Consider the following 141,700-nt stretch of genomic DNA (forward strand, 5'->3'; position numbering starts at 1 on the left):
AAACCCAACTTGTTCAACTACAGTTGAGTTCCTGGTGGTTTTTGGCTGGAGAGTATCCACACCAGCAATAACTTGACAGTAGAGAGGGAAGCAGGAATTCTTAGTGGACTGAGGGAAAGTTCCGGGGCAGGGGGGTTCCCAAGGATTCCCCTGAGACAGAGAGATATCCGCTGAACCCTCGGCACAGCATGGGAAAATATGGCCAGAATGAAGCAGCACCAGTAAGATGAGTCTGTATCTCCTTTCCCTTCTCTCCCAGAGACCAGACGAAGAGGGCAGAGAGAGTGGACAAACCAACCTGTGCACTCCCTCCACTGGTCTTAGCTCAAGCCCCCTCTAGGAGAAAGGGAGCAACTGTGAACTGGGCACCAGATTGACGTTTTGATATTAAGTTAGGCTGGACTATTGACCCCCTGAAATCGGGACAGTTGGAGAACCCCAAAATGGCTAGAAAATCTGGAAGATCTATTCCTGATGTAGCCAAGGGGAAGGAAAAGGGAATCAGACAGATGGAGTGTGAAGGCAGGGTAGGGAAGAATGAATCTGCTTCCTGTTCGCACCAGTGAGCCCAGACTTTTTTTTACTCTATCATTTTTTTAAGTATTGAACTGCTTTTTTTAAATAAAATTTTTATTTTAGAATAGTTTTAAACTTACAGAAAAGTCACAAGGATAGTACAGAGAGTTCCTATACACCCCTCACCCACTTTCCCCTGCTGTGAACGTCTTACTTTACTACAGTGCATTTGTCACAACTTACGAACCAATGTTGATGCATTATTGTTAACTGAAGTGCACATTTTATTTGGATCTCCTTAGTTTTTACCTAGTGTCCTTCCAAAGAACATATCCAATCAGCCAACAGGTACATGAGAAGGTGCTCAACATCACTAATCATCAGGGAAATGCAAAGGAAAACCCGCACCTGTTAGAATGGCTGTTATCAGAAAGATAAGAGGCAACAGGTGGTGATAAGGATATGGAGAAAACAGAACCCCTGTGTACTGTGGGTGGGAATGTAAACCGGTGCAAGCACTATGGAAAACACTACAGAAGTTCCTCAAAAAAGTAAAAATAGAACTATATCCACCAAATCCACTTCTGTATTTATCCAAAGGAAATGAAGTCACTATCTTGAAGAGATATCTGCACCCCCATGTTCACACAGCATTATTTACAATAGCTAAGACTTGGAAACAACCTGAGTGCCCATTGATGGATGAATGGATAAAGAAGATGTGATACACACACACACACACACACACACACACACACACACAGGAGTATTATTCAGCCACGAAAAACAAGGAGATCTTGCCATTGTGACAATATGGATGAACCTTGAGGGCATTATGCTTAGTGAGATAAATCAGGCAGAGAAAGACAAATAATATATGATCTCACTTATAGGTAGAATGATAAAAAAAAAAAAAAAGAAAAGAACTCATAGAAATGAAGAATGGATGGTTGCCAGGGGTAGGAATGGGGCAGGTGATTGGGTGAAGGTGATCAAAGGGTACAAATTTCCAGTATAACATAAATAAGTCCTGGAGATGTAATGTACAGTATATGACTAAAATTAACAATACTATATTGTATATTTAAAGGTTGCTAAGAGAGTAGATTTTTAAAGTTCTCACCACACACACAAAATATAACCATGTGAGGTGATGGATGTGTTAGCTAACCTTATTGTGGTGATCATTTTGCAATATATACACATAACAAATCATTACATTGTACACCTTAAACTTACACAGTGTTATATATCAATTATTTCTCAATAAAGCTGGAAAAAAAATAAAGACTTTACAGTGAATACCTAGATACTCACCACCTAGATTCTACCATTAATATTTTGCTTTATTACATATCTATCCCTCTGTCAATCATTTTATTTTCTTTTTTGATATTTTTCAAAGGAAACTGCAGACACCACTACACTTCCCCTCCGTACTTAAGCATGCATGTCATTAACTAGAGTTCTTATTTTTCTTTCAAGGTAAAATTTGCAGAGAAATGCACAAATCTTAAGCTTATCACAAATGGGCAGCCTAAACCCTTGTCAAGATGCAGAACAACACCATCACTCCAGAAAGTTCCCTCAGCCCCCTTCCCAGTCAGCCCTGTGCCCACCCTCCCAGAGGTAACCACTGCTCTGACTACTATAACCACCATAGACTAGTTTTGTATGTTCTAGAACATGATCTAAAAGGACACAAACAATAGGTACTCACAACCACCTTGTGAAACTGGTGAGTTTCCCAGAGTTCAAATCTCAGGGAGCACATGCTGAGCCTTTTAGCCAGGATGTGCCCTGGTCTTCCATCAAGAGAGGCTAGTCATGAGGCCTTCCTGGAGGAGGTGGCATTGCTGTCTCTCTCTGGCTGCTCTTTCTCTGCTTCTTTGTGGGCCCGTCTTCCTCCGCTTGCCCCTTCTGTGCCGGCGCTGCTCAGCGTCTGGCTAGACCAGAGCTTACAAACCAGCCAGCTCCAACCCACGGACGGGTTTTATTTGGCCCACACAGCATTCTTTTTGTATTTGAATTAGTTTTAACATTTAAAAGCTGAGGGGATTTTGCTTTTAAAAATATCTGTATTTCTGTCTTCTCTTGGAAATTTGGAACATCTGGCGATACTCTGTCCCTCCTCCCGTATGGCAGCATTGGCTGAAATTAGATAGCAGCCACGAGGTGCTCTGAGCCCTCCTCCACTGGGGGTCGTCATGCACCCAAGGCCCTGAATTAACACCTACAGAGCTTGAGATGGTGTTGGAACAGTATTCAGCCAAGAACCCTAAAAATGCTTAAGACCACCCTGGAATAACTATTTGTCTTCCCTAGGAGAAATAGACCCAGGAAACAATGGCAGGAGAAGGTCAAGGAGGATAAACTTCTACCAGACAGCATCTCAGAACTCTTATACACTAGGAAGGATGCCTTGGGCTTAATCAAGTCAGGCTAAAGAAATTCTCCACAGAGGCTAGAATGCAGGCCTTCTGGGACCTAAAGAGAAGGACACAGGAGAGAGAGCCAGAGTGAAACTGACAGAGAAAGAGGGAGATTCAGTCAATTCAAAGCCGTTTCTGAGGGGAGTGAAAGGGAGCGGTGCATGTGTGCGCATGTATGAATGTGTGCGCTCGTGCATGCACGCATGTTGGGGGCAGGGTGCAGGAACAAAACATTGAGCTCCCCCAGGAAGCAATACATCTACTTCTACCTAGTAGTAGTTATCTATTTTCTTTTCTTGGTTTTTTTTTTTTTTTTGGTGAGGAAGATTGGCCCTCAGCTAACATCCGTTGGCAATCTTCCTCTTTTTGCTTCACGAAGGTGGTCCCTGAGCTAACACCTGTGCCCACCTTCCTTTACTTTGTATATGGGATGCCACCACAGCATGGCTTGATGAGCGGTGGTCCGCGCTGGCGATTCGAACCCGCGAACCCTGGGGCCGCCGAAGCAGAGTGCTTGAACTTAACCACTATGCCACCGGGCCTGCCTCAGTAATTATCCACTTTCTAACTCCAGCCCAGATTGTTCTCTGGAATTGGAGATTAGTGTTTTTCAGATTGCAGGTCAAGACCTATTAGCCAGGTAGGAAAATATTAGGAAGTTGTGACCAGATTTTTATTTATGAAATAGAATAAACATAGAATAGAAAAAATTTGGGAGCATTGCACATAATGGAGCTCAGTTTTGTTTCACAGAGCTTTTTACTGCATGTTTGTGTGTGTGTGTGTACTGGATAATGATGTAAAATGTATTTCTCTCTGTGGGTTGTGGTCCTACAAGTTGGAAACCCAACACCCTCAAATATTATCTATATGAGAAGGGTTGACACAAGGCCAGATGGTGAAAGCCATAGAAGCAGGACTGAGAGGGTTTGACTTGATTCCACAGGTAATAGGGAGCCGCTGAGCGCTCTTGAGTTGCAGAGTCACAATGAACACCTCACTCCACTCACATATACACACGCCCATCCACACATATTATGGCATTTAGAATTCTTTCCCCCTCAGCAAGTTCTACTGGTTCAGCAAACATTGGCTGTTGACATGATGTAGGGGTTTATCCACCCCAGGGCTTTCAGGACAGGCTAATCTCACCTCTTACCCCCTCATTTTACAGATAGGGAAACAGAGACCAAGATGGGAACTCACTTGCCTGGGGTCACTTAGCACAAGCCATGGCTGCTCATCTCAGGGTCTTCTTCATCTCCAGGCATATGTGGCCCATCTGGTTGGAGATGGTGGAAGACATGACTCCAGCCAGAACTGGAGGCTGGTCGGAGAAGATCTGGGGTAGTGATGACAAGCATATAGGTATGCGTGTGTCAGGGGGCAGCTATCCTCACTCTTCTCTGTCTCCATCATCATCACCACCACTACCATTAATCATCATCACCTCACACTCATCATCATTATTGTCATCATCATCCTCACTATCATCATCATCATCATCATCCTCCCTATCATCACTATCATCACCATCATTATCACTGTCATTATCATCATCACCATCATCACCACCATCACCATTCCCACTGTCGTCATCACCATCACCAACATCACCATCATCATCACCATCCCATCATCATCCTCACCATCCCTACCATCATCATCATTATTGTCATCACCATCATCACTATCCTCACTATCATCACCATCATCATCACTGTCATTATCATCATCATCATCACCACCATCACCATTCCCACCATCACCATCATCATATCATCATCATCATTACTGTCATCACCACCATCACCTCCTCACTATCATCACCATCATCATGCTTGCTCTTATCTTCATCATCCCTATCATCATCCTCACCATCATCATTGTCATTATTATTATCATGATCATCAACACCACCGTCATCATCACCATCACCACCATCATCATCGCCTTCATTCACCACATTCACCATCATCATCACCATTCTCACCATCACCATCATCATCCTCACCTTCACCACCTTCACCATCATCAGCAGCACCATTCTAACCATCACCATCATCATATCATCATCACCGTCACCACTATCATCATCACCATCACCAACATCTTTGCCACTATCATCATTATCATGACCATCAACACCACCACCACCATCATCGTCATCATCGTCACCATCACCAACATCACTATTATTATTTTCCCCCTAGTAATGGGATGGGCAACTACCCCCCAGCCCTTTCTCACCAATGTGGGGCAAAATATTGGGATGAGATAGGTGGAGCATTAACCTTTCCTTCTTCCAGCCACCCATCTCATTCCTCCCAGGGGAGATCATATGTGGGGACCCCAGGTGGCAAAGTCCAGTCCTGCTCCACAGGGATGGGGGGAACCCTTGGGGCAGATTCCTAGGGACCTTAGTTTTAACTCCAACAGTGACTGCCTGGGTGGTGATGTCCAAATGGCCAGGTCCCTCCGAGGGTGTCTACTTCCCCATATATCAGTGTGGCGTCAGTGGGCTCCTGTGAAACTCAACATAGGTGCTGGCTGAAAAATACTTTGTAAACTGTAAAGTGAATGGCAAGGGGCAGGGGTATCCTTATATACGTTGAAGCAATCCTTAATCAGTTTGAGAGGTTCTTAAACACATGTGAGGCATCCTTATAAAGATGGAAGGGGTCCCTATATAGACGAGCGAGGTTTTTCGGGTGGGGATGGGAGGGGTCCTTATGCAGATATGAGGGGTCCTTACAGGTATGGAATCGTCTATATACAAAGGAAGGTTTGTGTATAGAAGCTGTGTCCTTACACAGGTTTTTTGTTTGTTTTTAAGCAGGACAGGGCTTTTACCCAAATGGTGGCGTCCTTTACAGGTGAGAGGATGCTTACACACAGAAGTGAGGATTTTTTATTGACGCACTGACCATTATTTGTAAAATGCTGTGCAAATACCAGCGACCTTCACTTTTACACAGACATGAAGGTTCTTCCTAAAGATAAAGAGGTCGTTATGCTGTAGGATGATATAACAGTACGAACAGCCTCATATGGACAAGGTTGCCGCCGTACAGCCGAGCTCTCCCCATGCCACCCACGGAGCGCCAGCGCGGTACCTGCGCGGGCCGCAGGTGGCAGTCATCACCGAGGGGGCGGAGTGCCAGGGCCCACTCGCGGCGCCGCAGTCCCCCCCGCAGCCGCTAGGGGCAGCACCGTCCCCGCCCGGCCCGCGCCTCCCCACGTCCTTCCCCCAATCTCCGCCCCCCACCCTCTCCCTCCCCCCGCTCCGCTCCCCCGAGTCCCGCCAGACCCCGCTCCGCCCGCGCCCCGCAACACTACCGAGGCTCCCGCAGCCCCAGCGTCGGCCCCGCTGCGCCCTCCCCCGGGGGCCATGGGGGCGCCCCCGGGCTACCGACCCTCGGCTTGGGTGCATCTGCTCCACCAGCTGCCCCGCGCCGACTTCCAGCTCCGCCCGGTGCCCAGCGGTTTCGCGCCCCAAGAGCAAGAATACCAGCAGGTGGGAGCGGGCGCGGGGTCCCGGGGGTGGGGGCTGGGGCCAGAGGTTCTGGGTCAGGAAGGAGAAGGGGGCTGAGTGACAGATTCCTGTGTTCTCCGGGGATGGGGGCCGGGCCCGGACTTTGGGGTATCTGAGGGAGGAGCTTGGGGTTCCCATACCTGGAGGTTCCCCTGGGACGGGCGCTGGGGGACCAGACCCCCAGTTCCTTAAAGAAGGGAGGCTAGGAGGCTGGACCCCTGAGTCCCAGAAGAGGTTGTGGACTGGGGCCCCTTGGATTCCAGGGTCTCTGAGAGCTGCCTGGAAAGCTAGCCTTCAGGGTCATCGGCGGATAGGTCCACCCTCCCTGTCCTGAAAGATGACCCCACCCCTCATAGGATCAGGCAGTCCAGTTAAATACGTCCCAGCTAAGGCGGGACCCAGGAGAGATAGGAGCTGATAATGGTGGAAAGGAAAAAGGCTGAGGATGCCCCGGTTCTGGGACGGGATTGAGACCCGAAGTGGGGAAGAGGGGTGAGGGGTTTTAGGGCTGGGGCTGGGAGATTGAGGCGGAGGTGTTGGAAGAGGGAGCTTCCAGCCTGTCCCAGGACTGAAGGGGTGGTCAGGGTGCTGGAGGGGGGGAGGGCAGAGAGGAGGTTCGGTTTGGGGAGTGGAGGATGACAGAAATGGGTCCGGAGGGTGGGGCCAGGGTGGGACCGGAGAAGAAGCCGGGGTCCCTGGGGAAGGGGGCCCAGCCTGGGTCAGCCCAAACAGGGGCGAAAGAGCTGTCCTCTGACCCAGTTTAATTCAAGTCCTTGACTTTGAGATTAATGAGGAACAAGGCGCGGCTGAGCCGGGATCCGGGAAGGGGGCTGGGAGTCCTGGTGGAGCCCCGAGATGGGTGATGGGCCGTGCCTATAGGGTCTAGACCCCTTGGATCTGTCCTGGGCAGCACCTGGGACAGGGGGCTGGGGACTGGAGAGCTTAGAGGGAGTGGAGGGGGGTCCCAGAAAAGCAGAGGGGGATGTGTGCCCTATTCTGAGCTATTTGGGTCATGGCTGTGCCAGTGTGAACATCTCCTCCCTGCATACTCTGAGCTGCCTTCTCCCCCCAGAGGGGACCGCCATCCCCTCGCCCACAGCCTCACGGTTACACAATCACAACCTCCAACGCCGGTCACTGCCGCCAGCTCACGGCCAAGGAGACCTGCCCACATGGATGCCCACACAGCCACACGCGGGGGCTGGGCCCCAGTCACCGCCAGAGGCACTCGGGGAGGTTCACCATCCCATCATCGACAGTCAGGGTGACAACACGGGGACACGCAGGCATGGAGTGACATGCTCCAGGAGGGGACACTGCCCCCCAGGGAGATCACCGCTGTGGGCCGAGCTGGGAAAACAATCAGGGACTGGGCAACAGCAAGTTGGGGACACACACACGCAGACACACACACACATATACACACATACACACTCACATATACATATACACACATCCTCACATATACACACCAATACATACACACACTCACACATTCAGACACATATACACACTCTCACACTTACATATGCACACACACTCACATATACAGACACACATACAAACTCACACACATATACACACTCATACACATGCAAACTCACACATGCCACACATTCACATATACACACACACACTCATACAGTACACACACTCAGACACATATATACATTCACAAATACACACATTTTCTGGACTCACACACATCCTCACACACATACACACATATATTCACTCACACACATTCACATTCACATACTCACATGTGACACATACACACACACTCACACTTTCTCCCTCTCTTACACACACCACCAGAGACCACTCAAGGACTCATGCCCAGAAACACACAAATGCCCACAGATCACTCCACACCTGCAGATCCAGGTGCTCCCACAGGGACCCACATACACTCTCTCTCACACACACACACACTGCGAGGACAAAGGCAGAGACACTACAGTTTAGGGTAAGCAGTGCTGGTGAACTCGGAGGTCTGATTTTGTTCCCAGTGTTGTCCCTACCGTGCTGTGTGGGTCCAGGTAAACCCCTGCTCCACCCTGGGCGTCTGAAGAGGACAGGACGGTAGTGTTCGCTGTAAGATTCTGCCTGGTAGGGAGCGCACACACACACACACACACACACACACACACACACTGTCACGGAGGCTGTCACGCCTCTCTCCCCATGAGTCCCTGGGTGACAGACTCACACCGCGGTGGGTGTGCAGAGCTCAGCAGCAGGGGGCAGAGGGAGCTGTGAGTGAGGAGGGAAGAGGAAGCCTGCCACCCCCCACCTCGCACACATCACCGGAACAGACGCCCCCACCCGCCCTGGACCCTGCACAGTTCCGGGATCCAGGTCTCGGCAGGCCCTTGGAGATGCTCCATTCCAGCTGCCTGGTTGCAGTGAGGAGGCTCAGAGAGGGGAAGGCCTGCCAAAGGTCACACAGCATTGCAGGGTAGAGCAGCACTGGAACCCAAGACTTGGGCCTCCCAGTTGGTTGGGAGTTCCCTCCAGCGACCCAGCCCCAAATCCCCGGGCCCCAGCTGCCAGCCTTGGTGGGGGGGGGGGGACTGGGGACTCCGTCTCTCCCCACAAACCTGAATATCACAGGTTGGGCTTGACCCCCAATCTAGCCAGGGCTGCCCTCCCCCTCCACTGAGATCCCCAATCCAGAACCTCCAGCCACGCAGGGAGGGAGCACAGAGCCCCTCTGAGGCCTGCTGTCTCCCCCTCCCCCAGGCCCTGTTGCTGGTGGCGGCCTTGGCGGGCCTGGGCTTGGGCCTGAGCCTCATCTTCATTGCTGCCTACCTCATCCGCTTCTGCTGCTGCCGGCCTCCAGAGCCCCCGGGGTCCAAGAGCCCCCCGCCCGGGGGAGGCTGTGTCACATGGAGCTGCATTGCTGCCCTTCTCGTCGGCTGGTAATGGGGCCCCAGGGTGGGTGGGCAGTGGGGACAGGGCTCCCCGAGCTCTCTGTCATCTTCCCGGTGCTGTCCTAGAATCCCACCTCAGCGTGCACAGGGAGAATTGTTCCCATTTGATGGATGGAAAAACTGAAGTTCAAGAGAAGTGTCTTTCCAAGGGCAGCCAGCCCAGCAGGATGGCGCTGGGGCTAAAAGCTGGGCAGTCAGACTGCCTGGGTTTGGTGGCTCTGCCATTTGGTGTAGCCCAGGAGAGGGAGATAATCTCTCGGGGCCTCAGTTTCCACATCTCTGCAATGGACATTATAGCAACACCCACCTCCCAGTCATGGTGAGATTAAATGAGAGAACATACAGTGCCTGGCTCGTTCACTGTTGCCCTGGGTCAGTGTTAACTAGTGATGTCATTCATGAACTCCTTCATTCAGTCATTCAACAACTATTTCTTGAGTGCCTACTATGTGCCAGGAGATACCGACCAAGCCAGACCAGGTCCCTGCCCTCATGGGGCTGATTTCTAGTCAGGGAGACAGACAGTAAATGAATATTTGCCATCCAAGAACATCTCCTCAGAGCCCGGACCTGAGCTGGTCCACCCCCTTCCCCCAGTAACCCTGCTGGATTCAGGGTTGTGACGCCCAGTTTTGAAAGAGGAAGGCTCAAGGAGAGGGAGAAGGCAGGTTTTCAAGGCCAAGTCGCCCAAGTGGCAGAGTAGAAATTCAGACCCGCAGAGCCCTGGGAGCCCAGGTGCCTTCTGCTGTGACACCCCAGGGAGGGAGGAAGAGGGCCTGAGGACGCACCATTTACCAAGAGCCAGCTCTGAGCATAGCCCCTCCTGGCAGGGCCACCCCCACCAGGGCCTGGACAGCTGTCCCATTCCACAGATTAGGACACCCAGAGACCTGCCCCTGACCCCGGGGGAGTGGTCGGGAAGCCCAGTGCACCCGCCAACCCCCAGGCTGGGCTCTGCCACTCTCTCTCACTGCAGGGAGCAGCAGTGTGTGTGTTTGGGGGTGTATGTGGGGGAGAGGGATTGGGCGTCCTCTATCCAAGATGCTTCCTCTTCAGGCTCTCCTGAGTGGGGGTGGACAGGGGAGGCGGACAAAGGCCCCGTGGGGGAGAGACACAGCCACCCGCGAGGCCTGGGAACAAGAGCAGCTTTGTAGGACTGTGAACAATGGGCGGGGGCGCTGGAGCCAGGCGTCGGATCCCAGGGCTGGGGGTGGGGGCCCGCGTCGCCCTGGGCTGGGAACTGTGAGGGCGTCTGGCTCCCTCCGCTCCAGGCCAGCCCTGGCCCCTCCGCGGGGGGACACGCGGGGGGCGGGAGGATGGAGGCGTATTCAGGCCCCACAATGGAGCTCTGTGTGTCCTCCGAGGAGGGGCGGGGGCGCCGGCTCCTGGCCGATTTCCCTTGCTGCCCTCCCAGCTGGCCAGACGCTTGGGTCCCCGGGGGTGGGGAAGGCTGGGAGCTCCGGACTCTGGGGTCCCCCTAGGAGATGGTGGCTGGGGGCCTGCACTCCTAGGAACCCCAGGAGGTGGAGGAGGGACGGCTGGACCCTGAAGGGGCAGGTGGTGAGGACTCCCGACGCTTGGGGGAAGTATGGAGGGGATGGGTGTGGGGCCGCGTCAGGCATTGGCGGGGGAGGACGTCTCATCTTGGGGCTGAGGTGACAGGGGTTGTGACAGGGGTTCAGCTCTGGTGAGGTGCGAGTTAAATCTGGGGGCCCCCCTCCCCTCCGCCACTCCACCCACCATTAGCATCACAATGACGTCCCTGGCCGGGGGAGTGAGGCCTTCCTGTTACCTTGGCAACTGGTGGGGGCCAGGCTGGAGACGTTCCTTTCCCACGACGGGCTGGACCAATGGGGTGGGGGCGGAGAGGCGATTGGTTGTGTGAGGAGGTGGGGGCGGCGGCATCCAGGGTCCCGGGACCGGTTGTGATTTCCCGTCGCTCCTCCTCACAGCGCCGGCATTGGCATCGGTTTCTATGGCAACAGCGAGACCAGTGATGGGGTGTCCCAGCTCAGCTCCGCGCTACTGCATGCCAACCACACACTCAGCGCCATTGACCACCTGGTGAGGGGCTGGGCTCTGGCTAGACCCCAGACCAACATGCAGGATGGTTCCTCACATGGGAACAAAGGGCGCCCTCCCAGGGAAATGGGATCCAGAGCCAAGACCCCACACCTGAAACTTAGGACCCTAGACTCAGAATTTTAGGGTCAGACTTGCAGATCTCGGACTATACACGCAACCCCCAACACTGACTGCAGATCAAAACCTCCCAAGTAGCACCCTCAGAACCTTAGCCCAGATCTGGAATTCGGGGTTCAAACCCAGACCCCAAACTCACATCCAGTCCCAGCTCTGGACTCCAACTCATAGCCCAAATCAGACAGAGACCAAACACCAGGCACCACAGCCCCTGCCCTCAGGTCAGATCCAGGGCCACAGACCTGATCCTTGGTCCAAATGCAAGTTTAGGACCTCAGTGCTGAGATCCAGGGCCCAGACAAGAGGCCTCCTTCCAACCCCAGCCCCAGGATTCCAGACTCAGGGCTGAGACCCAGCCTGACCTCAGACCTTAGATTTCATGTCCCACGGAACCCAGACTTGAGACCCCAGACTCAGGGAGGCAGATACCAATGCTGGATCTAGGACCCCGACCTAATCCAGGTTCTGGGGCTCAAGCCACTGACCACCCAGAGCTCCTGATGGAGGCCACAGAACTCCACAAACGGACTGCAGAGCCCCCTCCTTCCCTTCCTCAATCCTCTAATGCCCTAGCCCCCAGGTCTCAGACACTGGCCACTGCTCAATCCTACTTCACCCCCACAACCCTGTCCCCCAACCCTGGGCCCCCTCGAGAACACCCTCTCCTGACCCCAGACCCATCCCTGTGCCCAGGTGTTGGAAATGGTGGAGAGGCTGGGCGAGGCTGTGAGGACAGAGTTGACCACTCTGGAGGAGGTGCTTACGCAGCGCACTGAGCTGGTGGCTGCCACCCGGGGGGCTCGGCGGCAGGCAGAGGCTGTGGCCCAGCAGCTACAGGGGCTGGCCTTCTGGCGGGGAGTGCCCCTAAGCCCCCTGCAAGTGGCCGAAGATGTGTCCTTTGTGGAGGAGTACAGGTGAGTGACCGCCCTTCCCACCCTGTGGGGCAGGGGTTCTCGTCCTGGGTGACTGTGCCCCAGAGGACATCGGGCAGCATCTGCGGATATCTGGTTGTCACAACTGGGAGAGGGGGTGCTCCTGGCATCTGGTGGGGGCCAGGGATGCTGCTGAACATCCTATAGTGCACAGGACGGTCCCACAGCAAAGGATCATCCATCCCCAAGTTGGGAAACCCTGCTGTGGAGAGATGGACCAAGTGACCCTGTGACCCCATGACCCCTCAGGTCCAATCTTCATCCACTCACCCACTCCTCAATTTATCCACTCATTCATTCATTCATTCCTTGACTCACCCATTCATCAATTCACTCTTGCACTCACTCCTGGACTAGCCCCTTAACTAGTTCACTCCCTCAGTCATCCATCTGACACATGTATTCATTCAACGAATGAATATTTATTTATCACATTCTGGTGAGAGAGACCGCACACCCAAGTGGTTGGGAACATGAGCTCTAATGCTAGACGGTCACTCCCTAACCACGTGACCTTAAACAAGTTACTTGCCAGCTCTGTGCCTCAGTTTCCCCATCTGTAAAATGGGAATAATGGGAATAATGGGTAGTGCTCCCCTCATGGCATTGTTGAGGATCAGCATTGGTTAAGTGCTTACAATAGCAACTAGCACACCTTATACAGGTGTTTGTAAAATGAGGGTTCTGATAAGAGAGAGCGATGAACTAAACAGACAGTGATTCCTGCCCGTCTTGCAGTACGGGGACCAGTAAGAAGCAAATGCAGCAGTAAAACATGTCTGTAAGGCGATGGGTGGCAAGAGCTTTGGAGAAAGTTAAGCAGGAAAGGGGGTGGGCTGGAGACACAGCCTGGCAGTTTGAATGGGGGAGTCCAGGAAGGCCACACTAAGAAGGTAACATTTGAAGGAGGGGAGGGAACAAGTTATGCAGATGTCTGGGGCAGCCGCCCTTCCCAGCAGCCAACATGATGAAGTCCTCTTGCTTCATCTACTAGGAATTATTTCTCTCTTTCATTGACACCCTCTGAGGGCCCCGCCCAGGCATGGGGGCAGAGATGGGGAAGAGTGGGTCCTGGATTCTGCGCTCCAGGGGGAGGCAGACCTGGGCTGAAGCAGTCCAAGACGAGGATGCCCCCGTGGGGCATCAGACAGCCTGGGTCCCAGTGAGTCCGGGTTCTGTGCTGTGGCCAGGCCCAGGGGCTGCGTGCACTGGGTCTGAGTCCCCTTCCAGCGCGGCTAGGGTGGCTGTGCAGATGACACCCGGGTGAGGCGGCCCCCCCATCAACAGGAAATATCTCTGGATGCACCACTATGAGAGCACCTGGCATTGGGAGTCCCTCAACGAACACGGCCAGTTTCCTAGAAGGAAATCGGAGCCCCGGAGGCCGAGCTTTGCTGGAGGAGGTCGAGGCGGCTTACAGCAGGAGTTCACGGCGGCAGCTTAGGGCAGAAGGGGCCACTTGTCCCTGACGGAATTGGGAATGAAGCTGGGCAGCAGAGCTGGCAGTGGGAACACGGGGAGCAAAGGCCTGGGGGTCACCTGGAGCCACTTGGCCCAGCTTCTTCCCTGGGAGGGCCTGACCCTCCAGCGGTGCATGAAAGGAGGGCGGAGTGAGCCCCCATGGGGTCCAAGCAGAGGCTGCCTTGAAGAGGGTGGTGTTTCCCTTGCCCTGCTGGCCCCCCAGCCTCCGCACAGCTATGTGGGGACCATAGAACGATGCTGTTTGCTGAGCACTTACTACGGGCCGGGCACTGTGCTGCGGCCTCTGGTGCATTCTCCTCTCCAGTCAGAGTGAATTACTCACTAATGCTGAATGATTAGATAACAGTTCAAGTTCCCTTAATCACATTCAAGCTAATATTTAAGTGCATCCAGGTGCTTGGCACTCTTAAGGGCTTTATGCATTCTCACTTATTAGCCTTACAACAACCTTTGGGGGTAGGTGCTGTTGTTCTCCCCATGTTACAGATGAGGAAACCGAGGCACGGAAGGCAAAGTTACTAAGACACTACATGCAGCTAAGAAGTGGAGGGGCTGGCACTGGGACCCAGGCAGTGTCTGCCTGTAGACACCATGCCCTTAGGTTGTGCAATATGATGCTCGGTACATGCCTGGGAATGACTGGCTCCACTCTCCAGGATGGGTGGGGGGCTGGGGCTCTGAGAGGCCAAATCACAGGTGCACAGTCACCGGGCTCTTGGGTGGTCCAGTCAGGGCTCGGTCTCAGCTGCTCCGTGCACCTGGGACCTGTGCTCTAAAGGGCTACAGTGGCCTGCCTCCCAGTGCACCCATTTCACAGATGAGCTGGGCAGTAGCCCGGAGACACCAGGCCACAGCAAGGTCACAGGGCCAGGCAGAGTCGGGTATGAAGTGGGGGAGCCACTGCCTTCTGCCGAGTCCTGGTCTGGGAGCCCAGGCGCCCGAAGGCTGGATGTGCTGTTTCAGCCGCACCCCTGTCCCCTACCCCCGCCCCTCCAGGTGGCTGGCCTACATCCTCCTGCTGCTCCTGGAGCTCCTGGTCTGCCTCTTCACCCTCCTGGGCCTGGCAAAGCAGAGCAAGTGGCTGGTGATCGTGTAAGTCTGAGAGGCCCGCTGTCCCGCAGGACCTCGTTCCATCCCACACCTCTCGTACGAGAGGGACCACAGTCCTTCCCAGGCTCACACTGGTTCATTCCCTCGTCCCGCGAACCTCTGAACCTCGGTGGGGTTCCCAGGCTGGGCTGGGCACAGAGAAATCAGAGCAGGCAAGAGGGGCGGGGGCAGACTTGCAAACAGGCTGCCTTGCAGCGGGAGAGAAGTGTGCCAAAATCCCAGAAAAGCAACAGTGATAAAGCTGGCACTGCAGATGGGGGTGATCGCTGGCATCCCTGAATGCAGACTCCTTCAGTTGCCGCAACAACCCCACGAAGGAGGTGCCCATCGGGCGCCCTTCTTGCAGACGAGGGACCTGAGGCAGAGGGCCACCACGTCGGAGGCTGCATGGCCATTACGTGGCGTGGCGGAACTGCAGGACCACGCTTTTATTTGTTCTAAGTGCCTGAGGCTCTTCTGGAACCCTCACACCCACCCTATGAGGAGGCACTTTCACTCTCCCTTTAAAAGAAGAGGAGGGCCCAGCCCGGTGGTGCGGGGGGTTAAGTGCGCGCACTCTGCTTCTTCTGTGGCCCGGGGTTCGCAGGTTTGGATACCGGGCGCAGACCGTCGCACCTCTTGTCAAGGCACGCTGTGGCGGCATCCCCTAAAAAGTAGAGGAAGATGGGCACGCATGTTAGCCCAGGGCCAATCTTCTTCAGCAAAAAGGGGAGGATTGGCATCTGATGTTAGCTCAGGGCTAATCTTCCTCGCCAAAAAAAAAAAAAAAAGAAGAAGGGGAGAGACTGCTGCTCAGAGAGGTTGGGCCACTTGCCCAGGGCCGCACAGCCAGGAAGTGCTGGAGCTGGGGTTTGAGTCAGGCCAGCGCATGCCATTTGGAGAAGTCCTTGCTTCCTCCCTGCCCCTGGGGGGCCGCACTGGTGCCCACCATCTTCTCCACACTCCCTGCCATCCCATTCAGGCCCCCTGAAGCTTGGAGATGGTAAAACACGGCTGGCCAGGCCAGTCTGGGACTTGGGGCCAGGCCTTTGGTTTGGCCCCCTGGGCGCCCTTCTTGCTTGCTGACAAATCCTCCAATGGTGATGCCCCAAACCCCATCCCTGGGAAGAAAACCGGAGGCTATTTCAGCCCTGGAGCTATCTCCACTCCTGGGAGGAGGAGTCTGGGCAGAGCGGCAGCTGACCAAGCTATGGGGGAACCTGGGAGCGTGCTTGGGAATTACTGGGCTCCTATGGAAGTCAGAGCTGGGAAATGGGGCTCAGAGGTGGGCAGCAGCCCTCCCAGGGGCCCAGAGCAAGGTGGGGGCGGAGCCGGGATCCTGCCAGCCCGGTGGGGCCCTCTCACTGCCTCCCCCACCCCCTGGGCAGGGACCAGATGTCCACTTTGACGTCAATAACTACAGGTCCACACCCCACCCTTCGCAACTTCTCTGCCCCTAATTCTGATCCTCCAGGCTCCAGAGGTTGGGGGTGGAGCTGTGATGGGGTTTGGGGGGGAGGGGAAGAGGCGAGATGGGAGATTAAGAGCCCCAAAACCCCAAGTCTAATCCCCCTCCCCCACTATAGGATGACAGTGATGAGTCTCCTGGTTCTTGTCCTGAGCTGGGGCTCCATGGGCCTGGAGGCAGCTACAGCCGTGGTGAGTGCTGACGGCCGGGCCCCTGGGCTCTGGGACTCAGGGGGGCTGAAGGCCTTGACTTCTGGATCCTGGGGTGGGGTGGGGTCCAATGCCTTAGGTCCTGAGAGGAAGGACTTGGTGCCAGGATCACAGGTTCTTAGGTTTGGGGCTGGTTTTCTAGATCCTGAGGGTCTGGAAGCTGGAGGCCTGGACTCCTGGGTCAGAGGGAGGAGGGGCCGGGGGTCCCAGACTCCGCGATCTGAGGGAGGAGGGGGCTGGGGGTCTGGACCCCTGGCCCCTCAGGGACTGTCGGAAAGCCAGGCACTGAGTTCTGTGGGAGTGTGGAACTGGGCAGTTTCTGGGCCGAGCACCTTTTCCTGCTTCCTCTCAGGGCCTCAGTGACTTCTGCTCCAGTCCGGACACCTATGTCCTGAACCTGACCCAGGAGGAGACTGGGCTCGGCTCAGGTGATCCCATCGACCCGGTGCAGGCCCTGGATCCTCAGGCCTCTGTGCCCAGTCCTGCCTGGGGTGGGGTGAGGGTGCCCAGCCATCAACCAGGCCTGTCCCAGTCATCCTGGAAGCTCTCAGCACCTCCCCTGTGGGCTGGAGAAGAGAGAGGAATAAAGATGCTGGAATCAGGAGAGGGGGTTCAGGAGAGGAGGCGCTGGGCCTGAGGGACGGGAGGTTTTGGCACTTGGAGAAAATGGGGGTAGCACAGTTTAGTGAATGGGAGGACAGCAGAAGCAGGGCTTCCCAAGGAGGGTGGAGACCAGCACATTCCCTGGCTGTGGCCTGTCTCCAAATGCCACGCCACTGGGACCACTGGAGGCTCCTAAGTTGGGGAGGGGCCCCTGGCCCTGAGGGTGGAAAGACAGGGCCCTGCCCCCTCCCGCCTTCCCCCAGGGAGGCCCCCGGGGCCCAGGCTCATGGCCTCCCCACTCTTCCCCTCCCGCTTCAGACATCCTGAACTATTATTTCCTCTGCAACCAGGCCGTCTCCAACCCCTTTCAACAGGTTAGGGCTTCGGGCAAGGGAACCGGGGGGAGGAGGGCGGAGTTGGGGCCTTGACTTAAGGGTTCTGGGGGAGGATGCAGACGCCAGAGGCCCCAGTCTTGCTCCTGAGAGAGGAGTGGGCTGGGGGCGTCGACCACTGGGTCCTCCTCCCTCTCTTCCCGCAGAGGCTGACTCTGTCCCAGCGAGCTCTGGCCAACATCCACTCCCAGTTGCAGGGCCTGGAGCGAGAAGCTGTCCCCCAGTTTCCTTCTGCGCAGGTTCGTAGCCAAGCGCGCCCCCTATACCCGACTCCAGGGGAAGGAGGGGGGGCGGGACGGCACCTGGACACGGAGGCGTGGGCGTGGCCTGCGGACAGGGGCGGGTCGGTGGATGTGGGCGTGGCCTGCAGAAAGGGCAAGGTCGGTGACTGCGGGCGGGGCCTGCGGGAAGGGGCGGGTCAGCGGGCGTGGGCGTGGCCCGTGGGCTGTGGGCGGGGCCTGCAGAGATGGGCGGAGCCCAGGCGTCAGACTGCCCTGAGGACTAGGTGGGATAACAACCCCCCTCCCACTGCAGAAGCCTCTGCTGTCCTTGGAGGAGACGATGAATGTGACAGAGGGAAACTTCCACCAGTTAGTGGCACTGCTGCACTGTCGCGGCCTGCATAAGGTGACCCCTGTTGCCCTCCCCAAATTCTTTTCCCGCAGGGAGCTGCTGCCTGGACCCACAGAGCTGCCTCCTTCCTCTCCTCAGACCCTTCAGTCTTCCTCCCATTGCCTCTGAGAGATCTTTCTATCCATTTATCTGTCCATTATTTATATCAAATATCTATTCTCTACCTGTTACCTATCTATCCATCTGTCATCTGTATTCCTTCCTTCTTTCCCTCCTCCCTCTCCCCCGACCCCTCACTCCTCCCTCCCCCTCCAGTCCTCCCACGCTTCCCTGCCCTCTCTTCCTCCTCCCTCCCTGTGCCCTCCTCCCTCTCCTCCTCCTCTCTCCCTCCACCTCCCCTCCCTCCCTCCTCCTCCTCTCCCTCCCTCTGCCCTCTTCCCTCCCCCCTTCCCTCCTCCCTCCCTCCTAGAGGCTGTGCAGCCTAGTGAATTCTGGAGCAAGACTGTCTGGGTTCCATTCCTAGCTCCTGACCTCAGGCAAGTCACTGACTTCTCTGTGCCTCAGTTTCCTCACTTGGGAAACCGACAAGACCGGGATGAATACCTGTAAGGGTCTCCAGTAGTGTGTGTGCTGTCACCACGCTAAAGCAGGGTGGGCAGGGCACTCAAGAGGAAGAGAGCCTGGGGTCCTACGGACTCGTGGGTCCTGGCTCTGCCACGGGCGGTGGGGCCACCGGCAGGCGGACAGCTCTGAGGCTTGGTTTCCTCCCCTGGGAAATGAGGAAGAAGAAGGTGTGAGGGTTGAGAAGAAAATCTCGGTCATCCCCTTGTGAGAGCCCACGTGCACAGGGCTTCACTGCGCACCAGGCTTACAGGTGGGAACTCACCGAGCTCTCATTCCTGACACTATCAAGAGGGAAGGGCCGTTATCACTCCGTCAAACAGACTTGGAAGATGAGGTGCAGAGGGCTGGGTCACCCAGGGTTGCACATCTGGCCCCTCCACACCACAGAGACAGGGACCTCGTGCAGGATCGTCACACCTCTCCCTTCAGAGCCCCACAGCCAGGCAGTCACCCAGTGTCATCCCTTCTGCCTCCTGGATGTCTTTGTCCCCTGCCCTCCAAGGGTGTGCTGCAGCCTATGCCTTGTTTTCTCCCCTGGAGGAGGACACATGCTCCCTCCCCATTCTGGTCCGTCCCCCCATGGGCTCTCAAATAGGGCTGCCAGACTCACAAACAACAAATACCTCTTTACTCCAAGTATGTCCCATGCCATAGCGAGGAGACACTTGTACTAAGTTTTTGTTGTTGTTGGGCATCTGAAATTCAGATCTAACAGGGTGTCCTGTGTTTGATCTGTCAGCCCTACCCAGAGGGATCCATCTGTCCCACAGCAGGGATCTGAGGGGGTCCTTGCCGTATTCAGATCCCTTCCCTGTCTCCCGCTGTCCCCAAAGCTTCTGAAGCTGGCAATTTAACAAGGAGGGGAGGGACGGAGAGGCACTGAATCAGTACTCAGAATGGCTGAATACCTGAGCTGAGAAAGGCTGGGGCATCCTCAAAGGCAACCCTGCTCTTTTATTCAAGGGTAAACGGGGGCCCATGAATTTCTCCATGGTCCATGCAGATGCTGGGCTGGATTATAGTTCCCAAGGTTCATTGCAAAGGGAGGGAAGGAAGGGAGGGAGGAGGGTGGGTCAGCCTCTACCCTCCACTGATGAACCATGTGATCCTGGGCCTCAGTTTCCCCTGTTTGGGCCTCAGGGTCCCCACATGTTAAAATCAGGATGGGGGACATCAGGGATGAGGGTGGGCTCAAGCCTGCCAGACTTGGCTCCCATCCCAGGTCTGCCCCTTCCAGGCTGTGTGACTCTGGGCAAGTGGCTTGCCCCCTCTGGGCTTCAACTTTCCAACACTGCAAAAGGCAGCAGTGTGAGGGGAAGTTGGGACATTGTATACGTCCCTGATACAGTAAAAAGGGAACAGCCCACTGCCCTGACAGGCGCCTTTCTGGACTTCCCTGGCTCAGGACCAGGCACTCCCGCCCCCTACTTGGGGGCTTAAGCCAGAAACCTAGGCATTTCCTTTTTGCTCTCTGTCCTTACCTCCACAACCATTCCACCAGCAAGTTCTGTTGGCCCTTCCTCTAAAACCCACCTGGACTCTGAGCACAGCCGACACCGCCACCTCTGCTACCCTGGTCACCATCCTCACCTCGCGCGGATGGCCGCAGAGCCATTTCCCTGTCTCCCTGCTTGCCCACCCCCATCTGTCCTCCCTGCAACAGCCAACAGCAGGTGAGCCTTTTAAACACAATCCGATCAAGTTCTTCCTCGGCTTAAAACCCTCCAGTGACTCCCCTGCACATGGATTAAATTCCTGGCTCTTCCCCTGACCTACAAGCGCCCATGTGGCCGGCCCTGGCTGGTTCTGGCCTCAGCCCCTCGCACCCCCTCCTGGCTCAGGCCACAGCAGCTCTCAGACAGCTCCGGGACCTCCCGGATTCCCTCCTGTGGGTGCCATCTCTCCTGTCAGGGCCGCAGGACCGCCTTCTGACCCTCCTCTCTCATCGGCTGACGGTCGTCTGAAATGACCTTCGGGGGCCACGTTACTGAAGCATCCCCGGACAACGTGGAGCACTGCCTGGCACAGCAGGCCCCCGGCCAATCCTCCCTGAATGAATTATGGCTGGGCACTCAGTACATGGTGGTTCTGCTGATTTCCAGGGACGGCCGTAATGAGAGCCAGCATTTATTGAGTCTGCATTACTTGCAAAGTGTAATTCTAAGCCAGCAGTTCTTCTAAGCATTACCCTAAGTGTTGTTCTAAGCCAGAGTTTTTGCCCCCAGGCGACATTTGGCAATGTGTGGAGACATGTTTGGTTGTCACAACTCCAGTGGGGGTGCTCCTGGCATCTGGCGGGTGGAGCCCAGCGATGCTGCCTAGCATCCTACAGTGCCCAGGACGGCCCCACAGTGGAGAATGAGCTGGCTTACGACGTTCGGGTGTCCAGGCTGAGCCCTGTGCTAGCCAAGGCTGACCTGGTGCCGTGGCAGGGGACTGGGAGGGGGGTTCTCAGTGATGAGAAGAGGCCGAGATTTGGGTTCATACCTGCAGGTGTGATAATCACAGTGACCTCAGCACTTACCGTGCACGGAGTGCTTCCTGTGTACCAAGCCCTGTGATGAACACTTATGACAGGGGAGGAAACTGAGGCAGAGGCACTGAGTGACTTGTGCAGCATTGCTCAGCCAGGTGGAGAGTCTGAGTCATGCACACAGTGTGTGTGTGTGTGTGTATGTGGAGTGGGGAGGGGCACTGCCCCCTGATGCTCTCTCCCCCCACCCCAGGATTATGGTGCAGCCCTGCGGGGCTTGTGTGAAGACGCCCTGGAGGGCCTGCTCTTCCTGCTGCTCTTCTCTCTCCTGTCTGCCGGGGCCCTCGCCACCGCCCTCTGCAGCCTGCCCCGCGCCTGGGCCCTCTTCCCACCCAGGTCAGGAGGGGAGAGAGGGCAGGGTCCTGGAGGAGGGGGCAGGGGGAGGACTCTCAGGCCACTGTTGGGGGGGCAGCCTCCTGATGGATCCCCCATCCTGTTTCTCTGCCACTCCCCCCATCACACCCCAGTGACGACTACGATGACACAGACGATGACGACCCTTTCAACCCTCAGGTACTGGACTCCTGGGTCTGAGGGAGGAGGGGCCGGGGGCCTGGACTCCTGGGTCTGAGGGAAGAGGGGCTAGGAGCCTGGATTTCTGGTCTGAGGGAGGCGGGCTGAGGGCCCACATTACAAAGCCAGATTCGTTGGCAATGTCCCCTCTCACCCAAATCTCCCCAGCAGGAATCCAAGCGCTTTGTGCAGTGGCAGTCGTCTATCTGAGCCCCTCCTCCATGCCAGACTGCAGCCTACCCCCCATCTCCGGTGAGCTGCCAGAGCGACACCCGAGCTCCCAAAGCCGGCCTCTGCCCTCCTCTCCCTCACTCTGGGCACGGTGGTGGCCCTCCCACCTGCATCTGGTGCCCTGTCTCTGCCTCTCTCTGCAGTTCCTTCCCTGGCTGCTGGAGAAGACCCCACTAACCCAGCCCAACTGGGCTCCCACCACTAACAACACCGCTGGCCACGGACACCCCAAATAGGACTGCTCCCCTGTCCTGCCCCCCTCTTTGTGTCCTAACCCTTGGGAGTAAGCTGAGGGGGCAGCCAGGGCCCCGGACTGGCCAGGGAGGGGCAGCCAGCCAGCCTCACACCTCCTCACCCCTGGCCGCCAGGCCCATCCTTGAAGGGACACAAGTGCCCCCGCCCCTGCGGTGCCCCAGTGGGCTTAGGGCCCTTGATCTCAACTTGTGGCACTAACTTGGGAATGGGTTGGTTTGAAATAAAAGGGAAGACTTTATTTTACAAGGATCTGGGTCCTTCTTATTTGTCCCCTCCTGGTTCTGGCCTCCTGGTTGGGGCCGGGGAGATCCCTTCCCCTCAGCCTCCTGGCTGCCGGCGTTTCTGCTCCTGTCCAGGCTTTGTGGCGGTTCCAAAGGGATTGTTCTTTTTAAAAAAAAAAATAACTTTTTTTCTCTGGTTTTAAAAGGAGTACATGTGTCCTGACACAGGACGAGGTGGACATCCCTGGAACAGAATAGACAGCCTGGTAATAGATCTCAGTATTTGTATAGACGACAGAAGACAGACTGCAGGTCAGGGTGAGAAGGACCGTTTGGTTTCGAAGCACTGCTGACTTAACTGGCTCTCTGTCAGGAAATACATACGAGATGGGTGAAAAATCTAAGTGTATACAAGTAAAGGGATGGAAGCATTTCAAGAGAAAGTAGGAGAATTCTGTATATTGTATATCTTGCTTGGAGGGGGAGGATTTTAAGCAAGATATCCTAAAGCCGAAAAGGAAAAGGTAACATTTGACAAATTGTGGAACGAAAAAAATGCTGTCAAGAGGCAAATTGATAGTCTGGGGAAAATTGTGGTTTTTTTTAACACATATGGCAAAGAAATATATAATTCTTAATATATAAATATAATCTACAAAGCTTCCACAAACTAAGAAAAAGACAACCCAACTTAAAAATAAGCAACTAAGATAGACATTCAATGAAGTGAAAATCCCATCACCAGTGAAAACGAAAAACCATTCAAACCGTAATAATTAGGAAGTGCAATTTGAAACAACCACAAACTTTTTTTTCCACCACCTAGTTATCACGAAATTAAAGGAGCACTAACATTCCATGCTGGCAAGGATGTGGAGGAACCAGGCACCCAAACGCCCTGCTCCCGAGGCTGTGAACTGCAACACGAAAGAAATAATCTGCTCCTGTGTGATAAAATCAAACTGTATAGACCCTTGAGCCGGCAGTCCTACTTTTGGGAATCAATTTATGGAAAGAAAGCAGAGACATCTGAGGACATATGTCAAGGACTGTTTGCTGCAACCATCAGCTAAACTCTGGAAACTAAAGTCCACAGAAAGACGACATGTCTGATAAGTCACCCTACAGCAGGGCTCTCCAGAACACAACAGCTCCTGGCTGGGCCTGGGATTTCAGGGAAAGCCTGAGAGAGGAGGGATTTGAGGTGGGTGTGACAATAGCAGCAGAGCAGACAAACACAGAGGAGGCCGTGGTTAAGCCCTGCCTGCTCTTTACCACCAGTTGGCCGTGGGCAGTCACCTGACCTGTTGGACCTCAGCTGCCTCAGCCATCAGATGGGTCATGAAAGACAGCTCCCCCGTCCCTCCTCTGCAGTTCTGAAATCCAAAGAGCTGTGTTAGACCAAACGTCCTCCCTTAACTCCCTGGGCAGCAGGACCTGACCCGACCTGGCATGAGGTGACTTCCAGACTATCTCCCTGCCTGGTGTGAATGTTCATCTGTTTCCCTGCAGAAACTGATGGGCTTACTTCCAAGTGCTGTGAAGGGTGCTGTGGATGTGGTGTGCCACGTGGAACATAAACCATGTTGTCTCTCGAAACTTTGAAAAATCCTGGAGCCCCAAGACACATATATGGCTCTGAGGGTTTCGGGTGAGGGCTGGTTGGCTGTCAGATGCCAGGTATCCAGCATAGGGCCTGCCATGGGGGAACCGCTCCGTGCTTGCTAATCATTTCCATCCTGTGCACTGCAAGGAGTGTTCAACAGAGCTTTCAATATGTGGGCCTGAAGCTAGGAAAGAGAAATGGACTATAATTTCCTGTGAAGGGCTCTGGGGGCCACCTGTGTTGACTCGCTTCTCAAGACCCGGTGAGCTGACCCTGGGGCCAGCCCTGCTGCTAGTCTGGCTGTTTTGCTCTCAAACACTGCCCCCTAGTGACTCTGAGTCCAGCGCGATGTGTTGGATTTCGCAAAGGACCCTTGAGGTTCAGGCCGCGTGATTTCCTGCCAACTGGCCTTCCAGTGATCTTTAATCAGGAAGCTTTACCCAAGAAAAAAGGACATTTGCCTAATCTTTACGAAAGTAAATCTATACATTTAAAATCTATCATTTATTTTTAAATGATACCTATGAGGACTCCCACTTCTGACCAAGATGGACTAACAGGGACTGGATCTGCTCTCCTTCCTGAAACAACCAAAAAGCCAGGCAAAATTCGTGAAACAACGGTGCTCAAGACTCGGGACATCAGGCAAGGAGGGAGAGTGGTCCCTGAGAGATGGGAAACGTCAAGGTGATCCCTGAAATCACCAGTCTGTCAGAAGAGAGTTTCCCACCACAGCGCAGGGGAGGTGCCCCGAGGCAGAGCACCTCCCAAAGGCCCCTATTTTTTAAAAAATGCTCAAAGCAAAAGAAGGCAGAAAAAGAGGAAAAGGGGAATAAAGAAAGATGGAACAAATAGAAACTCGATGGCAAGATGATGAGTTTAAAGGAAACCAAACCAGTAATCACACTAAAAGTACAGTTATAAGCACCTCTTTTAAAACGCAGAGATTGTACATTTGGGTAAAAAGAAAGATCCAGCGATATGCCGTCTACATGAAAACCCCCTTAAATATAACCCTGAAATGTAAATGGATGCGAAATGCAGTGGGGTACCCTGGACTGGACTCTGGCACATAAAGGAGACGTCAGTGGAAAAAGTGGTGAAATTCAGATAAAGCCTGCAGTTTAGTTAATAGTCACGTGCCAATGTTGGTTTCTTCCTTCTAACAAACATACCACAGTAAAGTGAGATGACAGCATTAGGGGAAACTGGGTGTAGGGTACGTGGGACCTTGAACTATCTCTGTAGCTTTTTTGTAAGTTTAAAATTATTCTAAAACAAAAAGTTTAATAATAAAAAGTAAAAGAATGGAAAAAGGTCAACTATGTGTTGATGCAAATAATCGGTAATCAATCTATAAATCAAATGGGGGTGCGTTTATGATGAGCCAGTCCTGAGGATCACATAGCCAGGGAGAGTACCTTCACCAAGGAAGAAAGCTCTCTGAAGCAGCGGGGTATACAGAGTGGTTATAGACTCGTTTGGAACAAGGAATATACATCAGTTATGCCAGGAATATCTTTTACTACAGTCACAGGATACTTGCTAGCACAGCAGGTCGATGGTAATGAGATGAGCTAAAGCAGGATAGTAATTAACCCTTAGTTTCTAGGAAGAAATGCTTATCTTGAAAGAAATGCTGATATGAGGGGAGGCAACATCCCTATCTTCGAGGGCATCATTCTCCGCTTTGGGTCATTGTAAATGTTCAAAACAGATGGACAACGCATAGTCGACAGGCCAGGTCAGCCCTTTCTGGAAAAACAAGGTCAGGCTGGATTAGTTTTAAACCAAATGGCTTCCTCACATACTCCAATGTATCTTACTGCTTTTCGGTTATTCATCATATGCTAACAGTAGCAAAATGATACATACACCAAGAGAAAAGTCTATAGTAACAGAAAGTGGGAAGGAACTGGCTTCTGAAATACTGTTCTATCACCTACTGTGACTCCAGTGACCGCTCCCTGAACTGGACTGGATAATTTTATCAGCCCGAGTCCTGCATGGAAACAGATGGCATGCTCAAAAGGTGACTTGCAAGGAGTTTAAAGGAAGGCCAAACTCCTTAGACTTTCAGGATCTGCTACTGGCCTAGCTCTTCACTCCAGGAGGCCACACACTTCCATCCTATACCTGCTCCGACCATTCTCCCCGACCTACCCTTGTTTCCCGCCTCTGAGTGTTTGACCAGGCCGTTCCCTCCGCCGGGTGCGCCTTTCCCGTTTTATCTACTAGGGAAGCTCCCCTTTCCAAGGGGAGACTGTTCTCACCCCCTTTCTCTGAGTTCATTGTCTTCCCCGGGCCTTCCGCAGCACTGTACGGTGGGTAGTTTTACAACTCTCATCACCCTAGTCTACACCTAGAGATAAGCAAGGCTACCGCGAACCGAGCCCCCACACGGCTGCGCGGAAGGGCGCAGGGTCCTACAAGCCTGCGGCGCCTGTCCCCTCGGGGCCACCATCCCCCCGCCCCGTTTCCGGCTTGCCTTTAAAGCGCCCACCGCGTCATTGCGTAGGCGGGGGGGGGGGGAACGGGCTCAGATCAAGCTTGCGGCGGCCATTGGCTGTGCGGCGGGAGGGAGGCGGGGCGAGGCCTCCGTGTGACGTCAGCACGCCGCGGTCGGGACGTCGGAGCCCTAGGAAGACAAGAGCCAGCCGGGTCGGGAGCGCTCTCGCGGCCGTGTTGCTCTCGCCTTGGGCCGCTGCTGACGATTCCCGGGGGCGATCGGCCGAGGTGGGTGTGGGGAGCTGCGGGCCGGCGGGCGGGCGGGGTCGGCGTCTCCTTTCGGCATTACTCCGCGCGGGCCCGGAGGCCTCGGCGGCTGTCGCAGCAGCGGACGCCGCGCGCGAGCGGCGACAGGGTGTGGCGGGCCGGAGCGGCCACTGCGCCTGCGCACCAGCGCGCCTGCGCCGTGGGCCCGGCTGCCGACCCCGCCCTCGGAATTCCGGGGCCCGCGCGCCCCCGCCCTCAACACCCATTGACCGCGCGATTCCAGCCGCGGGGCGGCGTTGTCCCGGGCGACGGGCGGCTCCTGCGCCGGCTTTTTCCCCGGGGCGGTGGCTCCGGAGCCAGTCGCGGGGGCCGAGGTGGGCTCTTCCTCCAGCCGGCGCCCTGCTCTGCCTTCTCCGGGCCTGCGGGGCGGCCAGGTGCCCCTCGCCTCCCCGGCCTCGCGTCCGGTTCCTGCCTCCACCCTTCAGACTCGCCAGGACGCTCACTGCAGGCCTTCCTCCCCTATTTCCTACCCTCCCCCGTCCTCTTGTTTACTCTTTAAGGCCTTTCTTTTCTAGGGCTGTTCCCAGCTCCAGACTTCTGTTCCTGCTCCCTCACTTCTAGGATTTTCAGGTTCTCCAGTGAGACTCGCCTTGGAGCCCACCCATACTTCTCAGTTATCCCCCCAAGTTCAGGCCCCCCAGTCTTTGCCTCCAAGACACCCCTTCACTTTCTTGCAGTCCTCTCCACCCCCGTCTCAACCTCCTAAAGATGTTCTGGATCTCTTTAGGCATCCCTGAAGCTTACTTTCCAGACCCCCAATCGCGGGCTGCCTCTTCTCCTTCCTGGGCCTACCCCTCCTTTTAGGAACCTGCCATGTAGGGTTTTTCTGTGCCCTTAGGGGACCTTCCTGTAATTAGTCTCTTAAAAGCTTTCCAAGAACCCATTTCTTCACTGCGGGGTTCCCCTTGGGCACCCTCAACTTCTCCCTGTTTCCAGGAGTAACTTATAGAAATCCCCTTTTCCTCTGATTTCTTTTTGTGTTCTCTGGTATTCTCTTCTCTCAAGGCTCCCTCAAACCCTTCCCTCTTTACAGAGTTCCCCTCAGAAACCTTTCAGCGTCCGCCAGCCTTAGGAGTTCACTCAGGCTTTGCTCATCAGGGCGTCCTCTTTCTTCTGCTTCCTCTCTGGAATTCCTCTTGGACTCCTTACCCCTTGACTGAGGTCCCCCCAGCCTACCCTCTGGACCTGCCTCTTATCTGTCTCAGAGTTTCCCTTGAACCACCTTCCCCTTCCTCCTATGTGTTTCAGATCCTTCATTTCCCACCTAGAGCACTGCAGGGAGGCCAAGGTCTTGCCCTCTTACTGTAGCCCTTTTAATTGACACCCAGAATTCTCTTCAGATTCTTTACCCCAGTGGCTCCTTCTTTCTCAGACTCCCCCTTTCTGCCTCGCTCCTCTGAGTCCATCCACTTCTCTTCCTGTCTTTGTGACATGTCTCTTGCTCCTTCTTGAGTCTCCCTAACTCTTTTCTTTTTCTCGTAGACAGTGAAAAAGCAGTCTGGCTCCCGAGGTCCACCCCTTACACCCCAAGGTCCAGATGGCGGCCAACGTGGGTGATCAACGGAGCACAGATTGGTTAGTGGGGCTAGTGGGACAGAAGCCGGAGGGGAGGGCGAGAGGACGTGAGAGCCAGTGTTGTCCTCTGGGATGGCCCTCCCACAACAGCGTGGGGGAAGTGATGCAGCAGTCCCTGTGGGCAGCAGTGGGGATGACGCCCTCCTCTGGCCTCAAGCATAAAAGGAAGCATGTGGTCATAGTGTGAAGAGGGTTGGGTCTTCACCTCTCTGAACTTTCATATTTCACAGTGCAGTGCTTGTTTCACAAGATTGTGATGATTCATTCATGAACTATGATTGGAGGCGGTCTCCAACACTTAATACTCAGGCATTTATCTTTTTGTTAATTGCTTGTTTTTTCCACCGCATTGTGATAATTACCTGCTGGCTGGGGTGGTGTCAAACGGAATTCTTTGATTCATAAAACATTTACACCTCTTAGGCGCCAGGTTCCATGTTTACTTCTGTGGACACTGGTAATTTTTTCATTTGTTTGATTTTTATTGACTGATTGAGGAAAATCAGCCCTGAGCTAATATCCATGCCAATCTTCCTCTTTTTGCTGAGGAAGACTGGCCCTGGGCTAACGTCCATGCCCGTCTTCCTCCACTTTATATGGGATGCCGCCACAGCATGGCTTGACAAGTGGTGCCTCTCGGTGCGCGCTCGGGATCCGAACCCGGGCTGCCAGCAGCGGAGCGCGCGCACTTAACCGCTACGCCACGGGGCCGGCCCCCTGTTTGATTTTTAACAGCTGTGTATCAGGCATCTGGAAAAGTACCTTAGGTAGGTAGTCTCATTTATCCCTCAGAAAACTGAAGCAGAAACTAATTGTCAGCATTACCATAGATTAGGAAATCTAGGCTCTTATAGATGGAGAGAGGGAGATCCGGGATTTGAGCTCTGGTATTTCCCTGCCTCCGTCTTGCCCACTGTGTGCAGTGGGGAGAGCAGACTGACTCGACGTCCTCTCTCTGCAGGTCCTCCCAGTACAGCATGGTGGCGGGGGCAGGCAGAGAGAACGGCATGGAGACGCCCATGCACGAGAACCCAGAGTGGGAGAAGGCCCGCCAGGCCCTGGCCAGCATCAGCAAAGCAGGAGCTGCTGGCAGCTCTGCCAAGGCCAGCAGCAATGGGCCGGTGACCAGCGCACAAGTGAGAGGGCCGCACGGGCCTGGGCACGCTGCACGGGGGGCTGCTGGGGGAGGCACACATGTGGTGTCTTTGTATCACTGGACACAGTGCTCTGAAGAGATTGTAGGAGCTTTCGGGTAGGGGAAGCGGGTCCGTTTCCTTGAAGAGTACGAGGTACCATGTGGTCCTTGCCCCTGGGAACCTAACCTGAAGAGCGAGGCGTGCCCTCAGTGCCCAGAGTCCGAGGTAGAGGCAGTGGCTCTCTGTGGAGAGATGTGGACCCAGTTCCACTCCGGCAGTTGACCACCAGAAAGTCAGCCTGCCCTTGTGGGGGCTGTGGGGCCCGTGGGTTCCTGCTGCCAATGCTGATGGCGTGTGGGCCTCTCTTCCCACAGTACGTGTCACAGGCAGAAGCCTCGGCCCTGCAGCAGCAGCAGTACTACCAGTGGTACCAGCAGTACAACTACGCCTACCCTTACAGCTACTACTACCCCATGGTAGGTGCCCAGCCCGGCAGGGATGGGTGGGTGAGGAGCTGGGCTCAGTCAGGATGGGTCCAGGGTAGTTAGTGGGTTGAAGTCAGCAGTGACAACCGCTGAAAAGCCCTCCACTAGCTCATTACCCACGAGATAAATCCCTGGTCCTGCCTGTGGCCCACCAAGTCCCACGTTACCTGGTTCTGGCCACCTTTCGCCACATGCTCGCTGACAGTTGCCACAGAGACCTCCTCCATCTCTGCACACACCAGGTCCACTCACGCTCTGCTCTGCTCTGCTGCAGCTCTCCTCTTCCCCTGTTCCCACGGCGCCCTGTGTCCCCGCCTCCTGGAGGGCTGCCCAGATGTCACCTTCAGAGAGCCCTTTCCTCTGGCAAACTTAGTCATGTACAGGGCTGTCCCCCGCTCACCCTGTTGTCTCTGTCTTTATTTGGCCTTCTTTTACTTGCCGCTGGATGTGTTATGTGTTTGTCTACGACTGAGCCTAGGTTTTGAGTGCAAACTTGTTAGAGCACAGGTTTAGTCTTTTATATTTTGTTCTATTGTAGTGCATAGAAGAGTTGGCACTCAGTAGATATTTGTTGAATAGAGAGAAACTTCTAAAAACTAGTGGAAGTGGGGTATGGAATTGATAGCAGTTTTCATTTTATTTACTAATTTTTTTAATATAAGATAATTTGATGCATTTATGCGGTGGAGGGAGAAAGAGGGGTGAGAGATGAGTGGAGAGTCACGAGTTGTGTATGGCTCCTGAGTGGCAGGAGAAGGGGGCAGGCCTAGACCTTACGGCAGGAATTGGGCCTGCCCCTAACCCTCCTTCCTGTGCCTTTGGCAGAGCATGTACCAGAGCTACGGCTCCCCCTCCCAGTACGGGATAGCCGGCTCCTACGGCTCAGCCACACCCCAGCAGCCATCGGCACCCCAGCACCAAGGGACTCTGAACCAGGTAACGCCCCAGCTGTCTCCGTGTTGAGTTCCAGCAGGGGCTGTAGTGTTTTGAGGGGGCTAGCAGTGGTGATGCCTGCGGTATTTAAGCTGCCCCTCCTACCTTTTTTTTAATCTGCCAAGCAACTTCTCATCTGAGAAGGATGAGGACAAAGCATAGTTTTGAAACCGGGACGGGTTTACGGCTTGGGCAAGGCCAGGGGCTGAGGTGTTGGGGTGACGGTGGGGAAGGATTTGTAGTGTGGCAGCCTGTCTCTGTCTGCCCTCTAGCACGCATGCACACGTATGTACACGCGCGCACACACACAGTCTGGGCTTGCATTTCACGTGCGTCTTGGAGGCGTGGTGGAGCTCGTGCAGGGAGGCAGGTCTGGGTTGGAATCCCAGCTCTGCGTGGGCTCTGGCTTTCAGCCGGCTCTGTCAAGCGAGAAGGGTAATCGCTGTGTTAGGGGCTCCTGTGATTGTGTCTGACGGCGTGTGTGTCTTGACTGGCACGTGATACGTGCTCAGACAGTGGCCGCTGGCGTGGGTGTGCTGGCGGGGTGGCTCTCACTGGGAGGCGGACTCCAGTGTTTAAACGTTGGCTGCTGCCACTCAGCAGCTGGGGGCCGTGGGCGAGCAGCTCAGTGTCTGAGCCTGAGTCTTCCCAGCTGTGAAGAGTGGTTAATAAAAGTCCATACTCCACAGGGTCACTCTGAGGGCCGAGGGTGACACTGCACCTCAGGGTCACCTGAGCTGAGAGCTGAGTATGTTAGCACTGTGAGAGTAGAGTGTGAGCGCGGAGGACTGTGCTCTCGCCCTCAGTGCCCGCTTCCTCCGACAGCCCCCGGTCCCCGGCATGGATGAAAGCATGTCCTACCAGGCCCCCCCTCAGCAGCTGCCAGCAGCCCAGCCCCCTCAGCCCTCCAACCCCCCGCATGGGGCTCATACTCTGAACAGTGGCCCGCAGCCTGGGACAGCCCCAGCCACCCAGCACAGCCAGGCAGGGCCCGCCTCGGGCCAGGCCTACGGGCCGCACACCTACGCTGAGGCTGCTAAGCCCAAGAAGGGCCAACAGCTCTGGAACCGCATGAAGCGTAAGTTGGCGTTGGACTGCGGAGAGAAGAGAGGGTGTGGGGGTGGGACCTCACAGAACTCGGGGACATGAGGCACATGGGGCCGCTGGTCCTTATTTCTGGGTGTGTGATCAGCCCAAGGCTTTGGGTGCGGCTGCTGCTCTGGAGCTCGGCGTCTCCCATTCTTGGGGGTAGGGCAGCCCCAGGTGGGCCCAGGATGGCCTAACCCCAGCTCTTCCTGTCCTCACAGCAGCCCCGGGCACTGGTGGTCTCAAGTTCAACATTCAGAAGCGGCCCTTTGCTGTCACCAGCCAGAGCTTCACCTCCGCCACGGAGGGCCAGCACAGCAGCTTCGGCCCCCAGCCCAACCCGGAGAAAGCCCAGAACCACAGGTGATGGCCGTGCCCTTGCCCCGGCCCCCGGCCCCTGTACTCAGCGTCTGTGTACAGTCCACGGGCCGGTTCTGCGCCCTGAGCGTCAGTCTGCTCCTCCACAACGGAGAGGGGTCTCCTCCCCTGGGGTACTGGGGGCGTGGAATGAGAGGGCAAAGAAAGCACTTGGGTCGTGTGTGGCACGTGTGTCAGCGCAGTGAGCAGTCGTGGCAACATCTTGGCTGGGGTGTGGGCTGCTCCCCAGCTGAGTCTCTGCCTCTGCCCCCAGGGGGGGCCTGTCCGGGAAGCCCGACGACTGGCCGCAGGACATGAAGGAGTACGTGGAGCGCTGCTTCACAGCCTGCGAGTCGGAGGAGGACAAGGACCGCACGGAGAAGCTGCTCAAGGAAGTGCTGCAGGCACGGCTCCAGGACGGCTCGGCCTACACCATCGACTGGAGCCGGGAGCCCCTGCCGGGGTGAGTGCGGGCGGGGCCTGCGGGGCGAGGGCCACTCTGCGCAGGGGGGTGCCAGGGTGCTGGAGTGGTGACCTGCGTCCTCGCGTGCCCGGGGGCCTGAGAGAAGTGAGCAGGAGAGTTGGGCCCTGGGGGCAGGAGGCCAGGACTTGCCAAGGGTTGGAACCCTGGGGTGGGGTGAGGGCCGTGGAGGCTGGCAGCTGTGTGTTACTCAGTGGCTAAGAGCAGCCTGTAGACACAGGAAACCCTGGGTTTGCTTCCCATTTCTGCACCGTATTAGCTGAGTCGCCTGGGTAAGTGCCCTTCCGGCCTGAGCTCGTGTGTCCCTGGGGCGGGCTGGCAGATGTTGGGGGCGGTGGGGGCGCCAGGTTGGTGACGCCCTGCCCTGCTATATCCTCAGGCTGACTCGGGAGCCTGTGGCTGAGAGCCCCAAGAAGAAGCGGTGGGAGGCCCCTAGCAGCCTTCACCCTCCCAGGGGGGCAGGCTCAGCGACACGGGGCGGGGGTGCCCAGTCCCAGCGAGGGACACCAGGGGCTGGGGGTGCTGGCCGAGCCCGGGGCAGCAGCTTCGCCAAATTTGGCAACCGCAATGTCTTCATGAAGGACAACAGCTCCTCCTCCAGCACGGACTCTCGCTCCCGCTCTTCCTCCCGGTCCCCGACCCGCCACTTCCGCCGCAGGTGCGCAGGCTCCGGGGTGGAGGGTGGGCCTGGCGGGCGGGGGGGCCGCTTCAGTCCTCACCTTCCCACTGCTTCTGCGCAGTGACTCCCACTCGGACTCCGACAGTTCCTACTCAGGGAATGAGTGTCATCCTGTGGGTCGCAGGAACCCGCCCCCCAAGGGTCGCGGAGGTCGGGGGGCCCACATGGATCGGGGCCGAGGCAGGGCGCAGCGTGGGAAGAGGTGAGACTTGGGGCAGGTGACTGGGAGGGGGGGCCTTGGAGAGGCACAGAGCTGACTGCTTGCCTCCCTCCCCGTCCCCCCGTCCCTTCCCAGGCACGACCTAGCTCCCACCAAGCGCAGCCGCAAGAAGATGGCGGCGCTGGAGTGCGAGGACCCCGAGCGAGAGCTGAAGAAGCAGAAGCGGGCGGCCCGCTTCCAGCATGGACACTCCCGCCGCCTGCGCCTCGAGCCCCTGGTGCTGCAGATGGGCAGTCTAGAGAGCAGCGGGGCTGACCCTGACTGGCAGGAGCTGCAGATCGTGGGCACCTGCACCGACATCACCAAGCACTACCTGCGCCTCACCTGTGCCCCCGACGCATCCACCGTGCGCCCCGTGGCCGTAAGTGCCCGAGCCCCAGGTGCCAACACAGGGAGGATGGCAGAGGCTACCCAGGAGGGGGTGGTGTGGCAGGCAGGGGCCTGCAGCCCCTGGGGACAGTGGGGCTGGTGGGCACTCTGAAGACAGCCTGTGCTTCGGAGCCCTGAGTCCAGGGCGTGTGGCCTTGTTGGGACACTTACTTGGCCTCGGAGCCTCTGTCTCTATCTCTACTTAGGAGATGGGGAGCGAGAAGCCTCCTTCCCAGGCAGTGCCCTGTGAGACAGTGGGGTGACTGTGTCCCACCTGCTCCATGGAGGCCCACGGTAGAAACAAGGTGAACATGGCATCCCAGGGACATGCACGCCGTGTGCTGATGCTGAAACCGAGGCCTGGGAGCATTTCACTCTAGCATTTCATCTGGCTGGGTGTTTGGGTTCTTTCTAACATTGGTAGCGAGTGACCAAGTGTGTTTGGTGTTGTAGCCCTCGTTTTAAAACAGCAAGTTAGCGGAAGTGTAACAGGTCTTTGTGTGTCCTTGTTCTCCCTGCCTGTCACACCGAGCACTAATTCAGCTCCTTTCCCAGGTTTTGAAGAAGTCATTGTGCATGGTCAAGTCCCACTGGAAGGAGAAACAGGACTACGCCTTCGCCTGCGAGCAGATGAAGTCCATCCGGCAAGATCTGACGGTGAGGCGGGTGCTGGGAGGCCTGGCCTTGGCGGGTCCCGCCCTGCCTGGCCTAACTTCTCTCTGCCTGCTGCCCCAGGTGCAAGGCGTGCGCACCGAGTTCACAGTGGAGGTGTACGAGACGCATGCCCGCATCGCCTTGGAGAAGGTGAGTGGGCTGACGAGGCCCTCCCAGGCTCCTCCCAGGCCCCTCTCCCACCTCACCCTGCTCCTCCTTCCCTCATGCCCTGCCCTCCAGGGTGACCACGAGGAGTTTAACCAGTGCCAGACGCAGCTCAAGTCGCTGTACGCTGAGAACCTGCCCGGCAACGTGGGTGAGTTCACGGCCTACCGGATCCTGTACTACATCTTCACCAAGAACTCCGGAGGTGAGAGGCCCACGCCACGGGAGAGGCGGCCCAGGCCCCACGGTTGGGCCCTGCTGACCCCGTTTTATCTTGGACCCCAGATATCACCACAGAACTGGCATACCTGACGCGGGAACTGAAGACAGACCCCTGTGTGGCCCACGCCTTGGCGCTCAGGGCAGCCTGGGCTCTGGGCAACTACCACCGCTTCTTCCGGCTCTACTGCCACGCGCCCTGCATGTCTGGCTACCTCGTGGACAAGTTCGCAGACCGGGAGCGCAAGGCTGCTCTCAAGGCGATGATCAAAACGTATGTGAAGCTGAGCTCTCCCCCGGCTCTCTGCGCTGCCGGCCCTGCCACCGCCGCCCTCCCCTCACAGCCCCATGTGCTCCTGGCCATCAGGCCTCCAACTCCCATCCCCCCCGTCTCCTCTGGGCGCCCTCCCTCGCGTCCTGGTCCTCTCTCCCCGTCTCGTCTTTCCACTCTCCGCCCTCCTCCACTCCCCCTTCCCTTCGCACAGCCCACCCTGTTCCGGGCCGTTCTCTACCTCAGTGCTCCGGGGGTCACTCTCTGTCCCTCTGCTCTCTTCCTCCTGCTCAAGTCACCCTGGTCTCTAGTTTGTTTTCTCCTTGCTCTGGGCTCTTGGCTTCCTGCCTTGAGGTCCCTGCCTTTCTTTTGCGGCTCTCCTGTCACCGAGCTCCTGCTCTGTAGAGACAAACTAGTAGGATGGCCCTGCTCTTGGCAGCTTCTGGTCTAACAGGACAGGGCCCCGTTCCACTTGAGCTCCTTCGAGAGTGCAGAAAATGTTTAGGGAAACAGGCGTGACACAGGGGCCAGCCAGACCGGGGGCGGGGGGGATACTTAAAAAGAGCATGTCCTCTGTCCACCAGATGTCCCATGTGCCCACTGTGTGTGTGTGTGTGGGGGGGGGCTGATGCTTGGGTCCTCAGGGGAGTGAGATGCCCCTGGGGAATGTAGGGCAATATCAGGAGATCACTTTTATTGTCACAACCAGGGGATGCTACTTGTTGAGTAGGTTGAGACCAGGGATGCTCCTGAACATCCTGTTGTACACAGAATGCCCCACAGCAGAGCATCATCCAGCGCCTGATGTTAGTCCTTCCGAGGTTGAGAACCCCTGGTCAGAGGTTGGTAGGTCCGAGGTTGGGAGCCATGGGGATGGTTTGGAGCTGGGGAAGGACAGTCAACCTGAAGGTTAGGAGATGCACTCTAGGATCCAGTTCGGGTCAAGACGACTTAAGAAAGAGGCCGAGCCAGGGCGGGGGCCGTGGAAATAGAAGAGGATGTGGGGAGGAAGCATGGAGGAAGCAGGACGCACAGGGCCTGGTTCCTGACCGGGGAGTGATGAGGCAGTGGGGCGTCTGAAAGCAGCCCCGGCTGCCGCTAAGTGCACCCTCTGTGGCCAGACAGGCCTCGGCAGGGCAGCTTGCAAGCTTCCATGCCGTTCTGGGGCTGTAGCTGGGCGAGTTCTTATTCCTGGTTTGTTTACAAGCTTGGCCTTGGTCGGGGACCCAGCCATGAATGTGCCTGTGGGAGGGGCCCTGGCCGGTCGTTGGCCTCATGCTCCCAGGCCTTCCCACCCCTGAGGGTGGCACTGCCTTTCCTTGGCAGACATGTCCCTCCTTCCAGAGCCAAGTACCTACAGGGCAACTGGGAGGCCAGCTCAGATGTGAGGGCAACAGGCTCTCCTGGGTCCCCATGGAGCTCTAGGGCCAAGACAAAGCTAGGGCTTGAGGCAGGACTGGTTCCAGTGCTTTCTGCCTCTCTCTCCCTAGGTGACGCTGGCCAAGTGGCCATGTGTTTGGAGCTAGCTGCAGTTTCCTCAGTGTTTGTCTATAAAGGGTGGAGTGACAGCTTACAGGGGGAATTCAGTGAGATAATGTGACAGCATTTAGAACAGCCCTTTCCTGGCACATGTCAAGGGCTCAGAAGTCTCTTATTAGCAACCAGAAATTATTGTCTTAAGTACGTAATCCGTGCTGGCTGACACTGTGCCTGGGGTGTTCCTGAGGCACTTTGACCCAGGGTAGGGGAAGCAGTGAGGGGTGGGTGCCCCAGAGAAGCAGTCGCCCCTGCTGTCCCATTCCCCTCCAGTGCCCATGCCTTTGGGTCACTCCCTCTACCCGGCCCCTGCCCCCCTTGGCCACAGCAGGCCCTCTTCTGAGGGACTGCTCAGGCCCTCGAGCAGTGGAGGAGCCAGCTGGGCCCTTCCCTCCCATCCCCTCTCCTTCCCGGTCCCCTGCACAGGTAAGTGAGGGTGCGGGGGGGCACAACCGGGGCTGGGGTCACCAGCCCCCACCCCGGGCCCCCCCAAGCCCCTGAGGTGGGGAGGCTGGGGGGTGGGGTGAGAGGTCAGCAGGTAACGTGCTGAGGAAACCCTTTGGGTGCCGGAGGGGGGGGCACCCACTCCCTGCACGTGGGGCCCTCCCCTGCCCGCCGCCCGCCTCATCACGTTCTCCTCTTGTCTCCGTAGCTTCCGCCCTGCGCTGCCAGTCTCCTACCTGCAGGCCGAGCTGGCCTTCGAGGGCGAGGCCGCCTGCCGGGCCTTCCTAGAGCCCCTGGGCCTGGCCTACACGGGCCCGGACAACACCAGCATCGACTGCCGCCTCAGCCTGGCGCAGCTGTCAGCCTTCTGAGCACCAGCCGACGGGGCGGGGCGGGGGGGGGGCAGGGGGCGGGGCCGCGGCCCCCCAGCGCCGCCTGTGCCGATTTTGCTTTTGAGCCATGGACTTGGGTTGTAAATTAATTCGCGGGGAGTGGGCTCCAGGAAGAGCCAGCATCCCTGCCCCCGTTTTCCCACCGGGGAGTCTGTACAGAGATTTTTTCTACATTTTTATTTTTTGCCTCAGAGAAATGGGATTGGGGGAGTTGGGTGGGACGGCAGAGGGTTGGGGGCATGGTCTGTAGGCTGCTCTGTGTCCACCTGGCACCTCCACTAATGCTGTCTCAGTGTTTTTTCTCTCTCTCTCTCGAGCTTGTACTCCGGTACGACCTGGCATCCTGGCCCATCCCATGCCGGGGGGCCAGGGGAAGAAGACAGGCCGCTCCGCCCGCGCCCGCCACGGCAGGGGCACCAGCACACCTGCCCGCCGCCGTCCGCCTCACCACAGACTCTTGTTCAGCCCTTCGGGGCCTCAGTGTTTGGGGCAAGGGGAGCCGCGTAGACTGTGCCCTGCCCTTGGCCCCCGCCCCCGAAATGCCGACGCCACGCCTCGACCAGATCCGCCGCCACTCCCACTGAGGACTCCGGAGGCCATCGCGGGACCTGCCGGCCGGGCCGCCTCGTCTGCAGTTGTATTAAGTTGTCTCCGTGTCCCCTCCTTCCTCCACCCCAGTGTTTCTTCTAGTTTTTTTTTCCCTTTCCTCCCTTCTGCTCCCACCCGTCCCTTGGTTCAGCACAGGTAAACCAGTTACCCCTCCCGCCTTCATGGATCACCAGCTCACGTCATGTTTCCTTCTCTTTTCTTTTTGTGTGTGTTTATTTAAGTTACTTTTTCTTCTTCCTCCCCTTTTCTTTTCGGTCCTCCCTCCCTCTTCTGCCATGTAACTGGAGGATGTGCAATGAGTTTGCAAACAGCTGGACTGTCAGGCTGCTTTCTTCCAGATGTGCCTCCTCTGCCTCCCCTCCCCTTCCTCTCCCCCCCCCCTTTCCTTCCTTCGTTCTTTCCTTGGAGCACTGAGCACCACTTGGAAGCTTGAGAAACCAAAATTAAAGAGAGAGAGAGAGAAGGCGCGTCATCCCTCCTGCTTGGACTGGATCTTCTCCTCTGGTTGTTCGGGTTCTGGCCCTGATTTCTTTTGGGGTTGAGATCCAATTTGCCTGTCCCAGAGGTCAAGGACTGTCACCCCAGGGGGATCTCAGCCAGGGGCTGGTAGGTGCCCCCTGCCCTCCCCATGCGGCACAGCCAGACTTTCCCCAGGGGCTGGCTCCCCAGCTCCTGCCCGGGGCTGAACCCAGGCCCAGGAAGGCAGACGTGGGAACCCTGGGGCACCTTGGCCAGAGTGAGGTGGGGGTGCAGCCCTCCAGGGGGCTGTAGCACTCTGAGCCCTTCTGCCTCCAGCCTCTGGCCCAGCCCTTGGGCCATACTTTCTAGGGAAGGGGAGGGTGGGGCACAGAGCACATGGTGGCCCAGGAGCACCAGGCGTGTAAAGCTTATCCGAGGGGGTGCCTGAAGCCCTGGGGCCGAGAGCACGCGTCTTAGAGCACAGACCACGGCCTCTGCCTCCCCGGGGCCCGCCAGCCGCAGCAGGGCCAGTGTCAGATGTAGGGCCTGTACCGGCACCATGAAAGCAGCACATGATGGCGCGGCTCGGACCAGCTCTTCCTGCGCCTTGGCCACTCCTGCCTGCAGCCCAGGCTCCGTCACCATCAGGGCCACAAAATGCGTGGGCCGGGGCTGGCGAGGGGTCTCAGGTCTGGTCACGGTGTCGTCTCCACTGTGTAGGGGCCAGGCCCCGATACCCCACTGTGCTGCCTTCTCAGGGAAGTCGTCTGGGGTCCGCCCTGGGGCTGCCATGGCCTGAGGCTCCGAGGTCCTGGGGACGGCAGTGGCTGGTTTCAGACGCCTTTCTTGCCTTGTCCACGGGGAAGCCTGGCCTCCAGCCCCGCCCAGCTCCCGCTCCCGGGCCTTCCTAGATGGCCAGGCAACCGCCAGGCACTGGGCCTCTGAGCCGCCACTATCCCGAGTAAAGGTGGCCTCGAGTCCCATCCAGTCCCGCTCTCTCTGCTCTCCCCCTGGGGCGCCAACGGGGCCCGCAGTTAGGCCGTCCTGCGTGTCCCCAGTCCAGTGTGCGTCCTCGGCCTTGTCCTCACCGGTGTGCGCTTCTCCAGTCCCCTGCACGTCCCCGGTCTCCCGCGCGTCCCCGCCGCCTGGCGCATCCCCGGTCTCCCGCGCGTCCCGGCCGTCGGGTGCGTGCCCGCCGTCTGGCGCGTCCCCGCTGTCGAGCACATCCAGGATGGTGGGCCCACGGCCCGCCGCCGAGCCCGAGCCGAAGACGTGGTCGGTGCGCGAGGCGCGGTCCCACACGACGCGGCCGCGGAAGCGGAAGTAGCGCACCCGGTGCTGCGGCACGGCCAGCACGCCCGGCCCGAGCGCCGCCAGCGGCTCGTCCCAGCAGAAGGCGCTGAAGGGCTCCTCGCGCACGCCCAGAAAGCGGTCGACGTAGCCCACCGAGAAGTCGGCCGGGTCGAGGCGCGGGTCCCAGAGGATGCGCTGGATGACGGCCGCGGCCGTGCGCAGCGGCGGCTTCTTGGCGCCGGCCTCGGCCTCCGCCTGCCCGCTGGGCCGCGCCGGCGCCCCGGGGTGGGGCTGGCGGCAGCGGGCGCCAAAGCGGCAACGGCCCTCCAGGAAGAAGCGGCAGGCCGGCGGCGGCGCGGGCTCCGCGGCGGGGGCCTCCAGGGGCGACTCCGGCTCTCCGGCTGCCGCCATGGGAGCCGGGATGCGGCTGACGCGCCCCGGGACAGCTCTGCCGGGACGGGCGCGGGCCCCGCTATGACTTCACCGGCGGGCGCTGCGGCCACGCCCCGGCCCGGGACCGCGCCCGCGCTCGGGAGGACTCCGGTCCGGTCCCCAGTGGGACCGCCCTCCGCGGTGTCCTCGGAGAGTCTGACCCTGCCCCCTCTGCGGGCAAGCGATTTACATGCGTGGGCCCGCCCCCAGTCCAGGTGCTTTACCGGTGCGGCCCCGCCGTTCTGGCACCTTAGCGAGCAGGGCCCCGTCCCCGGCCAAGTGATTTACATGCGTGGCCCCGCCCCCAGACCAAGTGGTCTACCGGTGTGGCCCCGCCGGTCTGGCACATTAGCGAGCCGGGCCCCGCCCCCGGCCAAATGATTTACATGCGTGGCCCCGCCCCCGGCCAAGTCATCTACATGCGTGGCCCCGCCCCCAGTCCAAGTGCTCTACCGGTGCGGACCCGCAGCTCTGGCACGAGAGCCTGGCCCCTCCCCCAGTCCAAGGGCTTTACCGGTGTGGCCCCGCCACTCCCGCGCTTTAGAGAACCTGACCCCGCCCCACGACAACTGATTTACATGCTCGGCGACGCTCCCAGTGGGGCCCCACTCCGCCCTCGGAGAACGTGAACCCGCCCCCTCCGCGGCCAAGCGATTTACATTGTCGTCCCATCCCCAGTCCTAATGATTTGCACGTGCAGTCCCGCCTCCTCTGGGCCCATAGGGAGCCTGGCTCCACCCCCTGCTTAGTAGTTTCCATACGCAGTCCAGCTTCCGGGCCTTAGCGGGCCTGGCTCCGCCCCTTGCCCAATGATTTGCATGCGCCGCCACGCTCCTCTGGGCTCTAGTTCGGTCGCACCCTCCGCGGGCGCCCGGGACAACCGGACGCCTGCAGGCTCGGACTGAACTTCGTAGTTCAGACTTGGGACGCTGCTGCCGCGCTCACATCTTTGGGAGACAAGGGGCCCTCCTCCACGGAGACCACGCCTCTTCCCGGCCACTTGCCAGCGCGCCCGCTCCGCCGGAGCGGAGTCCACTGGACCCAGGAGCTCGGGTCAACATTGATGAATGAATGAGGCTGTGGGAGCGGCCACGTGGACACCCCGCCCCCGGGGAGGGCACCTCCTAGCCACACCCCCGCGCTCTCTTAAAGGGGCCGCATCCCTCCACTCCAGGCTCATTATCCGCCCTCCACCTGGCTAGTGCAGTTACCGCAGGGACCAGGAGTCCAGGTGACAGATCTGGCTCTTAAAGGCGCCAGGACCGCATCAGCCCCTCCCCATGCCCCCTTCCCATGTGCAAAGTGAACAGACAGAACTGGGGCACAGACCTTGGCCGTTTATGTATAAAGAAGTGGGGTGTCCGACCGTAAGGGCGCGGGGAACCAGGGTGCCTAAAGGCCGATGACGTCGTCCAGCTCGAGGTCCGCGCTGGGGCTGCAGCGGGCCCTGGGGTGCCGCACCCCAGAGCCGGGGTCTGCGTCGGGCTTGGCGGCCGCGGCCCCCGGGCGCTCCGCGTCCATGACGCCCAGCACCGCGTCCAGCATGGAGGGGCCCAAATCCAGGTGGAAGGACAGCAGCGGGTCGGCGGGCGCGGGCGCGCGCAGGGCGGGCGGCGGGGGCTGCGGCACGGCGGGCGGCGGCGCGCAGCGCGGGGCCCCTGCGGGCGGCGCCCGGGGCTCGGGGGGCGGCCCTCCGCCGTGGCGGCTCAGGAACGACGTGTCCCCGAAGGCATCGCCGCCGCGCCCCACATGCAGCGTGTGCCGGAAGTCGCCGAGCGGCGCGGAGATGGACAGGGCGCCGCGCTCTGGCCGCTTCTTGGGTTGCACCGGGCCCAGCTGCTTCAGCACCGGCATCTGCGGGGTAGGGGCGGGTCAGCGCTGCCTCCACCCCTGAGGGGGCGCCCGACGCCTGCCTTGTCCCCAGCTCTCCATAAGGACAGGATGATGGTGGGGGGTGTTACTCCCATTTTACAGGAGGGGAAACTGAGGCTCCCAGAGGCCTTAGGTCACAGCTGCTTGATTCAAATCTCAGGTTCAAATTTAGGTCTGCCCTTGACCACCACGCTATGCTGATTCCACTAACAACTATCATTTGAGCTTCCTATAGGCCAGGCAAGGAACAACACGCTTCACCAGCCCTTCTGAGTGCTTCCCAAACTTGACAGAAAACTCCAGCTCCTCACAGATGGAGATTCCCAGGCCTGGTCCCTGAAGACAGGGCTGACTTTGTCCATTAGGTGCCCCAGGCACAGTGCCTGGGGCCCACTACACAGGAAGAAGTGAAAATGTTTTATTTTAGGGGGCTGGCCCGGTGGTGCAACGGTTAACTGCAGGCGCTCTGCCTAGGCGGCCTGGGGTTCCCAGGTTCGGATCCGGGGCCCACACTGATGCACTGCTTGTAAAGCCATGCTGTGGCAGTGTCCCATATAAATTAGAGGAAGATGGGCACGGATGTTAGCCCTGGGCCAGTCTGCCTCAGCAAAAAGAGGAGGATTAGCGTCGGATGTTAGCTCAGGGATGATCTTCCTCACCAAAAAAAAAAAAAAAGAAAGAAAATGTTTTATTTTAAAATGTGTGGATTATATTTGTCTTTATATCAACACAGCCTTAAAATATAAATATATAAATCTACGTACACACACCCCGCTGAAAGCTTTGCCTAGGGCACACAAAAGTCATCCTGCCAGGAGATTCTAATTCGGGAGGTTTAGGGTGGGCCTGGGAATCTGTATACTTGCACGGCATTTTATAATTTGAATTATCTGATTTTAAAAGAGATAATGTCTCACTCTTTGTAAGATGATAATAATATTAATAAAATTTCCCTATGTTAAAAAACAGCGAGAATGGCATAAATTGGAAGCTGGCAGCTTGTGAACCGTAAGCCAGGTACACTATTGTCACGTGGCTGCCCCGGGGATTCGATGGTCAATAGAAATGCCGGCCAACCTTTGCCCGTATCCTGGAACTTGGGTGTTTTTATGGAACTTCTGGGAGGGACTGTGGTGACCTTGGCGTTTTGTAATAACTACAGTCACTGTCACTATAATGAAAGATCTTTCTATTCGCATTGAAGCCCCACCCTTTGCCAGCTGTCTGAATTGGGATAAATTATGTGATCTCTGTATGTCTGTCTCCTATCTGTAAAATGGATAAAATAACACTCCTTTCCTTTCATGGCATATAGGAAAACTCAACCAAAGTAAACCACGTTTGTCATAGGGCCAGCCAACTGGTAGTGCTAGTGTTGGGGGTGGGGGGAGGGAGACGTGTCCCCAAACAATAACTGTGGAACAGAATTTAGATTTGATAAACTCCTATGAGGAAGCCACAGCAGCCAGCATTGTTCTCTTAGTAACTAGCACCCTGGGAAATATCAGTCATGTGGAGAGAAATTAAAGCCAAAAGAATTTAAAATAATTGTAGATGGATGTGTTCCGGGCGCTGCCCTCTACCCTACCCAAACACACACACACATACACACACACACACACACACACTTCACATTTGTTTCTCTGGGAAAACCAGTCTTGATTAACCACCTCTGCAGTGCTTCTCAAACTTCTGACCTCAACCTAGATGAATAAACATATTTTTATTGCAACCTGGCACACTATCTCCACTCCTTCTCCTCCTGCCCCCCACATAAGGGAAACATTAAATTTCGTGAAACAAGATTTACTCTTGTAACATGCTAGGCACTTGGATATTTTCAATGCCAATCTATTTTATTTTTCTTTTTAAAAGCTGACCTCCACTCATTAATGAATCTCAATCCGCACTTTAAAATTAAAAAAAATCCCCTCTTACTAACAGTGCCCATTATTACTCTGCAGTGAGTTATGGGTGAAAAGAGCAGAACTCAGACAGCCAACTGCCCAGGTTTGGGTCGGCTGTGCTCATTGCTGTGCAGGTTTGGGCAAGTTACTTAGCCTTTCTGAGCTCGTGTCCTGGAAAACGGAATGATACTCATACAATACTTGACGGCCTCTTTGCAAGAACTGGTGAGATGTTGCCCATGCAGGTCTTGGCAGAGTACCCCCCCACACAGCACATGCTCAGTGGAGTCCCTTGGATCATTCACCCCCGTCCCAGACAAGGAAACAGACAGAGGGGTTACATGACCTGCCCAAGGTCACAAAGCCAGCTCTGTGGGACTCCAGAGCCAGAGTCACCACTTCCACTGCCTGCTGCCCTGTGAAGTGACCCCTCCCTGGGCGGCTCCCAGCCACCGACTCCTTTGCCTGCCCACTCCCCAGCTTCCCCCTCATCCCGTCCCCCTATCGCCCTGCCAGGCGACCTTTAGATTTGGCTTTCTGACATCAAACACACCTGGGCTGCCTTTTCCTTTCTGTGGGACCCTGAACTAACTTCCTCAACCTGAAACCTCGGTCTACTCCACTGACAAACGGGCATCAGAATGCCTGTTGGCTAGGAGTCCTCGTCAAGTAGACTCACGATGCTTCACTTCCCAAGCACTTATTCCGGGCCAGACACCGCCTACGTGCTTCAGAGATGAACGAACTCATTTAATCCTCAGAACCACCCAATGAGGGAGAGACCATTATTATAACGTCCATTTTACAGATGCGGTGGCTGAGGCACAGAGAGGTGAAGCAACTTGCCCCAGGTCACAGAGTAGCAAATGTTGGAGCCAGATTTGGACCCCAGGCAGATAAACTCCAGACTCTAAGGATGATATTCAATTGCTCATAGCCCCCTCATAGGATAGGGTGGGCCAGTGTGCATCCCCATGGAAAAAATAATGTTTTGATTTGATATGAAGGCCAGGGATACTCTTGAACATTTGTTCTTCTTCTCTCTCTCTCTCTTTTTTTTTTTTTTTTTCCATTCTGGACAAGAATGAGAGAAATAGTTTTTTGGTTTTTATTTGTTGGTGTTTTTTTGGTGAGGAAGGTTAGCCCTGAGCTAACATCTGTTGCCAATCCTCCTCTTTTTGCTGAGGAAGATTGGCCCTGGGCTAACATCCATGCCCATCTTCCTCTACTTTATATGCGGGACGACTGCCACAGCGTGGCTGATGAGCTGTGCGTAGGTCCGCGCCCAGGATCCGAACCTGCGAAGCCAAGCAGAGCGTGCGAACTTAACCACTACACCACCGGGCGCCCCCCGGAATGAGAGAACTCGTTTTTGAATGCCACTTTTCCCCTGCTAGCTCTGAGACCTTCGGGGCAAGTCACTGCTCCTCTCGGAGCCTCGGTGGCCTCTTCAATAGAAGGCTCTAAACTCCCTCTAGCAGAGCTGTGTGCTCGAGGCAATGAGGTCATGCTCGGAAAAAGCCCGTCACACGGCCAAGGCTGCGCACAGAGGGGCTGTTGTTGGCGACAAACGTGAAACAGGCAGAGAGTGCGGGCGCGAGGTGGGTCCCCAGACGCCCCGACCCCGCGCCTACGGTGGGGCGTCCTCCTCCCGCCTCCAGCCGCCCCCTCTCTCCAGCCCCCGCAGGGCCGCCGCTCCAGCTGCAGGGCTGGGGGGCGCAGCTGGTTCACCTCTGTCCTGTCCCGGGCCCAGCCCCGCCAGGACGGAAATAACAACCCTCTCCAGATCCGGCCCGACTGGTTCTCAGCCCTTTGGGAGAGGCTGCGAGGCGGGTGGGGCCGAGGCAGGGCCAGGGGACCCGCGAGTGGGAGACCCCCGGCCCCTAGGAGCTCCGGCGCGCGCTTCCTGAGGCCACGTGGCTGCGGCCCAGACTTCAGCGGCCGCCGTCCCGCTGGCCGTCTGTCCTGCTTCCCTCCGGACCTCGCCGGGAACCCCGGCCCGCCACTGCCCCTTACCTCGCGGTCCTCGCTGAGCGGGGCAGGCGCGCTCTCAAGCTCCGGCTCAGGCTGGGACCCCCCTCTCCTTGGTTCGGAGCCCGCCTCCGCCTCCTAGTCCCAGGCCCGCGCCTTCTTCCTTCTTCCTCCGGGCGGGATCTCACCTGGCAAAGGAAGCGTCATGCGGAACTTGCAGGGGGGATCCAGGACCCAGGCGTCCGGGTCCACAGTGCCACCTCCTCAGGCCTCCTCCTCCTCTCCTCTCCTAGGTTCCCGGAGTCCAGGCTCCCAGCTTTCTTACTCCTCAGACCCAGGGGTCCAGGCCCCCAGCCCCTCCTCCCTCAGACCCAGGAGTCCAGGCCCCCAGCCCCTCCTTGCTCAGACTCGGGGGGTGGTCTAGGCCTCCAGCCCCTCCTCCCTCAGACCCAGGAGTCCAGGCCCCCAGCCCCCTCCTCCCTCAGACCCAGGAGTCCAGGCCCTCAGCCCCTCCTTGCTCAGACTCGGGGGGTGGTCTAGGCCTCCAGCTCCTCCTCCCTCAGACGCGGGAGTCCAGGCCCCACCCCTGGCTGGGGGTCCCTTCTTTACCTGCACCGGGAACTGAAGCGTCAGCCCCTTTCGGGGGCCATGGTAGGAACCCAAACCGGCGCAGAGTCACCGCCCAGCCCGGCTCAGTCCGTCAGCCCGGGGCAGAGAGGGTTAAGGCGCAGGCCCCTCCCAGCCTTCCTTATCCCCCAAAAGTTTGCCTCTAGGATTTAAAGGACTAGAAAGCGGCGGCGGAAAGGGGAGGCCCCTCCGGGCTGAGTGTGGGGGCGGAGGAGGCCCAGACTGGATGTGCACGGAGGACGCGCAGAGGGTGGGGGATGGACAGGGCGCGCCCCCAGCCCGGCCCCTCCCCCTGCCCAGCTTGGAATTTCCTGAAACTGGGGAAGTCTGGCTGTTTAGAAGAGTAATTTCTTCCAGATTGCAGCTGTTGGGGAGTATGTGTGTGGAGAGAGAGGGAGAGAAACAGGGAAACGGACAACGCCAGGCAGAAGACCAGCAGAAGGATGGAGGTGGCCTGGAGGGGCTGCTCGACCCTGCTTTGGAGAGACCCCTGGACGAATGTCCCCGCCTGAAGCTGCTCATCCTTAGAAAGGCCATTACATCACTCTGAGCGCCTGTGCCTGTTGGTGACTAGAGGGTCAGATTTGGGTATTAGGAAGATCCCTCAGGGGCCAGTGTGAGGGAGGGCCTGACATGGAGGAGAGCAGAGTCCCAGGGAGGAGGCCAGCTCAGTGGAGGTGGGTGGGTGGAGAGGTAGAGGCCCAGGAGGAGGCTGGCTCAGTGGTGGGCTGGGGCTGGGGTTGTGGGGCTGGAGACGAGAGAGTTCAGCAGATAACAAGGAAATGCAGCTGAAAATCTTGTAAGGAGTCTCAAAGGAGGAGTGGGAGTTTATAGGGCTGAGGAGAGGGTGACGACTATTCAGGGCAGGGGAGGCCAGGTGGAGCAGAGGGCACTAAGGCGTCGATAGAGTTCCGTTTGCCTGGAAAGATCAGCTCAAAAGCCATTAGAAGCTTAGACTTTGTCCTGGAGGCTGTGGGGCACCACACTGGGGCAGGGTAAGGAGCAGGAATAACAGGGCCAGATCCAGGTGGTAGAGAGTTCCTCCTGGGATCCACGTGGGGGATGGGCTCCCTGTGGGGGATGGACCTGAGCAAGGCTGGGACTCACATCCAGAGCAGAATTTAAGGTGGGGGCCTGTGATCACCCCAAACTCAGTAACCAATATTTAAATGGCACATTTTTATTAAATATTTTTATTGATGTTAAATTCACATAAGTAAAATTAACCAGTTCAAAGTGGCACTTCGTATATTCACAATGTTGTGCAACCATCACGTCTGTCTGGTTCCAAAACATTTTTATCACCTCAAAAGGAAATCCCATACCCTTTACCAGCCACTCCCCATTCTCCCCCATCCCCCAGCCCCTGGCAACCATTAATCTACTTTCTGGCTCTATGGATTTGCCTGTCCTAGACATGTCATATACGTGGAATTATATGATATGTGGTCTTTTGTGTCTGCTTCTCTCATGTGGCATAATGTCTTCCAGGTTCATCCACATTATAGCGTGTATCAGTGCCTCATTCTTTTATGGATGAATAATATTGCATTATATGGACACACTATATTTTGTTTAAGATAAATAATATTTTAATGCAATATTTTAAAAATGCAGAAAATCTATAATGGACAAAACCTCCAAAACTTCAAATAAAGACAGGATCCAGGGTTGTTGTGAGCTTTACTGGAGCCTGAGGCAAAATAAAAAAATCAGTCACACTGATTCTGTCTTCATTTAAAATTCTGATATTTTGTTCATCATGGGTGTGTTATTTATTCTTTTTGTTGCCTTTATTCATTTGTTGAATTACAATGTTGTTGATCTTAGTTACTGAATCTTTGGTGTTCCCTTCATTTTTTTCCCTCCCGGTAGTCCCAGCCCTGACCTGGAGGTGAGGCTAAGTGCAGGGACCCCAGGGAGGGAGCCACAAGGATGGAGAAGAAGGTACAGACCAAAAGGGAGGCAGGCTCACTTGGACTTGGGAACTGAAAGAGAAGGGGTTGCAGGAGACAGAGGAGCCAAGGACGATGGTATTAGTTTTCCGTTGCTGCCGTAAGGAATCACCACGATCCACGTGCTTTACAGCCACCCGCATTTACTATTTTACAGTTTCTGTAGGTCAGAGTCCCTGTAGGTCCTTAGGATCCCTCAAGGCTGAAATCAAGGTGTCAGCAGGGCCACACCCCTTACTTGGAACAATCCTCTTCCAAGCTCATTCAGGGTGTTGGCTGAATTCAGTTCCTCGTGGCCCTAGGACTGAGGTCCCTGGCTCTTGCTGGCTGTCAGCTGGGGGCTGGTGTGTTCCGAGAGGCTGCCTGCATCATTCTTGTGCTTTCCATGTGGCTGTCTGCTGGCACGGGTGGGTTGAGTCCCTCTTAGTCTTCAAGGGTCCCTGATTTGTGGGTCTGCTCCATCTCTCTCCTGCCTCCAGCTGGAGAAGGTTCTCTGCTTTTAGCGCTCATAGAATTAGATTGGACCCACCTGGACGGTACAGGTGACGCAGGGTTCTCCAGGGAAACAGAACCAGTAGGAGATATATATATATGCGTACTGTATATACATACATACTTATACACACACACATATATATCCACATATATATAATTAAGATGTATAATTAAGATATCTATATAGTTAAGATATATATCTTTATGTGTAAGATATTACATATATAAAATATTTACTTTTACTGATTATCAAGTAATACATATCCATATATATACATATCCTTTAATATATAATTAATGTATATTAATACATATCCATTACCAAATATGTGGATATGTATTAATATCCATATATATGTATACACACACATATGTATATCAAGGCATTGGATTTTGCATGCCAGGGGCTGGTAAGCCCCAAGTCCATGGGGCATACTGGAAACTCTCAGTCTGCTGCAGTCTTGAGGCAGAATTTCTTCTTCCTCAGTTAAACCCCCATTTTGCTCTTCAGGCCTTTCAGCTGATTGGATGCGGCCCACCCACATTCTGCAGGGTAATCTCCTTTATTTAGAGTCAACTGATTGTAAGTGTTAACCACATCCACAAAATGCCTCCACAGCAACACTTGGATTTGTGTTTGGTTGAATAACCGGCTGCTATAGCCTGGTCTAGTCAACACGTAGAATCAACCATCAGGGCAGGATAATCGCCCTACCTTAAGGTCCATAACTTTATTTACATCTGCAAAGTCCTTTGCTGTGTGATACAACATATTCACGGGTTTCAGAGATTCATGCCTGGACATCTTTAGAGATGCATTCTGTCTACCCCAAACACCCTCTGAGGGCAGGTCCTGGGGGACAGTGGGGCCACCACCAAGGTAGAGAACCCGGGAGGAGGAGCAGGCGTGCGGGAGATGGACGCTATGCCCGGGAGAGATGGAAGGAGGGCCAGCTTCGTGGGGAGTGACCTCTGCAGTCACTTGGGGCTCCGTGTTCAGAAGGGCCCCATGCTTGGTTTAATGATCTGCTGTGACCATCTTGAAATTATTAATAATTTTGAACAAGTGACCCCCCCATTTTCATTTGCAATATGCCCCACAAAGTATGTAGCCGGTTCTGGATTGAAGTGCAGGGAGAACAGAGGCCTGGGACAAAGCATCCGAGAATGGCAACATTCTAGAAACAACAAGAGGGAAAGGACCTCGGACAAGGTCCTGGCCTCAGAGAAAGGGAAGAGGAGAGAGAGAGGTTCCAGCAGCCCTGGGAGGACGCATAGGCCCCTCCCTGCAGTCTCAAAAGCAGGTCAAGTATGATAAAAAGATTCACTGGATTTAGTAACCACCCAGAGGCCACTGTGGCCTGAGTGAGAGCTGCCGCAGGGGGTGGGTGGGTGGAAGCCAGATTGTGATGAGGGAGGAGGGAGAGTGAGGAGGTGAGGGAGTGCAGAGAGATCAGCAGAGAACTGGGGAGTGGGCTGTGAAGGGAAGGAGAGAGAGAGAACATATCCAGAGGGAGAAGTGGGGGTCAGAGAAAGAGGTTTGTTTCTTTGGTTGGTTTGGATACATTTGCTACTATTTTGTTTCTTTTTTGGAAAAGTAATTTTTGTTACATAGAGGATAGAGGAATACATCCTCCTGGTAAAGAGAGAGAGAGAAAAGAACCTTAACTAATCAAGTTTCGATGACCTCCTCCAATCCAATCTCCATCTTGTGCATCCCCTGAAATTAGTTTGGGGTATGCACCTCCCAACCGGGCTGGGCTCTTAAAAACACATAGACCAGTGTTTTTCCACCTTGGTGCTGTTGACACTTGGGACAGATCATTCTTCGTCGTGGAGACCGTCCTGTTTACTGTAGGATGTCGAACAGTATCCCTGGGCTCCACCCACTAGAGGTCAGTAGCACCCCACCCCCTGCAGTTTGGACAACCAACGTTTCCGAATGTCTCCTGTAGGGGGTATTGCCCCTCCATGAGAACTGCTCATCTAGATGGCACTCGAAGAAAACGCATTTTAAATACACTGATGAACTCCTACTCGGTGATTTTAGGCTACCTCATTTTTTCCCACTTAGCAGTTTCTTTTGGGGATCATTCGTTGTTACTACATACAAATTTTAAAAGGAGACTTGAGCTTATTTCAGCATTTTGAAGAAAGTGTACAGCAACAACAACAACAATAATAATAGCTAACATTTATTGAGTGCTTAGAATCTTCTAGGAGCTGTATTAAGCTCTTTCTGCATGCAACTTCATTTAATCCTTGTAATAACTCTGTGGGGGGTTTGATATTATTATCCTCATTTTACAGATGGGGAAACTGAGTCATAAAGAAGTTTATTTTATTTTATTTATTTTAATTTTTAGGTAACTTAGCTAATGTAGCTATTAAGTTATGCAGGCAGGATTTGAACTTTGGCTGACCCTGAGAGACAGAGAGATGAAAGATATACGAGAGGGTATGGTCTGTGATGGAGAGGACCCCCAGGAGCAAGGAAGAAAGGGATCTGTTCAACAGAACTTTCTGGAATGATAGGAATGTCCCGTTATCTGCACTGTTCAACATGCTAGCCACATGTGGCTGTCGAGTGCTTTAAGTGTGTCTAGGGCTAAGCAAACGAAATTTTAATTTTACTTAATTTTAATTGATTGAAATGGAAATAGCCATGAGTGGCCAGTGGTCCAGTCTTGGGCAGCCCAGTTCTAAAGCACTCAGGGAGAGTTTAGCCCAGGGCAGGGGAAGCTGCCTCTTGAAGGAGCAGGAGGAAGGGTGGAGGGGTGACTGCAGCCTGAACTAGTGTACAGGTGGGGTGGGCACTTGTGAGGTTCTCCTCCACTGGCCTGGTCTCCCCCACTGGCCTGGTCACCCCCACTGACCTGGGTCTCAGTGAGGAGGAGGCTGGGGTGGGGGAGGGAGGCTTTCATTCAGCTACACTGGGAAGGAGGGGAAAGCTGGCCTGGATCTGAGCCCCACGAGAACTACAGGACAACATCTATTGAGCACCTGCAGTGTGCGAACCCCTCTTCTAAGCACTTCTCTTTTAGTCCTCACATCTGCCTATGAGGCAGGTGGTGTCTTATGCCCATTGAGCAGATAAGGAAACTGAGTCAACATGGCAGGGCCTCCACCAATGGCCACAGAGAGTCAGAGGCCATAGCCTGCAGTGACAAATGCAGGGGGCTGTGGGCTCTCCTGCAGCTCAGGGGTGCGAGCAGAGGAGAGGCCGACAGGTGGGGTGACCCAGGTTAGGGTTTTGTCATCAGGAAGAATTTCCAACAACCAAAAGGACTTTGGAAGAGCTTTATCTAGATTCAGAGGGAGAAGGGAGAGACCCCAAGAGGGTAGGGACAGGGAAAGAGTGACGTAAAGAAAGACAGAGACACACACAGCGAGAAAGAGAGATAGAGATCTACACTCAGAAAGATGAGTAAAGGCCCCAGAAAGGCTGAGGCACACAATGACACACCCACACAACACAAACACAGAAAGAGAGAGGGACAGAAATGAAGAGAGACACACAGCACCGAGAGAGAGGAAGAGTAATAGAGAAATGGGAGGGGGTACAGAAATACAAACACCCAAACATAAAAACAGAGAGGATGATGAGAGGCTCTGAGGACAGGGAGACCTAGAGACCAAGAGCCCTAACAATGAGAGGGGCAGAAACTCAGAGACAGAGACAGAGGTCAGGACAGACACAGAGGCGGAGCACCAGACAGAGGGATAGAGACCTAAACAGAGAAGGAGAAACAGAGAGAAGAAACCCAGGGAGGAAGACAGAGGCAAAGACACAGCAATACAGGGAGGAGAGAGAGAGAGACAGAGAGGGACACACACACAGAGATAGAGATAGAGACAGAGACAGAGAGAGGAGGAGAGACAGAGTGAGAGAGGGAGCAAGACAGAGGGACAGAGAGACAGAGAGGAGAGGGAGAGAGAGACGCACAGAGAGACGGGAAGAGAGACAGAAACAGAGAGACACAGAGTGTGACACAGAAAGAGAGAAAGAGAGTGGGAGGGAGAGAGAGAGACACACACAGAGAGATGTAGAGGGACGCAGAAGAGGAGTAAGGATCACGCCAACAGAGGGAGCCTCAGGAGAAGCTGTCGCGTCTGAAGGGACTGAAGCCACTCTGCCCGCCTCCAAGGACAGATGAGCTCTGTCTCTGGAGCTCCTTCCTCTTCCAGCTGAGCCGTCTCCCAGTGCCCCATTCCTCTGCAGCTCAGGCCATCTGCAGTTCCCTCCTCCTCTGCCCTCTAAGCCCACCAGGAAAACTTCCTGGGAGCCAATTGCAGGTTCTGTGAAGGAAAGGAGCATCTTGGTGCTGTTGTCAAAGCTGAGGAAGTAGGGAAGGACCAAGAGAAAGTTGCTGTGAACTCCTGGCCAAAGTACCTCGAGCCTTTTTCTTCCTTCTGGGGGCGGAGGGGATTCCCAGGGTCCTTCCTGCCTTGACGCTAAACGTAGGCAGGTGGGGTTGTGGCAAGAGCCGTTGCATCAGTGTCAGGCAGGCTTGGTCCTGAGTCCCAGTCCAGCCAGCTCTTGCCCCCCAGGCAAGTCACTTTTCAACTCTTAGCTTCGGTTTCTTCACCTGTGTCAGCTGTCCAAGGACTCTCACAGCAATCCTAACAATAATTCGTAAAAACAGCTATCAGTCCTGAACACAGGCAGCTTATCAGGCTGTGTCTAGGCACATAATGATTAGGATCATGATGATGATGGTAATAACAGCTCACATTTTTGAATGAATGCTAGCTGTAGGTCAGGCACCTCACTCCACACATCACATGATGAAAATATTCAGTTTCTTACCCAAACCCTATGCAGTAGGTCCTAGCATTATCCTCATTCTATAGATGACAAAAGAGAGGAATGTGGATGCCTTTCACTAAGTTGCATAGTTAATAAGAGGCAGAGCTATGATCAAATCCCAGGCTGCCTGCCTCCAGATCCTGCCCTCTTAGCTTGCCCCCTATGAGAGGCAGAATATAATCATCTGCGACCATCAATCCTCCAAACATTCCTATGAAACAGACACTATTATTATTGCCATTTCACAGAAAAGCAAAGTGAGCCTCAGAGAAATGAAATGATGTTCCCAAAGACACAGAGCTAGCAAGATGCAGATCTAGGTTTTGAAACCAGTTTGATGTGACCCCAAGTCTGGTATCTTTTGGCCATACCCAATAGCTAGCATCCTGAACCTGGTCTGGCAAGAGACATTCTGAAGTAGGTAGAGGAGAACTAACATTATATGACATCCTAGGCTGTTCCAGTGGTTTTCAATGCTGGAAGTGGGGCCAACATCCTGAACTTCTGAATTCTATCCGTATTTGGGATGCATGGATTGTGAGGAAAGTGTGAACTAATGTCAATGACTGCCATCTTCTTGTATTTTTCCAGTTTACCCTGATGCTCTGACTGAATATCTTTTATTAGACTCCTGTGTAGAGACTATTTAGGGGGACTAAAGATGGAGCTCAGCTGATGCAAACTCGCCAAACTGAGATATCAGAAATTGCTGAAAGTGGTGTCACCCTCGTAGACTCTGACCGTGGTGCTGAAACTAGATCAAATGGCGAAATCCCAATCAGCACTGTGGACAGCAACCACAGAACCCACACTCCTGGGGTTGAGTCCTGATGGGTGAAATAGGGAAGGGGTCTACAAAGAAGTCTGGGTTTTTGGGGACACCCAGGGAAGGAGGCAGAATTGTGCAGGAGGCAGGGAAGCTCCACATATAGGTGAGGATAGAATGCTGTCATAGAGATTCTGTCAAACACAGTTTCTTTTCTACTCTACACTGAGGCAAAGAGGAAGCAAAAATGGAAGCACCCTGACCTGGCTGGGTCATAATGTTGTCTTTTCTGGATACACTATGAGTGTATATTATGAGTTCAATAGGAATGTACTCATAAAATGTCAGGGCTGTGCTGCCTGCTTTACAAACATTACATCATTACCTTTTTTTCTATTGCAGTAAAGTCCACATAACAAAAAGTTAACCATTAACCATTTAAAAGTGTACGATTCAGTGGCATTTGGTATATTCACAATCTTGTGCAACCATCACCTCTATCTAGTTCCAAGATATTTTCATCACCCCAAAAGGAAACCCTGTACCCATTGTATTAGTCAGGGTTTGTTACAGAAACAGAACTAGTAGGATGTGTGTGTCTGTGTGTATATATATATGTGTATACACAGATTTATTTTATGGAATTGGCTCACACAATTATGGAGGCTGCCACATCCAAAATCTGAAGGATGGGCTGGCAGGCTGGAGACTCAGGAATGTCAATGCTACAGTTCAAGTCCAAAAGCATTTGCTGACAGAATTTCCTCCTGCTCAGGGGAGATGAGTCTTTGTTCTATCCAGGCCTTCAACTGGTTGGATGAGGCCCACCCATATTATGGAGGGCAATCTGCTTTACTCAAATTCCCCTGATTTAAATGTTAATATCATCCAAAAACACCCTCACAGAAACATATGGAATAATATTTGACCACATATCTGACCATCGCCCAGCCAAGTTGATACATAAAATTAACCTTTACTAGTCCACCTCTTGCCAACTTGGCACCCATATGCGCCGCCTTAAACCATTCTTAATCTCCAAATAAAGACAATAACAAGGTCACAGTTTCATCTAACATGACACAATTATCCTGTGTACAACAGAAAATGTACTAATCCTTTCCCCAGAAGAGGATGCAAAGTCCTTGGGTGATGTTTACTTTTCTCCTCAATATCCTGTAACTTAAATACTATGATATAAAGTCAATACATCTTATGTTATATGATAAGGGGATAAACATAAACATATATGTTTACGTATATATAAACATATGCATAGCAAACTAAAGAGGAGATACTCATGGCAATTACAGTCCCCATTTCTGCAACTGATCACATGGTCATAGCTGATATTTATAACTACGTTCTTCCACTACCTGTTCTGTATTCTCTTTGCCCTCAGCAAGCACCTCAGCTGGTTGTGGTTGTTTACCTGGTGTGGTGATTCAAATCCTCATTCTTGAAGGGTCTGGGCCATTATTAGCCCTGCCCGGGTTGGGTTGTTGTAATTTTCCATTGACTTTAATCATAGGACATGGTAATACAAAGAGACACTGCAAGGGGTATCCTTCATTCAAGACATACTCTTCCTTACCTCTACTGTGTAGTAGTCCCCTTGGTAGTCAGGATCTGTCACCCCCACCAGCACAGCAACTCCCTTCTTTGACTGTTTATTCAGAGGCATGAGGAACCCAAAGTGTCCATTTGGTAGTGTTAACTTCCAGTTCAATAGAATCATTATTTTGTCTCCTGGTGGAAGCATTCCTCCTTTTGTACTAAGACCTCTAGGTCAGCAGAGCATAAGGTCATGGGGACAGGAAGCAAAAATTTTGCTAGTAAATCACTAGGGGTAACAGTGAGTGGTGCCACTACCCTTTCTAGCCCTTGATTCCTGGATCCTTGAATACTGGCTATGGGAGAAACAGCACCATATATTAGATGCTGATTCAGAGCATATATACCATCCTGGAGAACCTTCCCCAGCCCTGCTGGCACTGTAACTGAGTCTTCAAAAGGACTTTCCACCATTCTGTTGAGCCAGTTGCTTTAGGATGGTGGGGAACGTGGTAAGACCAGTAAATTCCATGAGCATTGGCCCATTGCCACATTTTATTTGCTGTGAAGTGAGTTCCTTGGTCAGAAGCAGTGCTGTGTGAGATGCCGTCGTGGCGGATAAGGCATTCTGTAAGTCCACAGATGGTAGTTTTGGCAGAAGTATTGTGTGCAGAGAAGGCAAATTTGTATCCAGAGTAAGTGTCAATTGCAGTAAGGACTCTTCTGTGATGGAAGTAGTCCAACGTAATCAACCTGCCACCAGGTAGCTGGCTGACCACCCCGGGAATGGTGTCATATAAGGACTCAGTGTTTGTGTCGGCACTGGATCTTAGCCAAAAGTCCGAGAAGCGATTCAGTGTTGGCCTCTGCTGCTACAGATTGAACACTCAGCAACAACTATAGCCAGGTCAGCCTTGATGAGTGGAAGTGCACTTTGCTGTGCCCATGCATGACCTCCATCCCTGCCACCATGGCCACTGGTGGACAAGGGTGGCTGGGGAAGAGGCTGACTGGTATCTGCAGAGTGGGTCATCTTATCCACCTGATTATCAAAATCCTCCTCTGCCAAGGTCACCTTTTGGTGAGCACCCACATGGGACACAAATGTGGTCATTTTTTTTTTGCCTGTTCAGAGAGGTTTAGCCACATGCTTCTTCCCCAGACCACCTTGTCACCAACTTTCCAATCATGTTCCTTCCAAGTCCCTGATCATCCAGCCAAACCATTGGCCACAACCCATGAATTGGTATATAATCTCACATCTGTCTCCTTCCAAGCAAAGTGAACAACCTTGTGCACTGCTCCAAGTTCTGCCCACTGGGAGGATTTTCCTTCACCACTCACCCTCAAGGGTGTCCCCGAGAGGACTATAGTGCTGCAGCTGTCCACTTTCACATGGTGCCTGCATATTGTGCAGGACTCTTGTTAAACCAGCCTCAAGTCTTCTCTTCCTCTGTAAACTGATCATAGGGAACTCCCCATGAGGCCATAGGTGCAGGCTGGGAGAGAGGGGTAGGGGAGCAGGAGTGGGACCATGTGCATTTGGGCCACTTCTTCATGTAACTTACTTGTACCTTCAGGGCCTGCTTGGCCTCTCTCTCTCTTTCTCTTTATCAGTTGATTAATCACTACTAATAGCTTTCAGTAATTTGAACATTTCACAAATGTTTTTCTGAGATCGTCGTGAATCCCCAGGCAGACACTGTCACTGCACTTCCAGATGAATGATAATCACTTCCCAGCAAGGAGATGACCTTGTGGTGTCCCAGACCTTTATCTCAGAGATAAGATGCCTTCTTTCCACACCTGTTCAGACTGTGAACATGGAAGCTATTGCTCCAGCAAGAAATAGCATTTGGGAAGTGGATCGCTTTCTAGATGAAGAGCCATATTCTTAGAGAAATAGAATGTTTCTCCAGAAACTTCATAAAAAATATGCTGGAATATACAATTCCCCCCACCCCGGTCAAAACTGAACAGAGAAAAAATAATGAAGCAGGGATATTTTACGGGGGTTCCTGAGACCTAGAGTCACTCCAACAGTTGTGTCCCAGTGCTTCCTGTCACCTCTTGTCCACCTCCTCTGTCAGAGCCCCTCTCCCTGTCTAGAAATCCTCTCCCTTAATAAATGCACCCACCCTGACGGTCTTCACTCTCCAGCTCATGAGAAGGGTGAGAGCATGTTTAGCTATCGGCTCCTGCTTACACCTGTTGTCTGGTGGAAACTACTACATAGTCTTTTTTATAAATCTGTAGCAGTATGTTGTGTTTTGGTTTGGCTATGGCAGGATGTCTCTGAAAACTTTAGGTGATCAGTGCAAAACCTGACACCTACATCTCCTTTCTTATGGGTCCTGGGGAGCAGGATGCACTTTCTTGCATCTGTAATTTCATGTCTATAGAAAATTTCTGGGATCAGTGTGAAGAAGAGAGCCATACTTCCATTTAGAGACATAGAAATTTCCTTTAAATAAAAAAAGTCCTGAGAGATTTCAAGGCTTAGGGAGCAGGCATAATCAGGGACTATACGTGTGTTGAGGTCTCAATGGAACTCTGATGTGTAACCAGATTTAGAAGTGCCTTCATGTTCCCAGAACCTCTGCACCTGCCGCAAATCCATTGGGATTTCTAAAGCTGTCGCCCCACTCAGTCCTCAAGGAGTGAAAATTGGGTTTATTCTGACTGCTGAGCTCCCAGAGAGAGGAGCTATGGGGTGGGGGTTTTCCTGTCACTGTTCCAGGAAATAAGATGTGCCTCATTCAGTCCTGACTTGTGCTTCCACAGAAATCACTTTGATAAAAGAAAGGAGAAAAGTCTTTATTTTTCCATGAATGACTGCAGTTCTTAAAGAGCACGTGGGACCCATAACCACAGCTGGTCCAGATTCACAGATATTTTCCTGTCTCCATGATGTACCAAAATGTTGTTTTCCTTTCTGCTCAACTGACTTATTTCAGGATACTTTATGTTTATTTTTATGATTCCTCTATGATTTCCAGGGCCATTTCCATCTTTCTCTTATTTGAATCTGTTGATCAATCTCTACTATAAATTTGCTAATTTTTTAAAATTTGTCATCATAAACCATTTTATTGTAAGAAAATTTTAAACATATATATGTGCATAAACATTAAATTTGTGTTCTTTTCTCACTCTGCCTCTTTTCTCCCCCTCCTCTATCAAACAGTGTTACACTGTTATTGATTATTGTGTATCCTTCCAGAAATGTTTTTGACATTTTTAGCATCTATTTCTGTTAACTAATTTTTACTTTACCAAGATTCTCACATTTTCCAAATTTTAATTCCAGTTAAATCACTTGTAATTTAATAACTTGTTAATTATTAAACAAGTAAAATATTATAAAAATAGACATTTCTTTTTTATTGATAATTTTTGTTGATATATGACTCACATAATATACAATTCATTTATAGTATGTAGACAGTTATTGTTTTTTTTTAATTTTTTGTTTATTGCAGTAACATTGGTTTATAACATTGTAAAAATTTCAGGTGTACAAGACAGGAAACAACATGTGTTGGAGAGGATGTGGAGAGAAGGGTACTCTCATACACTGCTGGTGGGAATGCAAACTGGTGCAGCCACTATGGAAAACAGTATGGAGATTCCTCAAAAAATCAAGGATAGAACTACCATACGATCCAGCTATTCCACTGCTGGGTATTTATCCAAAGAACTTGAAAACACCAATTTGTAAAGGTACATGCACCCCTGTGTTCATTGCAGCGTTATTCACAATAGCCAAGACTTGGGAGACAGTTATTGTTTTGATGGATCTTAATTTGATTCTTTAGAAAACATCTAAATTTTAGATCATTATATAATTTTCTGTCAAATTAAACATGACTAGAATAACTATATCTTCTACTTCATAGGCTGAGGTAAATGTAGAAGAATTCTGCCCTCCTCCTACTTTAAATAATGCCAAACTGAGAAACTATAATTAATTCATTTTATTTTTGTCTAGAAATGATGATGCAAAATTCAAGTAGGACCATTCATTATGTAAAATGAAGCTATGAACCTCAATTAAACATTTAATAGAGGAATGTATTTTATATCTCTTTTAGAATTTATTTTGCATTTGCGTGATAATTTATGAGAAAAACATATTTTATATTTATGGGTTCTTTTGTCCTGAGAAATGATTATCTATATAATTTTCCTGCTTAGAAAACATATGCTTTTTTATTTAACCGTTTAGAATGGGCATTTGAAATCTTAATCACAATATCCCTTTTTCTATTTTTCTATACATAAAACATTTTCTAATATTCTGAGTTTCATCTTCACATTTTTGTGTCTTTCATGCTCTCCTTCCCCTTTTTGTTCTATTGGGGCCCTTGAGGGATTGGATGACACCCGCCCCACACTGGTAAGTGTGGATCTCTTCACTCAGTCTCCTGAATCAAAGTTAATCTCCTCCAGAAACCCCCTCACAGACACATCCAGAAATAGTGTTTTAAGAGCTCTCTGAATATCCCTTAGCCCAGTCAGGTTCACATATCAAAATAACCATCACAGTTAGAATGGTGCATTTTCACTTAAAAGTCTGGCTTGTCTGGCTCTGACCCCGAGTCAGACAGGTGGGTATGCGGGCTCCTTAGCAAGGAAAGGGTGGAGAGCCCGGCATTCCTAGAGAGGATTCCTGGATATTCCACCCCCTCCAGAGCATGGGACGGCTGACAAGGCCCAGCCTCTGCTCCAGTGAAAAGATGCCCCATGAGTCCAGGCAGCGAGGCCACAGTGGGGAGAGACACAGTTTAAGGGAAATTAACACAATAACATTTTTCATCTTGCGGGATTGGTGGGAAGAGGAGGAGCACTTAGGGAGAGGGCAGAAAGGCAGACACCAGGACTAGTCTTTTTTTTTTTTTTTTTAATTATTATTATTATTTTTTTTGCTGAGGAAGATTCACCTTGAACTAACACTTGTGCCAATCTTCCTCTGTTTTGTATGTGGATCACTGCCACAGCATGGCTGCCGGCCAGTGGTGTAGGCCCACACCTGGGAACCAAACCCGGGCTGCTGAAGTGGAATGTGCCAAACTTAACCACTAGGCCACAGGGCCAGCCCTTTTTAAAAATTATTTTATTGAGGTCATATTGACTTATAACAGTGTGTAAATTTCAGGTGTACATTATTATATTTCAGTTTCTGTATAGACTGCATTGTGCTCATCACCAATAGTCTAGCTTACATGTGTCACCATACATATGTGCCCCTTTACTACTTTCTCCCTCCCTCCACCCCCTTCCCCTCTGGTAACCACTAATCTGTTCTCTTTATCCATGTATTTGTTTATCTTCCACATATGAGTGAAATCATACAGTGTTTGACTTTGTCTAAGTTATTTTGCTTAGCATAATACCCTCAAGGTCCATCCATGTTGTCACAGATGGCACAATTTTATCTTTTTTTGTGGCTGAGTAGTATTCCATTGTATATCTATACCACATCTTCTTTATCCGTTCATCAGTTGATGGGCAGTTGGGTTGCTTCCACACCTTGGTTATTGCGAATAATGCTGCAATGAACATAGGGGTGCATAAACCTTTTTGAACTATTGATTTCATGTTCTTTGAATAAACACCCAGCAATGGGATAGCTGGATCATATGGTATTTATTTTTTTTTGTGAGGAAGACTGGCCCTGAGCTAACATCTGTGCCGATCTTCCTCCACCTTATGTGGGACGCTGCCACAGCATGGCATGATGAGCAGTGCATCAGTGCACGCCGGGGATGTGAACCTGGGCCACCAGCAGTGGAGCACGCACACTTAACCACTACACCACGGGGCCGGCCCCTGGTATTTCTATTTTTAATTTTTGAGAAATCTCCATACTGTTTTCCATAGTGGCTGCCCCAGTTTGCACTCCCACCAGCAGTGAATGAGGGTTCCCTTTTCTCCACACCCTCTAAACATTTGCTATTTCTTGTCCTGTTAATTAGAGTCATTCTGACAAATGTGAGGTGATGTCTTGTTGTAGTTTTGATGCGCATTTCCCTAACAATTAGTGATGTTGAACATCTTTTCATATGCCTGTTGGCCATCTGTATATCTTCTTTAGAGAAATGTCTGTTCATATCCTCTGCCCATTTTATGATCGGGTTGTTTGTTTTTTGTTGTTGAGTTGTATGAGTTCTTCATATATTTTGGAAATTAACCCCTTGTCAGATTTGCAATATTTTCTCCCAGTTGGTGGGTTATCTTTTCATTTTGTTCATGGTTTCCTTTGCCTTGCAGAAGCTTTTTAGTCTGATGTAGTCCCATTTGTTTATTAGGGCTAGTCTTTTCTTCTTGACCCTCTGACCTGCTGGACACAGAGGCCAGGACTCAGGGCCATGGGGTGTAGGGACATTCCTCTGTGGAAGGACGTCCCCCAAGCGCCACCCAGAGGACGAGCCATGTTTAGCACTCCTGGTGGTTCAGCGTGGCCAGGCAGAGGGGTGTCTACCTTGCACTCAGACACTCCCACAGCCCTGAGGTGTGTTCAGGGGGGTGAACACAAAGGGCCCACAGTGGGGCCCATCGTGGTGGGAAGAGGGATCCCACCTGGACCAGATGGGGCAGGAGCAGATGCTCAGACATGTCCACCGAGCCCTGGGACAAAGTGGATATTGAGATGACCAGAAGGGTCCCCAGACCCCAAGGGAGAAGACAGAGAATGGAGCGCATGACCACTGGGACAGACATCAGCAGGGTCTCCAGCAATCTGGTGAACAAACCCCGCAGAGCCCAGTCAGCTCAGACCCAGGGCCAGCAGGAGGACAAAGAGACGTTCATCCCCCAACAGTCACATTAGCCACCTGCTCCCCCAACCCTGGACACCATCCTGGGAAGGAGCATGGAGAGGGGGACCCTGAAAGGTGGAATTAAAGCTAAAGGAGTGTTTACAATGGTGGGGAAGGGCTGTGCACGTGTATGTGTGTGTGTGTGCATGTGTGTGTGTGTGTGTGTGTTCAGTGTTATTAAGTGAGGGCAGCTCCTGAGTAAGATGATACCAATGATAGATAAATAAAGACATTTTATTTCTTCTGCTTAACTGAGTTGCATCATGATCTGCTGCATACACATACATGCACACATGCACACATGCATGCACACATGCACACACATACTCACACATTCACACACAAAATAATACACACCTAGGATGGTGTTTTCACTTGTATGCACTACCATGTAACTTGTCCAGGTTTTCATTTAAGGAATGGCATATTTGCTCAGAGGTTCTGTTAGCCCCCATAGGGCTTTTAATGGTGCTTCGATAAAACAAAGCAGCCTCCCGTCAATGGAAAATCATTGATTCAAAAAAAAACGGTGTGTTGTTTCATAATATAACAGAAGATAAAACGATCAAAATGAATGATTTATCTGAATTATAGAAAAGACTGAATAATATAAAATAGTATAGAATCACTATTTTATATGTGTGTATTTCTTCTGATGGCCTCAAGTTGAGCCCAAATATTTACTAACAGAACCTCTTAGCAAAACCTGAAGTTTCGTGATGAAGAGTTAGTCACTTATGGCTAGATTGAAATAAAATTATTCAAAATTTGAACAACTCAAATAAAGGACCCCCCTAGTTTGAATAACAAATATGACATAATGTTCTTAAGTGGTTTGTTGAATAAAGAAACATGTTGTTATTAACTCCCTCTGAGCTCATAAAGAAGGGCACCAAAATGGAAGGTTCGGGAAGCAAAGCAACAATGCAAACTGAGAATTAAGTGGGCCACGCTCTGAATCTGCACCTACCACTGGACAGCAGAGTGAATGAAGAAAACGATATGCAGCCCCCACCTCCCCCCCAAAAGCTAGACAAATGCTGGCTGTTATTATTATTTCTCCCAGATTTTCAAGCATATATATCATTTTTTTTTCTTTTCAAACATGAGAAACAATTTACAGGCCCCCCCCTTTAAATTGCTTTTTCACTTAAAAATCCATCAAAGGTGTCCTTCCCCACGTTATGCTTCCACACAACCACTCGTGGGTCTGTGGCACTTTCTAGTGAGGACAAGCTCTCTCAAAGGTTTGGTTTGTCTGATCACACTCCCTCATGCCCCCTCTCACCACCCCCTTTCCTTCATGGGGAACATCCTATAAACGTGGGGGACTATTTGGGAGGCAGTAAACAGCACTAACTATCTGCTGTGTGTGAGTGTCTCCGCCCAGGGGTGAGTTTCAGCAGAGAGAGTGTGTGTTGCCAGCCGTTTCTTCCTGTTTCTTTTGGAAACAAGGGTGCTTGTCTTCATGAAGAAAGAGAAGTGAATTTTTTTTTTTCAATTTTTTGTTTATTGCAGTAACATTGGTTTATAACATTGTAAAAATTTCAGGTGTACATCATTATACTTCTATTTCTGCATAGATTACATCATGTTCACCAACAAAATACTAATTACAACCCATCACCACACACATGTACCGAATTATCCTTTTCACCCTCCTCCCTCCCCCCTACCCCTCTGGTAACCACCAATCCAATCTCTGTCCCTATGTGTTTGTTTATTGTTGTTGTTATCTACTACTTAATGAAGGAAATCATGCGGTATTTGACCTTCTCCCTCTGACTTATTTCACTTTGCATTATACCCTCAATGTCCATCCATGTTGTCACAAATGCCTGGATTTCATCGTTTCTTATGGCTGAGTAGTATTCCATTGTGTATCAAGGGACGAATGGATAGAGAAGTGAATTTCTGAGCAGAGTGGCTCTGACCACGGACTCTAGATTCTCTGAAGCACGTGGGGATGCCCTGCCCTGTAGCCACACCACTCTCAAATCTGCAGGGCCACTTCTTATGTTCTGTCCCAGGGCAGGCCACATGGGTCTGGACCTTCCGTTTCCTAGAGGCACTGGGTCAGCTGGGCTGGGGGATCTTGGAGGTCTGGGCAGATGTGGGGGTTCAGGCCAGGAACCATAAAGCCTTGATGCCTAGAGGGATGGCAGACACTGAGACCCTGATTCTCCTCTGCTTGCACAAAGTGACCACGGGGACTGGGGCTCTCCTGGACTTCAGCTTGAGGTCTGGGGAGAGCCACAGGTCTGCACCTTTGGAGAGGCAGAACCCCACCTGGTTCAGAAGGACATGTTGGCTGGGGCTGCAGACCCCTCCTCTGTCTCTATCAGACCTCATCTGCTGACCCTAGGAGCTTGAGGCAGTCCCTTCCCCAGGACTCCATCTCTGCCTCTGAGCCCACCTGGTGCCGTGGCCTCAGCCAGCCACTCCCTTGGGCTGTGACACTAGGAAGCGCCAAGTCTCTCCCTCCATGTCCCAATTCCCTTGTCCATCTCCTACTTACGGAGCCGGCCCCTCTCTGGGAGGTCATGAGGTAAGACTCAACGTGGTCAGGGATGGGGCTATGAGACCACCCTTCTCTAGTCACAGCGCCTGTGTTCTGGCCATAAATGGACCCCGGGAGGATCATCAGGGTCCAGACAAGCGTCCAGCCACCATCCCAACCCATCTGGTTCTTTGTAAACTCAACAGTCAAGAAGCCCTGCCCACCAACGTTTGGACAGACCTAATTGTTTCTTTAGTGTGTTTGCATCTGTAGACTTAGGGGCTTTCAGTTTAGAATTGGGATATTTGAGACCCTGAAACTCATCCTGTCCCGCCTCCTCCTCCAGCCCCGCAGCCGCTTCAGTGCCCCTAATGAGAGAACCTGACCGGAGCCAGCTGGGAGGCAGGAGTGACTGTGCAGAGAGCAGCCCAGAGTCACAGGACACACAGGGGCACAGAGACAAGAGCATTGGATCTGCCCAGGGCGCCACCTGCCTTGGAGAGCATGAGGAAGACCTCGACTGAGTGTTTTCCCAGTGTGCCCCTACCTCTCTGTGCACCTCCTGGGTGTAATAACGTGAAGTTGTTGGGAGAATTTTATGGTGCCCCCTTTGCATGTGGGAAACCTAAGTGTTTACATGAGGAAACGTGTGGTTTGCATGAGGAAATGTTCTGTTAGGGCCAGAAGCTGAGCCAGTAAGTTTCCCCACCTATATGCTATAGGTAACTTTCCCCACCTATATGCTATAGCTGTGTAGCACCTATATGCTACACTCATCTGTCTATTTATCCATGTATCTATATATCTATCCTATATGCTACACTGTTCCCTGTATAACTATCTATGCATCTATGTATGTATCTATCTGTCTATCTATGTGTCTCTCTACCTATCTAGCATCTGTCTATGAATCTATGCATCTATCTATGTATCTATGTGTCTATTCAAGTATCTATGTATCTATTTACATATCTATGTATCTATCCAAGTATCTATCTATATGTATGTATGTATCTAATCTGTATCTGTCTGTCTGTCTATCTATCTATCTATCTATCTATCTATCTATCTATCTGTCTGTCTATCTATCTATCTATCTACTTTCTGTCTACATATCTATGTGTCTACCTATATGTCTATCTTTATCATCTGTCTATCTATCTCTGACTGAGTTAATGCTATGTGGGATTCATCTGGACAAGGGGTCAGGCTAGTTATGAAATCTCTCAATAGAAATGCCCCCCGGAAACCAAGCCCTCTCCGGACCCAAATAGAGGAAGCTAGAGTTGGGTCTGGGAGCCAACCACCTCCCTTCCTGTGAGACCACAGACACAAGCTTCATAACGTGGCCTCTGAGAGCCCGTCCTGCACACCTCCTGACCTGCAGGGCCCTGTCCTCCCAGCTCCAGGACAAGGACAGAGCAGACGGTGAGAGGCTGGCCATGTCCCCCAATCTCACCTTCCTCTTGGGCCTTGGTGAGTCGGGAATGCAGTGGGAGGACTCCAGGGAGAGAGGGTGGGAGACTCTGTGGGGGTCTAGTCCCCGCCTCAGTCCAGCCTCTAGTCCAGGACTGCTGGGCCCTGGGGAGGAGAGTCACCCCTGCAGGCCCTGACCATTCCTGTCACCTGGGACCAAGTCAACCGCAGAGGGACCAGGACTTCAACATGTCCCAGACATTGGGATTGGGACAAGTCAGACACAAGAAAGGCCAGAGGAAGCGTCTGGTTGGGAGGTCCCTGGGAACTTGTCTGGAACCGGCTATAGTGGGAGGGAGCCCTCTGACTGGAGCTAATGTTGCTTAAGGGTTTGGAGATCACTGGTGGTAAGTCTTTCCCTGCGTCAGACTGTCCTTCATCCCCGAGGCTAAGGAAACCAGGTGGTGGGCATTGTTCTCACTGGGGCTTCCCTTCCAGGGCTCTGCCTGGACCAGGTGATCCTCACACAGGAGGGTGAGTCATTTCCACACGATTCCTGACCCCCTTCACCCCAAGGGCAGCTCTGGACGGGAGTCGAGTTGACTCTGGGAGGGATCCAAACCCTGAGTTACACAGATGAATATCCCTCCTCAGTCTTCTCCAGGAGCAGATCACACATCGTCATCCTTGGTTCCTCCTCAGCTCACCCCATATTGACTCTGTCACAGGATCCTGTGGATTTCACCCTGCGTGTTCTCACGTCCGCCCGCATCTCCCGCTGGGCACCGTCTCCCCCAGTCTGAGGTTCTCTCGTCTCTCACCTCCACGGCAGCTACTGGGCCTTCAGGGGATGCTGCCCACCCTCCTTCATGCCAGCTCTGCCCATCCATTCTCTCCCTGCAGGTGGATTTAGAAAACACACATCTGATGATGTTACTTCCCAGCTTAAACCCTTCAATAGTTGAGTCCAGCTCACATCAGATCCCTCATCAAAGTGTTTCCTCTGGCCCTGTCTATCTCTAGTGGCATCCTGCCCTGTTCTGACTCTCTCGACACCAGACACTTCCATTTTCTTTCTTTTTTTTTTTTTTTTGTGAGGAAGATCAGCCCTGAGCTAACATCCGTGCTAATCCTCCTCTTTTTTTGCTGAGGAAGACCGGCTCTGAGCTAACATCCATTGCCAATCCTCCTCCTTTTTTTCTCCCCAAAGACCCAGTAAATAGTTGTACATCATAGTTGCACATCCTTCTAGTTGCTGTATGTGGGACACGGCCTCAGCATGGCCAGAGAAGCAGTGCGTCGGTGCACGCCCGGGATCCGAACCCGGGCCGCCAGTAGCGGAGCGCGCCCACTTAACTGCCAAGCCACGGGGCCGGCCCCTCATTTTCTTTCAGTTTCTCAAACACACCAGACTCACCCTGCCCTCATGACCTTCTCACAGGCTGAGTTCTCCACCTCCAACACCCCGGCCTCCCCTTATCTGCTCAGCTGAGAGAATTCCTATTTGTCTCCCAGATCTCAGCTCAGGCATCTCTCCTGAGGAAAAGTGTCCCCTGACCCTCCAGATGAGGTAGGGCCTTCTTCTTATGTGCTTTCCTTATACTAGAGGACACTTATCACAGGTCTATCTGGCATCAAGGCTGTCTCATCACTCCATGTTGTCTTCCAACTGCTGCCTACAATAGAGAGCATCGTGGCAGTTTATTTCTCTCTCGCAGAAATGCAGTCTCTGTGGAGTTTGGCCAGAGGTCATGTGTTAGCCCCATCATGTCTCCAGGGATGTAAGCTCTTTCTATCTGATCCACAATTTTAGTTCACGACCACCAGCACTAAAGTCACCTCTTGATACAAGACAGCTGCTAGAGCTCCAGCCATCACATATGTTTGCACACTGGATGTTGAAGAAAGGCTGAAATAAGAAAAGGGCCCCCAGGCTTAATTGCTACCATTTAAGCTGCCTTCCTGAGACTCTCACCAAAAAGGCTCCTTCCATCTCCTTGGCACAGACATGGTCACACAGCTGCACAGCACAGATCTTGGGTTTACCGAGTGTCATCTATTGTTCCATGAGGCACTGTGCCCAGCTATAAGTGACGCTCTGATTCAAATGAGGATGTAGAGAGCAGGTGTTGTGAGGGCAACGGCAGTCTCTGCATCATATTCCCCCTGGAGGAATAGTCTATTTCCTCATAATAGACCCTGAGATCCTGCTGTCGTCTCTCATCCCTCCAGGGGCCCTGCCCAGACCCTCTATCTCTGCTGAACCAGACCCTGTGATTCCCCAGGGGTGGCCTGTGACCATCATATGCCGGGGCCCTGCTGCGGCTGAGGTATTCCGCCTGGAGAAGGATAGAAAATCCTACAGGGATCAGCGAATCGTGTCCCAACTTGGGCCACATGAGACAGAAGCCAGATTCCTCATCACTGCAGTGAGTGACGACACTGCCGGGGGTTATTGCTGCCGCTATGTTAAAAGGTCCACCTGGTCTGAGCGCAGTGAGGTCCTGGAGCTGGTGGTGACAGAGGAGGACGTCTCTGCTCTGCCCTCAGGTTTGTCCCCACATCCCCAGCTGTGTCCTCTGTCCACAGGCTCCCCTGCCCTCCTGCTGACCCCCAAGCCCTCTGACTCCCTCTCGTCCTTTGCACACATGTCCCTCTGCCTTCACACCTGGTTCAGGTCCCTGGAGCCCTGGTCCCATCTGGACACCATGATGGCCTGGACACTCGGCCTCAGCATTGGGATGGGCAGGGATCTGGCCCTGCTGGGCTATGTGGGGAGTGGGCTTCCAGAGATTGGGTTTTGGGCAGACCCCCTTCAAGGAAATGTCTGTCTTTTCTCTCAGGGTGGTGTTAAATCATCCTCTCCACCTGGCCAGAATCCATGGGGCCCTAGGCAATGCTTCCCCTGTGGTGTGGTCCACCTTCCACTGGGCAGGTCACATGGTCCAGGCGGGCCTGACCTGGGCTGGACGGTGCTTTAGGGAACCCTTGGGATAGAGCTGTCCAGGCCTCTGTGTGTGCTCAGCCCCCATGATGTCCTAGACTCAGGGTCCAGAGAATAGGCTTGTCCCCCTTCAGGGAGGGAGGATGGAGGGAAAGGAGAGGGGCATTCTTCCTTTAAAATTGAGTGTCTTCTCTCTCCCTTCTCTTTGTTCTTCTGTGACTCAGACATCCCATGGCTCAGATGCACAGTGTCCAGGGGTAGCCCCATCATCCAGGCCTGGGGGTATCCACCTAGTTTACCCTGATCCTGTGGACTCCCACTGACCTGAGGGAACTATGGGTGGCACAGTGGCCCCGCTAGGTGGGGTGAGCCTCCTGGACCCGCAAGGCTGTGGCCAGGTGTGGTGGCTCCCGCCCACCCTGTTTGTCCACGGAGCAGGGACCAGAATATCTGGGCTAATTTGGAGAGGGGTATCCAGCCCTCAGATGAGTAGAAGCAGAGAGAGTGCCCTCCCTGTGTCCCCTCGTCTCCCTGTCCCCCTTCCGGAGAGTGTAGAGCCTCATCTACAGTTGAGAGGTGGAGAGAAATAGGCCAGGTGGGTAGGCGCAGCAGGAGGTGAGGGTCCAGGCTGAGTGGACAGACCGAGGAGCTCAGCCTCAGCCGTTCTCCTGCCCTGTTCACAGGAGCCCTGGAGACTTCAGTCCCCCATACTGAGCCCCCTCCTCAGCTGGGGAGTAGCAGACCTGGCCTGGGGCGTCCATTCCTAGGGGCTCTGCTGGGGAGTGGGCTGTGGGTGGTCCCTCACCCTTCCTGCTTGCAGGCGGCACTGGGTTTTAGTGGGGCAGAGATGACATTCTCTGTGCACTGGGGCCCCGCTGTGTCCTCCCAGCTCAGTGCATCACGTCTGTCCTGGGCCACACAGGATGTGAGGACCCCTGGAGGAAGGGGCCTTCTGGGGAGAGACCCAGAGAGAGTGACAGTGACAGAGAGACAGTACTGAGGAAAAGTGTGTGTGTGTCTGTGTGTCTGTGTGTCTGTATCTATGCATTGATATAGATATGTAGGTGTGGTTTTAAAAAATGATAAACTCTATAAAGTCCACAAGGATATAAATATATTCTGCATGCACCCGTAAGGGGATGTGGATCATGTATCATGTGCCCTTTAAGGTGATGTTGCCTCAGCGTGGGGGAGTGTCTCCTGACAGCAACCAGGCTGAGTCCCCACCCTGTCTCTCTGACTGTCACTCTGCCCTCCTGTTACTGTGACGGGAGTTTAGTGGCCCCACTGTCTGGACTTCAGTTCGCCCATCTGTCTGAGTGTACTCCTATCTCATCTTCTCCCTCTGGTATTTGCATGGAAACTTCCAGAAGGAGGAGAGCCCAGTGTGAGGCCTTTCTCAGCTCCTCCCATTCTCGTCCCTCCCTGCCCCCATGTATATAGTGACCCTGGTCCTATCTCGGCTTTATCAGTGTCTGTGAGGCTCACAGCTGTGACCACAGAGGGAGGTGACTTCCCCATGTGCCTGCCCACTGAGGTCTCAGCAAGACCCCCAGATCCTGGAGTTCTGACAATCACCTCCCCTATGGGAGGTCGGCTCCCAGGGACCCACTGGAACTGTAGATCACACCATGGGACCCCACCTCAACCCCATAAGCTCCCAGGGTCTCTTTCACTGAACGCTCTGGTTGGGAAGGAAGAGGGTGGCCAAGGGAAGGGCGAACAGAATCACCCTTCCTCTTTTAGGGATGGAAACACAAAGGGCCATGCTGACTTCATCCCATTCCCTTGTCCTCTCCCAAGATGCTCAGATGCTGGTATCTGAAGCTACGAGTGGAGTGAATGGGAAAGCACGAGTGAACCAGGAAACGCGGGCGCTGGGGTGAGGGGGGTGGAGCAGAGGCAGCTCCACCCTCCTGTCTGGAGCTCAGGGGCCCTGCAAGTCCCAGCCCCTCACCCAGAGCCAGGTCAGCCAGCTCAGGGCTGGGAGCACATGAGGGCAGTGGGCAAGCCAGGGGTCCCGGCCTCTGGCCCCTGCACCGAGGGGGCAGGGGTCCTGCTGCTCACACTGGGTGCGGTGGACGCTCACTGGATAGTGAAATCTCCTTGCATCCTCCTTCAGCAGAAGGCCTGTTCCCTCTGAGGGTGTGAGAACCAAGAGTGGGGAGACTCCCCCAGATCCCAGAGCAGGTTTGATCAAAGGCAGGTGTGAACTTCCCAGCTGTGCCTTGCTCTCGGGTCCTCTTGTTGACTGGTTGTGTGACCTGGGGGTGTGGACCAGGGATCTTGGGGTGGAGGAGGGAGAGAAGGGATCAGGGGAGGCAGGGGTCTGGGTATTCCCAGTGAAGGGAGGGTCTCGGGAGGGCTCAGGTTGCGAGGTCAGCTGAGAAGGGGGAGAGGCTGCTCCAGACATTCATCAGCCCTTTCCGACTCCTAGAAGCCCCTGGTGAAGTCAGCCCGCCGCCCACAGAAGCGGGTTCCCAGACAGGTAAGTCACCTGGGAGTGTGCCCAGGGGATGTGCTGGGCAGGGACATGTCCTGGAACAAGTAGGGAAGGACCTCCTGTCCCCATGGTCCTGGGCTGGGATAGGTCTTGTCCCCCTGTCAGTGACGCCCCTGTCCTTCTTCTTACAGCGCCCACCTCCTCGAATTACATGGTGGTGAACTCTGTCCGCATGGGCCTGGCCGGTGTGGTCTTGCTGATCCTGGTGGTGATTCTGGCAGAAGCTTGGCACAGTCAGCACAGGTTCCAACATGGACCACAGGGATGGAGACAGGAGGGAGCCCACCAGAGAGATTAGACCCCAGGGCTCCGGGAGGGACATCCCCTAGAGCTCTGAGGCTCACACAGGAGCCCAAGGAGCCCCAGTGCCCACCATGGGCTGTGGGCTCTGCAGTGCACCTGAGAGAGGCTGCCCTGAAGGACCCAGACCCCGTTCTTGGGAGCACATGGGGTGCAGTGGTGACACATCCCAGCCTCTCCTGTGGTGGTCAGTCTCCCGTCTCTGAGGGTTTGCCTCCATGTCTGAACTCACAATCATGGCCTCAGCTCCACTGCATCCTAGATCTCCCTTCTCCCCTGGTTCTAACACAGGTTCCATGTCCCTCCAGCCTCTCCCTCCCTCTTTCTTTTCCTTCTTCTCCTGCCCATCTCAGAGGCTCCATGAAGCTCATTTCCTCAGTGTTTCCTCCTCTCCCTTTGGTGATATCAGCATCTGGACCTCCCTTCCACATCTGAGCAGACTCCTCCACTTTGGAATTTGCCACTCCCTCCTCCTCCTGGAGCCCCACATTCCCAGCTGCCCCTTGGGGACCAGGAACTTGTCCCTCAAGGCCCTGGCTCTCACTGACACCTGTCTGCTGCCTTACCCAGGGAGGCCCTACACTGCACCTGCCCTGGGCCTCCACACATCCCATTTCTCCTCTTCCTAGAGTTGTCTCTGCCCTCCTTGATCTGTCATCTCCTTGTGTCTCCACTATCCTGGATCAAAAGTTCAGGGAAGGAATGCAAGTCAAAACCACAGTGAGATATCACGGCACACCCATTTCAGACTTCTGACCTCCAGAGCTGTAAGACAATAAATCTGTGTGGTTGTGAGCCTCCATGTTTGTCCTAATTTGTTTCAGCGGAACGGGGAATCTCATACATCTGGCGTCTGACACTCTTGGTCTCAGGAGGCCCCCAAGCTTCTGGAAACTGACTCTGGTGCACACCTTTCCTTATAAGTTCTCTGACCTCACCCCCTGACATTTCACCCCAAACCTTTGACCACCAGTGTCCTGAAGCCCAGCCTGGCACACATTCAGCCCCAGGGTCTGGAGGACCAGGATTCGTCTTTAAGGCATTGCTGTGGAGGGTGGTTTGTACCCAGTGCTTGGAGCCCAGTGTGGCCAGGATGCAGGATAAAGGACGAGTTGCCTCTCTCTCGCTGCATCTTCTGTGTGAGGCAGGGCTGAGCAGGATGGTTCTCCCTTGTCCCCTTCCCTTTTCTCAGCACAGACAAGTGAAAGGTGAGGGGAGGGTCACTTTGCTTTGACTCGGGGCTTCTTCTCTCAGGAATTGTGCCCAACCCTCCTTCTGCTCATATGACTCTGTGTCAGTCTCAGGGAGAGATAGCGGTTCTCTCAGCAGGAGGGCTGCCTGCAGGGACCTCCCCTGCATCCTACTCGGAGTAGGGAGTGTCCTCATTGTAGTTTTTGGTACTCAACTTCCCAAACTTGGCCATGGAAGACTCAGCTTCCTGCTTTGCCTTTTGAGATGACCCCATTCATTATTTGGGCTCTATCTTGCTTTCTAGATTAAAATGCAGTCCCAGGATTATCTTGTGTTCCTCCTGCCCTGGACCAGGGATCCAATTTTTCTCCAAGAGATCTTAGGTCCCTTTTAGTGGGGAACAATATTTAGAAAACAAAATCTAGGGGCTATATGAATTCCAGACTACTAGGATTTTGTTCCTTGTGGATCACTTAATATTCAGGGAGGATGCAAAGTGTAAATTCACACAGATGTTTCCAACCCTAATGTAACATTACAGAGTTTATTACCTTTTAATATTATACTTGTATCTCTTATATTTAAAACCCCAATTCTTATAAATTAACATAGTGACTTTTATTTTTTTGCTTTACCCAGTGGCTGTGTTGTTAATTGGACATAAGCTTATCTTTATTTTTAGTTGTTTATATTCAAGTTAGTCTGTGCTTTTCCCATCCTTTGTAATTTAGTTATGTGTTTTGGAGTAAGTAGAATAGTTATAGCTTTCAAAAGATGAAACTACATAAAGTGGTACATTCAGAGATGATCCACTTCATCCTATCCCCTTCACCCTATGCCCCAACATATTAGAAATAACTTTGTTTCTGGCTTTCAGAATGAAAAAAAAATGTGTGAAAAATAAGTAACCATACGCATGATCTTATTTAGCTACTTTCTTAGAAAGAAGTTTGCATGCAACATATACTGTTCTGTATCTTGCTTTCCATGTTTCTAGTTCTCTATTGCTCCTATAACAAATTACCACAAACTTAGTGCTGAAAACAACACACTTATGGTCCTACAGTCTATAACTTGGAAGTCTGACACGAGTCCCATTGGGCTAAATTCAAGGTGTCAGCAGGGTTGTGTTCTTTTCCGGAGGCTCCAGGGGTGAATCCATTCCCTTGCCTTTTCCAGCATCTACAGTCCATGCACATTCCTCAGCTCAGGGCCCTTCCTCCCTCTTCAAAGCCAGCAAGAGGGGGCTAAGTCCTCATGACACATCTCGCTGACCCTGTTTCCATCATCACGTCTCTTCTCTGACCCTCCCCTCCTGCCTCCCTCTTCCACTTTCAAGGACCCTTGTGCTTACATTATCGTTCACTTGGAGAATCCAAGGAAATCTCTCCATCTCAAAGTTCTTAATTCAATCACATCTGCCGAGTCTTTTTTGCCCGTTAGTAAATTATTCGCAGACTCTGGACGTTAGGACCTGGGATCTTTGTGGGGCTGTCATGTAGTCCACAGCACCATATCTTTTGTAAGTCATTCAGTGGCTCATGTACATCCTATTTGTTACGTTGATGGCTGCTTTGTCCCCCAGATGCCCCCAAATACTTCCCTTTCTTTGGTTTTTACAAACAGATTTTGATGACACACATTGCACAATTGTTGTTACATTTGTCATGATACGTCCCCGAGACAGATTCCTAGAGAGAAGATTGCTCTGCCAAAGTCTTACTGACTACATAATGTAGTGGCTTTTATGAAATAGGTGTCATGCCATTTTTCAACCTCCTCAGCCTCGTGGAGGGCGAGTGACTGTTTCCCCACGTTCTTCCTGGTGGTATTTGTGGTCAAGTTTCAGAAATGTCCCAGTCTGATAGAAAAGAAGCAATTTCTCAGTGCACCTGTCACTTGAAGTTCTCTTGTTATGAATGAACTGAGCATCTGTTTACATGATTACACATCACCTGTATATACTGGATGTGAATTTTCAGTTAATATCTTTCTATTTTCTTCATATTTTGCTTTGGGTAATAGCTTTATTGAGGCATAATTCACACACCATGCAATTCACCCAGTTCAAAGCTTACAATTCAATGGGGTTTTTTAAAGTATATTTATGAGTTGTGTAGTTATCACCACAGTCAATTTTTGGACATTTTCATCACCCTAAAAGGAAACCCCATAACCATTGGCAGTCGTTCCTGTTTCCCCCTTCACCTCAGTCTTAGGCAACCACTAATCTTTCTCTCTATATAGATTTGCATATTCTTGACATTTCATATGAATGGAATCACACATGTGGTCTCTTGCTACTGGCTCCTATCACTTAGCATCATGTTTTCAAGGTTCATTCCTGTGCCACCATAGATCAATACTTCCTTCCTTTTTGTTGCCAAATAATGTTCCATGGTATGGATACACCACATTTTGTTTATCCGTTCATGTCTTGTGCTCATTATTTTAAGAAACAATAGGTTTTTGCCCACTATTTTTCTTTTCTAACTTATTATATTTGATAAATTAACCCTTCACGTAAGTAACCCATTTTTGTAATATATATATATATATGCAGACATATAAATATACATATATTAACTCTTATGTAATATATATATGTTCTCTCTCTCTCTCTCTTTCTCTCTCTCTCTCTCTATATATATATATACACACATAAACTCTCTTTGTCTTTGTTTCCCGAATTGGCTTATGGGCTTTTATTTTTGCATTGCAGAGTTTTTCATGTTTAAAAAAAGCAACTCAAATTTACTCAGGGTGCTGTATTATGGTTTAGAAAGTCTTTTCCCTTTCCTAGGTTATAAACAACTTCTCCAACATTTTGTTCTAGTATGTACATAGTTTCATTTGACACTTCTTAATTAGCTGTTCCTTTTTCAGTACACAACATGAAGGCTAAATCCAATTCGTTTGTCAACAAACCATTTGTTTTAAAAAATGCATCTTTTTTTTTTTTTTTGCAATGATTTATGATGCCACTTTCACAACGCACTAAATTCCCATAAGTAGTTGGGTTCACTTCTTAGGTTGGCCGTTCTATTTGTGTGCCTGAACCAAACGGGTTTGTGGGAAAAGGCTGTCTATTCTGTACTAATATCTGGTAGACCTAGTCCTCCCTGACCGCTATCATTTTTAAGTGTATCAGTCAGCTGTTGTTGTGATAAGTCTGTATAACAGATTTCACCACACTCAGTGGCAGAAGGCAATGACCACGGATTCTCAATCACCACTATTGGAGCCGCTCCAGGCTTTACTTGGCTGGGCTTGACTCTAGATCCACTACATGTCACTCTCCCTCTTTGGGTCATCGAGCCAGTGGGCACATGTTGTCCTCATTGTGATGATGGCAGAAGCACAAGAGGGCACACCCACCACATGCATGCACATTATAAATCATCTGTCTACACAGCTGGGGCCAGGGTGAGGCAGCATCACCACCCCGACTCTAATTGTGCTTCTCCATCTCGGTGAACCTTCGGGAAGAAGAACAGCCACCAAATCTGGGAAGAGGCCCCTCTCCACACGCCCAGGCATTGTCTCTGGACTCAGGATGCCTCAGGGGACTCTGTGCCACAGCGGAGAGGGTAGAATCTTCCCAGAATCCAGGATGCCCAGCTCAGAATGACCCAAGAACTCAGGGACACTGTCCACACATGGGCATTCTCTGTGTCTGTGGGTGGAAAGGAGCAGACGTCTCACAGAGAACTCTCTTTCAAGGCTGTTTCTTGGCGGGAGGGCCAAGGCCTGTCAGGTGCGTTCTTTCTCCAGACATTCCAGGCTCGACCTCTTGGATTAACACAACGACTGTCCGCTGGTTGTGTTAGTTTCTATTACTGCTTGAGCAAATTATCACCAACATGGCGGCTCAGAGTAACACACATCTATTATCTCACAATTCTGTAGGTCAGAAGTCAGGGAGGCCACTGGACCCCCTGCTCTGCATCCCATGTGGCTGTAATCAGGGTGCCGGACATCTGGGCTCTTTTCTGGAGGCCATGGGAAAAATATATCTCCCGCTCATTCCTGGAGTTGGCTGAATGGAGCTACTTGCAGTGGTGGCACTGAGGTCCCTGTCTCCTTGTTGTCTGTTCACTGGGGGTCGTTCCTGCTTCTAGAACCTGCTTGCACTTCCCGCCTTGTGTCCTACTTCATCTTCAAAGCCAGCGATGGTGGGTTGAGTCCTTCTTATTCTTTGAATTTGTCTGTGGGATCTCTTCTCCTCCAGACAGAGAAAGTTCTCTGCTTTTAAGGGCTCCTGTAACTAGGTTGGGCCCACACAGATAATCTAGGATAATCGCCCTTTCTTAAAGTTTGTACTCAATTCTTTTTACAATGTTCCTCTTGTAGGTCATGTAACACATTTACACATTCCAGGGACTAGGGTGTGGGCGTATTCTGGAAGTTGCCCTGCTTACTGCAGCAGTGGAGCTGGGAGGGGGAGCAGCCACTGTGGGAAGATAGTGATACGTCCAGAACAATCCAGGCTGTGAAGGATCCCTTGATATTCCATCTAATTCTCTTCTGGGAGCGCTTCCCACGCCTATCCTCCAGGCTGAGCCAGGCTGCGTGACTACCTGGGACGAGTACCCAGCGTCAGGGTCTCTGGAGGAAGAGGGCCATCACCTGGATGAAGAGGGAGTCTCTGTGCCTTCTGATGGACAGATCCTGATAGAAACCGGGGGAACCAAGTTCTGCACCCAATCTGTGACAGTTTAATCTGTGTTTGTTGTTAATTTTTATATGAATAGTGGCAATATTTATTCTCTTTCTGTGTGAGGCTTGAACAATAAAATGAGAGAGTCGTTTATAGTTTCTCAAATCATGTAGAGGTGCTATTAGAAGTTTTGGATAGAAGCTATCATTTTGGATATATACTTAGGAGTCAAGTTATTGGGTAAAATATGGTAAATCTTTAACTTTTTGAGGAACCACCCAAGTGTTTTCTGCAGTAGCTGAAATATTTTGCATTTCCATCAGCAATGTACGAGGGTTCAAATTTGTTCATACTCCCCCTAGCACTTGTTATTTTTTTGAATGATAACCATCCTGGTGGATGTGAAGTGGGGTCTCATTGTGATTTTGATTTGCGTTCCTTAATGACGATGGTGTTGAGCTTCTTTTCATGTGCTTGTTGGCCATTTGTGTATCTTCTTTGGAGAAATATTTATTCAAGCCCTATGCCCATTTTTAATTGGGTTGTTTGTCTTTATGTTGTTAAGTTGTGAGAGTTCTTCATATATTCTAGATATATACCCAATGATTGAAAACAGGCACTGAAACAAATACACGTACACGTATCTGCATAGCAGTACCATTCACAGTAGCCAAAAGGTGGGAACAGCCCAAATGTCCATCGGTGGATTAATGGACAATCAAAATGTGGTATATACATGCAATGGAATATTATTCAGCCATGAAAAGGAATGAAGTCCTCATGCATACTACAACATGGATGAACCTCAAAAGCAGTATGCTAAGTAAAAGATGCCAGACCACAAAAGGTCACATATTGTATGGTTTCATTTACATGAAGTGCCCAGAATAGGTAAATCCATAAAGGCAGAAATAATATTAGTGGTTGCCAAGGGCATGGGGGTGGGAGGAATGGAGTGTGATTGCTTAATGGGTTTAGGGTTTCCTTTTGGGTTGATTAAAATGTTTTGGAACTAGATAAAGGTGACAGTTATACAACATGGTGGATACACTAAATGCCACTGGATTGTAAACCTTAAAACGGTAAATTTTATGTGAATTTTACCACATTAAAAAAACAAACCATCCATTTCTTACTGATGAAAATAAGAGTAGGTATTTGGGGCTAATGTGTACCATAGATGGACTCAATTTTTCCCCCACCAGAAGAAAAGAGCTCAACTGTGGACATGACTCTGCATCAGGGGTTAAGCCATTCCATCCCCACCATGGACAGACTTCAGGCGCACATGGCGACCTCAGGGCCCTTTCTCTGCTCTGAGAAGGTATTCCCTCTGCACAGACACGTCATCTCAGGACAAGTGACCCTTAGCTGGTCCCAGAACAGCAGCAGCTACTTGGCCTCAGCCGCTGGTCACCCCTGCGCGTTTCTCATCCACTTGCAGCCCTCTTATTTGTCCCTCTCTTTCCAAACCATCCATGTTTGTGAAGGACCACCTCCTTCACAAACATTGTATCCAGAACTTCTCTGTGTTTGGAGCTAAGGGGGCTCTGAACATGGACTCGGTCTGCCATCTCAACTAGTAATCTGACACCAACGTCAGTTCTTTTTTGTTTTTTAAATTTATTGTGGTAAAAACACTTCACAGGAGATCTACCCTCTTAACAAATTCTTAGGTGTTCAATACAGTATTGTTAACTACAGGCACAAAGTTGTGCAGCTGGTATACAGTATTGTTAACTACAGGCACAATGTTGTGCAACTGGTCTCTAGAACTTACTCATCTGGTATAACTGACAATTTATACCCAGTGAACATTAACTCTCCACTTTCCTCTCCTCTCAGCCCCTGGCAACCACCATGCTACTCTCTGCATCTATGAGTCTGACACTTTAGATGCGTCATGAAAGTGGAATCATGCAATCTTTGTCTTTCTGTGTCTGGCTTATTTCACTTTGCATAATGTCCCCCAGGTTCATCCATGTTGTCGCCAATGGCAGGATTTCCTTCTTCTTGAGGCTGATTGATAACCGACTGTATATAGTTTCTGCATTTTCTTTATCCATTCCTCTGTTGATGGGCATTTATGTTGTTTCCACATCTTGGCTCTGGTGAATGATGTTGCAATGAATGAACACAAGAGTGCTAATTTCCCTCTGAACTCAGAGGGATCTCAGAGGGATTGATTCAATCCTCGTTGATCAGTGCCCAGGAGTGGGATTACTGGATTTCATGGTAGTTCTATTTTTAATACTTTGAGGAACCTACATACTGTTTTCCACAGTGGCTGCACCATTTTGCATTCCCACCAGCAATGTACAAGAGTTCCAGTTTTTCTGCATCCTCGCCCACTCTTGTTGTCTGTTTTTTTTTTGTTTTGTTTTGTTTTGTTTTTAAGAATTGCCATCCTAAGAGATGTGAGTGATATCTCAGTGTGGTGTTGATTTGCATTTCCCTGATGATTAGTGAGGTTGAGCGCATGATCAGTTCTTAAGGAAATCCCTGTAAGGACGGGTCTCAGGTTTCATGTTTTGTGACATACAGCTCATATTTCCCTCCTGTTACACATTTTCATATTTTCGTGTATTTCTCTTTTTGAATAGGTAATTAACAGTGAAATTAGTTACCAAAAGTCTGTCTTCTGATAATCTGACCTCTACCAGTGCTGTGACTATATCTGTCTGATTCACAGATGGCTGTCCAGGACACAGAACAACATACATTTACTGAATGATTGGCTGAAGGAAAGAAAGAAATTCCCATATATGGAAGTTCTGAGAAGGGAAGTGGTGTTCTCTTGGGCACACCCAGCTTGTAGGTGGCCGATGAGGGTGACTCAGGATTGGAAACTGGGCCCCCACCGTCTCTCCCCAGGAAGGAGGTCACGCCTGGTGGGCACAAGCTTGGGGACCAGGTGACACCTCGGATCAGGTCTCAATTGTCTGCAGGGAAGCAGGTGCCCTCTGGAGCCTGGGCAGGAGCTGTTCCCCTTCCTCCAAGCCCACTGATGGGAAAGCCCCCAGTTGCCCACATCCTGTGGGTCTGTCTGTTCTGCCAGGTTCTGTGTCTTTGTCCATCTGCTCAGCCTTGTCCGATGGGAGGCAGTGTCACGACCATCACCTCTACAGCCTTCCTCTGCCTCGGTGAGTTTTGGGGAGGAGAGGGAGAAACACCCATGTGGGAGGGGGGCGCCCTCTCACTACCAGGCTGTGATCTCTCCGGAGACCCCATGAACTTGGGATTCTCAGGGAAGGTGGGGATCTGCTCAGGATTCAGGGACCTCTTGTTGGGATCTCTCTTTCAGGGCTATGTCTGGGCCATGGGACCCACACTCAGACAGGTGAGTGCATCCCCAGGTATCCCAGGTCCTGCCTCCTCCTTGGAGACAATGTGGGCCGCTACTGGGCATCTGGAGGATTGAGAAGAAGAATTCTAACCTGTTTAATGGGGAACATGGGTGAGGGACCCTGGGGCTGAGAGCTAGGGGAAACTGAGGTACAGAGAATATGGGGACTGCAACCTCTATCTCTCTTCTAGAGACTCTGCTCAAACCCACCATCTGGGCAGAGCCAGACTCTGCCGTCACTCACGGGAAGCCCGTGTACATCTGGTGTCAGGGATCTCGGAAAGCCAGCCAGTACTACCTGTACCGAGAGGGGCTCTGGGAACCCTGGGGAAGTGAGTTTCCACTGGGACCTGGCGACAAGGCCAAATTCTCCTTCCTACGCATGACTGACCACCTTGCTGGGAGCTACCACTGCTTGTATCACAGCAAAACAAGCTGGTCATTTCCCAGCAAGACTCTGGACTTGGTGGTCACAGGTGAGCGACACTCCTTTTGGCACAGGTGAGGTGACTGTGCCCTGGGAGGGACCTCCCTTCTACAGCCGAGGCTTGTTGACCATCTGGGGTTGGTGGTTCTCTCCCCCAACTTTTTTATCGTGTAAGAACATTTAACATGAGATTGACCCTCTTGACAAATTTTTATTTGCACTATACAATGTTAGCTACAGACACAATGTTGTACAGCAGATCCCTAGAACTTAATCATCTTGTGAAACTGAAACTCTGTAACGTTAAACCGCTCGTCTTCCCCTCCTCCCAGCCCCTGGAAACCAGCATTTGCTTCCATGAATCTGACTATTTTAGACTCATCCTTTAAGTGAGACCATGCCTAAGTTACCGTGATGTCCTCAAGTGCTCCCTCCCCCTTTAACACCTCTGCCCCGTTCTCCCCCAGGAATGTTCAACAAACCCACCCTCTCAGCCCTGCCAAGCCCTGTGGTGACCTCAGGAGAGAGTGTGACCCTCCAGTGTCGCTCATGGCAGGGATTCGACAGGTTCATTCTGTGTCTCGGAGGAGGAGATGACCACCCTGGACACCTGGACTCTCAGTGCCAAGCCGATGGGTGGTCCCAGGTCCTCTTCACCGTGGGCCTTGTGAGCCCAAGTCACAGGTGGGCGTACAGGTGCTATGGTTACTTCTCGACCTCTCCCTATGTGTGGTCTTCCTCCAGCGACATCCTGGAGCTCCTGATCTCAGGTGAGAAATTCACAGCCTTGCCCCAGAACTCCCTGGCTCTCCAGACAGGTAGAGAGGGGCCTCATCTCAGGTGGTCACAAGGTAGGGTGAAGTTGGAATGAGAGAGCTCAGGACTCTGGGAGCCAGACACACAGAAGGATCAGCAGTGGGGAGGCCTGCGGGAGAGGGGCGAGTGTGGGGGAGCCTAACACTCTTGGAAATCATGACCACCTTTTCCCCCAGGCGTGTCTAGGACACCGTCCCTCTCAGTGCTGCCAGGTCCTGTGGTGGCCCGAGGAGAGATATTGACCCTCCAGTGTCGCTCTGATGTCAGCTATGACAGATTCGCTCTGATCAAAGAAGGAGGACGTGACCTCTCCCAGCGCTTTGGCTGGCAACCCCAGGCTGGACTCTCTCAGACCGACTTCCCCCTGGGCCCTGTAAGTGGCTCTCACAGGGGTCAGTACAGATGCTACAGTGGATACAACCTCTCCTCCTAGTGGTCAGCCCCCAGTGACCCCCTGGACATCCTGGTGGCAGGTGAGGAGCCTCACCCCAGCCCACACTCCTGTTTTCCCTGGTCTCAGAGTGGCGCTTGGTGTCTTGTTGGGGATGGAGGGCAGAAAGCACAGACAAAGAGAGATGCAAGGACAGGGGATGGGATGAGGAATGTGAAGAGCTTAGAAAAAATGGGAACAGAACGAGCAATGAAAGCCCTTGGGTTGAGGGCTTGAGTGGAATCTCAGCTCAGGTCAAGGGATCAGGGGACAAGGATGGAGCTGCCCCTAACAGTGTGGAATTTTCTCTCCCAGTCTTGCTCCCTCGCAATGCAGCTCCCACTCTGTCAGCCCACCCGGGCCCCACCGTGGCCCCAGGAGAGAGTGTGACCCTGCGGTGTCAGACCCAGAGTTTGCTTGATGCGTTCTTTCTGTACAAGGAAGGGGAAACCGGTCCCCCACGGCACCTCAAGATGGGGCGTTTCAGGCAAACTTTCCCATGAGCCCTGTGACCCTGGACCACGGGGGGACATACAGATTCTACGGGTCACTCAACAGTGCTCCCTTCCTGTTGTCACGTCCCAGCCACCCCCTGGAGCTCCTGGTCACAGGTGAGGAGCTGTCCATGGTCTTCTTCCCTCTCCATCTCATCCCATCTGTCATGGTGTCTGGATGATCCCACAGCCAACGACTGTCTCGTGCACCGTCTCTTTCCACCTCCAAGTCCGGGCACCAACACCTCCCACTGGGCTCCTCTACCCACATGTGGAATGCATCATCGCTGAAAATGCCAAAGAGGCCTTTGTCTCTTCTTCCTCTTCTTTAATGGCAATGCATTGACATGGTACAAACCTGAAATCGCTCACAAATATTGTATAGGCAGATACACCACCTTTCAATCTCTGTTACCTGTTGCCCAATCCCACAGCCCCTTCCCCCAAAGTCACCCACTGACCACACTCTTCTAGCTTTTTCCAGAATATTCAGGGAGACTCTACAAATGTATCTTCTGTGTATAGACAAATGTCAACATCTTACAGACACAGTTCTGAAACACTCTATTTTTAAAAAACGGACTATTACATTCTAAAGAATCATCTGCTATCAGAACATATAAATTCATTTTAGACTTTTTAATAGCTGTATGGTATTCCCCTGATTGCAAGTATCACGATGTATTTATCCAATGCCCTGTAATTTGGCATTTTGTTTGTTTCCAGCCTTTTGATATTTCAAACCATCCTGTCATGAATATCCTTGTACCTACCTAATGCACAGGGATATGTGGAAACAATTACTCCTTATCTCTTTGATAAATTTTTAGAATAGAATAGCTTAGGCAAAGGGCATGGATATTTATTATGTGATAAATATTGGAAATTCTCTTCACATGGTTTGCTCCTTTTTACCCTTCAGGTTTTGATTTAAAATCCTCCTCCAAATAAAAGGTTGTCTGCTGATCCTATTCAAATAGGTCTCATCCCTTTAATACCTATTATAATTTTTCAAAGTGTTTAACCAATCCTAAGTGTACTATAGGTTTTACTATTTATAGATCTAACTTATTTGTTATACATTTTACTTCTTAATAATTTGTCTTTCCTAACAGACAATGCATTCTGTGAAAGCAGTGGTTGGATAATTATCTTTTATCATCTTTACCAACACACATGGGCGTGCCTGTGCACACCCACTCATACACACATACACACATACATGCACACTTATGTGTATGTATGTATGTACACATACATTCTCTCTATATACACATATGCATTTTCTCTCTATATATATATTTACATACAAATATATGTAATATGTAAAAAATATACATAATATAAAAGTATATATCATATACATAAAATATGCATATTATAAATGCAATATATAATGTATTATATACATGTTATACTTATGTATATAATACATGTATATAACATATATAAATAAATCTATATCTATATATTATATGTATATTTAGTTAGTCATAACTATTTGGACAGTGAATGAATGAATGAATGAATGAATGAAATAGCAAAAGAACACCAGTTGAAGGTTCTTAATGCAGACACAGGAGTGGGGGTGAACTGACCGTGGTCGGGCAAAGACTGGTAGCCCAGGTCTCCACTCCTCTGTGTCTCTGACCCTCAGTAGCCCCTGGGCCCTGACCTCTCATCCATGGATGCAGGATTCTCAGCTGAGGATTAGCTCAGGACTCTCCTTTCCAGGAGACTAAGCTTCACTTGGGCTATTGCTCCAGACTGATAAGAGAGCAAGGAATATCTAAACTCGAAGAGTTTCCAAACATATTCACTCTCAGCGTGGGGTGTGCACCAACCTTTTAGGGTTGTGAGAGTAGATGGAAATGCTGACATGAGTAGGGAGATTTAATAATGCAGAACCTTGGGGGAAAGCTGGGCTGAGATGATTTTAGGTCCTTACACTCTCTGTCTCTCTGATTCTCAGGGTCTCCTGTTACTGTCACCCCATCAGTACCGACCTCATACCCCATGAGTGGTAAGTATTCTAACCTGTTCAGCTTGGGGGGCAGGGTCACACAGGGCACATGACCCGTTCAAAGGGATTGGGATCTAAGCCTCCGCTCTGGCTGCCGTGTTCAGTGTGACCTGCCCCACCCTCCATGACCTCTTTCTCCCATTGTCTGCAGGCCCCCAACTCCCAGATTACACAGTGCAGAATCTCATCCGCCTAGGTCTGTCTGGATTGATCTTGGTGGTCCTAGGCGTGTTGATATGTGAGGCGTGGCACAGTCAGAGAAGATCCCTGGGCAAAAACAAGAGGTAAACAGGATGGACCTACACGCACTCTTGGGGGTTTGTAGAACATTAGAACAAGATCACACAAGGCTGTGATGACAAAGAAGGTTCCGGAGAGTGGGAGGCACGAGGGAGTGGACTCTGTGCTGAAGACTAAAGACAGTGAAGCAGAGCTGTCAGTGCAGGAGGCAGTGATGGAGGCTGGGAATGCTCCTTGGAGGAGGCTTCTCCACCATGAGCGTTGCCCCTCACCATGCTGTCTCCTCAGTGTCTGGCTTCTCTTATTCCCCCACCCTGATGACAAGATACCACGTCCACATGAAGAGTTTGTGTCCATAACTCCACCCTGTCTCATGTTCACCTCCAGCATTGTGTATCACAAGTGTCTCCTTTATAACGTCCACATCCCTGATGTGAGTTGCCATGTCTCTCTGCCTCCAGCTCTGAGGGCAGAGACTCAGGTAATGTGGTTGAGTAACTGCTTCAATGGACTAAAATTCATGTCCAGCCTAGAAGGTGCAAGCCCAGAATGATACTCCAGCACCCCGTCTGGATTCTGCAGGCTCCTCTCTCTCCGCCAGGTGCTTCCTGGGGGCTCCTCCCACAGCATCCACACCTGGAATCAGCAGTCTCCTGTGTGACCTCATGCAAGTGACAGCCCGACTGTGAGCCTCTGTGCCTTTGTGTGTCACCGGAAGTGCTGATGGCTCCTTCAGGGCTGTGGTGCTGATTACCTGAGATTGTGCATTCCAAGATGGTAGACGCAAGTGTGTTGTTTGTTCAATTTAATTTCAAATTGATTGTTGGAGAGAGGACAGAATAGAATCTCACATACTGTGGGGAGTTGTACAAATTGCTTCATCCAATTTGAGGTGTAGTCTGGAATTTTCTGGTGAAGAGATGCACAGCTATGACCAAGCAGTCTCACACCTAGGGATGCTCCCTAGGAAAATCTGTGCACATGTGCCCAACAATACAGGCTTGGGACATGGGAGAGGAGCATTATTCCCATTAGTCCAAAACTGTCAACAACAAAATTCCATCAGCTGAAGAACGAATAATGTTTTGTTTTACTTTTATACAGTGGAATATTATACAGTGGTTAAAAATGCATAAACTAGAACTACAAACGAAAATACAGATCAATCCTGCAAACGTAATGGTGAGTGAAAGAAAGAATCCAAAAAGAATGTGTGTGATATTATCAGATTGTTAAAAATGGATCACATAAATTATTTAGGGAGGCATACAAAGGTGCAAAAACTTGAAAAGGGGGTGAAATGATTAACTTAAAATCATGATGATAGTTACTTATACAGATTATGAAGGAATCTCGAGAAGCTTCTGGAAGTCCGGCCATATTCTTTTTGACTTGCCTCTGGTTATACTTATCTTCAACTTTCATTATGATTAGTAGTTAATTTTATTTAATGCTCTATCTGTATGCTTTAGTTTTCTCAATAAAAAATTTAAAAAACTGAAGAAGGTTCAGCATAACATCAGGACATAACAGCATGATATTATTGAAATAGAAATAATTACTGGAAACTGTGTGGAAATAGCAGATTGTCTGAAACCTCAATCCAAGTTCAGGTCTAGAGAGGAATCCAGTGCCCTGGACCCTTAACACAAGATGGGACGGACTTCCATGGGGCAGACTTCCTTCTTAAGGGTCAGTATTACACAGTGATCAAGCATTTCACTTCTGATGCTCTATTTTATTTTATTTTATTTTAAAACATTTTTTGTGGAAATTATCTATTTACTCTGTTTAATAAATAAAATACAAAAATGGAAAACTGGAAAGTAAGAGTGAGTTATAAAGAAAGAAAAGTTAGGGGCCAGCCTGGTGCCATAGTGGTTGAGTTTGCACACTCTGCTTCGGTGGCCAGGGGTTCACAGGTTCAGATCCTGGGAGCAGACCTATGCACCCCTCGTCAAGCCATGCTATGGGAGTGCCCCATATACAAAATAGAGGAAGATAGGCACAGACATTCACTCAGGGCCAGTCTTCCTCAGCAAAAATGGAGATTGCTAATGGATGTTAGGTCAGGGCTAATCTTCCTCACTACCCACCCCAAAAAAGCTATGCAAAATAATCAAGTCCAATATGTAGAGAAAATTCATATTAAATGTCAAAAACTAGAATGATTAGTTTAAAAATTGTGTACATACTACTGAAAGGAATATTATTTCTAAGACAGAATAACCTCAATAACGATGCACAGAAAAATAAAATAATTGAAAATATGAAACAGTTTTGTGATAGGGTAACAGTTGAAAACAATTTGAGAATATTTCTTTGTTTTATGGAGGCATAATTGATTATTAAAAATTCTATACAGTCTTGTGCCACACAACGATGTTTCGGTCAAAGACAAGCCACATGTACTATAGTGGTCTCATAAGATTAGTACCATAGAGCCTGGGTGTGTAGCAGGCTGTACCATCTAGGCTTCTGTGAGTACACTCTATGATGTGCACACAATAGTGAAGTCACCTCTATCATGTGCACACAACAGTGAAGTCACCTAAGGGCACATTTCTCAGAACATGCCCCTGTCATTATGCAATGCATGACTGTCTACCTAAGGTATGCAATTTGGTGATTTGATATATATATATACGTTGGAAACAATCACCACAATTAAGCTAATTAACATATTCATCACCTCGGATAGTTACCACCATTTTGTTTCTCTCTCTCTCTTTTGTTTGTGGTGAGAATCTTAAGATCTATCCTCTCATCTGATGCTCTGTTTTAAATCCAAGCTCCATCAGTTACTCTGGGTGGGACAATGAGAAAGATCTTTACACCCTGTGTGCCTCACATTCAACACCCATAACACTGGGATGGTAGGAGTGCCAACCTTATGTGCTGGGAGGAATAAAAGGGTGAAGCATCAAAATTACTAAGAAGAGGGGTCAGCAACTTTTCTCTGTAAATGGCCAGAGATTAAACATTTTAGGTTTTGTGGGCCATACGGTCTCTGTTGCGACTATGCATCTTCTCCATCGTAGTGTGAAAGCAGCCATAGGCAATATGTAAATGAATGCATGTCACTATGCTCCAATAACATTTTATTTATAAAAATGGGTGAGTGACCAGATTTGGCCCACGGATCATAGTTACTGACCCCTAACTTAAAGAAGTAGAGCCTGGCTTAAGTTTCTTGTTCAAAATATATTAGCTACCACTGTTATCACCACCATCATCATCATCATTATTTTCATCACTACCACTACCATCATCACCATCATCAGTGTTATCACCATCATCGTCATCACCACCATCACCACCACCACCATCATCAATATTATCACGATCACCGTCATCATCATCATCATATTATCACCATCATCATCATCACCACCACCATCATCATCATATTATCACCATCATCGTCATCACCACCATCATTATCAATATTTTCACTATCCTCATCATCACCGCCATCACCATCATCAACATTATCACCACGCCTTAACTATGACATGACACATTGAACCTTTATTCAAATAGAGGAGACAGAAGTCTACGATATTTCCATCTCTCCATGCTGGGAGTAAATTCAGACCCATACATATCTTGGAGGAAAAGTAAAACTATCTCTCTTCCCTTCCAAGTTCAGAAACTCTAAAAATGGGAGATAAAACAAAGAATATGCTTAGGTTTTGTGAAATATTGGAAAGACTATAATAGAACATTGCTGGAAGAAATACATCAAGGCCTATTTGTAGTATTATGTAGTGTTAAGACAAGGTACACTGCAGGGGTTCTGAATATGCTTTCTGCTGCTTTCAGACTTTTCACAATCAAACAGAACCTGCTGTGTTATGTCAGAGGCAGCACAAGGAGGCCCAGGAGCACAGGAGAGAACTCAGAGCCTGGGAGCTTATTCAGAGAAGACTTCCTGGAGGAAGTGGCGCCTAAGCAAGAGCTTGGAAAATCAGTAGGAGTTTTACAGTAGATAGAGAAGAAGACAGGCCTCATAGGGGGCACTGTGTGCAAAGATTCAGACTTAGGCAACAACACCAAGAATAAGACAAATGCAAACATTTAGTGTGGCTGCAGTGTGTGAGATACAAGAGAGAGTGACGAGAGCTGTGATGGAGCTGGCAAAGAGAGCCTTAGAGGTGCACCGAGAGGCTCAGAGGACCCTGTGCACAGGGAATGGGCCAGGTTCAAGTGGAGAACTTGCAAATTCAAAGGTCAATAGCACTGTTCACTGCCTCAAATTCAGATCTGAGCGTAAGGGATACTTTGACGTTTCTGAGATGGCAGATACATCTCAGATGACAAGTCATGACTGGACATGTCACTAAAGCTCCAGAATCCTGTCTAATATCAGGAGCTACAGGAGAGTTGTCCAAGCAAGGAGATGGAGAGACTAGAGGAGGTGTCTGGAGCAAACCAATTATAGCTGCTCCCACCTCCTCTGAAGCCATGATGGGAACTGGGAAATCTGCATACTAAATCCTTAAAATTTGAACCAAATCTCTGAATACAAGAGAATTCTACACCCAATATGAGGATTTCAGAGCAATGCTTAGGAATCCTTGAGTTTTTCCAATAGATTGTGTTATTGTATTATGTAATGAGAGAGGAAGTGGGAAAGGAGAGGGAGGCCTTGGTGACTCCACTCCTGCTGAGGGGAAGAGCAAGAGAAGCACATACATAATGGAAATGCGTTATCTATATGTGTATCTTGAAGGAGTGGGGGACAGGGTGAGACAGAGAATAACCAGGCGAGAAGTGAGCTCCTCGCATCCAACAGCCTATTAACCTCCCAGATCATCTATATAACTGATCTTCTACCTCCCACTGCTCTTCAGTATCTATAGGAGCCATATCTTGGGGAATTCTGGATTCCATCCTGCAGAGGCAAACAACAGCAATGTTCCCTCCCTGTCACCTGCTTCGGGGTGAAGGAATTTGACCCTTTAGATACATACATCTGACATCTGGCTTGCCAAGTACTACTCCAGACATCTGGTGGTTTGGCACCCATACTGCCTGGGTGACTGAATGCAGAGGGGATGTGGTGGTAATAAACATAATGAAATAGCCACAAAATACAATATGCACAGAATAAAATGTAAACCAAAGGATCCAATCTGCCCTCCAGAAACCTAGAGATACTCAATCTTTGGAAACACTGAGTGTGTGGAGTATTAAAACGACACAGGAAGAAAATAGACCAGTTGATGGAAAACATTTTTATGGAAAACTGAACCCGTTGCTCTTCTAACCCAAAGAATAATCTAAAACCTTGGAGTGCCTTTCTTTGAAAACATGGATAACCTCAAGAGCAAATTCTTCCACACAGTGTTCTTTAGTTAATCCTATTGTAATGTCTGCTTGATCATCTGGTCAACCTAACCAGTAACTGGACATGCAATGAGAACATTGCAAACAAGGGAAAATGGTTTTAAGGCAGAGAATTTCCCTGTCCAGGGGCCAATAGCCTTCAACTGAAGGAATTTGAAATGAAGTCTGGGTAACAGAAAATCCAAGACTAAATGTATTCTCATGCTTGCAAGTTGGGAGTAAGAAAATCAATCTGGGCTTTGGGGTTTAGCCCATTGTCCATTGTGTGCAGTGCTGTTAAGCAATGATTGGGGATCAGGCACAAGATTTATTCTGTTCTGAGACAAATCTCTTCTCAGCCCCACTGAGCTGATAGACTGAAGCAAGGAAATGATGATGTTACGTATAGAGTGGAGAAAGCCAGAGTCTAGCACATGCTCAGAATGACCCAACCAACAGGAAAGTTGATCTACTGTAGAAAATATTGCACATGCTGGCATTTTTGGGTTCCACATGTAACAATCGGCTCCCCAACTGATCCACATTAACTAAATCCAATCGGAACATGAACCTCACCCTGGAGATACAACTTGGAGTTAGACTTGGGAATCATCTTTCCCAGTGTCACATGACATGTAATTGAAAATGACACATGGGTTCATATAAATCTCAGAATACCCATACCCCCAAATTAAAATGGAGGTTACCCAAGCATTCCAATTAAGCAGTGTTTTGAGTATCTCACAAAGGTTTGATTCTAGAGTGAAACACACTTGGGAATCAATTAGATTTGAGTACTCCTGTGTAATTTTATTTCTTCTAATATGTTAAGATCTACCCATTTGAAGACCTTTGCCCATGATAGTCCGTAATGCCTCCCTCTTCTTCCCCAAGACATCACTTAATTTAGATACTGTCCATTAATTGTTGGCATTTAGCTTTAATTTAAATAATTTAGCTTCCTCTAACCACCTTCAATTACAAATCCATAAAAGAGATCATTTTTTTATTTTACACTGTCCTATTGCTTTATACCTTTCCTCCATGGGACTAATACTAGTCCCCATTTTATACTTATTTGTGTAATCATTTTATTAATTTAGTTTTTCTTATGACACTAGACCTTCCATAAGGGCAGAGAATCCATTTGTTTTGCTCAACCTTATCACTTTGTTTCTTGGATGGCCATGAGTTGACATGCTTAAATATTTTTTAAGTGAAGACAGATACGTTTTGCGAATGGTGAATGGATGAACAAATGAACAAAGTCCAAGAAGAAGTTCTGGACTGGTTAAGGTGAGGGATCTTGAGCAATTTGAGAAAGGATCATATTATTAAAAAAAAAATGGCATATTCCAGTCTTTGAATTAGTGTGAGTTACTCTGAAAGCAGGAGCTAAGACAAGGATGTGAGTCTGAGTAGTTTATTTGGGAAGCAGGGATGGGGTAGTGGGGTAGGAGGAGAGTGAAGGAAAGGGATTTCTGAAATAGGGATGCATGACTGAGTTTCTCTACAGTAGGTGACATGGACAAGAGACTTCTAGGATCTCTCACAGTTTACAGAACACCATCAGGTATTTTCCTTCCAAAGGATGAGGTGCTTGGAAATATATTCATGGGCCCCTAGTTGGGCTTGGAGTTTTCCCCAGGGACTGTTAGATTCTTCACAGTTTTGGGCCGAAATGGATTCAGATAAGGTCCTTACACCCAAATGTAGAGAGACACATGGATACCCTTGAGGTGAGATATTGTACATATGATTGAGACCTACAGAACTGTCAGCCAGACCTGATATGAAATCAGCAGTCACTCGGAGTGATATGAAATGAGGTGCTAAAAATATGTGCTTAGAAACCTAAATTCAATGGATATTATGCATATCTGCTAACTTGACTCCTAGCCCTCATGCAAACCTCTGCTTCTTTGCCTTTGGGACCATAAGGTGAAAGTTATTTTACATTTGCTTCAATCCTGCTTCCTCTTTGACCTCCCACCCTATGTTTCAGTTCCGAAATTAGAAGGTCCTCTCACCCTTTTAAGGAGAACAAAGCTGAGCAACGGTTAGTCACCGCCTAGAACAGACCACAATTCCAGATCATTCCAGGCTACACCCCTTGAACTGATGTGCATCCAGAGCTGGACAATTGCAGTGCTTAACAGAAGCAGCTCTCTAATGATGGAAACCACACGCTGGCCATCTGAACATAGATGATTGAGTGAGGTAGAAGAGTAAATGGGCATTAGTTTCCTGCTTGCACCTTTCTGCATATGCTCAGGGATAGCAGAGAGCTCGGATAAGAGTGACCTGGAGTGGAGATGGCTAGCTATGACATAGAAAGAAACATGTCAGACTTTTCTGGAAGGCCAAGGGAAGGACAGTGTCATAAACACAGGCCCTCCCTTCCTAGCACATCATCTGGTTCCATCAGCTCTTAAAGAAGAGAAAACTCTGGCCTGGAGGAAGAGTTTGTTCTTGTGTTTTGTACTTTTAGATTCTTATTTTGTAGTATTATGGGCTCTCATTATGTGAGATTACATATCATTAAAATTCTTGCATTTTCACAATTTTTTCCTTTCTCTCCACGAGATAGGAAATCACGCCAGTTACCAAGGAAAAAAAAATGGGGAATATTTTAAGACTTAGAATGAACTATAGCCAATTCTTTTGTTTTTGCTGAATTTTTGGCAACACAAGACTCTATCTGCTCACATGGATTGTAGCTGATCTGCTCTGGTCAGGATATTGAGCGGAAAGTAGGGTTGAAAAGGCAAGATGAGCCAGTGCTTTGAAGACCTTGAGTACCAGGGAGAATTTCAGTGTGCAGAGCTTAGGGATTGGGCAAGCATGGGACGTGGGTGAGGAGGGATGCATCACGCAGGGAGGGTAGAGGGTCAAGAAGTCAAGCAGACTGAGAAGCCCCGGAGACTCAGTGATAAAGTCGCTCCACAGTAAAACAAGTCAAATAAGTAGTTGTTATAAAATTAACTTATAGGCGCCAACAGCTTTCATATACACAAGTAAATGCCAGCCTCGCCTTAAATATCAAAAACAAAAAGGAAAAGTTCTAAGGAATAAATGTAATAAGAAATGTGCATAACTTAACATACAGATACATACCTTTCAAACGTTTCTGAACACAAATTAGACTTGAACAAATGGAAAGACATGGCTTGGCACTGGATAGAATGACTCAGCATCATGAAGGTGTCAGTTCTCCACCAGTTAATTTATAAATTACTTAGCCCCCAAAATATGTCAAGAAGCTTTTCTTCTTGAACTAAACGAGTTTATAACTAAAGTACATATGGAAAAATTAAAATGTAATAATATCTAGGAAAATATCAAAAAAGTAGAGCTGTGGGGGGAGGAGAGGATTAGTTCAAACAGAAATTAAAACATATTATAAAGCCTGTGTAATTAAAACAACTCCTTGTGGACACAATAATGGAGAGAGAGAAAAAAGTAATGTAATATAAAGTTCATATGTAGATTCAAGCACATATGGAAATTTAGTATGTGATAGAGATGATACATCAAATCTTTGGGGCACAGATGGATTTGGGGGAGAAAGGAATGAAATTAGAACCATACCTCACAGAGTGCAGATTAAAGTCCAAATGGTTCAGATACATAAATGTAAAATAAGTAAATGAACGACCCACAGAAGCATGTGAAGTAAACATGACTTTTAAAATGTAACTCAGGTATATGTCAGTGATAGCTCAATAAAGCTGGGAAAAAATAAAAATAAGTGTGTTCATTAATAAAATGTAATTCAAAATCTAGGGGCAGTAGCAAGAAAATATGGGAAATTGGACTACATAAAAATGAACCTGTCTTTTCATAGCACAAAAAATAAGACAGATCAAAACACAAATGGAAAACTAGAAGAAAATATATTAAAGATCTCTCTCTGTGTGTATGTGCATGCACATACATATATATGGATTTTATATAGAGATGGATGTCCATGACTGAAGAAAAAGTAAGATAGACAAAAGACAAACTATACAAACAAGAAATTAACAAAAAAGATTAAAATGGCACTTTAACACGTGAAAAGCTGTATAGACTTAGCTATATAAAAAGACATGAAAATTTAAACTAAATTGCAATGAATTTCATGTATTTGGCAAAAATCAGATGTCCTTTTACAAATCTGTGAACAAAGCAAAAAGGTCTCCTGTTGGTGGGAATGCAAAACTGGACAATCCATACTTAGGGGAAATTGTCATTACTGACCAAAACAACATATGCAAATTATGTTTTTATGAATATGTAAATATGCATATTAAAATTATGCATTATACCCAGGAAATGCTTTCAAGTTTTCCTTGAAGGCACACCTCCAAATATATGAAAAGATATATCCCTAGGTTAATAACTGAAGCATTGTTTGTACTTGTGAAATATCGGGAAAGAAGCCCTAAATGTCCAACCCATTAGGCTAAATAAACTCAAAATGGAGTAATTTACCACTGTAAAAGATAGTAGCAGATTATTTTTATATGGAATGAATCTCAGGATGTACTGTTAAGTGAAAAGAACAAACTGGTAAAGACAGAAAAAACAGAGCTGGAAGAACATTGAGGGCATCAGTATGAGAATCACGGGGAAAGGAGAAAGACCAGACACATTTGCTTATTATGACAGAAAGAAATGCAAGAAAGATTGGCCACATTTCACAGGCACTTAAAAGCAATGGGATGTTATAAACAATGTTATTTATATATAAATGAATACATTTGAGAGAAAATAAGGAGTTTGCTTCAGCATAACAGTCAGTGGCTGCAAAAATGAGTCAGCGGAAGTTTCGCGAGGAACATGATATGTACTGACTCTCAGAGTATCTCCCCACAAATCAGTGATTCATTATGAATGGCACATAACAGCTTTACTGTGGAGAAACCTGGGAGGTGCCAAATTAACCAAGTTATGAAAGAAAAATCACCAATAAGGAAAAAGAAAGACAATATTGCTTCAACGGTATTCCACCCCAAAATTCAGAGCCTGAATCTAAGCACGAGGTGCCATTGGGCAAACCATTGTGTATGTTTTGTACATATTATGGCTTATTTCTCTCCAGAGTCTCCCCCTTCTCCATCAGCCACTCATCAACCCTAGATATGAACAACAGCTGGAAGAAAAAGCTTCCAAGGTCTCCATTCATGCCCGTGTTTTAAACTTCATTAATCCAAACGGGATTCCGTGGTCTAGGAAGATTTGGAGATGAACAAACCACTCAAGTGTGGAGAAGGGTAGTAACCTGGACAGAAACCATTCATCTTCTGACTGTCCAGCTCTACACCCAGTATTCAGTTGGCGGCATCTTTGGACAATGTCTGAAATGCAGAACTGGGAGTTTACGACAGGCAGAAAGTGTTTTCTGTGAAAGCAGAAGTCGTATATCTTGTTTGGGACCACAAAAGAGAGTGACATGTGGGGAAATAGCTGTTCCGTTTCCTGTGATAATTTCAGTGTTGAAACATGGACTGGGGGTGATGGATGCCCACCCATGGCATCATCTTTGTCAGTATGGCCTTCCAGGCTCCATCCTCTCGCCCCTCTGCACAGCCGGGGCAACCAGGAAAATTACCATGATTGTGAAACTCACTGCCCCGCTGCCTGACTCCCTGGGGAGGGAAAGTGAGTCACAGTTTTATTGTCATCATTTTGTGCTTTTAGAACAAGCCTTGAATTTCACTTTGAAATTCTCCCTAATTTGTCTTCTCAGTCGTGAGTTATTAATTTATGATTTATTAATAAATATTTTAAATTGAACATTGGTAACTAATAATCTATTATTTCCTACTAACAATGTATCATCTAATTAGTCTTCTCATTCATGTGTTATCAGTTTATTATTTATTAATCACTATTCTTAAATTAAGCATTGGTCAGTTAACCAATTATTAATCACATCATTAATAATGTATCTATTTGTTATGTCAGTGTTCATTTATTCTCTTTTACGAGCTGCGGCGTAGAGTGAGAAGTGCTGATGATTCAACAATGGGAAAGATGTGGCTTATAATTCCGTGGGACATCTTATTGGCTTAACTTCTTTTTTCTGTCTACAAAATCATAACAAATTCTGAATTACACCCCCTACCCTATCAGAGACATTTATTCAGGCAGAGAGAGACATTGAATGTGTAGATAGCATAAAATTGCTCCAAAATGCAAACTTAGTCACTTTCTTGAAGGTCCTGGATCCACGTGGGAAGATTATGCCAGGATCTGTAGGTGGAGGGGGTTTTGGGGTGGGAATCCAGAAGAGGGTATAGGCTGAGATGGGAATGGAGATTCACCTAGAGAGACAGATGTAAATCTGATATCTGCTCTGAAATAGGAAGTCATAGAATAGGAAATTCTTCATAGGAGAATTGAAGATGAGGTGTTCTCTCCAACAAAGGCTGTTTCTCCAGAGAGGAGAAAAAAATATATGAGGTCTGCCTCCTAGACACTGACCTTTTAGAAAGTAGGTTGGAGTTGAAGGTGGAGGGAGTCGCTATTCCGTGTACAGGCCTTCAATTTTCGGATCATTTTGTCTTCCATCATTTAAAAATGATGTCATCACCTTCTTTATTGGTAAAATAGTAACCTGTTGCCTCCTGCAGACTTTTTCTACTAAAACGTTCATTGTCCACCTTACCATTTTGTTAAATATTCATTTACTTCTGGAGATCCCCAAACCACCGACCTCCGTCGGTCAGAGTGAAGGCCAACGGAGGTGGTGTGATTAACAGAGACCTGCCTTGGGTTCTTGATCCCACCCTGTAGTTATTTCTCTAGCTCTGGAATTCTCAAATGGTACAGACGTCCTCAACAACTGGCGCTGGTTCTCTGACTTGTGGAGTAGAGATACGATGGAAGGAAAGGCCAGGTGGAGGCACTGGAAATGCCTCTCCCTACCAAAATCGTGAAACCAAAGTGCCCCTGCACTCCCAGAGGGACTGCACAAATGGTACCACCATCGAGAACCTGACAGATACGGAGGCGATGGTACCTTCCACATCCCCATGCAAGTTGCCTACTTGGTTTGTTCAGAAGACAGAAGGACCTGGGAGTACAGTAGTGGATTCTTCTTCATCAGGTGGTGACTCCCACTTCAGCTTCTGCTCCAGCTGAAGAACCACAGAGAAACCCACACATGCCCTGGCACCTCATCTGCAGCTGTTGGTCTGGTTAAAGTTTATTTTCTCTGGGTCTATCTCTAAAGGCTATATATATGGTCAGTCTGCTTTGGGCTGTCAGGGCCAGTAACACATCTCCACTGCCCTCCTTCAGGTCTGTATCGACTCACCAGCCCTCTGCTATCCAGGCTTCAGGGACCACGACCGCCCCTCTGTTGCACAGGACATCACACAGGTCCATTATATACCGTGCTGGCTGGGCCTGTGGAACATGAAGCAGCAACTATTCTAGGTGCTTTGCAAGATTTATGTGTTCCAGAGGGTGAGAAATAAATCTTCGAAAATTGCCTCGGTGAAAATTCTAAGAGTCCAGTCGCCTGAGGCATGTTGAGATATCCCATCCAAGCTGAAGACTCATTGCTCATCTGACCCTCCTCCTAGTGAGAAAGAAGTCCAATCCTTAGGGGGCCTTCTTTGGATTTGGAGACAACATATACATCCTTGGGCATGCTACCTCCACCCACTTTTGAGTGTCTTGAGTGGCTGCTGAGTTTTAAGTGGGACCCAGAACAAGAGAAGACTTTGTTATGTGCCTCAGCCACAGGAAGCCTGAGCTATATGACCCCAAAGATCCAATGGTGTTTGAAACATCTGTGGCAGATGAGGTCACTATACAGAGCCTTTGGCAGGAAACTATAGATGAATTACAATGTAGGCATTTAAGATTTGGAACCACACTATGTCATTTCTGCAGATAATCATTCTTTGTGAAACAGCTTCCAAGTTGTTACTGGGCCCTGGTTGAGATGGATGCTTGGCCATGAGCAGGCGTGTTACCATGTGACATGAGCTGCCCATCATGCACTGGGAGCTGATTAGCTACCAAGCCTTAAATGGGGATGTCCAGCATCACTCCATCATCTAACAGAAGGGGTTTATATGAGACACGGCTAGAGAAGTTCCTGAAGGCAGAATAATGAAGTCCCTTATCCTAAAGATGTCTACATCCTAATCCTCAGAACCTGGAATATGTCGCCTCACAGGACAAAAGGGACTTTGCAGGTGTGATTAAGTTAAGGATCCTGAGATGGGGAGATGATCTTGGATTATCCAGATGGGCCCAATGTCATCATAAGTCCTTCTGAGTGACAGAGGGAGACAGAGGGGTCAGAGTCAAAAAAGGAGATGTGACTCCAAAGCAGCAGATGGAGCGATGTGATGGCTGGCTTTGAAGAAGGAAGGGCTGACGAGGCAAGGGATACGGGAGCTTGTAGAAGCTTGAAAAGCAAAGGGAATGGATTCACCCCGAGAGCCTCCAGAAGGAGCACAGCCTGATGACAACTTGATTTTAACTCAGGGGCGTCCGTTTTGGACTTCTGACCTCCAGAACTGGAAGATAATAAATCTTGTGGCTGTAGCTCGTTAGCTTGTAGTGATTTGTTATGGCCTCAGTGGGACGAACGCACTGGATATCTGTTGTTTTGTCGGTGTTGGTGTTTTGTTTGTTTTTTTCCTAGTCTGAGCTCTGTAAGCTCAGCTTTTGAATCTGTCTTGTTCAGTGATTGTACTTCTGGGCCTGACACCTTGGATATACTCAAAATACGTGCTGATGTTTGCCTCAAGAAAGGGGTTCAGGCCAAGCAGAAAGCAGCGTATGGGTCAAGTGAAGCCTCAGATGTGGTCAGAAATGTCTGCAGAAGCCTGCTGGTCACACCAGCCCCAGCCCTGGGAAAAGGAGAGCCAGGCTCCTGGGGAGGGGCAGTTCCCCTTTCTGTGGGATGGCTGACGTGACAACCCCGTGATGGGGAGGACCTCCCTGTGGCCACATCCTGTGCTTCTGACTGTCCTGCTGGGCGCTGTGGTCTCTTCCATCTGCACAGCCAGGGCCACGGGGAGGAGAAGCCATGACCCTCACCCTCATGACCCTGCTCTGCCTTGGTGAGATTTGAGGAGGGGAAAAGGAGAAGCCCCTTCTCTAGAAAGAGAAGACCCCGCCCCACAGCCAGGCCCTGGTCTGTCAGGAGTTCCCAGGTCTCAGGAGGCTCATAGGGAGGAGAGGTTCTTCTCAGGATTCAGGGGCAAATCTCTCACAGGGAACTCTCTTCCAGGGCTGAGTCTGGGTCCCAGGACGCCAGTGAAGGCAGGTGAGTCTGTCCCCAGGTGTCCCAGGTCCCACCTCCTCAGTGAGACAAAGGAGCCACTCCTGGGCATTTGGGCGCAGAGACAGCAGTTCTGGTCTGAAGGAGGGGGGATGTCTGGAAGGGTCCTGGGGCTGAGAGCTAGGGAACTGGGGGAGGGGAATGTCTTGTGACCCAGCCTCTGATTTCCTTCCAGGGACCCTCCCCAAACCTACCATCTGGGCTGAGCCAGGCTCTGTGATTGCCTGGTGGAGGCCTGTGACCATCTGGTGTCAGGGGACCCTGGAGGCCCAGGAGTACTGCCTGGATAAAGAGGGAAGTGCATCGCCGTGGGACAGACAGAACCCAGTAGATACTAGGGACAAGGCCAAGTTCTCCATCCAACATATGACAGAGCAATTTGCAGGGAGATATCGCTGTTACTATCTCAGCCCCACTGGCTGGTCAGAGCACAGTGACCCTCTGGAGCTGGTGGTGACAGGTGAGAGGACACTCAGAGGTCCCAGCCTCAGGCTCTGCCCTCAGGAAGAATGTCTGCTCTCAGGGGTGTGTCCACTCTCACAGCCCAGCCCTGGGCTGAGGGATATGGGGGAGGTGTGTGCCCCATTTAACATGCTGCCTCCTCATCTCCTAGGATTCTACCTCAAACCCAACCTCTCAGCCCTGCCAAGTCCTGTGGTGCCCTCAGGGGGGCACGTGACCCTCCAGTGTGGCTCATGGCAGAGATTTGGCAGATTCGTTCTGACTAAGGAAGGAGAACACAAGCCAATCTGGACCCTGGACTCACAGCAACACCCCTATGGACAGTTCCAGGCTGTGTTCCTTGTGGGCCCCATGACCCCCAGTGACAGGAGGACATTCAGATGCTATGGCTATTACACAAGCAAACCCCAGATGTGGTCAGACCCTAGTGACCCCCTGGAGCTCATGGTCTCAGGTGAGGGCCCCTGACCCTGCGCTGTCTGAGTCAGTCAGCTCAGGGCTCTGTCTCCCAGAGAGCTCTGGGCTGGGATGAGAGTGACGGGCCCCAAGGGAGGGTCACCCAGAGGGGGATCTGCCCCTCAGAGTGCAGGAGGGAAACAGGGCCCCCCCATGCCCACCTCTTCCCACATCCCCATCACTAGAATCCTCCAGGTGGGTGGAGGGAGAGCCTTGGGGACACAGGGCAGATGAAGGAGAAGAGAGTGAGCAGAGACGGGGTCTCTCGGGGAACCTCCAGCCCCTCATCTCCTCTCATCCTTTCTCCCAGGATCCTCTGGGGACCCCACCTCCCCACCCACAGGGCTCAACTTAACAGCTGGTGAATCACAGGGGCCTCTGTCCAGAGAAGTCACAGTTTCCCCAGGCCTGTCTCTCGAGACTCAGCTGATCTGACTCCCAGTTCCTCTCTCAGCACAGCTTGTCCCCCAGGGGGGCTGGGAGTCGGGCAGAAGTGAGGGTCCAGGGGGCTCCGGGGCTCTGAGGCTGGACGGATGATGGGTGGGGCAGTCACCGCACAGGGAGATGCTTGGGCCCAGCCTGGGGGAGGGGCAGCCATGCTGAAGTGGGGAGAAGTAACGCCCCCTACCTCCTGTCCTGATGCCCAGGAGGCTCTGAGGATGGACTCTCTCTCACCGAGTCACGCACTCCGAAGGGTAAGTGAGGGTCTCTGTGGGGAGGTGGTGGGTGGGTCCATGGAGGGCGGGGGTTGAGCTACGTCATCAGGAGACTGACTTAGACTCATCTTCCCCTGAATGGGCCTCAGTTTCTCCAAGTGTAAAGGAGAGAATCGTGGCCCAGAGCTTAGATTTCCTTTCAATTCTGTCTATGGCTCTGGCCTCCTGGGAGAGGTAGTCTCACAGGGAAGTCCCCGAAGGACGTGATTTTGTGGAGGCCTGTCCCCTCTGGAGCAGTGACGGTGACATTGTACAGGGGAGGGAGGGGCAGGACACTGGTCTGGGCGTTTAGGCCCTTTCCCTTTAGCTCAAGGTGCATAGCTCGAGTGGAAAGAGCAAGGAAAGCAGTCAGCCCCCCAGATTCAGTCCCAGCTGGGCTGCTCCAACTCTGGGGCCCTGAGCAGCTCATTTCTCTTCTCTGAGTCTTAGTGCATTGTCTGTAAAGCTCCCTGGTCCCATCCTGCTCACAGGCCTGCAGTGACATTAGGTGAAATAAGGACCTGTGTGTTACAGAGCTCAGGAAAGACAGAGACCCCACCCCAGGCCGGACCTTCCCAAGGGGCATCAGGGCCCTGCAGGGTGGGTGACGGACCCCAGGAGAGATGCAGAGCCCACCCAATGCATCCCGCCCTCCCCCAGGTCCTCGCTGTGTATGGGGAGGGGAGGGTAATGAGGACGGACCCCCAGCTCCAGATGAAACACTGGGGCAGGCCCTGGCTACAGATGTGGAGCCCCAGAGGATTGAGCCAGTGTCTGCCTGGGGGGCATCACGATGAGTGCACAGGGAACCCACAGTCCTGGGTTCCAGTCCCAGCTCTGCCACTTCAGGCTGGGTGACCTGGGGCACATGATTTACCTGTTTGTGCCTCAGTTTCCTCATCTGTGAAATGGTTGGATGGGGGTGGCAGTCTCTTGTTGTATGATTGCTGTGAGTGAGAGGAGATGAATGCACTGACCCCAGCACATGTGTGGCACACAGTAGACACTAAATTAAAGAGCATCACTGGCTCATTCATGACGTCACTTGTGCCCAAGGTCTCAAATGGTACCTGAAGGTTCTGGTTGGGGTCTCGGTGGCCTTCGTCCTGCTGCTCTCCCTCCTCCTCCTCCTCTTCCTCATGCGACACTGGCGTCAGGGCAAAAGCAGGAGGTCAGGTGAGTAGGGAACAGAGTGACCCGGGTCACAGGGGGAGGTGGGCTTAGGGCACCAGCAGAGGGAAAGCAAGTAGATGGGAGGGTGAGCTCCCAAAAAGACTTTTCCAGAATCTCAAATCAGAAACTCCTAAAGAAAACACTTAATGCAGCACACATGTACACATTTAAGGTGTTCTTTCAGCTTTTTAATCTCAAGAAATATGGAAACGTACACACAAGTATGTGTTAAGGTTTCCTTCTTTCCTTTCGAATCCCATGTGGAGGGCGGGTGGTCATGACCTCCCAGGGATGAAACTCTGTCCATCATGACCCTGCCCAGAGACAGGCTGATCTCCAACTCCCTGCAGGGGCTGCAGACCCAGAGCCCAAGGACAGAGGCCTGCAGATCAGGTAATTCCTGTCCTGAAGACCCCAGACTCCCACCCCGCCCTAGGTCCCTCTCTGCCCCTAACACTCCCGTCTCCTCCCCCAGCTCCAGCCCAGCTGCTGACGCCCAGGAAGAGACCCTCTGTGAGAGGAGAGGAGGGGCCACCCTGGGGGGTGGGCACAGAGGTCTCAGGAGGCCATGGGGGAATAGACTGGGAGGATCTGGGGATTCAGTGTGAGAAGCACTGAAATCCCACCCTGAGTGACCTCGGGCACATCTCACCCCTGGACCTCAGTGGCCCATCTGAGAGCTGAGAGGGGCCTGCAGCCCTGAGAGATCTCAGGAATCCTGCCAAGAGACACACCCCCTGTTCTGCCCCAGCAGATGCTGCCGTGAAGGACACACAGCCTGAGGAGGGCGTGGAGCTGGACCATCAGGTGAGACCCCTGCTCCTGTCCAGGCCACCAGTTTGACCTACCTGTTGTCAAACTTATTCCAGTGGACACTTCTTGTCCTCACGTCACCCAGCTCTCAGCAGTGTCCCACACTGACCTCTCCTCTCGGGCACCCTGGGTCGTCCTCCTGTGACTTCACTCCTCCTGGTTTCTGTGAGATCATGGCTCCTCCTACGTGATCCCCTTTCCTGGGTCCTCATCTTCTCTCTGACCTTCTGGTTGTTGGGGTGCACCCCTAGGGCTCAAGAGGATGCATAAATAAGTGAATAACCCTCAAGGCCCCTAGGCCCCCTTCATTCATTCCCGCAACAATGTGCACAGGGACCTTACTGTTTACCCAGCTCCATTCAGGTGCTGCAGGTGCAGCAGTGAGGAAACTGTGTCCACACTCCTTTAGCTCACCTTGTGGGTGAGAGACAATACACAAATATGCAGGTAGCATCCTAGAGTGCAAAGTGCTGTTAAGGAAAATAAAGTGAGGAAAAGGGATAGAGTGCATGCAGGGGGCAGAGGAAACAGCAGATGCAAAGGTCCTGAGGCAGCAAAATGATTTTTCAGGGAAATGGGCCATGTGGCTGGAGACAAATGAGTGAGAAATAGTGTGTGAGGATAAGAATCAGAACAGTAGAGAGCACCCAGATGTCCAAGGTTTAGGATGTCCCTGAAGATTCCATCAGGAAGTGCCCTCACTCTATAACAGTGTGGAGGGTTGACTGGAGGAGGTCAGCAGTGGGGTCAGGGAGACACTGTTTCTGTCCCTCTGTCCACCTCCAGCAGGGCCCCCATGATGAAGACCCCCAGGGAGTGATGGAAGCCCAGGTGATCCACTCAAGATCAAGACTTAGACAGAGAGTGTCCATCTCTCCTTTCCCCCTGTCAGAAGAATCACTGGACATGAAGGACAGACAAGCAGAAAAGGACGGACAGAGGGACAGACAGGTGGGTCCCATCCTCTCCTGGACACCAGGCTGCCCCCACCCCAACCACATACCTATCCCCCACTCTCCCCCTGCTCCAGGCTACTGCGTCTGAAGACCCCCAGGACGTGACCTACGCCCAGCTGAACCACTTGACCCTCAGGCGGGAGACAACATCCTCTTCCTCCCAGTCAGAGGAACCCCCAGCAGAGCCCAGCGTGTATGCTGCTCTGGCCATCCACTAGCCCAGAAAGGACCCAGACCCACCCTCCAGGGAGAGAGACTGCAGGGACTCCAAAAGGCACAGGAGCTGCCCCCAAAGGACACATCCTAATGACCCCCAGCCAGCCAGACTCCTAACATGGACCACCAGGACGTTCTGGGACACTTTGGGAGTCACCTGATTCTGCCGTCAAAGATAACTAATATCGACACATTATGGAAATAAAGCAGCAGACTTCTCAGTAATCTATAGTTTAATGAGAAATCCAAAACAGAAGTGAGAGAATGTTTTAAACATGATGGTAACGTAAATATTACCCAACAAACGTATGAAATAGGAAAATTCAGAACCATGAATAAATGAATATAGTAGAAAAGAACAGCCTAAAGAAACAATGACCTAAGCTATCATATCAAGAATTTAGAAAAATAATAATATATTATTAGAAATAAAGGTAGGAGGGAAATAGTAATGACAAGAGTAGCTACTAATGAGGACAAACAAATAATAGAGAAAAGTCATGAAAGCCAAAAAAATTCATTCTTGAAAACATTAATCACATTTATACATCCCAGCCACAATGCTCAAGGAAAAGAGAGAACTCATACATCATATCATCAAGACAACATTACAGATCCTACAGACTTCAAATAGGTAACTGATCATTATGATCAATTTGATGCCAGTATATTAGAAAATGTAGATGAAATGGACAAAATTTTCAATGTACAATTTAAAAAATGATGGACACAAAAATAAATAGAAAATCTGAATTGTCATAGATATTAAATATGTTGAATCTGTAATTAAAAATTTTCCCAAAAAGTGAATGCTGAGTCTGGAAAAGTTCATTCACGAATGCTTCTGAATACTAACACACTTATGACATACACACAAACACACACCTGGAGACACACACACAGACATGGACATGGGCCCTCACACATACACACACACATACATACACATACCAAACTTACACGAGCTTCTCCTGAAAATAGAAGAGGCAATATTCCTCCCAACACATTTTATCAGACCAGAAAAAAATTGATACCAAAACCTGACAAGGAAACTACAAAATGGGAAGATCACAGGAACCTCTCGCACAGGATCTTAGCTGTAGATTCCTACATAAAATATTCCCAAACAGGAGTCAGTGATATATAAAATGGATGATACATCATGATCATGCTGGTATGTTCTTTTTAGGAATGCATGGTTTGTTTCATATTCAAAAAGCAATCAATAAAACTCTTACATAAAACAATAAATAGAAAAAATGATCATATCAAAAGAATCAAAGCTTCTGATAAAATACATCACTGATTTATAATGAAATAAACAACTTCTCAGAGATAAGTCAGAATTTCTATCAGTTAGAAAAACATCTTTAAAAATCTACAATAGAGATACCAGAGACGTCAGCATCATGGCGGAGTGAGCTTTCCTGTGAACTCTTCCCCCAACAAGATACAACAAAAGGAAAAGTCACAGACCAACAACGGAATCCCAGAGAGTGAAAAGCTAGAGCGGAGGGATCCACACTGCCGCACATCTGAGAGCAGAACGTGCTGGGCCCCCGGGGGAAGTGGGGAGAGGTAAGAACTCCTCTCCCTCCCCATCAGATCAGCGATCCCGGTCCGCGCGGCTCCCAGAGAGGGGGGAGGGGCGGCCCTCGGCGGGGAAACCGTGGCTCTTCGGACTCTCTCAGCCAGTGGGAAACTCCCGCACAGAGGACTCAGAGGAGCCACAGGACTACCATCAACATCTGAGCACCACAGAGAGCGGATAAAGAGGGGCAAACGAGAAGCCTCCCACATCAGGGACCCAGAGGGCAAAAGAGAGAGCTCCCCCCTCCCCGCAAACCGGACTCTGCAGCTCAACCGACCAGACCAGACCTAGCGATCTGCGGCAGACCAGACCAAGTGATCTGCGCGACAGACCAGACCAAGCGATCCGCGGCAGACCTGATCAAACGACTGGACCCGTGGATCGCAGCGGGAAAAAAAAAAACAAAAAAAAACAAAACTGCGGATCGCAGCAGAAAAACCAGGGCAGAGTGCAGTGGGCTTAGACTACACAGCCCTTTACCACCAGACAGTGGCGGCAGGTGGAAATTGCAACCAGAGATTTCCAGGATGAGGAAAAACAAAACCAACACAGGAACCACAATGCAAAAATATATGAAATCACCAGACCAGAAGCAAAATGACAAGCACCCAGAAATCAACCCCGAAGACACAGAAATCCATAAACTAAAAGACAGAGATTTCAAAATAGCTATCATAAAAACGCTCAATGAAATACAAGACAACACAGACAAACAATTCAATGAGATTAGGAGTTTCTTCACAAAAGAGATTGAAATCATAAAGAAAAACCAATCAGTGCTGATGGAGATGAAGAACACAATGGAGGAGATAAAGGAGAATCTGGAATCTCTAAAGAACAGAGCTGACAATATGGAGGAAAGAATTAGCACCTTAGAGGATAGGAATACAGATATACTCCAGATGGAAGAAGAGAGAGAACTAAGACTAAAAAGAAATGAAGAAAGACTCCGAGAAATATCTGACTCTATTAGAAAATGTAACATAAGAATTATAGGTATTCCTGAGGGAGAGGAGAGGGAAAGAGGAACAGAGAGCCTATTCAAGGAAATAATAGCTGAGAATTTCCCAAATCTGGGGAAGGAGCAGGAAATACCAGTAAGTGAAGCCAACAGGACAACTATATATATTAACAGACAAAGGCCTTCACCACGACACCTAGTGGTAAGGCTAGCCAGGGTCAACGACAAAGAAACCATATTAAGGACAGCTAGACAAAAACAAAAATTAACGTACAAAGGAACTCCCATCAGGCTCTCAGCGGATTTCTCAACAGAAACTTTACAGGCTAGAAGAGACTGGAATGATATATTCAAAATCCTGAAAGACAAAAACTTTCAGCCAAGAATACTTTATCCAGCAAAAATATCCTTCAAATATGATGGAGAAATAGTAACTCTCTCAGATAAACAAAAGCTAAGGGAGTTCATGGCCACGAGACCCCCACTACAAGAAATACTCAAGAAGGCCCTCAGGCCTGAAAAAAAGAAGAGAAAGGGAACACAAAGCTTGGAGCAAGGAGAAAAGTAGGTAGACAAACTCAGAAAAATAGTAGATCTTTACCGGAATAGGTTAGCAACCACTTAAATACTAAATTCAAAGATCAAAGGAAGAAATTCACCAAAAATAAATTTAACCTCATCACTGTAAACACACAGCCACAACACAAGATAGAATAAGGTATAACAAGAAAAACTTAGAAGGGGAAGAGGAAAGTGACTGAATTGACTTAGTATAAGGAAATAGGAGGCCATCAGATAATGGACTATATCATACACAATATTTTTTGCCCAAACCTCAAGGTAACCACTAAACAAATAATCAAAACAAAACCACATATGATAAACAAAGAGAAAAGTAGAAGAGTCATAAGACAGAACAACCAAACTGAATTGGCAGTCCGAAACAAATGGGACAAGAAACAAAGGAAATGCAAAAGAACCAGAAAATAAGTGACAAAACAGCAACATTAAGCCCTCATATATCAATAATTACCCTAAATGTAAATGGATTGAACTCTCCAATCAAAAGATACAGAGTGGCAGGATGGATTAAAAAGCAAGACCCAACAATATGCTGCCTTCAGGAAACACATCTTAACACTAAAGACAAGCACAGGCTCAGAGTGAAAGGATGGAAGACAATACTCCAAGCTAATGGCAAACAAAAGAAAGCAGGTGTTGCCATACTCATATCAGACAAAGTAGACTTCAAGATAAAACAGGTTAAGAAAGACAAAGAAGGGAAATATATAATGATAAAAGGGACACTCCATCAAGAAGACACATCACTTATAAATATATACGCACCCAACATAGGAGCACCAATGTACATAAAGCAACTATTAACAAACCTAAAAGGAAACATCAACAACAACACAATAATAGTAGGGGATCTTAACACCCCACTTACAGCAATGGATAGATCATCCAGACAAAAAGTCAATAAAGAAATAGTAGACTTAAATGAAAAACTGGACGAGATGGACCTAGTAGACATATACAGAGCACTCCACCCAAAAACAGCTGACTACACATTCTTCTCAAGCACGCATGGAACATTCTCTAGAATAGACCATATGTTGGGAAACAAAGCAAGCCTCAATAAATTTGAGAAGATTGAAATCATAACAAGCATCTTTTCAGACCATAAGGCTATGAAACTGGAAATGAACCAGGAAAAAAAAACTGGGAAAGTGACAAAAATGTGGAGATTAAACAACATGCTACTGAACAACCAATGGACCATTGATGAAATTAAAGGAGAAATCAAAAACTATCTGGAAACAAACGAAAATGATAATATGCCGTATCAAACCATATGGGATGCAGCAAAAGCGGTCCTGAGAGGGAAACTCATAGCGATACAAGCCCACCTTAACAAACAAGAAAAAGCCCTAATAGGCAACCTTAAATTACACCTAACAGAACTAGAGAAAGAAGAACAAACAAAGCCCAAAGCCAGCAGAAGGAGAGAAAGAATAAAAATCAGAGCAGAAATAAATGATATTGAGACCAAAAAAACAGTAGAAAGGATTAATGAAACAAAGAGTTGGTTCTTCGAGAAGATAAACAAAATCGACAAACCCTTAGCCAGGCTTACTAAGAAAAAAAGAGAAAAGGCTCAAGTAAATAAAATTAGAAATGAAAGAGGAGAAATTACAACGGATACCATGGAAATACAGAGGATTATAAGAGAATACTATGAGAAATTATATGCAAACAAATTGGACAATCTAGAAGAAATGGATAAATTCTTAGACTTATACAACCTTCCAAAATTGAACCAAGAAGAAATGGAGAATCTGAATAGACCAATAACAAGTAAAGAGATTGAAATAGTAATCAAAAACCTCCCCCTAAATAAAAGTCCAGGACCAGATGGCTTCTCCAGTGAATTTTACCAAACATTCAAAGAAGATTTAATACCCATCCTTCTCAAACTATTCCAAAAAATAGAGGAAGATGGAACACTTCCTAAATCATTCTACGAGGCAACATCACCCTGATACCAAAACCAGACAAAGACAGTACAAAGAAAGAAAATTACAGGCCAACATCGCTGATGAACATTGATGCAAAAATCCTCAACAAAATATTGGCAAACCGAATACAACAATACATTAAAAAGATCATACACCATGATCAAGTGGGATTTATACCAGGGATGCAGGGATGGTTCAACATCTGCAAATCAATCAACGTGATACATCACATCAACAAAACAAAGAACAAAAACCACATGATCATCTCAATAGACGCAAAGAAGGCATTTGACAAGATACAACATCCATTTATGATAAAAACTCTCAATAAAATGGGAATAGAAGGAAAGTACCTCAACATAATAAAGGCCATATATGACAAACACACAGCCAACATCATACTCAACGGGAAAAGACTGAAAGCCATTCCTCTGAGAACAGGAACGAGGCAGGGCTGCCCACTCTCACCACTCCTGTTCAACATAGTACTGGAGGTTTTGGCCAGAGCAATTAGGCAAGAAAAAGGAATAAAAGGAATCCAAATAGGTAACGAAGAAGTGAAACTCTCACTATTTGCAGATGACATGATTGTATATATAGAAAACCCTAAAGAATCTGTTGGAGAACTATTAGAAACAATCAACAACTACAGCAAAGTTGCAGGGTACAAAATCAATCTACAAAAATCAGTTGCATTTCTATATGCTAATAATGAACTAACAGAAAGAGAGCTCAAAAAGATAATACCATTTACAATTGCATCAAAAAGAATAAAATACCTAGGAATAAATCTTACCAAGGAGGTGAAGGACCTATACAATGAGAACTACAAGACATTATTGAAAGAAATCCACGATGACATAAAGAAATGGAAAGATATCCCATGCACGTGGATTGGAAGAATAAACATAGTTAAAATGTCTATATTACCTAAAGCAATCTACAGATTCAATGCAATCCCAATCAGAATCCCAATGACATTCTTCACAGAAATAGAAAAAAGAGTACTAAAATTTATATGGGGCAACAAAAGACCCCGAATAGCTAAAGAAATCCTAAAAAAAAAGAACAAAGTAGGAGGCATCACAATCCCTGACTTCAAAACATACTACAAAGCCATAGTAATCAAAACAGCATGGTACTGGTACAAAAACAGACACACAGATCAATGGAACAGAATTGAAAGCCCAGAAATAAAACCACACATATACGGACAGCTAATTTTCGACAAAGGTGCTAAGAACATGCAATGGAGAAAGGAAAGTCTCTTCAATAAATGGTGTTGGGAAAACTGGACAGCCACATGCAAAAGAATGAAAGTGGACCATGTGCTATCGCCATTCACAAAAACTAACTCAAAATGGATCAAAGACCTGAAGGTGAGACCTGAAACTATAAAACTCATAGAAGAAAATGTAGGCTACACACTATTTGACATTGGGTTTAAAGGAATCTTTTTGGATGACATGGCTACCCAGACTAGGGAAACTAAAGAAAAAATAAACAAGTGGGACTTTATCAGATTAAAGAGATTTATAAGACAAATCAAACCAGAATCAAGATGAACAGACAACCAACCAGCTGGGAGAGAATATTTGCAAAACATACATCTGACAAGGTGTTGATCTCCACAATATATAAAGAACTCACAAAACTGAACAACAAAAAAACAAACAACCTGATCAAAAAATGGGCAAAGGAAATGAAGAGACACTTCTCCAAAGAAGATATACAGATGGCCAATAGGCACATGAAAAGATGCTCAACATCACTAATCATCAGGGAAATGCAAATCAAAACAACACTAAGATACCACCTCACGCCTGTTAGAATGGCTATAATCACCAAGACAAAAAACAACAAATGTTGGAGAGGATGTGGAGAAACAGGAACCCTCATACACAGCTGGTGGGAATGCAAATTGGTGCAGCCTCTATGGAAAACAGTATGGAGATTCCTCAAAGAATTAAAAATAGAGATGCCCTATGATCCAGCCATCCCACTACTGGGAATCTATCCAACGCACCTGAAATCAACAATCCCAAGAGGCTTATGCACCCCTATGTTCATTGCAGCATTATTCACCATAGCCAAGAAGTGGAAGCAACCTAAGTGTCCTTCGACTGACGATTGGATTAAGAAAATGTGGTATATATATACAATGGAATACTACTCAGCCATAAAAAAAGACAAAATCGTCCCATTTTCAACAACATGGATGGGCCTGGAGCGTATTATGTTAAGTGAAATAAGCCAGAAAGGGAAAGACAAACACTGTATGATCTCACTCATATGTGGAATATAAACCAACACAATGACAGAGAAAACTGGACTGTGGTTACCAGGGGCAATGGGGGTGGGGGGAGGATAGTGGGGGGTGGGCACAAGGGGCGAAGGGAGTCATATATATGGTGATGGACAAACAAAAATGTACAACCCAAAATTTCACAATGTTAGAAACCATTAAACATCAATTTAAAAAAATATACAATAGAAATAATTTTTAGTGGTAAAAATTTGAAATCTTTCCACCTGTAGCTGAGAGTGAGACAACAATGTTCACTATGACCTCTTCTATTCAGCAGGGCAGTGGAAGAACCAACAAAATAAATAAAGCACAAAAAAACTGTGATAAGAGTGAATGGATGGAATCAAATTGTATTACTCAAGGATTACAAAATTGTCTCCAAGGAAACTCTGAATAACATAAACATCTATAATTGTGCTTTGAAAAGTATTGATCCAATGTCACTGGATACATCATCAATATATAAAAATCAGTTGCATTTCAGACTTCCAGTTTGGGACCAAGAGGAAGTAGAGGTTTGTCTCCCTAACACCCATAAGGCTCAGAAAACTCCTGGACCTTGTATATACAGCAAACATGAGAATACTCCAAACAGTGCAGAGAAGGCAGCAGATAGGCTAAGACTCTCAGGACCCCAGGAGTGACACAGTGGGTGTCAAAGGAGCTACATAGGGGGCCTTGACTGTCCCCTCCACCTGGCAGTAATGAGTCAGTACCCCAGCCATGTGTCAGACAAGACCTTCTGTAACAGAAGATTTATATAAGATCCAGACTCTCACAACATAATATCCATAATGTCCAGCGTTCAATTTCAAAAGTCACTCTTCATAACAAGAACCAGGGAAATCTCATCTTGAGTGAGAAAAGACCATTGTCAACAGAAGCTAACACTGAGATGACACAGAGGTTGGAATTATCTGACAAGGATTATAAAGCAGCCATAATAAAAGTGCTTTGATGGGCAATTACACACACGCTTAAAATAAATCTAAGAAAAAAGAAAGTCTCAGCAAAGAAATAGAAGATACAAAGAAGAAGGTAATGGAAATTTTAGATCTGAAAAAGACAATAATCAAAATAAAGGCTCCGCGCATGGGCTCAACAGCAGAATGGAGAGGACAGAGGAAATAATGAACGTGAAGACAGAACAATAGAAATTACACAATCTGAACAACAGGGAGCAAACGAACTGGAAAAGACTATGAACAGAGCTTCAGGACCTGTGGGACTCTAACAAAAGATCTCACATCCATGTGATCCGAGTCCTAGAAGCAGAGGAGACAGAGGACGAGACTGAAGAACTAGTCAAGAAGTCATGGCTGGAATTTCCCCAAACTTGGCAAAAGTCATAAACCTACATATTCATGACACTCAGTGAACCCCAAACAGCAGAAGCCCAAAGAAATCTATGCCAAGACGCATCATAATCAAACTAGGGAAAACAAAACACATACTCCTTGAATGCAGTGAGACAGACATGCCACCTGACCATAGAGGGAAACCATTCAGATGCCAACGGACTTCCCATCAGAAAATGTGAAGGCAGGAAGCAAGTGGAAAGACATTTCAGGTGCAGAAAGAAAAGAACTGTCGAGCTCAAATTCCACAGCAGGTGAAATTATCCTTCAGGGATGAAGGGAAAAGAAAAACATTCTCAGGTGAAAGAAAGCTAAGAGGATTTATTACAAGCAGGACTACCCTAAATTAATGGAAAAGGAAGTTCTTGACCCAGAAAGGACCTGATAAAGGGAGGAATCTTGGAACATGAGGAAGGAAGAATGAAGAATGAGAAGAAAACCTGTGGACACTGGGAGAGTGCAGAGGACAGGAAGTCAAAACTGCCCACTTATTTTCACCTCATGTTATTTTCAAACTCTGAGTCAGCAAAAACAAGCATGCATGCATTTATTCAATGATATTCACATCCTTTTTTAATAGACCAACACTTTAGGAAGAAAGGACAAATTAAAGTTTTAATTCCCAGAGCTCCCACGGTGATGGGAGATGTTTGAATTCCATGCAGCACAGGGAACCTGTGGAACACTGTGAGCAATCAAGACACCCCCAGAAGATCCAGGCCTTAGCAGTCAGGCCAAACGAGCTGCAGGATATGTCAAAACCAAATTGTTGTTAAAGCCTTGAAATGAACCACAAAGTCATTTAATTGACTTCCAAAACATGATTACATACTCTTTAAAGAAAGGAAACAGAATCTGTATACTCAACAGTAGAACTTCCATATTGCCTCGTATCGTGATCAAAAACAACCTTGAAATCAGGTGAACTAGCAGAGGTTAGTGCCACCCTCAAAGACTTAAAGGAGGCAGAGGTGGGGTCACCATATCCCTGCTTAATACACCAGCCTGGCCCCTGAAAAACTCGGTGGATCCTGGGTGGTGGATGGTGGAGGGCCACGGACATCACCAATTACCATCTCCTGTAACCTGCTCTGAGGGATGGATGCATTTTCTAGGACAGAATTGTGCAGCCTCTGGTCACTTTTGTGCAGCTGTGGATCTGGTAACAGAAGCAGCTCTTCTTCCCCTGGGATGGACTGCAGTACATATTCACAGTGTCCAGGGATAAACCAACTCTCTCTCTTTCACATCATCGTCCGAAGGGAACCTTAGCATCTCGACATTGGGCAGAACATCACATTTGTCCACAGTGCTGGTGACATCTTGTTACTTTGACCCGATGAATAGAGAGTGGTGAGTACTCTGGTTGGCCTGGTATGTACTCCAGATGGTGGGAGATTTAAAAATAAAGAAAAAATAAATTCAAAGATTCAGGGCCTGCTGAAGACATGAACTTTCTAGAGGTGCTGCTCTCTGAGCCCTGATAAGACATACCCTGTATCATACCTTGTAACACCTCACACTAAAAAAAAGACACAAATGTGGATGTGAGTATTTGGATAGTGGAAGCAGCATATACCAAACTTGAGAAAAGAGATCTCTCCTTATCAGGTGACTGAGAAGGCCATGGGTTTCAGTGGATCCCAGAGGAAGATAAGAATCTGCAGTACCAGGACCCTACAGCCATGGCCATGTGATCTGCCAGAGCTGGTGGTGCCATAAGAACCCCATGTACGGGATGCTGTGTGAACTCCCAGCTGAGCCCCAATGGCAGATTTGAAGTTTAGCCCCCTTGGGTTCCTGCCATCACATCACCTGCAACAGAGAGTAGATACCACTTAAAAAACTGCTCCTGGATTGATGTCAGCATCATGGTGGATTGAGCTCTTCCCTTAGACTCTTCTCCCTAAGATACAGTGAAAAGGACATTCGTATACCAACAGAGGACATTCACACAACACAAAAGACGTCTGAGAGATCCACACAGACATACATCTGAAGGTGGAGCTGCTGGACACCCCAGAGGAAATGAAAGGAAGTAAGGGATCTCCTCTCCCTCCCCCAATGGCAGGGACCCAGGGCATGGGGCTGCAAGTGGCTCTGAGAGGAGAGGGGAGATCAGCGGCCCTCTGTGGGAACAACTTTGCTCTCCAAGTTTTCTCACAGCTGTGAGAAAGCCTCACGTAGAGCTGACTAAGCTATTGTGAGAGTGTCTTCATCAAGCCAGCCCCCCAGAGGAGCAGATAGTGAGGGCAGAGAGACAACTCCCCAGGGATCACACAGGCAAAACAAAGCACCCCTCCACCAACCCAGGGCTCCTGCTCAGCCAGTTGGCCAGAGTGACCACAGATATGACAGAAAAGCAGCAGCTGTGAGCAAGCAAACCAAGGATCACGGCAGGCTCGGAATGCACAGCTCCTGGTCCCTACCCAGTGGTGGCAGGTGGAATCTGTGAACAGATACTCTCACTATGCGGAGACACAAATCCATGCTATCAAGCAGTATGAAAAAAATATATTAACACTCCAGACCAGAGGGAAAATGACAAGAACCCAGAAATCAATCCTGAAGGCACAGAAAATTATAATCTAATTGGCAAAGAATTCAAAATAGCTATGATAAAAATACTCAATTTGTTACAAGAAAACACAGACAGACAGTTCAATGAAATCATGGACTTCTTCACAAAAGAGACTGAATCTATAAAGAAAAAACAACCAGAAAAGTTGGAGATGAAAAATACAATGGATGAGATAAAGAAAAATCTGGACTCCCTGAATAACAGAGCTGATGTTATGAAGGAGAGAATCAGCAGCCTGGAGGACAGAAATATAGAAATGCTTCAGGCGGAGAAGGAGAGAGATCTAAGACTAAAAAGAAATGAAGACATTCTCAGAGAAATATCTGACTCAATTAGGAAATGCAACATAGGGATAATAGGTATTCCAGAGGGAGAACGGTAGGAGAATGGAGCAGAAAGCTTGTGCAAAGAAATAATAGCTGAGAACTTCCCAAACCTGGGGAAGGAGCTGGAATTACAATTGAAAGAAGCTAATAGAACTCCTAGTTATATCAATGTAAAGACACCTTCTCCAAGGCATATAGTAGTAAAGTTTGCAAAAGTCAGTGACAAAGAAAAAATATTAAGGGCAGCAAGGCAGAAGAAAATAACTTACAAAGGAATCTCTACCAGACTTTCAGCAGATTTCTCAGCAGAAACCTTCCAGGCTAGGAGAGAGTGGAATGATATATTCAAAATTCTGAATGACTAAAACTTTTAGCCAAGAATACTCTATCCAACGAAACTATCCTTCAGATACAAGGGAGAAATCACAACTTTCCCAGATAAACATAACGTGAGCGAGTTCATCACCATGAAGCCCTCTATATAAGAAATGATCAAGAATGCCCTGACAATTGAAGCAAAAAGGAAAAGGTTTACAAAGCCTTCTCAAGGAGATGAATAGACAGACAAAATCAGAAAATTGCAACTCTCTATCAGGACAGGTTACCAAACACTCATTAATAACATTAAATATAAAAGGAAGAAAAGCATCAAAAATAATTATAAACACATCATTTTAAACACAAACTCACAACACAAAAAGGAATAATTTGTGACAACAATAACTTAGATGGGGATGAGCAAAGGGATGGAACCCGCTTAGGCTAATGGAGATAAGAGACTATCAAAAAATGGACTATCTCATCTTTGAGATGTTTTATACAAATCTCATGTAAACACTAAACAAATAATCAGAACAGAGATGCAAATCAAAAATGAAGAGAAAATCATCACAGAAAACCACCAAACTGAAATAGTAGTCAGAAATACATGGGAAGAGAAACAAGGGAAAAACAGAATAACCAGAAATGAGATGAAAAGGCAATATTAATCTCATACACCAATAATCACTCTAAATGTAAGTGGATTGCATTCTCCAATCAAAAGACACAGAGTTGGGGCTGGCCCAGTGACATAGGGGTTAAGTTTTCTCACTCTGCTTTGGCAGCCCAAGGTTTGAAGGTTCGGATCCTGGGGGAGGACTTACACATCGCTCATCAAGCCAAGCTGTGGAGGCATTCCACATACAAAACACAGGAAGAATGACACAGATGTTAGCTCAGGGACAATCTTCCTCACCAAAAAGAAAAAAAAAGACACAGAGTGGCTGGATGGATTAAAAACAAGACCCCACAATACATTGCCTCCAGAAAACACATCTCAGCTCTAAAGACAAACATAGACTCAGAGTGCAGGGATGGAAGACAATACTTCAAGCAAATGGCAAACAAAAGAATGCAGATGTAGCCATAGACATATCAGACAAAGCAGACTTCAAGAAAAAGGAAAAAAAAGAGAGACAAAGAAGGGCAGTATATAATGATAAAAGGAACATTCCACCAAGAGGACACAACACTTATGAGTATATATGCACCCAACACAGGAACACCAAAGTACACATAGAAACTATTAACAAACCTAAAGGGAGAAGTTAACAGAAACTCAATAATTGTAGGAGACCTCAACACTCCACCTACATCAATGGATAGATCATCCAGACAGAATGTCAAAAAGGAAATAGTGGAATTAAATGAAAAACTAGACCAGATGGACTTAATAGATAAATATAGAACATTCCATCCCAAAACAGCAGAATATACACTCTTCTCAAGTGCATAGAACATTCTCAAAGATAGACCATATGTTAGGAAACAAGGAAAGCCTCAATAAATTTGATTCAAATCAATCATGTTGAGCATCTTTTCTGACCACAGTGCTATGAAACTGGAAATCAACTACAAGAAAAAAGCTGGGACAGTCACAAATATGTGGAGACCAAAAAACATGCTCCTGAACAACAATTGGATCAATGAAGAAATCAAAAGAGAAATAAAAAAATACTAGAGACAAATGAAAATGAAAATGCATCATACCAACTTGTATAGGAGGCAACAGAAGTGATTCTAAGACGGGAATTCACAGTAAAAAGGGCTCATCAACATACAAGAAAAATCTAAAGTAAGTAATCTTAAATTACACCTAAGGGAAGTAGAAACAGAAGAACAAACAAAGCCCAAAGTCAGCAGAAGGAGGGAAATAATAAAAATGAGAGCAGAAATAAATGAAATAGAAACCAAAAAAAAAAAAAAAAAGGTAGAAAAGAATAATGAACCTAAGAGCTGGTACTTTGAGAAGATAAAAAAATATGATAAACCCTTAGCCAAACTCACTCTGAAAAAAGAGAGAAGGCTCATGTAAATAAAATTAGCAATGAACAAGAAAAAATTACAAAGGATATCACAGAAATACAAAGAATTTAAAAAGAATACTATAACAACTATATGCCAACAAATTGGATAACCTAGAATAAATGGATAAATTCTGAGACTCATACAACCCCTCAAAACTGAATCAAGAACAAACAGAGAATCTAAATAGACCAATCACGAATAAAGTGATTGAAACGGTAATCAAAAACCTCCCAAAAACTAAAGTCCAGGACCAGATGGCTTCCCTGGAGTATTCTACCAAACATTCAAAGATTTAATACCTATCCTTCTCAAACTATTCCCCAAAATTTAGGAAGACAGAATGCTTCCTGACTCGTTCTATGAAGCCAGTGTGACCCTGATCCCAAAACCAGACAAGAACAACACAAAGAAGGAAAATTAGAGGACAATATCACTGATGAACATAGATACAAAAATCCTCAACAAAATATTGGTAAACTGAATACAGCAATACATTAAAAGGATCGTACACCATGATCAAGTGGGATTTATACCAGGGATAAGGGATGGTTCAACACCCACATATAAATCAATGTGATACACCACCTTAACAAAGTGGGAAATAAAAACCACATGGTCATCTCAATAGATGCAGAGAAAGTATTTGCCGATATCCAACACCCCTTTATGATCAAAACTCTCAATTAAACGGGTATAGAAGGAAAGCACCTCAATATAATAGAGGCTGTATATGACAAACCCACAGCCAACATCATATTCAATGGGGAAAAACAGACAGCCATCCCTCTGAGAACAGGAAGAAGACAAGGGTCCACTCTCACCACCCTTATTTAACATAGTGCTGGAGGTTCTGGCCAGACCAATTAGGCAATAAAAAGAAATAGAAGATATCCAAATTGGACAGGAAGAAGTGAAACTCTCACTGTTAGCAGACGACATGATATATACAGAAAACTTGAAAGAATCCATCAGAAAACTATTGGAAATAATCAACATCTACAGCAAACTTGCACAATGCAAAATCAACTTATAAAATTCAATTGCTTTCCAACTAGAAGCATGTGCAACCATGACATACACCTATCTACTGGGGCTTTGGGGGAAAAAAAATGAGGAGAATTGGCAATAAATGTTAGCTCAGAGCCGGTCTTCCTCAGCAAAAAGAGGAGGATTAGCATGGATGTTAGCTCAGGGCTGATCTTCCTCACACAAAAATAATAATAATAATAATAAAAATAAATTGCTTTCTATACACTAATAATGAAAGAAAAGTCAAGAATACAATCCTATTTACAATTCTAACAAAAAGAATAAAATATCTAGGCAGTTTTTTTAACGGAGGAGGTGAAAAACCTATACATTGAAAACTATAAAACATTATTGAAAGAAATTGAAGATGACATAAAGAAATGGAAAGATATTCCATTCTCATAGATTGGAGGAATAAACATAGTTAAAATGTCCATATTACCAAACAAAATCTACAGATTCAATGCAATCCCAATCAGAATCCCAAGGACATTCTTCACAGTAATAGAACAAAGAATTCTAAAATTTATATGGAACAACAAAAGACCTTGAATAGTGAAAGCAATCATGAGAAAAAAGAACAAAGCTGGAGGCATCACAATCCCTGACTTCAAAACAAACTACAAATCTATAGTAATCAAAACAGCATGGTACTGGCACAAAAACAGACACACAGATCAATGGAACAGAATTGAAAGCGCAGAAATACAGCCACACATCTATGGACAGCTATACTTTGACAAAGAACTCAAGAACATACAATGGAGAAAGGAAAGGCTCTTCAATAAATAGTGTTGGTAAAACTGGACAGCCACATGCAAAAGAAGGAAAGTAGACCACTATCTGATCCAGTCCTGATGTCCTAGTTGTTCAAGTTTGACAAGCTCTGCCTCGGCCGCCTGGGTTTGGGTCCCGGGCATGGAACCACACCACTCGTCTATCAGTAGCCATTCTGTGGCAGTGGCTCACATAGAAGAACCAGAAGAACTTACAGCTCTACACAATTATGTACTGGGGCTTTGGGGGTGGGAGAAAGAAGAAAAAAGGGGGAAGATTGGCAACAGATGTTAGCTTAGAGCAAATTTTCTGCAAAAAAAGAAAGACTATAACTGAATTGTTTGCCACCTAAGTATTTGTAATGTCTGTCTTCATTCATCTGAGCCCCGTGAGTCCCGGGAAAGAATCCGTCAGCTTCACCAATGACTCTCCAGCTCCTGGCACCATGACTGGACAAGGTAAGTGATCAATAAATATTGACTGACAGCCCAACTGCTGCAAGAAAGGAATTAAATTGGCATGTACAGAAGCTCAGCAAAGGCAAGTGAGTTGCCCAAGGTCACAAAGCCTCTATAAGAGGCAGGGTCAGAGTTGGAACAGAAATTGAGCTGGTCCTCCCCTGCCCTCTCCAAGACTCATGTTCTAGAACAAGTACCACTCTCTGGATTTGGATTTGGCATGAGGTGGAGGCAGAGCGTGTGGGGTCTGGTGAGTCTCAGATCTGGTCTGGAAGATCCCCAGACCTGCTGTCTCTTCAGAATCATCCTTCAGGGAGAGCATAGTGAGGCCCTGGCAGGGGCTGTTCCCCTTCCTCTGAGGCCACAGAAGAGGAACCCATGACGTGTCACATGTAGCTGAGACCTTGTCACCCTCCCTGCTTCCTTCCTGCCAGGCTCTGTGTTTTTATCAGTCGTCAGCACCACTGGGGACCATGGGAGGCAGTGCCAGGACACCTATCCTCACTGCCCTTCTCTGCCTCAGCGAATTTTGGCGAAAAGAGGAGAGATAGAGCTCCCTCCCCTCCTAGTCTTGGTCCCTGAGAGACTCCAGAGCTCAGGAGGTCAGGTGGGGCAGAACTTATTGGGGAAGGGAGAGTGTGCTCAGCCCCAGACCTCACCCCAGTGCTCAGGGGCCCAGACCAGGCCTGGAGCTTCTATGTGTCTGTGGCGGGGGGGCACACACAGGGAGCTCTCTTCCAGGGTTTTGTCAGAGCCTGTGGAACCAGGTGCAGGCAGGTGAGTCCTCCCTCAGACCTCCTGCAATAAAAAAAATTAAAATAAATACATGGGATCATAATGTAAATATTACACAATCAAACCTATGAAATGGGAAAATTAAGAACCATGAAAGAATATATTAGAAAAGGAAAAGCCTAAAAAATAAATGATCTAAGGTATTATGAATTAAGAAAAAGAATAGCAAATTAATCTAAATGAAGGTAGAAGGAGGGAAACAAAAAGACCAGCTACTGATGAAGACGAACAAAAAACAGAAAAATAAATAAAGCCAAAAAAGTTCATTCTTGAAAACATAGTCAAACTTACAAAACCTAGTCACAATGACCAAGAAAAAAATAGAGAAGGCACACATTTCTAATATAAGGGATGAAATTGCAGACAGCACTACAAATCCTTTGGACTTTAAAAAGATAGTAATAGAGGGCTGGCCTGGTGGCACAGTGGTTAAGTGCTCGTGCTCCACTTCCGCGGCCCAGGGTTGCTAGGAGAGTGGATCTTAAATGTTCCCGCCACAAAAAAGAAAAGGCAGCTACATGAGGGATGGAGTGTTAGCTAATGCTATGGTGGTAATCATTTTGCAATATGTAAATGTATCAGTTCAGAGGGCTTCACTGGTGATTTCCTCAAAACTCTTATGCACTTGTGAAACACACTCCCCCAAATTTACACAATTTTCCTGAAAATAGAAAAAGAAGAAATACACCCCAAATCAAGCTACAAAAACATTAACACCAAAGCCTGACAAGGAAATTACAAAATGGGAAGATCTCTCTCATGAAATTAGATGTAAATCACTAAACAAAATATTCACAAGATTCAGTGATAAATGAAAAAATCATTACATCATGACCACACTGCTTTTTCTTGGAAGAATAGCGTAGCTTAAAATTTAAAAAACCAATCAATACAATCCAACGCATTAGCAGAATAAGTAAAAATAAAATGATCATTTGACAGATGCAGAGAAAGCTTTTGATAAAATGCACCAACAATTCATTATGAAAGCAAAATCTCACCAGAAATAAAAAGGAATTCCCTACTAGTTGTAAAGTCATGTTTAAAAATCAACACTAGACATCATTTCTAATGCTGTGAACTTGAAGTCTTTCCACCATGATGGGAATGATCCACGTATTTTCCCTGCAAGTATGCCCCATCAGCACTGCCCTGGAGGAACCAACCAACTAAATAAAACAAAGCAAAGTGATAGGCACCGAAATGGGTAAGAATAATACTCTATTACTCAGATTAAAGAGTTGTGTGCATAGAAATTTAAAAATAACAAGAAATGCATTACTCAATTTAAAAAGGAATTTTCCACTATCACTGGATGGATACACAATCAATGTATAGAAATTAGTTGCACTTCAGACTTCTGGCTCTGGATTGAGATGAAGTAGATGAATATGTCCCTATTCCTTGCCCTTGTATCAGTGAGCCTGATTTTATACTTCTGACCCCCAGAATTGTAAGGAAATAAATCTGTGGGGTTTTTTTACATTTTTTATTTATTTATTTTTCCCCCAAAGCTCCAGTAGATAGTTGTATGTCATAGCTGCACATCCTTCTAGTTGCTGTATGTGGGACGCGGCCTCAGCATGGCTGGAGAAGCAGTGCTTCGGTGCGCGCCCAGGGTCCAAACCCGGACTGCCAGCAGCGGAGCGCGCAGTTAACCACTAAGCCACAGGGCCGGCCCATCTGTGTTGTTTTAAGTCACTAAGATTGTGGTAATTTGTGACAGCAGCACTTGGAAACTAATACAGCCACTTAAATTTTCTTTTGATTAGTGTTTGTAGTGAATTTATAATCTTTCTACTTTGTTTATATGGTAAAATATGCATAACATAAACTTTAAAATTTTAACCAATATTAAAGTGTACAACTCAGTGGCATTAAATACACTTACCATGTTGGGTGATCATCACTAATGTCCATTTACAGAGCATTTTCATTATCCCAAACAGAAGCTCTTTACCTTTCAACAATAACTCCCCATGTCCCCTTGCCACCAACCCCTGGTGATCTCTCTTCTACTTCCTGTCTCTAGGGCTTTGGTTATTCTAGGTGGTTCATGTAAGTGGAATCACAGAATATACGACCTTTAGTGTCTGGTTTATTTCACTCTGCAAAATGTTTCCAAGGGTCACCCACATTGTTTATTCTTTTACTTTTAACCTATGTACATCATTATATTAGAAGGGAATTTTTCTGGACTGCATATGGTAGGGTCTTATTTGTGGTTGTTTTTTCTTAAAACAATCATATAATCTCTATCTTTTTATTTCTCTGTTTAGACCATTTATATGTAATATAATTATTAACAGATTTTTTTTAGGTTTATTATTTCACTTTTTACTTATTTATTTATTTATTTACTTACTTATTTTGATAAGGAAGACCACCCCTGAGCTAAAATCCGTCACAAATCCTTGTCTTTTTGCTGAGGAAGATTGGCCCTGGGCTAACATCCGTGCCCATCTTCCTCTACTTTTTTATATGTGGGACACTTGCCACAGCATGGTTTGATGAGCAGTGCATAGGTCTCACGCACAGGATCTGAACCTGTGAACCCCGGGCCGCCGAAGCAGAGCACACAAACTTAACCACTATGCCACTGGGCCAGCCCCTATTTTACTTTATATTTTTTCTGTTTGTCCCCTCTACTGTTTGTTCTTCTATTTACCATTTCATCACATTTCTTGGCTTTAAAAAATATTTATAATATTCCATTGTAATTTCTCTATTGCTGTTTTAATTATACCTCTTTGAATGCTGTCAATGTGGCTGTACTAGATATATTCATATACACACCTAAGTTTACACAATCAAATTAGACATGTAGAAACCTTGCAAATATATAGGTCTCTTTATACCCACCCCTTTACGTTGTAGTTGCGATATGTATTATATCTACATACTCTTCCAAGACTGTGTTGGGGCCCATGAGACCAGGAATAGGCAGATGAGTCCTCCCCCAGATCTCCTGCTTCAGCCCAATGAACCCTCTTGGCACCTGGGGGGAGCAAAGAGGGTCTGGGCTGATGGCGACCAGTCTGTGAGGGACCTTGAGTGACAGCTGGGGAAGCTGATGGGGAGAAGGTCTCCCCTGACACTTCAGGTCTGATTCCTTTGCAGGTGCCTCCCCTAAACCCTCCATCTTGGATGACCCAGGCTCCATGGTCACCACAGGGAGCCCTGTGACCATCTGGTATCAGGGATCTCAGCAGGCTGATGTCTACCATCTGTATAAAGGGAGTCCTTCTACCCTGGGATGCGGAGGCCCCACAGGTCTCTAGTGACAAGGCCAATTTCTCCATCAAGTCCAAGAGCTCACACTACATGGGGAAATATCAGTGTGCATATCACAGCTGGAACAGCTGGTCAGAGCACAGTGATGCCCTACTCCTGGTGGTGACAGGTAAGGGGGGGAGCATCATGTCCTCTCCCACTGTGGGCTCCTCCTCACAGGCAGAAGGGGGCAGAGTGTGGACTCAGGGAACCTCAGCCCTCACAGTCCACACCTGGGCAATGTTGGCTGGTGGTTCCCCCTTTAACACAGCTCCCTCCTTCTCCCTCAGAATTGTATGGCACATCTCGTTTTTCTTCTTATCAATAACCCTATCTGGACCACAAGCCGAATGAGTAAAAATGGAGATTATGTTGATTGTGGTATTCACTGCTTCTGGAATGATTGCCTGGTGTGTTTTAGATATTCCCTTGTGTGTTTTTAAAAATAATGGATTGGTAAATAGAAGACAGGAATGTGTCATGGAGATACATAATCCTGAGTCAGAGACAGAAAGCAGTAGGCTGAGGTGGAGGAACTGAAAGGCAGACCCAGCCTTTCACTCCTTCATGTTCCTGATTCTCAGGACAAAATGAAGCCCCAACTGTTCATCTTTGTCTCCTAATTAGTCAGAAGATGAGACCCTGGAGATGCTCAAGGAATTGAGGAATTGGCATTAACTAGTTTTGGAGACTCCTTGGAGATCAGAGAAGAGATTACCTAAGCATCCCTAAGTCTCCTCATCCACAGTCTCTGTTTTTGGCTCTCAGGAGTAGCTGACGCCCTCAGACCATCTCAAAAAAGTCAGACACCCAAACGAATGAGTAAGGAGAAATTCTCAGTATGGGGCTGGGTACCGAGGGTCAAATCCTGTCAACAGAAGGGAGGTGCCCTGGACAGACATGCAGGGACCCTGGGGTGATTTCAGTCTACCTTGACCACTATGATCTCTTTGTCCTCAATCTCTATCTAAAAAATACAAGATTACACAGTGGAGAATCTCATCAAGATGGGAATGTCTGCCTTGTTCATGGTGGTTCTCGGGCTGCTGCTGTTTCAGGCTTGGCACAGTCAGAGAAGGACACAAAGGTGCAGCCAAGAGATAAACACAAGAGAGAGCAAGCCCATCAGTTAGGGAGGTAGAACCTTGGAAACAAATCTGATGTTACCAAGAGGGTCTGAAAGAAAATCTGGGGCGTAACTTGCGGGGAACTGTCTGCTGAGAATACAGAGAAGGTCAACATGGTTCAAGTGAAGAACAATGTCAGGGCTGTTCCTGCAGAGGATTTTCCTTAATGAGACTGTGGTAATTTCCCTCCGTAACACTATTGATCGTCCTTGAATGGACCCCTTCTTTCCTCACCCCTATGACACAAGGCTACCTCCACATGGCATGCTTGGGTCCACATCTATACTCACTTTCATGCTTTGGCAGAGTTTCATGTAATACTATTTTCTCTATTTTTATTTACCACATCCCTTGATGTGTGCATCTCTTCAATTCAGAACACAGAACCTGTTTTAAATAACTGAATAAATGGGTGAAAATAGGGTCCAGATTGGAACAGATAAATCCGAAATCATTCCCCAAAACCCTCTCAGGAGTCATCAAGTCTTGGTTTCTTCATCAGGTGATACTTGGCATAGTTTCTCCCAAAATTCACCAATTTGAGCAATCCAGTGTTTAAAGTGCAAGTCAGGTGGTGTGCTGGTAAACTGGCTCTGTAAAAATCATTTCTTACGTAGCCCAGATTTGTGAAATTGCCTATATCTTTGATGTAAATACTCCTTTCATTGTCAACTTCAAGGTGCCAGTGTGGATACACTGAAGGCAGAGTTGGAAAGAAATAAATAGAACCATCTTGTGCAAGTGAGTTAATCCAGCTGCAGCACACCTCACTGATGGCCCCATGTACACGTATGTTTCCTTCTATTTAAAGGTCATGGTCATTTCCACCTCAATGTCATGCCACAGTTTCAATAAAACTATGATGACCAAACCCTAGCACATCCACGTGAGAGGGAAGTAGAAAACAATGGCAAAATCAATCGTGGGAGAAGATACTGAGTGCCTAGACTCTCCATATATTATTGGTAGGTGTACAAATTGCTTCAGTCAATTTGAGGAATAAATAACAATTACTAGTTCAAAGGAAAAGACACATAGCTCTGGCCCATAAATATATACCTTAGAGGAGAATGTGTGTGTATGCACGATGATACTTGCATGAGAATGTGTTGACACGGATGTTGTGCATTTTAGACAAAAAACATAGATCAATATCACAATTAATGAATATTTGAGTTGTACACATGTAATGGAACATTTTATTTCAGAAAAAGGACAAACTAAAACTATAAAAGAGATTGCTTTCAAACACGATAGTGAAAAATTAAGGGAAATTTTAAGAAGCATGTTGTAAAGTTATTCCATTATATACCTATTTCAGGAAAAGAAAGATTTATTATTTATGGAGGCATAATTACTTTTAACCCTATAAATAATGGAAGGAAAAGGTTCCCAAATAATCCATTATGGTGGTAAACTATATGGAGATGTTGGAAGGTTTTGTTCAAGATGGAGGGTCTTCTGGAACACTGGCAATGTTCTCATTGACTTTCTTTTGTTGACTCATAAGGTCACTTGTTATCGGTAAATAACACCTTTCTATCTAACACCTATGCTTATTTTCCATATAATTGAGAGAGATGGAGTTGAAGTAGGATGGAGAAAGGCATAGTCTTCACTAGATGCTGAATATCAACCAAAGTTGCTCTTGATCTGTTATAGCAAATACTTCACATGTTGGCATTGAGGTTCCCTCAGAATAGAATGACCATTCACCTGCTCAGCCTCACCTGAGTCTAATCAGACAATCAGCCACTTCATAGGTGAGAAATCGGATCTCTAAACACTTTCCCCAATATCAAAGGATATATAATGATGAATTTGAAATGGATTCATGTGAGTTTCTGAACCCCTTGTGTCTCGTGAATCTGATTTGAGATGGAGGTCATCAATAGTGACTTGGGGGTTATGTCACAGATGGGGCTTATCTACCTTCCAGTTGATTGTCAGAATCATTGTTCTGTGGGGGCATGATGGGAGGATCTCTTACTCTACCCTCCTGCTGGCATCTCTCTGTATGCCTACTTTCTTTTATTCTGACATTCTCCAAGTTTTGATGTGGTATAATTTCATCATCCCTCTTTCTTAGTATTGCATAAATTTAAACAAATATTATGTTTTAGTATTTTGCTTATTTTATTCAATAATTAGAATTTTTCTTAATATCTTTTTATTGTTGATTGCTAATTAAACTGCAGCTTTCCCAGGGAACACAATGTATACACCAGCAATCTGGAAAGAATTAGAGATATTTCTATTTTTTTCTAACAAACGCATAACATTTTAGGTTCAGCATGGGCCATAAATATGTGCATTCCCTCCTTGTTGCTATACACATAACACCACATTATTTATTTATTTACTTCCTTATTTTTTTACACATATATATCACAAATTATTTTATGCATATTTGTATAACATAAAGTGTCAAGCTTTATAATATTTATACACATTAGACCAAGTATTTGTGTGTCATTTACTCTTATAAAAATTACTTTATATATATACTCTAAGCTATTACAAATCTTATAATCTTATAGATATATTTGTTCTGATCTCCAATTATGTATTTATTTATGCTTTATGTATTTCATGGACAGTGATTAGGTGAATATTGTTTATGAGTGCTATATCTTCAAAGTGAATACGTTATTAAAAAGATAAAATAATTTTTCCTTATATAAATACTTTTATGTTCAATTTTGTTGAATATTTATATAGCTATCAACTAATTTTATTAAATAATAATAGCATATCCTTTATCGATTTAAAATACTCTTTAATGATTTCATTTTAGATGAGATTTTGTCGTTATACATATCTGTTTTTTTTGAGGGGCATACTTTGTGCTAATCCTTGAGTCAGTCAATTAATCTTTTAATGTTTGGTAATAAATGAATAATTTAAAAGTATTACTCTCATTTTATATAAGCATGGGTTGTTATGGACTAAGATATCCTGCAATCTCTTACTTTTGTTGTGAATTTACAGACCATTTTCAGCGCTATCTGGATTTATTTTTTTATATAACTACATCAGCCAGTTTTAAGGTAATATATTGTGTTTCTAATTTTAGATAGTTATCCCCATTGTTAATATTGGTATTTACATTTATAATTTTGAACAATTTTTTTGAAGTTTTTTTTAAAATTTTTGTTTATTGCAGTAACATTGGTTTATAACATTGTATAAATTTCAGGCGTACATCATTATACTTCTGTTTCTTCACGGATTACATCATGTTCTCATGTGAACAATTTTTTATTCACTCTTTCCTTTAGATAAGACAAGGACATTGCAAATTAGCTGAATTCTTAATACTGACTTTCTTTCAAAATCTCTCTCTCACACAAACACACACACTCCAGATATTTTGATTCATCTTTCTTAAATACAAATGTATGTATATACAAATATGGTTTTCCAATGTTTATTTGTTTTGCCATCTTTTTCTCATTTATGCCTCTCACCTTCTCTATTTTTCATCCATTGTTCTTTTGACCTAAGTACATATTTTTATTACTTTTAGTGAGTGTGTCAATAGTAAAATGTCTAAGACTTTGTGTGTCTGGAAATGCCTTATTTTCACTCTCTATTTTCATTAAGATACTTGAAAATATAACCTTATTTTAAGTAAAGGATGTGATCCAACTGGGAGGAGGAGAAAATACATCTGATGATTAAGGATCTGTCCCAAACGCCTTCCTTATCCCTCATGAAGATGATGCCTGTTGTGGTGGGAAACACATGTGGTGGGACTGAGACATGAGTCCAAGCAGGTAGGATGTGCCCCAGGTCTCCTCATGGTTACAGATTTCTCACCTACCGACCCTTTCACCTTCCCCCTTTAATAACAATTTGGGTGAGTATAGAAGTCTTCGCTCACCATTAATTTCTTGAATGTACTGTTCTTGTATCTTCTGGCATTATTTTTCTGTTTTGTACATCAGCTCCTGTCAATTTTCTTCACTTTACCATGAAATGTCAAGACTCAGATTTTACTGATATATCCATGCACCCAGCACTCACATGTTCCTTCTACGTCTCTGTAAAATGCCCGCCATTTGCCTCTAGGACTGCTGCAGACATGGTTCTCACTGCTTTCCTCCTGAAACTCGCAACATGCATTATTCTCTTCTATTCACCATGTGTCTTAATTTTCTCATTCAAGTCTCTCTGTGATGCAACTTACAAAATTACCTCAATACTGTATTTTAGTTTCATAATTTGATCTTCAGCTGCATCTTCTTTGATGGAAAGAATATTTTGAGTGTGTTAAATGAAAGTCTTATTTTTTGCCTCTAAGCATTTGCCTAATTCATTTCTAAAATTCTATATTCTATAATATAACCTCTGTTGTTGTTTCAAGAATTCAATTTACTCCTTTATTTTTTCAGATGTTTAAATGTGGTTAAATAAAAATGAGTGTCACATATCCCTAGTATTTTATTTCCTTCGATATAGTAGCTCCCATTTATGATTCTGCAGATAGTCATTTGTAACACTATTTACCACTATTAGGACGACACTTTGATGTCCATTCCTCTTGGATGCTGCCTTCCCACACTTGATTTTCCATAAAGAATTTCCCCCAGGAATCTCCTGACTGTCAGGGTGAAAAGGTGGATTGCAGCTGCCCTGTCCCATGACATCCTCTCTCCCTACTTAGCATCTGACTAGGGATGTGCCCGGGAGGGATGGCTCCACCATGAGCCCCACACTCACACATTGGCAGACGATCTTGTAGGACTACACTTGAGTTAATCTGTTTCACTACCACACGGCGGCATGGGGTGGCTCAGTGTTGACCATGGTCCTGGGACAGCAGACGGAGATATCCCTGTGCCTGTCTTCAAACATGGGGGAGGGGAAACACAGCTTCCAACTTTCACCTTGAGCCCTGCTCCCTTCCCTGCCTGTGAGGAGCTGGGGTCCCTCTCCTGCCTACAGAGAGGTGGAAATGTCCACTCTAATTACAGCTTGATGGTCCCAAGCACCCGTGGCCAATCAGCCTTGTCTTCTTTTATCTCTTGTGATTCCATCTCAATTTTGGAAATTTTTGTTTCTCTTTTTATGCAGTTGACTGTAGATACATGTCTCAAAAATATAAGTAGCATTTCCCAGAATTAGGAGCAGATGGGGGCACTTGACTGGGCACACCAATCCTCCACCCTAACTGTGGAGTCCAACACTTTGATGCTCTCATGCCTCAAACCCCACATGTCTTAATCGGGTCTGGAAACTAACAATGATTGATCCCTCCAATATCCTGGGCACCACGGACCCCACAACCACTCTGAGTGGGGTTCCTGAGAACATGCTGCAGACGAGGAAACTGAGGCTCAGATTGGACGTTAATGCTCAAGGTCACATGGGCAGTGGAGGATGGAGGAATATTTAAATAAGAACCAGCTATGTCCCAAAATCACAGCACTAACCCATTCATTGTCCCCTGAAGCTGAGGACAGGACTCCAGGATGAGGAAGATAGCTCTGCATGGGGGGGCCAGGGGCACCGAGGAGGCAAGAACGACTCAGAGGTTTCTTCACAGAGAAATGTGGGTGGCCGCTGTTGCAAGAAAAAAGAGAAGTCCATGAAGGGGGCTGAGATAGAAAGAAAGCCCACACTCTGGGGCCAGGGGAGGAGTGATGTCTCCTTCCCTTATTTCACTGTATTTCTCCTTTGTGCTCACTGCCACAATGACCTCGACCTGATCCATACAGTTAGATGTTGAGCATGTGTCTCTGCTGATCTGAGCTCTGCAGGGCAGCAGGAACTTGCATCTTCCCTGAAGCATCTCCAGGGCCAGGATGACCACTGTCCATGGTGAGGACCCCACAGGGATGTGCTGATGGATGGGCTGAGGATGAAGGAGACCCCATGGGGGAGGCTCTGAGAGGGAAGTGTGTGCCCTGGGTCGCACACAACCTGGAAGAGTTGTCTCTGGGTCTATTTGCTGCTCTGTGCTGGAAAAAAGAGCCAGGTTCTTCAGAAAAGCAGCTCCCTTTCCTGTAGGGCTGCTGACGAGACAATCACACGAGGGGGAGGACCAGTCTCTGAGTGACCACACCCTGTGCGTCTGTCTGTCCTGCCAGGCTCCATGGTCTCCTCCATCTGCATAACTGGGGCTAGAGGAAAGAGACACCATGACCCTCATCCTCACGGCCATGCTCTGCATTGGTGAGATTTAAGGAGGGTGAGGGGAAGCCCTAGTCTGGGAGGGACTCCACCCCACAGCCAGGCCTGGGTCTGTCAGGAGACAGACTATCTCAGCCCCATTGGCTGGTCAGAGCACAGTGACCCCTTGGAGCTGGTGGTGACAGGTGAGAGGACACTCAAGGGTCCCAGCCTCAGGCTCTGCCCTCAGGCAGGGGGTCTGCGCTCAGGGGTGTCTCCCTCTCACAGCCAAGCCCTGGGGAACATGAGGGAGGTGTGAGCCCCATTTAACACGCTGCCCCCTCCTCTCCTAGGATTCTATGGCAAACCCTCCCTCTTAGCCCTGCCAAGCCCTGTGGTGACCTCAGGAGGGAACGTGACCCTCCAGTGTGACTCATGGCTGGGATTTGACAGGTTCATTCTGACAGGAAGGAGAACATAATCCCCCCTGAACCCTGGACTCACAGAGATTCCCCAAAGGGTAGTTCCAGGCCCTTTTCCCTGTGGGCCCCATGATTCCCAATCACAGGTGGACGTTCAGATGCTATGGCTGTTCCAGGAAGTATCCCACCCTGTGGTTACATCCCAGTGACCCCCTGGAGCTCCTGGTCTCAGGTGAGTTTCCTCAGCCCTGTAGCCTCTCCCTATGATCTATTTGGGGGCCCTGTCCTCGAGAGATGTCTGGGCTGGGATGGGTGTGACAGGTCTGTGACTGAGGGTATCTGCCCCTCAGAGGCCCTCCTACCACTGCTCATCCCTTTCCCTTTCACCTGGGGTCTAAAAGCTGCCAGGTTGGCAGAAAGGAGCTCTTGGGGGTGGCACAGGACAGATGCAGGAGAAGAATTAGAGTGAGGTAGGGACTCCAGGGCTGGCCCCAGCCCCTCATTCCGTTCCTGTATCATTCCAGGACACCTTGTGGATCCCAGCCCCCCACCAACAGGACCCATATCAACAACTGATGATTCACTGAAACCTCTTTTCTTAGAGGGAGCACAACCACCGACAGCAGTTCTGAGAGTGTCTCAGAGGATGTGATGCCCCTTCAGATACTCAAGGAGAGGCTTGTGTCCCAGGGAGGCTGGGACATTTTTTGTGTATCTCCTGAATTTTCTCTTTAATTTTAACCATAGTGAGAAACATTTAAAAGACTTCTTAGTATCAAACATTTGGATATTAACCCCACTTAATGATGTCTATTATTAATTCACACTTTCTGACTTGTATAAGCCTATTTAGAATTTTTACATTTGGATGTATAGTTAGAATTGTTCTATAATTTTTTATTTTTTATGTAAAAACTGGTTAAAATAGATTTTCAGGGTTACCCATTTTTTGTGCTCTGTAGGGCTGCTGACGAGACAATCACACGAGGGGGAGGACAAATCTCTGAGTGACAACACCCTGTGCGTCTGTCTGTCCTGCCAGGCTCCATGGTCTCCTCCATCTGCATAACTGGGGCTAGAGGAAAGAGACACCATGACCCTCATCCTCACGGCCATGCTCTGCATTGGTGAGATTTAAGGAGGGTGAGGGGAAGCCCTAGTCTGGGAGGGACTCCACCCCACAGCCAGGCCTGGGTCTTTTTTTTTGGAGAGTCTATCTAAAGGTTTTTCAATTTTGTTTATCTTTTTCAGAGAACCAGCTCTTGCTTTTATTAATTTATTCTTTCTTTTTTTTTTTTGGCTCTATTTCATTTATTTCTGCTCTGATTTTTATTATTTCGCTTCTTCTACTGATTTTGGGCTTTGTTTGTTCTACTTTTTCCACTTCCTCCAGTTTCCCTGGTTTCTCCGATGTATACATGTTATTAAACTTGGTATTATTTTCTCCTGCTAACCTGTCTTTTAATTATTTGGGCCCAGTCATAAGAACTTGAAGCGAAAGGGTGGAAGGGGATTCTCCCTCTTCCCCAACAAGTCCTTAACAGATACAGAGTGAGTGGTGGACAGAGGAGCAACCTTCCATCAGGAACGGTCCTACTTCAGTGGAGGAGGAAGGACACTGGCCCATCATTCGCTATCCTTTTTCTTAGGAATTCCTACAATTACTTGCCCATCGCCCAAAAAAACAAACACCACAAAAGGTGAGCAAGGATGTCTCTTAATTTAATCTATGGATCTCTGGGAACCAGAGGGCTCCTTGTGAGTGTCGACTCTGCCACCTCCCGGATCTGTGACCTTGAGTTAGTCAGCTTCCCCTTCTAATCCCCAAATTCTCCATCAGCATTTGAGACTGTGGTCAGTATGAGAATCAGAAGGGGCATTTAGGCTCCCATGTTCTGGGACTGAGGCCTTTTCTAATAGGGATAAAGGGGTCACAGGGGCCCTGACCCCATGCCCAGGAGACGTGCTTATCCTCCCTCCATCAGGATCTGTGAGGATGGGGATGATAGACGATTGGAAGGACTTAAGGGAATGCTTTAAATATGTACTGTCCATCTGTTAATACTCTATTAGCTGAATATCTGACAGTTAACAAGGAAAAAGAGTCTGTCTTCATGAGGATCATATTTCAGATGTGCGTGAAGGGAAGTGAAAAAGTATGAGGAGTAAATGAATGAAAATTCATTAAGATTCAATAATTCATACACCTTGAGATAGAGTCATGTGATAGAGAAAGCTTAAGTGGGTAATTTAGAGTAAGTGGTAGGCAAAACTCTACTGAGGGTGACATTTCAGGTGTGAGATAATGACAAAGAACGCCGGTCCTGAGATTAGTCTAAGGATATTCCTGCGAGATGGAACCCTGAATGGCATGAATCCAACGTGGGAATGAGCTTTGTGAGTTCAAACCACCCATGAGCCTGACGTGTGCTGAGTGAGGTGGAGTTGAGAGAGGTAGACTGGAGTCAAACTTGGCAAAGGTGGTTAAGCAATGACAAGGAGCTTGGATTTTATTCTGTCTCAAATCGGAATCCATTAAAATATGTATATCAGAAAAGTGGCATTATGTGCATGATATTTTAGAAGGAACAAATTGGCAAGTGTCAACAGAATTAATTTAAAGAGAGTGAGTGAAAGCCATGATCCTGGAGGGAGGATATGACAGTCCCTGTGGAGAGAAATCATAGCGCCTTAGCCATGAAGGTGCAAGGATAGAAGTCTAGTGGGTGGTTTCATGACATACTCAGATGTAGACTCACTAGGAAAGAGATTTCTGAACACTTGTATTTCTCAGCTGAGCCACCTTTGGCATTCTCATCAAAGTTGTAAAATTTCTTGGCATAAACTTGTTCATAGTATTTCTTTATTATCCTTTTAATGTCTGTAGGATTGGTAGCGACGCCCCTCTTATTCTTGATATCAGTAATTTATGTTCTCTCTTTTTTCCTCTCTTGCTCTTTTTCTTTATATCCTACAAGCTTTGATATGTTGCAGTTTAGTTGATCATTCTTCATTAATATTTTGTAAATTCAATTTTGTGTGATTCTATAACCATAAGTATAGGGGATTTTATTTGTTTCCAAAGTATTAGGTTTTTTTCTTAATGTTTTCTTATTGTTGATGCTCATTTAATTGTACTCTAATCAGAAAACATGGTATGTAGGATAACAGTTTGGAGAGACATAGATACTTTGTTGTCTAGTAAGAAATCAATATTTTCTCTTCAATATGTGATTTAAATAATGAGCATTCCCACTTTGTTGTAATATATGTCACAAAAATATTTCTATAAAATTATGCATACTAAATACACAACCAAAAACTTCACCACGTGCACACAGCACATTGAACATTTAATTGATTAACTCTCATGTAAATTTTTTGCCAGCCTCGTCTATCAGATAGTATATATTTTTCTCATAAATGTTCAAATCCCCCATTACATATCAATTTATGTTTTTTATGCTTCAAGGATACGTGATTGGTTGAGTGAAAGTTCATAATTGTATGGCTTCTTAGTTGATTTAAAAATATAAAACACCGGAGTCAGTCCAGTGGTGTCGTGGTTCAGTTTGCACACTCCGCTTCGACAGCCCAGGGTTTGCAGGTTCAGATCCTGGACTCGGACCTATGCACCGCTTAACAAACCATGCCTTGGCAGTCGTCCCACATACAAAGTAGAGGAAGATGGGCACGAATGTTAGCCCAGGGCCAATCTTCCTCAGCAAAAAGAGGAGTATTGACAAAGGATGTTAGCTCAGGGCTAATCTTCCTCACCAAAATAAAATATATATATATGAAATACCAATTCTTGATCTCTTAAAAATATTTTTCTGTTTGTGTTAGTTTTCTATTGCTGCCATAACAAATTACCACAAATTTAGCAGCTTAAACCAAATTTATCATCTCACAGTTCTGTAGGTCAGAATTGTGAATGGGTCTCACCAGGCTAAAATTAAGGTGCTGACGTGGCTGAATTCCTTTCTGGAGGCTCTAGAGAGGAGAATCCATTTCCTTGTTCATTGAGACGATTGACAGAATTATATGCACTTGCAAATATGCATAGATATATATTCATATCAAATGCTTACTGATATTTCTATGTACTGTCAATTTCTTTTGTTCTCAGTACCATCTCATTTTCTCCGCTTTGGATTCATTATTCTTCTTTCCGATTTGCATCATTCAGTATTCCTATCAGAAAGGGTGTAGACACAAAAATATCTACATCCTTGTGTCTCAACAATGCCTGATTCATATTAATATTCTCTCTCTATACCACAGTATTTGGTGAAGGAGAAGACTCACCTTGTTAGAGTGAAAGACATCTGGTATTTAAGAGATCTGACCGTCAACGCCCTCCTTATCTCTCATAAAGATGCAGCCTGATGTGGTGGGTTTAAAGAGTGAGACACGAGTCCCAATATGTCAGCTATTCCGTGTCTCTATGTGTTTAAGGATTTCTCCACTGCTGACGGTTCATCTTGCCCATTAATAATAACTAGGCTCCGTGTAGAATTCTGTACTCACAGTAAATACCTTGAAGGTATTTCTTAAGTATTTTCCATCACCTGTTTTTGCTCTTGAGAAGTCCAGTCCCAATGAGCTTGTCATTCATTTGAGGGTCACTTACATTTTCTCCAATAGTTTTAGAATTATTTAAAAATTTATTATCAATGTTCTTTACCAGGGCCACAATATGATTTTCACTTATAAATTCATGCATTTTAAATCCATGTTTTTTCTTCATTTCTGTAAAAATTTCAACCAGTCTCTCTTCGGGTTTGCCTAACACCATTCTCACTTCTTTCATCCTGAAACTGTGATAGATGTCTGCTTACTCTTCTCATTCTATTTCTTGTGTATACTCATTACCTTTTCTATTTTTCAACTTCTGGTCTCCCTGTGATGCATTATAGAAACTTTAATCAATATTTTATTCCAGCAATGTCAGCAGTTCTGGTCTCCCTGTGATGCATTCTAGAAACATTAATCAATATTTTATTCCAGCAATGTCAGCAGGATAGCAGAATAGGAAGACCCAGTCCTTGTGTCCCCACAGAAACACTGATAAAACAAAGATATTTCGGCCAAAAACCTTAACAAGAGCTCCAGAATCCAGTTAATAAGTTGCAAAACCTCAGACGAGCATAAAACAAACAAACAAAAAAAAAACACGCCACTTTAGAAATGGATAAAAAGTGCATTTTCACTTTTCCCACGTCACCCATCCCCTAAGCCTCTGAGAGATCAGCTCCTCCCAGGATTTCTCCCTCAGAGAAAAGAGAGGGTGAAGCTGCATCTGAGGGCGCTGCCCCAGAGACCTCCTGGTGTCCCACCTCACTCAGAGCGCTAGGCTGCAGGCACACCAGGAGCAGCCAAGAACAGAGGAAAGGGGCTCTCAGTGCAGGCACAGCCCTGAGACTCCTCCCCCAGGAGGGGGGAGAGGAGCGGAGCTTGTACATCCACAGATCACGTGTGAGAGGCTCCCAGAAGCTGTGACTGGGCTGATTGGTGGTCTCCCCCTGACAGAACCAGACCGTAAAGAGTGGAAGAGGTGGCTGCTTCTTCCAGTGCACAGACACTACAAGCTACAAGAAACACGAAGAATAAGGGAAACATGACAGGATCAGAGGAAAAAAGTAAATCTCATTAACTGACCATAAAGAAAAGGAGATCTATGAGTTGCCTCAAAAATTATTCAAAATAATTATCTTAATTATTTTAGGTGAACTAATTTTCCACAGGGTACCAAGAGCCCACAATTGGGAAAGGATAGTCTCTTCAATAAAAGGTGTTGGGAAAACTAGATACCCACATGCAGAGGAATGAAGTTGGACCCTCAGCTCACACCATACGCAAAAATCAACTCAAAATGGATTAAAGACTTATCAACTTAAAAAGCAAATTCACCTGTTATTTATCCTCAAAATAAGTTTATTCGGGAATAGCCAAAAGAATTACAATTTGAGATGTGCGTGCTATGGCAAACCACAGGCAAATGGAGACAACAAAGGAAGGGAGCTGTTTTTAGAGAGAAAAAGCAGGAGTAGGGAGGGGTTGTTCTAAATGAAGCTCATTAGGGGAAAATGACAGTTCAAGGTGGCAATGATGTGTCATTGGCTGAGCTGAAGCCTTCCTCGGAGGCCACGAGAGAAATCTTCCTTCCGTAGTGAAGTAGTTCTACTTCCCGTGGAAGATGCAAGCTTCTGTCTCCTCCTGTTTGGTGTAACTGAGGACGAGTGATAGGACTGAGAGCTCCCCCCACCGGCCTCCTTGACTCCAATTTAGTTAAGGTTTCTTTTATTAATTTCCACAGACTTAAATATAAGATCTGAAACAATAAAACAACTGGAAGAAAACAAAGGTGAAAAGCTTCTTACATCAGTTTGAGCAATGATACTTTTTTGGATGTGACACCAAAAGCACAGGTAACGAAAGAAAAATACAGGTAGGATTGCACCAAACTAAAAAGTTTCTGCACAGCAAAGGAAACAATCAACACAGTGAAAAGGCAACTTACAGAATGGGAGAAAATACTGCAAACCATACATCTAATAAGGAATTAATTTTCAAAATATATAAGGAACTCATACAACTGAATACAAAAGTGGTAATAATAACCCAATTAAAAAATGGGCTAAGAGGGGGCTGGCCCAGTAGTGTAGTGGTTAACTTCGTGACTACACTTAGGCAGCCTGGGGTTTATGGGTTTGGATCATGGGCGTGGACCTACACACCGCTCATCAAGCCATGCTGTGGTGGCATCCCACATGTAAAATAGAGGAAGATTGTCACAGATGTTGGCTCAGGGACAATCTTCCGCAAGCAAAAAAGAAAGATTGGCAACAGATGTTAGCTCAGGGCCAATTTTCCTCACAAAACAAACAAAAAAAATGGGCAAAGAACCTGAATAGGCATTTCTCAAAAGAAGACATTCAAATGGCCCCTCAGTGCATGAAAAGGTGATCAATCTCACTAATCATCAGGGAAATGCAAAGAAAAACCACAACGAGATATCACCTCACACCTGTTAGAATGGCTATTGCCAAGAAGCCAAGAGATAGCAAGTGTTGGCAAACGTGGAGAAAAGGGAACACTTGTGTGCTGTTCGTGAGAATGTGAACTGGTACAGCCATTTTGGAATACAGTATGGAGGTTCCTCAAAAAATTAAAAATATAACTACAATGTGATCCAGCAATCCTACTTCCGAGTATATATCCTAATTCATGAAATTAGGATCTCAGAGAGATATCTACACTCCTATGTTCATTTCAGCATTCTTCACAACAGCCAAGATATGGAAGCAACCTAAATG

At 48.5% G+C, this 141,700-nt stretch overlaps 6 protein-coding genes and 2 pseudogenes across 14 annotated transcripts; 6 read left to right on the forward strand and 2 right to left on the reverse strand.

Moving 5' to 3' along the window:
* Positions 1 to 6,242: 6,242 nt before the first annotated feature.
* TTYH1 (tweety family member 1) lies at positions 6,243 to 22,771 on the forward strand. 4 transcript variants are annotated; one of them, XM_087421166.1, is made up of 14 exons: positions 6,243 to 6,465; positions 9,229 to 9,407; positions 11,372 to 11,483; positions 12,315 to 12,535; positions 15,032 to 15,127; positions 16,711 to 16,783; positions 17,154 to 17,229; positions 17,723 to 17,778; positions 17,943 to 18,035; positions 18,331 to 18,423; positions 21,720 to 21,862; positions 21,994 to 22,039; positions 22,208 to 22,291; positions 22,414 to 22,771. In XM_087421166.1, the coding sequence occupies exons 1-13, from the start codon at positions 6,340 to 6,342 to the stop codon at positions 22,247 to 22,249; spliced, it is 1,356 nt and encodes a 451-aa protein (XP_087277292.1). In that variant the 5' UTR covers positions 6,243 to 6,339; the 3' UTR covers positions 22,250 to 22,291; positions 22,414 to 22,771. The 4 variants fall into 4 exon arrangements, with proteins under 4 accessions (XP_087277292.1, XP_004439122.1, XP_014649767.1 ...); XM_004439065.3 differs by having other exon boundaries at positions 22,211 to 22,291; XM_014794281.2 differs by having other exon boundaries at positions 22,208 to 22,771.
* A 4,205-nt stretch (positions 22,772 to 26,976) lies between these two features.
* LENG8 (leukocyte receptor cluster member 8) lies at positions 26,977 to 39,201 on the forward strand. Of its 4 annotated transcripts, XM_014794262.2 has the most exons (16): positions 26,977 to 27,088; positions 28,610 to 28,702; positions 29,664 to 29,838; positions 30,213 to 30,314; positions 31,149 to 31,259; positions 32,082 to 32,334; positions 32,564 to 32,705; positions 32,974 to 33,162; positions 33,560 to 33,838; positions 33,921 to 34,061; positions 34,155 to 34,440; positions 35,004 to 35,105; positions 35,184 to 35,252; positions 35,343 to 35,472; positions 35,553 to 35,760; positions 37,946 to 39,201. In XM_014794262.2, exons 2-16 carry the CDS (start codon positions 28,665 to 28,667, stop codon positions 38,106 to 38,108), a joined length of 2,388 nt encoding a protein of 795 aa, XP_014649748.1. In that variant the 5' UTR covers positions 26,977 to 27,088; positions 28,610 to 28,664; the 3' UTR covers positions 38,109 to 39,201. The 4 variants fall into 4 exon arrangements, with proteins under 4 accessions (XP_014649748.1, XP_087277291.1, XP_014649746.1 ...); XM_087421165.1 differs by lacking the exon at positions 31,149 to 31,259; XM_014794260.2 differs by having other exon boundaries at positions 35,553 to 38,089.
* Positions 39,202 to 39,267: 66 nt separating this feature from the next.
* LENG9 (leukocyte receptor cluster member 9) lies at positions 39,268 to 41,221 on the reverse strand. The gene has a single exon (XM_014794274.2). It carries the CDS (start codon positions 40,899 to 40,901, stop codon positions 39,315 to 39,317), a length of 1,587 nt encoding a protein of 528 aa, XP_014649760.1. The 5' UTR covers positions 40,902 to 41,221; the 3' UTR covers positions 39,268 to 39,314.
* Positions 41,222 to 42,239: 1,018 nt separating this feature from the next.
* CDC42EP5 (CDC42 effector protein 5) lies at positions 42,240 to 47,514 on the reverse strand. 2 transcript variants are annotated; one of them, XM_087421167.1, is made up of 3 exons: positions 47,282 to 47,514; positions 46,718 to 46,860; positions 42,240 to 42,776 (listed from the first exon to the last, which is right to left on the reverse strand). In XM_087421167.1, exon 3 carries the CDS (start codon positions 42,774 to 42,776, stop codon positions 42,315 to 42,317), a length of 462 nt encoding a protein of 153 aa, XP_087277293.1. In that variant the 5' UTR covers positions 46,718 to 46,860; positions 47,282 to 47,514; the 3' UTR covers positions 42,240 to 42,314. The 2 variants fall into 2 exon arrangements, with proteins under 2 accessions (XP_087277293.1, XP_087277294.1); XM_087421168.1 differs by lacking the exons at positions 46,718 to 46,860; positions 47,282 to 47,514 and adding an exon at positions 46,861 to 47,053.
* A 20,029-nt stretch (positions 47,515 to 67,543) lies between these two features.
* On the forward strand, positions 67,544 to 74,153 carry LAIR2 (leukocyte associated immunoglobulin like receptor 2). The gene is made up of 5 exons (XM_087421181.1): positions 67,544 to 67,676; positions 68,115 to 68,150; positions 69,849 to 70,166; positions 72,998 to 73,048; positions 73,195 to 74,153. The coding sequence occupies exons 1-5, from the start codon at positions 67,643 to 67,645 to the stop codon at positions 73,359 to 73,361; spliced, it is 606 nt and encodes a 201-aa protein (XP_087277307.1). The 5' UTR covers positions 67,544 to 67,642; the 3' UTR covers positions 73,362 to 74,153.
* An 8,774-nt stretch (positions 74,154 to 82,927) lies between these two features.
* On the forward strand, positions 82,928 to 87,679 carry LOC147912725 (leukocyte immunoglobulin-like receptor subfamily A member 2; annotated as a pseudogene).
* Positions 87,680 to 101,301: 13,622 nt separating this feature from the next.
* On the forward strand, positions 101,302 to 107,197 carry LOC101405903 (leukocyte immunoglobulin-like receptor subfamily B member 4). Its single transcript, XM_087421174.1, has 11 exons — positions 101,302 to 101,395; positions 101,566 to 101,601; positions 101,792 to 102,076; positions 102,230 to 102,532; positions 103,182 to 103,229; positions 104,286 to 104,405; positions 104,753 to 104,795; positions 104,878 to 104,915; positions 105,157 to 105,209; positions 106,002 to 106,166; positions 106,246 to 107,197. The coding sequence occupies exons 1-11, from the start codon at positions 101,362 to 101,364 to the stop codon at positions 106,387 to 106,389; spliced, it is 1,269 nt and encodes a 422-aa protein (XP_087277300.1). The 5' UTR covers positions 101,302 to 101,361; the 3' UTR covers positions 106,390 to 107,197.
* Positions 107,198 to 122,634: 15,437 nt separating this feature from the next.
* LOC106800107 (leukocyte immunoglobulin-like receptor subfamily A member 6) lies at positions 122,635 to 135,834 on the forward strand (annotated as a pseudogene). Its single transcript, XR_015549633.1, has 5 exons — positions 122,635 to 122,647; positions 126,563 to 126,845; positions 134,313 to 134,613; positions 134,906 to 135,508; positions 135,633 to 135,834. The product of XR_015549633.1 is annotated as a leukocyte immunoglobulin-like receptor subfamily A member 6 (transcript).
* The last annotated feature ends 5,866 nt before the right edge of the window (positions 135,835 to 141,700 follow it).

The sequence above is a fragment of the Ceratotherium simum genome, chromosome 33 (genome assembly GCF_057802395.1).
Source record: "Ceratotherium simum simum isolate JZ-2026a chromosome 33, ASM5780239v1, whole genome shotgun sequence".
Classification (NCBI taxonomy): Eukaryota; Metazoa; Chordata; class Mammalia; order Perissodactyla; family Rhinocerotidae; genus Ceratotherium; species Ceratotherium simum.

What these genes read in the sequence shown, in the direction of transcription:
- TTYH1 (XM_014794282.2), top strand. Translation starts at nt 6,340, where the DNA reads ATGGGGGCGCCCCCGGGCTACCGACCCTCGGCTTGGGTGCATCTGCTC. An exon ending in GCTGCCCTTCTCGTCGGCTG is followed by an intron (nt 9,408 to 11,371) that starts GTAATGGGGCCC and finishes TCCTCCTCACAG; the next exon opens with CGCCGGCATTGGCATCGGTT. An exon ending in ACTGTCGCGGCCTGCATAAG is followed by an intron (nt 18,424 to 21,719) that starts GTGACCCCTGTT and finishes CCCCCACCCCAG; the next exon opens with GATTATGGTGCAGCCCTGCG.
- LENG8 (XM_014794260.2), top strand. Translation starts at nt 28,665, where the DNA reads ATGGCGGCCAACGTGGGTGATCAACGGAGCACAGATTG. An exon ending in AGGGCGCAGCGTGGGAAGAG is followed by an intron (nt 34,062 to 34,154) that starts GTGAGACTTGGG and finishes GTCCCTTCCCAG; the next exon opens with GCACGACCTAGCTCCCACCA. An exon ending in CCATCCGGCAAGATCTGACG is followed by an intron (nt 35,106 to 35,183) that starts GTGAGGCGGGTG and finishes CTGCTGCCCCAG; the next exon opens with GTGCAAGGCGTGCGCACCGA.
- LENG9 (XM_014794274.2), bottom strand. Translation starts at nt 40,901, where the DNA reads ATGGCGGCAGCCGGAGAGCCGGAGTCGCCCCTGGAGGCCCCCGCCGCG.
- CDC42EP5 (XM_087421167.1), bottom strand. Translation starts at nt 42,776, where the DNA reads ATGCCGGTGCTGAAGCAGCTGGGCCCGGTGCAACCCAAGAAGCGGCCA.
- LAIR2 (XM_087421181.1), top strand. Translation starts at nt 67,643, where the DNA reads ATGTCCCCCAATCTCACCTTCCTCTTGGGCCTTG. An exon ending in CACCTTCCTCTTGGGCCTTG is followed by an intron (nt 67,677 to 68,114) that starts GTGAGTCGGGAA and finishes CTTCCCTTCCAG; the next exon opens with GGCTCTGCCTGGACCAGGTG. An exon ending in CGTCTCTGCTCTGCCCTCAG is followed by an intron (nt 70,167 to 72,997) that starts GTTTGTCCCCAC and finishes TCCGACTCCTAG; the next exon opens with AAGCCCCTGGTGAAGTCAGC.
- LOC101405903 (XM_087421174.1), top strand. Translation starts at nt 101,362, where the DNA reads ATGACCCTCACCCTCATGACCCTGCTCTGCCTTG. An exon ending in CCTGGAGCTCATGGTCTCAG is followed by an intron (nt 102,533 to 103,181) that starts GTGAGGGCCCCT and finishes CCTGATGCCCAG; the next exon opens with GAGGCTCTGAGGATGGACTC. An exon ending in GGGCAAAAGCAGGAGGTCAG is followed by an intron (nt 104,406 to 104,752) that starts GTGAGTAGGGAA and finishes AACTCCCTGCAG; the next exon opens with GGGCTGCAGACCCAGAGCCC.